Source organism: Syzygium oleosum, unplaced genomic scaffold (genome assembly GCF_021117445.2).
Source record: "Syzygium oleosum isolate NSW1041296 unplaced genomic scaffold, Sole_v2.1 Sole_v2.24, whole genome shotgun sequence".
Taxonomy (NCBI): domain Eukaryota; kingdom Viridiplantae; phylum Streptophyta; class Magnoliopsida; order Myrtales; family Myrtaceae; genus Syzygium; species Syzygium oleosum.
Window position 1 is genome coordinate 1,772,395 of NW_026607508.1, and position 144,179 is coordinate 1,916,573.

Below are 144,179 nucleotides of genomic sequence, written 5' to 3' on the forward strand. Positions count from 1 at the left end.
TGATCAAACACTTCTTGCTTCTTCAAAAGAGCCTGGAATATGTTGGTGCTGATGTTACTAGGGTCATGCTTCATTTTTCTCTTCTTCCTGGTTTCTTGGGACTATTAATGCAAAAACAATGACATTAGTGACAAAAGTTCCCATCCTTCAAGGATGTCTGAATTTAGACCAATTTTATGTGATTTGGTCTATAATTGCATCACCAAGATACTTTCCCCGAGACTGAGGACGATTTCTCCTTCATTTGTTCATCCCAATCAGAGTGCTTTCATCGAAGGGAGAAACATTGCAGATAAAATTCCTTTAACCCATGAAATTGTGAAGTGCTATCATATAAGCGGAGTTTCAATTAGATGCTTTGTTAAAGCTGATATTATGAAGGCTTTCGACTCTGTGAATTGGGATTTTATTCTTAATTTCTTAAAGGCCATTGGCAGGCTGCAACTTTGTAAGTTGGATTTGGCTTGTGTGACAAATCCCATGTTTCTATTGCTCTTAATGGTTCTTTGGAAGGTTATTTTCCTGAAAAGAAAGGGCGTAGACAAGGAGATCCCTTGTTTCTTTATCTTTTTGTCATGGCTATGCACAAGCACTCTCATGCTTGTTGACTGATGTGCAGCTGCAGGGAATATTCATTGTCATCCTTTGTGTAAGGAGATCAAGCTCACCATTTAAGTTTTGCAGATGACCTTGTTGTATTTCAGGGTGGGAAGGTTGAGGATCTTCGTGTGGTTTTGCAGATATACGAGGAAGCTTAAAAAGGACAAGAGTCCTGCACCTGATTAATACACTTCTTGCTTCTTCAAAAGAGCCTGGAATTTGTTGGTGCTGATGTTACTAGGGTTATGCTTCATTTTTTCTCTTCTTCCGGGTTTCTTGGCGCTATTAGTGCAAAAACAATGACATTAGTGCCAAAAGTTTCCATCCTTCAAGGATGTCTGAGTTTAGACCAATTTTGTGATGTGGTCTATAATTGCATCACCAAGATACTGAGGAGGATTTTGCCTTCCTTCATTCATCCCAATTCTTGGTGTAATGTTTTTGTTTTGCTAAGAAAAGTGATCAATAAGTTGTGCAGAAATGTATTTTCCATGGTTAGCTACTCATGCTCGAGGGGCCAGAATTAGCTGGGAGATAGTTTGTTTTCCTATGAAAGAAAGTGACTTGGATTTAAAGAGGCTCGTGCACTCCAATATGGCTTGCATTTTGAGATATATGTGGCTGATCATGATAAAGGCAGGCTTCGGTTGATAGCCTGGGTTGATGCTTACAAGTTGAGAGGGAGGATCCTTTGGACTATCCCCATATCGACCTTTGCCTCGTATGCTTGGAGAGCAATTTTGAAACTCAGGCATTTGGTCCGGCCTTTGACCAAACACATTATTGCGCAATGGTGAAAATACATTTCTTTGGCATGACTGTTGGCATCCAGCAGGTTCTTTAGTGGAGGTGTTTGGGAGAAGACTCGTTCATGCTGCAGCTCTGCCTTCCCATGCTGAAGTGTCTCCTGTCATCAGAAACACGGACTGCGCTTGGCCAAAGTCTAGATCTGAGGAATTAGCGATTGTCCAATCTGCTATCTGTGGTGTCCTATTTCCTAATAATGCTACTGATCAAGTTGTTGCAATTTCAGCTAGAGATGGGGCATTCTTTGTTAATAGTGCATGGAATGAGCTGAGTGTTCAAAGAGACCCAGTAAAATGGAGTCACTTGCTTCGGTTTCGTTTGAATATACCCAATCACTCCTTTATCTATCGGCTTGTGATCATAACAGGTAGCCTACTAAGGATGGAATGGCTTCATGGAATGCCCCTTTGCCAGGGTTATTTGGCAGAAGATTCTTCATCTATGCGACATACATAGAACAATTGATACTTGGAATGTTGAGCTGGAATAGGCTTCTATGCACTTCAAAAGCAAGTCAAGTTTGGCGAGCCAGGAACAACAAAATTCATTCTGTGCAAAGTGTTTCTAGAGTGCAGGTTTTACTTGCCATAAAAAGTGATGTAAGATGTAAATTGTACAAAGACAAGAAAACTGCTGCTACTATTGTTTCTTGCAGTTCCATTTGGTTGTAAATGGGGGAATTTGAAGCTAGATGATCTGATTTTTACTGGAGCTTTTAAAGCGAGGTTGTGCCACTCACATCAAGTTTGATTCAATGAGATACAATATCTAAAAAAATGTCACAGAAATATTCGTGAGATCTAGTGTAATGTCACAGTTTCTTCAAATGTAATTTGAGTGGAATCTAACAAGATAACTATAGGTGATTATGTTTCAGTATCCACTGGAGCTTTTCTGCTAAGAATTATCTATAATCTCTGTTATCTTGTATTGGTGAAAAGAGCCATCAGGGATCAGAAAAGGCATGCATGATAGTCATTGCCTTTAATACATCTATCTCGAAGAGTAAACTAAACTATCATGAAATGAAAACCAACAGGAAGAAACACAATTCAAACATCCACATAGTATATGTCTGACAAACTGCTGGAACACTATTAGAACATACACATGATGAACAACAACACATCATGAGATTGAACAAAAAGTTAATATCTAAACATGATTTTGGAAGGATTTCCCTGGAAGTCAAAAACAACTTCAGCATTTTGAGAAGCTCTATGGAGGTTTAGAAAAACTTGGGCTGCTCAAACAGTTTGCAGGGATCCACTTTTCAACAGATTTTGGTCCATTGGCGAGGATCGCCATTTTATCCAACACGAGTGCATTTTCTAGTAGAAATGTTAGTATAGCAATTACAGTTTTCAAAATAAGATAAATGACACCAAAACTAACAATCGCGACATGCTTGAGCCTAGTCATACACTCAACTAAGTGCACGACTTTAATTGTTGATCATCCCATATGAATGTTGTTATAATATCCGGTGATCTATTTACAAAACTCTTCATAATATTATCAACAAAATGGTTAATTACTTGGTTGAACATAACATCAAGCATAATGTCTACACTGCATATATATACCTCACCATCGATTGCATTAGTACTAGATATTAACCCAACAATTTTAATACAAGTCATTTCTAATAATACCTGGATCCAGTATTTCTCATCCAACAATTGCCTATATCATGTATTGCGGCTAACTTTATTAGCCTTTGAACAAGGAAGATGATAGAATGAGCCATCTACTCCTTTTACCAAACCATCCCAATAGCTGGCGACTTCAATCTCTCTTCAACCTGTAAAATGCAATATTTTTTTGAGTCAAAAGATGTGTGACTAAAAAATACATAGTATTGAAGCTTAAAAGTGAATCAGTGTACCCAATCATTGAAATCAAGATTTCGTTAAGTTTATAATGTTTCGAGCACTCTCATCTTTTATCTTTCTTATTTGATAGACTCAAATTTTACATAGCTACTTTGATCCCTGTGCTATAATTTTAACATTCTACTCATTACGCTATTAAAAAGGCAAAGTTTTCAGGTTTTCCCCTGAATTTTGAAATGTCAAAAATTTTAAAAAAAATAAAAAAAAAAGCCACCCGGATGTGTACATAACAAGAAATGCTCTCATAAAGTAAACAAGATAACAAATGCCCTCTTCTGGAAAAAGGTCCGAAAGCTATGGGAGTTTTAGGGATATAAATTCCATTATTTGAGTTGTGTTTTCTGTCTTTGGTCAATAGGATACACATGGTAATGACATGACAAAGGCCAAGTTCGGGTTGTCACCATCATTGAATGAAGATGGATTTCTTAGAACAGCATAACTTATTTGAATAGGGACTTCCCTCCTGGATCAAGGGCTACGGAAGGACAAGCTACGGCAACACATTGCTCAACCTTGTAAAACAATTCCGAAGCAAAATACTATATCATAACTTGCTTTAAATCGCTGAAAAACTTCCATGAGACAATACCAGCAACAGACTAGTTGATGTTGTAGCTTACAGTATTCCTAGTCCAATCAGGCATCCTTATGGCCAATGCGCATACATTTTGTTGTTATTCTAACTCCTTTCATCTGCTGCTTTCCATGCTCTTCTTCCAGATAATTTAGTATAACCGCAGCATGCTTAGAGGCACTGCGATAACATTGAAGTCGACGGGCCAGTTGATGCAATCGGGCCAGTTCATACAACCTGTGTGAACCGACTACCTCAAGGTGTCGTGATCCATTTATAACTTTGATGACTATATTTTCCAGCAAAGAGGCATGTCCGAGAAGAAACTTTACCAGCATGAGCACTTCCTCGTATTTGAATCTTAAGCAATCATAAAATCCAAAAATCTCAACATTCTTTAGATGCCGAGCCCAGCGCTTGAACTTCTTCTTCATATGCCAATAGCTCTCATGATCAACATTGCAGGAGTATAAGTTAGACGAATTCTGCACACGGATAAAAGACATAGTGAACTTTCCAAATAAAAAACACGATTTAGTTTCCACACTCTAATATCTTAATAACCCGAAAGAATAATCATCCCTTGTCAAATGTATTTAGTAATCAGATCAGAGGAAATCATGAATGAGGGAGACCAAAATTCAGGCACCCAAGTTCATTAATGCAAGCGCAATCTTCTAATTGTCACCGTTACAGTGGCATTCACAGAGAGAGAGAGACAGAGAAGAAACAAGAATCCAAGAGACTGTTGTGAAACTTTCGGAGCATTTGAAACATAGGCGGTGACAGTCTTGAAACTTCCAGAGCATTATACTAGTTTCACTAATTGATGGACTCAAGGAAACGAAAGAAGGGAGAGACTTTGAATGGTACGTCCCAGTTAATCAGAATTGAATTCTTAACTTGTGAATTAGAGTTTAGGGAATATACCCAGAACAGATCATATGGCTTAAAAATTATAATCAGCTTCTCCAAATTTGGTGTAGTTGCTAGCATATTTGCTATGGCAGGAAAGCTGAATTCGCAAATGAGCATGTGTAGGGTCAGAGACTTGCAATTCGGCAGCGAAACCTGCACGTCTTCTACCTTCAGAGGCCGCATAACCTAACCATGTCAAAAGGTAAAGTCAGATCACCAAGAAAAAAGTTTGGGGTCACATCCTTGTATTTGTTATGTCAACAAAGTATAGCTTAAAATGATAAAACATAGATCAAACTTCTCTCAAGTACATCACAATCCAGTACTTTTTTCCTCATAGAAAATTCAACAATATAACCACTAAACGTCCACAAGCATTGGCAGATTAATGTCCACTATCCTAAGTGAAAAGCTACATGGAAAAGATAAAGTCCATTAGGAAGCGAGATGACTATTCTCACCCGAAAGCACCAAGAACCGAAAAGAATTCGAGTAGCATTCTGCAGCTTGCAAAGGATTTCCTTCAGCAGGCGGAAATCCGATTTGGTTGGACCGTTGAAATCGTATTTGATCGGACCGTCGAAATCTAATTCTGCTTCAACTAAGGATGGTGCTTCAACAATTCCTATTGCCCCAAAACAACAATGCCCCCTCACACGCAGTGACAGTAACCGCGGAGTCGAAATGTGCAAAGGGGATTTCGCGACAGCATCATCGATCACCAACTCTCTCAAACTACTCGAATGAATTCTCTTTAAACCCCGGCAGCCTTTCAAAGCCAAGCATTCAAGAACAGGGCTGCCCATCAAAATCTTCCGGAGCACATCATCACTCACACTTCCAACGGACAAGGACTTGAGCGAACTCCAACTAACGCTCTCGCAGGACGTGAAACGACAGCCTCTCAAGAACAGCCGAGTCAACGAGGAGCAATTATAAAGCGATGGAGACAATGGGTAATACGGCCACCAAGTATTCAAGTCGACACGAAGCTCTTCCACCCCATGATCAATCGCGAACCGAACCCATGAATCGATCTTGGAGCGGCAGAAGTGCTTTGCCATGATGTCGAGATGGAACTTCCTCACCTTGCTCCTCCCGTACAGCGCCAGGACCCTGTCCACGAACGAGCCGCCGTCGCCGCCGCCGTGCGAGGAGACGGAGAACCCGAGGTCCGGGACGGCGGTGGTCCAGGCGGACCGCCACCGCCTCGACAGGACGCACGTCCGGACGGCGTCCCTCGTGGGCAAGAAGGAGAAGATGTGCTCGATTGCGTCATCGGGCAACAGGCTGACGTAATCCTCGGTACCCGCCATGGCTTTACGAACGGGGGATTCTAGGGGTTTTCTTTTTCCTTCTCTTTCCGGTGAAAGATTTTTGCTTCTTTAGGTGACGAACACCGGAGGATGTTCGAGATTTTTAACTCCTAAAATTCCTTTGTCCTTTCAAATCCCCCTGTTAAAAATTCAATTTTTATCTAGTGTATGTTGTACATAATGTATTTAAAAGGATATGGATATTTCCATATCGCATATGATTTAATCCCCTCCGTTCTCACTATGATTTTCCTTGTTGGGACAATTTCCTTCGATTTAGTTATTTTCCCATTTTGGATTTTTTTTTTCCGAATATGAGCATATTGTTATTTACAACATAAAAATTATTTTTCGACTTTGTCATTACTCTTAACGCAACTCCTACATCATTTTTTGACCTTGGCGTGGGCGATGCCTAGTGAGGTCGCCTTGGCTTGGGCGAGGGTCGGCCTAGCCAGATTTGGCTTAGCAAAGGCCGACCCTCGCCTGGTCGAGCCTCGCCTGTGGTGGTCCACGGCGACCCTCGCCTAGTCGAGGCCAGCCAGCCCGCCCGGCCATCGCCAGCCACTAGCAAAAGGAGGAAGAAAGAGAAAAAATAAAAAAAAATATTAAAATATTATTATAAATTGTCCACGTCAACGACGACGGTATCATGTAGGCCGGCCGACGTCCACGTCAGCAATATCTGGCCAACATTATCCGAAAGAATTGAATTGACACTTTGTCAAAATGTTTAAGACTAAATTGGCACAAATATAATATGTTTAAGATTTTTCTCAACACTTTTCCCTATTATGTTGTTACTCTAACTCCTTTCTTAGGCCGCTTTCCGTGCCCTTCTTCCTAATAATCAAGTATTACCACAACACGCTTAGAAGCTCTATGATAACTTTGAAGTCATCTGGCCACTTCAAGCAAATTGCATGAATAAACTACCTCAAGATCTTGTGGTTACACATGCATGTCCGAGCAGAAACTTTAATTAACTGGTCTTTCGTGATTTCAATTATACTCCAACTGGAGAAAGAAGCTTTGCATGCTGAAATGGTGGGAGACACAAATTCTTGAGTGCAGAAAAATCTGCAACACCAAGCGATCAATCAGGAATAATTTGCCATCAGTCCCATTTATAAATACCATAGACATTTTTCTACCGTAGATTTTAGTTGACAAGAATGAAGTGAAAGAATGTTACAGAAATCTGACTGAGGCATGCGCAATGCCAATTGCTTAATGTTGCCACAGATGACTTGTAGAGAGAGGAAAGGAAACTGGCTGCAGTACTAGCTGATCTTAAAGCTGCTGAAGAAGGTTTTTTAAAGCAAAAATCCATAAGGGTTGTTAGAGCAGTACTCTAACTACTTTTTTCGAGTTGTTAGAGCAAGAAATTGCAAAGAAACTGTAAGAGTGCTATATAATTGTCCTTGTGAGAGACTTGGAAAAAGTATGATGATATTAAAGAGGAAGTAATTTCTTTCTATAAGGGTCATCTTTGTAGGACTGATCCCCAGTATAATGCTGGTTTAGAGGAAGAGTTGAGATCCATCTTGAAATTCTTTCTATCCAGTATGATGCTGGGTCATCTTTGCAGGACTGATCCCTGTTACAACTGCTGATGTTAAAGACCCAATTTGGTCTATTAAACAGGAGAAGAGAGAGCACCTGACTAAACACTTCTTGCTTCTTCAGAAGAGCCTGGAACTGTTGGTGCTGATGTTACTATGGTCATACTTCATTTTTTCTCTTCGTCCAGGTTTCTTGGGGCTATTAATGCAAAAACAATAGCATTAGTGACAAAAGTTCCCATCCTTCAAGGATGTCTGAATTTAGACCAATTTTATGTGATGTGGTCTATAATTGCATCACCAAGATACTTTCTCTGAGACTGAGGAGGATTCGCCTTCATTTATTCATCCCAATCAGAGTGCTTTCATTGAAGGGAGAAACATTGCAGATAAAATTCCTTTAACCCATGAAATTGTGAAGCGCTATCATATAAGCGGAGTTTCAATTAGATGCTTTGTTAAAGCTGATATTATGAAGGCTTTCGACTCTGTGAATTGGGATTTTATTCTTAATGTCTTAAAGGCCATTGGCAGGCTGCAACTTTGTAAGTTGGATTCGGCTTGTGTGACAAATCCCATGTTTCTATTGCTCTTAATGGTTCTTCGGAAGGTTATTTCCCTGAAAAGAAAGGGTGTAGACAAGGAGATCCCTTGTTTCTTTATCTTTTTGTCATGGCTATGCAAGTATTCTTGTGCTTGTTGACTGATGCTGCAGCTGCAGGGAAAATTCATTGTCATCCTCTGTGTAGGGAGATCAAGCTCACCATTTAAGTTTTGGAGATGACCTTGTTATATTTTAGGGTGGGAACGTTGAGGATCTTTGTGTGGTTTTGCAGATATATGAGAAGTTGTACCAGCTGTCAGGACTGAAACTTAATCCCATGAAGACTGAGTTATATTCAGGAGGTTTAACTGCAGATTCAATAGCAAATAATCACTGGATTTGAGCAAGGTTCTTTGCCTGTCTTGGGGTCCCTCTTGTTTCAGGCAAGCTAGCTGCAACTGATTGTAAACCTATGTTAGATAATATTTTGCAGAGAATCACTAGCTGGCCTTCTCAAAAGCTATGTCATTTGCAGGAAGGCTTCGATTAATTTCCTCAGCATTGCTTAGCATATCCAGTTACTGGTGTAATGTTTTTGTTTTGCTAATCAAAGTGATCAATGAAGTTGTGCAAAAATGTATTTCCCATGGTCTGCTACTCATATTTGAGGGGCCAGAATTAGCTGGGAGATGGTTTGTTTTCCTAAGAAAGAAGGTGGCTTGGATTTAAAGAGGCTTGTGCACTCGCATATGGCTTGCATTTGTAGATATATGGGGCTGATCATGATAAAAGCAGGCTTCGGTGGGCAGCCTTGATTGATGCTTATAAGTTCAGAGGGAGGAACCTTTGGACTATCCCCACATCAACCTTTGCCTCATATGCTTGGAGAGCAATTTTGAAATTCAGGCATTTGGCACCGCCTTTGACGAAACACATTATTGAGCAATGGTGAAAATACATTTCTTTGGCATGAGTGTTGGCATCCAGCAGGTTCTTTAGTGGAGGTGTTTGGGAGAAGACTCGTTCATGCTGCAGCTATGCCTTTCCATGCTGAAGTTACTGTCATCAGAAACACGGACTGGGCTTGGCCAAAGTCTAGATCTTATCGATTGTCCAATATGCTTCCGTGGTGTCCTATTTCCTAATAATGCTACTGATCGAGTTGTATGGATTTCAGCTAGAGATGGGGCATTCTTTGTTAATAGTGCATGGAATTAGCTGATACTTAAAAGAGACCAAGTAAAATGGAATCGCTTCAGTTTCCCTGGAATATACCCAATCACTCCTTTATCTCTCGGCTTGTGATCCATTAACAGGTAGCCTACTAAGGATGGAATGGCTTCGTGGAATGCCCCTTTCCAAGGGTTATTTGGCTGAAGATTCTTCATCTATGCCACATACAGAGAACAATTGATACTTGGAAAGTTGAGCTGGAATAGTCTTCTATGCACTTCAAAAGCAAGTCAAGTTTGGCAAGCCAGGAACGACAAAATTCATTCTGTGCAAAGTGTTTCTAGTGTACAGGTTTTATTGGCCATCAAAAGTGATGTAAGATGTAAATTGTACAAAGAGAAGAAAACTCCTGCTACTATTGTTTCTTGCAGTTCCATTTGGTTGCAACCGGGGGATTTAAAGCTAGATGATCTGATTTTACTGGAGCTTGTAAAGCAAGGTTGTTCCACTCACATATGGTTTGATTCAATGAGATACAAAGCACACTAATCTATCTAAAATAATGTCGCAGAAATATTCGTGAGATCCAGTGTAATGTCACAGTTTCTTCAAGTGTAATTTGAGTGGATCTAACAAGGGGTGATTATGTTTCAGTAACCACTGGAGCTTTTCTGCTAAGAATTATCTATAATCTCTTTTATCTTGTATTGGTGAAAAGAGCCATCAGGGATCAGAAAAGGCATGCATGATAGTCATTGCCTTTAATACATCTATCTTGAAGAGGAAACTAAACCTATTATGAAATGAAAACCAACAGGAAGAAACACAATTCAAAGATCCACATAGTATATGTCTGACAAACTGCTGGAACACTATTTGAACATACACATGATGAACAACAACACATCATGAGATTGAACAAAAAGTTAAGATCTAAACATGATTTCGGAAAAATTTCCCCGGAAAGGGTAGTCAAACACAACTTCAGCATTTCGAGAAGCTCTACGGAGGTTTAGAACAACTCGGGCTGCTCAAACAGTTTGCAGGGATCCACTTTTCAACAGATTTTGGTCCATTGGCGAGGATCGCCATTTCATCCAACACGAGTGCATTTCCAAGTAGAAATGTTAGTATAGCAATTACAGTTTTCAAAATAAGATAAACAACACCAAAACTAACATTCGCGACATGCTTGAGCCTAGTCATACACTCAACTAAGTGCAGGACTTTAATTGTGGATCATCCCATATGAATATCGTTATAATATCCAGTAATCTATTTACAAAACTCTTCATAATATTATCAACAAAATGGTTAATTACTTGGTTGAACATAACATCAAGCATAATGTCTACACTGCTATGATCGATAGCAAATACGAGCATATATATACCTCACCAACGATTGCCCTAGTACTGGATATTAACCCAACAATTTTGATACAAGTCATTTCTATCAATCCCTGGATCCAGTAGATCTCATCCAACAATTGCCTATATCAAGTATTGTGGCTAACTTTATTAGCCTTTCGAAGGAGGAAGATGATAGAATGAACCATCTACTCCTTTTACCAAAACCATCCCAATAGCTGGCGACTTCAATCTCTCTTCAATCTGTAAAATGCAATATTATTTTTTGAAAGATGTGTGATTAAAAATACATAGCATTGAAGCTTAAAAGTGAATCAGCATTCTCAATCATTGAAATCAAGATTTCGTTAAGTTTATAATGTTTCGAGCACTCTCATCTTTTATCTTTCTTATTTGATAGACTCAAATTTTAAATAGCGACTTTGATCCCTGTGCTATAATTTTAACATTCTACTCATTACGCTATTAAAAAGGCAAAGCTTTCAGGTTTTACCCTGAATTTTGAAATGTCAAAAAAAAGCCACCCGGATGTGTACATAACAAGAAATGCTCTCGATAAGTAAACAAGACAACAAAGGCCCTCTTCTGGAAAAAGGTCCGTAAGCTATGGGAGTTTAAGGGATATAAACTCAACTATTTGAGTTGTGTTTTCTGTTTTTGGTCAATACGATACACATGGTAATGACATGACAAAGGCCAAGTGGGGGTTCTCACCGTCATTGATTTAAGATGGATTTCTTAATTAGAACAGCATAACTTATTTGAATAGGGACTTCCTTCCTGGATGGAGGGCTACAGAAGGACAGGCTATGGCAACGCGTTGCTCAACCTTGTAAAACAATTCCGAAGCAAAAGTCTATCCCTTAACTTGCTTTAAAACGATGAAAAACTTCCATGAGACATTACCAGCACCAAGCTAGTTGATGTTGTAGTTACAGTATTCCTCTTCCGATCAGGCATCCTTATGGCCAATGCATATATGTTCTTTCTTCTGCCGCTTTCCGTGCTCTTCTTCCAGGTAATTGAGTATGACAGCAGCATGCTTAGATGCTCTGTGATAACATTGAAGTCGTTGGGTCACTTCATGCAATTTGTGTGAACCGACTACCTCAAGATGTTGTGATCCATTCATAACTTTGAAGACCATATTTGCAAGCACAAATGCATGTCCAAGAAGAAACTTCACCAGCATAAGCACTTCCTCATATTTGAATCTTAAACAACCGTAAAATCCAACAATCTCAACATTTTTGAGATGCTGAGCCCAACGCTTGAACTTCTTCTTTATAAGCGAATAGCTCTCGTGATCAACACTGCAGGAGTCTAAGTCAGATTTTTTCTGCACAGGGGTAAAAGACATAGTGAACATTCCAAATAAAATACGATATGGTTTCCACACTTTAATATCTTAATTACTCGAAAGAATAGTCATCTCTTGTCAAATCAGATTTCTAGCCTATAGTAATTAGATTAGAGGAAATCACAAACAAGGGAAACCAAAGTTCTGGCCGCTCGAGTTCATCAATGCAATATGCAATCTTCTAATTGTCACCATCACAATCGCATTCACAAAGAGCGAGAGAGAAGAAAAACAAGAATCCATGAGACTATTGTGAAACTTTCGGAGCATCATAGAAGGAGCATTTGAAACATAGGCTGTGACAGTCTTGAAACTTCCAAAGCATTATACTAGTTTCACTAATTGATGGACTCAAGGAAACAAATAAATAGAGAAACTTTGAATGGTACATTCCAGCTAATCCTTTGAAATATCTTAACCTGTGAATTAGAGTTCAGGGAATATACCGAGTATGGATCAAACGGCTTAAAAATTATAACCAGCTTCTCCAAATTTGGTGTAGTTGCTAGCATATTTGCTATAGCAGGAAAGCTGAATTCGGGAATGGGCACGTGTAGGTTCAGAGACTTGCAATTCGGCAGCAAAACCTGCACATCGTCTACCTTCAGAGGCCGCATAACCCAACCATGTCAAAAAGTAAAGTCAGATCACCAAGAAAAAGTTTGGGGTCACATCCTTGTAATTGTTATGTCAGCAAAGTATAGCTTAAAATGATAAAGCATAGATCAAACTTCTCTCATGTACATCATAATCCTGTACTTTTTTCCTCGTAGAAAATTCATCAATATAACCACTAAACGTCCACAAGCTTTGGCAGATTAATGTCGCACTATCCCAAGTGAAAAGCTACATGGACAAGATAACGTCCATTAGGAAGCGAGATGACTATTCTCACCCGACAGCACCAAGAACCGAAAAGAATTCGAGTAGCATTCTGCAGCTTGCAAAGCATTTCCTTTATCAGGCAGAAATCTGATTCGGTTGGACCGTTGAAATCTAATTCGGCATCAAGTAAGGATGGTGCTTCAACAATTCTTATTATCTCACAAAAATAATCTGCTCTCACACGCAATGACAGTAGTCGAGGAGTACAAATGCGCATAGGAAACACCATAGCATAAGCATCAATCACCAACTCTCTCAAACTTCTCGAATGAATTTCTTCTACACCCCACGGCCTTTCCAAAGTCAAGTATTCAAGAACAGGGCTGCCCATCAAAATCTTCCGAAGCACCTCATCACTCACACCTTCAATGGACAAAGACTTAAGCGAACTCCAACTAATACTTCCGAAGCGCCTCTCAAGAATAGCCGAGTCAACGAGGAGCAATTATAAAGCAATGGAGACAATGTGTAATCCGCCCTCCAAGTATTTAAGTTGAAACGAAGTTCTTCCACCCCATAATCAGTCGCAAAGCGAACCCATGAATCTATCTTGGAGCGGCAGAAGTGCTTTGGCCTGATGTCGAGGTGGAACTTCCTCACCTTGCTCCCTCCGTACAGCGCCAAAACCCTGTCCACAAACGAATCATCGTACGAAGAGACGGAGAACCTGAGGTCCGAGACGGTGGTCCATACGGACCGCCACCTTTTCGACAGAACACAAGTTTTGACGGCGTCACGTGGGTAAGAAGGAGAAGATGTGGTGGATGTGGTGATCGGGCAAGAGACTGACGTAATTCTCAGTACCTGCCATGGCTTAGGCTCGCGGCAGTGGTACACAGGAGGAAGCTCGAGATGTTTAACTCCTAAATTCCTTTGTCCTTTCAAATCCCCTGAAAAAGAGGAAAAAATATTTTATGCATCCGATAAGGATTTGACATAGTGCAATCAACTAATCAGATTACTCGCTTGATATACACCCTCCTCGAGTTTTATCTATTATATATTGTACATAATGTATTTAAAGGATAGGGATATTTCCATATCGTATATGACTCAATCCCCTCCATTCTCACTAGATTTACCATTTCACTGATTTTCCTTGTTGGGACAATTTCCTTCAATTTTGTATTTTCCCATTTTGGGTTTTTCTTCGAATTTGAACATATTGTTATTTACAACATAAAAATTATTTTTCAAATTAGTCATTACTCTTATCGCAACTCTCACATCATTTGTCACTTCTGCCTCAAAGGCTCATTTTTTTGTCGTGAATTTGCTATTTGGTTAGTCTAAAAAAATATTATAATTCCTTTATACCATTGCTGAGATACTTTCACACAGAGCATGGAAATATGTAATTATAGGAGTATCTAAAATACACTAGCAACAATAACATAAAACAATGTTGAGCAGTGAAGAGCCTTAATATTTTCTTTGCGAACACTCCACGAGTCATATTATCTTTCTCTCAATCTAAAATGAATGAAATTCAAATATCGTTTCAAATTCTTGTCTAATTTTATGTGAAATTTTTATTTGATCAAATTTCATCTTTTAGAACTTTGCCTTGTGTATATAATTGTGATTTTATTTTATAAATCTTTAAAGAGCTTGTTTTTTTTTTTTCCGTTTCATCCGGTCATCCTATTATGTTTGTATAAAAAACATTTGATAAGAAAGAGTTTGATAGTGATATGCACAACAAAAGTAAAAGGTTTGAACATGTTGCACAATGTTGAAATGTCGTTTCTAGATTCTATTAGACATGAATCCGTAAGAACTAGGTTTTGTGGAAATTTCTCTCTATAGAAAGTTGATATATACAGAGGTAAAATCTAAAAAATAAAAAAGACATAGTCCTTTTGATATGCATGGTAATATCCACTTATAAATTGAAAAAAACAACAAAACATATGATATGCTCAATTATGACAACCAGTACATTGAAATGGAAAATACTAAGAAAAGAAAAAAAAAAGTGAATAAATTTGGGGCCCACCACTTTAATTTCCAATTGAGTGATTAAGGGTAGTTATGTCTCTTTAGTAAAAATTGATAAACTTAGTTGTCATGCCCCGACCCTCAAGCGTGCTAACATCCCACCAATGGTCGTGTAATACACGACGTCCCAGGATGCATCGCCGACCAACATATAACATCGATCAAATGAACGCACGCGTTCCGCGTGTACTCAAAACCCCAACAACAAACAACAGAATGGGATAGCAAGGAAAAACACTTTGAGATATGAAAACAAATGAAGCCATTTTATAAACATAATGTTAACCTTAGGAAGATACATAAATACAAGCCTATTTCAATGCCACTTTGGGCCCAATTGGTTCGGCTTTTCAAATGTTACTTGGAGGAATACAAATACCTTTAGATGAAAGCCACTTAGGGAAATGCAAGTGGTGTTTGGTAAAAAATCATTTGAAAGCCACTTAGGGAAATGCAATTGTGTTTGGTAAATTCCTTTTAAAAAATGGGCTTTGGGAGGTTTTTTTTTTTTTTTAAGTACCCTTCGCCGGCTTCGGCGAAGGGATACGGCCGCCGGCGAGCCAAATCTGGCGCCGGCGGCCGTCGCCCGAGGAGGCTTGAGGTCGCACGACCTCAGGCCGTCGCGCGACCTCAAGCGACGGCCGCCTGGGATCGTGCGACCGCCCAAGTGCCGACCCAGGTGACGGCGCCTGGGCGGTCGCACAACCCTAGGCGACGGCGCCTGGGCGGTCGCCCGACCCTAGGCGACGGCGCCTGGGCGGTCGCCCGACCCCAGGCGGCCGTCACCTGGGTCGGGCGTCCTCGCTGGCCCCTCGCCAGCCGCCCTAGCCGGCCACCCTAGCCGGCCACCCTAGCCGGCCACGCTTTGCTGAAGATTTTTTTTTTTTTTCGGAAACAGTCAGCATTTGTGGAATGCCGAAAGCCCAAACCTGGTTCGGACCAGCTTTGGGCTTTCGGCATTCCAACTGCATTCCAAATGCCGGCTTTCGGCTTTCCGGACTCGAAAAGCTGAACCAAACGGGGTTTTCATAACTAACCATGCACATACAAAAAGAGATTTTGGTGGTCGGGTTAACCTAATTTCTCTATCCAAAAGGGAAATAAAAAAGGTGGGGTATTCCAAAACCCATCACCAGAGATAGCCATAATCGGGAGGAGGCTTCGGGAAGGATTTCACTTCGTCAGGATCGAACTCCGAGTCTGTAACTTCCCCATCCGGTGGGTCGATGTCCATCGGATCATAAACCACTTCTCCAAATCCACCATTAGGTGGTTCATCAAAACCCCTAATAGGCCCGAATAGTCCATCACCATCCCTTAGGAACCAAGCTATAAACTCATGAGGCTTCCACAATGCCAAACCCTCATCCACCCAGATGGTGGTCGCATGCTTCTGGTATGCCCTATCCGGTTCAACCGGATATTTAGACACAACTGTGCCCATGTCCATGGGCACTCCAAAACAAGTGGGTGGTCGGTTCATAGTCGGGGATCTGAAAATAGTTAAACAACAATAATGAGATAAACTCAGCAAGTAAACTCCCGAAACCTCGCTTAGGAGAATACGTTGCCTCCGGAACGCCCTATACATGCAATCGCTCCAACGAGCACATAACGAGATCACAATAACACATGTGTTCAAGAATGACATACAATATACACCATGGCATAAACATGCGCATCAAAAACTTAATAAATCAGATAGGCTCAATCATCAACCTCAGGCACATCGCACTCATCGATGCAATTCGCACTCGTGATAGTTCAGATTATTAGCATGGATGGCGGTCTTCCGGCATTGCCAGGCATTGTCCTGCTCCGTTGGCGACGGCATCGTCTCTTCCACGCCAATGATGGAATCCCATAAATGGGTTCGTCCCAAATTCGATTTGCGAACGATTTCGTCTCACCATGCTCTTGCGACGGCATCCAATCACCAAGATTGGGCACAACCTTCACGGCCACGGCACAACCCCTAGGGTTGGTGGTCTTCCGATAAAATCGGGCATAATGGAACTTTTAGGTGACCATGCACACACAGCACTCACTCAAGTCCCAGTCCTTATCTTTCTCAATTAGCTAATGCAAACATAATCCATGCTCGTTCGTCAAAATGTTACTACGTTCACATGTAAAAATGCAATAAAATAATCACACGTGATTGCGCACATATAGATGACCTGTCAAACTTTGTACATTATCTTTTTAAAACACCCTTGCCCCATACAACACATAAACCATGGCATCTGAACACGACTCCTCATGGATCACCATTTATGTGCCCATAAAACCTTTCTTTGAAAATAGTCACCAATGTTTGTGAATTGGGCAATCATTTAACATGGCATAACAAGCTTCTAACCTCATAAAACATGTACAAATTCAACCTTATCCCATGATAACTTATCACCATATAAGACAAATGTGCATGATAAGTGATCACTAAACTCATGATAAGCTATCTAACCAAACATGATAAGCTATCAAACCAAACAAGATCAGCTATTAAATAACCAAAATCAGCCATCAAATAATCCAAGATCAGCCATTAACTAATCCAAGATCATCCATTAAATAATCCACCTATCAACACCCTAATCAGCCTCTAAACCAAATCCATTAACAACCTAAGGCCCTAATCAAGGGTTAGAGAGCAACTTACACTTAAAACCAAAAACAAAAAAAACTATGCTAATGGCGGTGGTGAAGCAGCTCCGGCGGCTTGGCGGCAAAGCAGTGGATGGCGGTGATGAGGACAGTGTGGATGGCTCACGGTGAAGATGGTGGCTGAACAAGGAAAGTGGGAGTGGGAGAGAGAGAGTGGTGACGTGAGCGTGGCTGGTGGTGACGGTGCTCACGGCGGTTGGTCACGGTGGTGGACAATGGCAACGGTGGCTGGTGGTGGCGGCGTGATGGTGATTAGTGATGGTGGCTGGTGACCAAAACAAAGGGGAGTAAGAGAGTGAGTGTCACGTCCCGAACCACTCACGGCCGATACTTATTGACCAACCATGATCGGAACGAGCCCGTGAAGCATAAACCCTTATTAGAACGTCCCGTTGATTTTAAATATGAAAAGCATGCGGAAGCAATTCAACGAGACAAAACCAAGCAATAAAGGCAAACGGTGCACGTTGTATTTACATGATGGACTCGTGCTTATTTACATGCCCTACTTCGGGCAAACAAGCCTTAAACGATATTTTTCACATGCCTATTTCAAAGGCACTTCCGCAAAACAAGCCATATACACAATAAAATTTTGGCTTGGGTCTTTAGCTTCTCTATGGCTACTATCTCCTCGTCCTCGCTCGCTCCTCCCCGCCCTCGTCCGTACGGCCGTCCTCACGCCCCGCCCATGGCCGATCCCAGAGCCGACCTGCCCATGCCATCAAAAGGACCACTAAATCCACGAAGGGGCCCGACCTAGTCCCCGTCGGCTAGGCGATACCAAGCCACGTACGGGTGCGGGACAAGGTCTACCCGACCTCCGTCAACCATTACGTAGGTTGTAATCCTGCGGTAGGCACGGTTCTCACGGGCATCGATCACCGTCAAGAGCTCGGCTCTCATTTCGATCGGATTGCCAAATAGGGTCGGGGGTGACGCCATTCCTACGAACCTGAAAAAGAGGAAACAACGGGGAGTGAGTCGAGGAGACTCAACAAGTAAAATTTTACTAACAGGCAAGGACATATCAATCGTCATTACACGAAACATTCTTACCGTATCGGCCTCCGTGGCCGATCAAACAACGACGTGCATAGCAAGCATAAAACAAGGATTCCAGGCATGGCTAAGTCACGGTTTACCTCATGTGTCGCGCCTCAGTTTCTAATTCGTGTTAGATAACATGCAAAAACACGAAACAAGGCAAACTTGTTATAGAGAACACAACATCGGAACACCAAGAACCGAGAACGGGAAAGCTCGTGATACAACGTATTTCAACGTCATTTCCCGGTAGTAAAAATCTCACTTACACTAATACAACAGGAACTAAAGGGTAGAGAATGGGCGGGAAAAGCAACGGCCTCGGGTCTCGGACAACTCACGGTATCGGCTTTTCTTTTCTCTCTCTTGGGTTTTGCTCTCTTGGTTTTCTCTTTCTCTCTCTCTATCTTGGCACTCTCTCTCTCTCTCTCTCTCTCTCTCTCTCTTTCTTGGCCGGCTTGTGTATGTGGGAAAAGTGTGCCAATTTCTCCCTAATGGCTTCTATTTATAGAGGAGCAAGGCTTGAGTTGATGAAGTAAGCGCACGTGTCATCCAAGCATTAATAGCCTAAGTAAAAAAAATCATGATGAAGATGGCCAATTATTACTTCTTCTCTCTTTCCTCAAGCTTGGCCATGACCCTCTCTCTCCCCCCCCCCCCCCCCTCCTTGCCGTGGCTTCCTTGCTTCCTCTTGTCAATACTTGATGGCCAAGACTTCATAAATGGCTTCATAATGGATCATAATGGCTAGTTTGAAAACTATGCCAAGGAATAAATGAGGGTAATGATGATATAGATAAGGTTTGACTTGGTCAAACTTTCTAGGGTTTTCTCAATTTGGCTGATTTCCATCCCAATTTGCTCGGATCAAACGGGTCTCGCGAAAATACGCACGTAACGTCCAAAACGAACCCCGCATCATAATAATTCCCAAACTTTTCCCGAGGGTTTTCTCACAAAATAATTCCAATAATACCCTTTTAAAATGGAACTTAGTGTAAAAGGCCTTCACAATTGCCCAAACTTGGCCCTACAACAATCCAAGTTAAAATAACCCAAATTGGCCTTCTCGGGTGGACTGGGCACACGGCCGGGCCATCGGGCAAATTGGCTGACCTGACCGGGCCAGTGGCCGGGCGAGTGGCCGACCGTACAGGCGCATGGCCGGGCGCGTGGCCGGGCCGAACGGGCATTGCGTCGGGCTGCACAGGCGACGTGCCGAGCGACTCGCCGGGCCGCAAGGGCGACGTGCCTAGTGCTTGGCCGGCTGCATGGGCCCCGTGCCGGGTCATACAGGCGAGAGGTCGGTTCACGGCCAAACACGCACATCAGCCCGAGAATGGCACGACGCACGACTCATGGCCACATTTCTTGGACACGGGACAAGATCGGGACCGGATCTTACGGGCACAACTTGTGGCACGAGGGTCGGGCACAATGGCCGGAACACGAACGGGCACGTAGCCAGTCCGTGGCCTGGCTGACGGGCACAATAGCCGGTCATGACCGGGCACATGGCCTTGGCCGCCGCGACCGGCAATTTTGCCCGGGCTGCGACTAAGCCGTTAGGCACATGGCCTGGTACACGTCTCGTCCGTGGCCTTCCCGACTTGGCACAACAATCCGTGGCCGATTCGTGACCGGGCCACGTTCGAGTATCAACGATCCATGGTCGACCCTCGGTTGTCATGTAGCCTCGTGGAAATCAGGTACCCCGGAATTAACTCGTGGTCGCCCGGGACTAATGCATGGCCGTGCGGTATCACCCGCGATCGACACATGCCGACACCGGATTGATCCACAGTTATCCCGGACCGCTCCACTAACGGCTCTTATGATCGAAGGATCACCCCATGGTCATATCACTCTAATCATTTACGTAGTCAATGGTCATTCCACTATCGATCCCTAGGCCAACTCATGGACAATCTTTCGATCGAACCACGATCAACCCTCAGTACACTCGTTCTGATCATGCTGTCCATTCCAATACCGACCCTCAACTCGACTTACCCGCTAATCCACTTATTTCCAGCCCTTGGCTTCCTAGGCCCGAAATCGGGGATGTCACAATTCTCCCCCTTTAATAAAAATTTCGTCCTCGAAATTTAAACACATACCTGGTTCCTCGAATAAGTGCGGATACTGCCGCTTCATGATTTCCTCACCTTCCCAGGTAGCTTCCTCTACGCCTTGGTGTCGCCATAGGACCTTTACTAGGGGAACAGTTTTATTCCTCGGCACTTGCTCTTTACGATCCACGATCCGCACCGGCTCCTCAACATAGGACACTCTGCTGTCCAATTCGACCTCGTCGAAGTTCAGCACATGTGCCGAATCGGGTTCATACTTTCCCAACATGGATACATGGAACACGTCATGTACCTGAGCAAGTTTCGATGGCAGCGCCAACCGATAAGCCAAATTCCCTATTTCTCTAGAATTTCAAAAGGTCCTACGTACCTGGGACTTATCTTACCTTGGTACCTTTACGGCATCCACTGTAATGTGGACTAGCTCTGGACCAGCGACCTTTCTTTCCTCGACCTCGATCCAACTTACTAGAGTGCAGCAAGCTTGTCCACGCTTCCGCTGCGCTACTCTGATAAAATCTTACTCAAACATAATTTACTTACTTATAACAATCACGAAGATCACACATATCATTTCAAGTAACAGTTCCCATCTTACTTTCAATTCAGTACCTAGTTCGGTTTATTCCTTTTCTTACCCGCCATCCTAGAAGCCTGCCAGGAGCCGCACCTTGTTCAGGTCTTTAACCTCGGCGATCACTCTTGCTAGAAGCCGCACTTTGATCAGGCTTCTTGCCCCGGCGTCCACTTCTTAGCCAAGAGCCGCTCCTTGATCAGGTTCTACCCCGGCGATCACTCTCCGCCCTCATCGGATCGGGTTATATCAAAATTCAACAGCCTTCTCTTGGCTCAACACCGAACTGCAACTTACTAGAGGGGAACCTGCTTAGACTTCTCTTTCGAGGTCGTGGCGTCCTGATGGGACTTTCCTTTTTCCTCAGCGGTTGCAGACTGGTCCTTAGCACTTATTTTGCTATCAATAGTCTAACAAAACTTTCTATAACACAAGAATAGGTCAGTGATCACAAACAAACAGGAGCACTTAACCTATTTAACCACAATCAATCATTCACATGCATGGGGTATTTCCTAGCTAACTACCCCAACTTCGGCCAGCACCTTATCACTCCGTGTCTTTATTCCCGCTTTGATTTCAGAATCGTTTTCCCAATTCGGTGCACAGTTCGGTCATTCTTGCCCTTAGCCATCCTAGAAGCCTGCCAGGAGCCGTTCAATGATCAGGCCCTTCACCCTGGCGGCACTTCTGCGCAGAGGCCGCTCAATGATCAGGCCTCTTACCCCGGCGCCACCTCTGTCAGAAGCCGCTCAATGATTAGGTAGTATGGCCCCGACGCCACTCCCCGTCCTCGTCGGACTGACCAATTGCAAGCTGCTCCGAACTGCACCTACTGGAGGGAAAACCTACTCTGATACCAAAACCAACTCCGCTGTCACGTCCCGAACCACTCACGGCCGATACTTGTTGACCGACCATGATCGGAACGAGCCCGTGAAGCGTAAACCATTATTAGAACGTCTCGTTGATTTTAAATATGAAAAGCATGCGGAAGCAATTCAACGAGACAAAACCAAGTAATAAAGGCAAACGGTGCACGTTGTATATACATGATGGACTCGTGCTTATTTACATGCCCTACTTCAGGCAAACAAGCCTTAAACGATATTTTTCACATGCCTATTTCAAAGGCACTTCCGCAAAAGAAGCTATATACACAACAAAATTTTGGCTTGGGTCCTTAGCTTCTCTATGGCTACTATCTCCTCGTCCTCGCTCGCTCCTCCCCGCCCTCGTCCGCACGGTCGTCCTCACGCCCCGCCCATGGCCGATCCCAGAGCAAAAGCCACGTACGGGTGCGGGACAAGGTCTACCCGACCTTCGTCAACCATTACATAGGTTGTAATCCTGCGGTAGGCACGGTTCTCACGGGCATCGATCACCGTCAAGAGCTCGGCTCTCATTTCGACTGGATTGCCAAATAGGGCCGGGGGTGACGCCATTCCTACGAACCTGAAAAAGAGGAAACAACGGGGAGTGAGTCGAGGAGACTCAGCAAGTAAAATTTTACTAACAGGCGAGGACATATCAATCATCATTACACGAAACATTCTTACCGTACCGGCCTCCGTGGCCGATCAAACAACGACGTGCATAGCAAGCATAAAACAAGGATTCCAGGCATGGCTAAGTCACGGTTTACCTCATGTGTCGCGCCTCGGTTTCTAATTCTTGTTAGATAACATGCAAAAACACGAAACAAGGCAAACTTGTTATAGAGAACACAACATCGGAACACCAAGAACCGAGAACGGGAAAGCTCGTGATACAACGTATTTCAACGTCATTTCCCGGTAGTAAAAATCTCACTTACACTAATACAACAGGAACTAAAGGGTAGAGAATGGGCGGGAAAAGCAACGGCCTTGGGTCTCGGACAACTCACGGTATCGGCTTTTCTTTTCTCTCTCTCGGGTTTTCTCTCTTGGTTTTCTCTTTCTCTCTCTCTATCTCGGCACTCTCTCTCTCTCTCTATCTCGACACACACACACACACACTCTCTCTCTCTCTCTCTCTCTCTCTCTCTCTCTCTCTCTTTCTTGGCCGGTTTGTGTATGTGGGAAAAGTGTGTCAATTTCTCCCTAATGGCTTCTATTTATAGAGGAGCAAAGCTTGAGTTGATGAAGTAAGCGCACGTGTCATCGGGGAGGTGAGGTAAGCGCACGTGTCATCCAAGCATTAATAGCCTAAGTAAAAAAAATCTTGATGAAGATGGCCAATTATTTCTTCCTCTCTCTTTCCTCAAGCTTGGCCGTGACCCTCTCTCTCTCTCCCCCCTCCTTGCCGTGGGTTCCTTGCTTCCTCTTGGTCAATACTTGATGGCCAAGACTTCATAAATGGCTTCATAATGGATCATAATGGCTAGTTTGAAAACTATGCCAAGGAATAAATTAGGGTAATGATGATATAGATAAGGTTTGACTTGGTCAAACTTTCTAGGGTTTTCTCAATTTAGCTGATTTCCATCCCAATTTGCTCAGATCAAACGGGTCTCGCGAAAATACGCACGTAACGTCTAAGACGAACCTCGCATCATAATAATTCCCAAACTTTTCCCGAGGGTTTTCTCACAAAATAATTCCAATAATACCCTTTTAAAATGGAACTTAGTGTAAAAGGCCTTTACAATTGCCCAAACTTGGCCCTACAACAATCCAAGCCAAAATAATCCAAATTGGCCTTCTCGGGTGGACTGGGCACACGGCCGGGCCATCGGTCAAATTGGCCAGCCTGACCGGGCCAGTGACCGACCGTACAGGCGCGTGGCGGGGCACGTGGCCGGGCCGAACGGGCGCCGCGCCGGGCTGCACGGGCAACGTGCCGAGCGGCTCGCCGGGCCGCACGGGCGAAGTGCCTAGTGCTTGGCCGGCTGCATGGGCCCCGTGCCGGGTCATAGGGCGAGAGGTCGGTTCACGGCCAAACACGCACATCGGCCCTGGAATGGCACGACGCACGACTCATGGCCACATTTCTTGGACACAGGACAAGATTGGGACCGGATCTTACGGGCACAACTTGTGGCACGAGGGTCGGGCACAATGGCCGTTACACGAACGGGCACGTAGCCGGTCCGTGGACTGGCTGACGGGCACAATAGCCGGTCATGACCGAGCACATGGCCTTGGCCGCCGCGACCGGCAATTTTGCCCGGGCGGCGACTAAGCCGTTAGGCACATGGCCTGGTACACGTCTCGTCCGTGGCCTTCCCAACTTGGCACAACGATCCATGGCCGATTCGTGACCGGGCCACGTTCGAGTATTAATGATCCATGGTCGACCCTCGGTTGTGATGTAGCCTCGTGGAAATCCGGTACCCCGGAATTAACTCGTGGTCGCCCGGGACTAAAGCATGGCCGTGCGGTATCACCCGCGATCGACAAATGCCGACACCGGACTGATCCACAGTTATTCCGAACCGCTCCACTAACAGCCCTTATGGTCGAAGGATCACCCCATGGTCATATCACTCTAATCATTTGCGTAGTCAGGGGTCATTCCACTGTCGATCCCTAGGCCAACTCATGGACAATCTTTCGATCAAACCACGATCAACCCTCAGTACACTCGTGCCGATCATGCTGTCCATTCCAATACCGACCCTCAACTCGACTTACCCACTAATCCACTTATTTCCAGCCCTCCCGAAATCGGGGATGTCACAGTGAGAGAGTAAGAGAGTGTTATCCAAGAGAAAAAGAGAGAGTGATCAAGAGAGAGAAAAAGGTCTATCAAGACTCATCCAAAATAGATGACCAAGATTGCATCTTGCTTAACAAGCCAAGATCCAAGGGGTAGAAATGAATCTTCCAAAGAAAGTCACAAAAATATTGAAGGGCAAAATTGTAAATAAAAAAAGATAAGAAGGGTAATTTGGTCATTTTCCTACCCCAAGTGGCCGGTCAACAAAGGGGGTGTAGAATTACCATTTTGCCCTTCAACAAACCAAAGGGATCCAAAAATACTCGGGGGTAAAAAGGTATTTTCCAATTCCGGTCCGAATTTCACTTATTCCAAAAATTCCAAGCGAACCGATATATAGGTAGGTTTAATGAGGCGGCGTCCAATAGTTTAGTTTTGAAATCCTTGAAAGTTTGATACCCAAATTCGGACTCTAACTCATGGTCAAAATCAATCGATTGCGACTTTAGTATATTTCAAACTAATGGACGGCTTTTAGGAGTTACGCGTAATCGACCTGTGGTTGTTTCAATATCAATTCACGTTTAAGCCTTCTCAAGTCATAGGTGAGCTCGGTTGTCATGTAATTGCGAGGGTCAATCGCTAGTTCCGAAGTACACGATCATTAGGAATTGGTTTAGGTTCATTCGCAATCTATACAACGGTCAAATAGAATCACCCGCGATCCGATCGTATACTATCGGTGAATCATTCTATAACCATCATTTGATCGGTTTATAATAGCTCAAAATTGTCTCTCGTCAATTCTTATAGTCGAATTGTCAGTCCATGGTCGAGTTCTCAGGTCATGCACACTGAATTCCTCGATAGCCTTTCCTTAATGGTTTGTCCTCTAATGAGTGATCAATTCAGAGCGAGATTTAACTAATAGTGCATTGATGAAATAATTATTTCATACATTACGAAAATGGTTGAATTTCAGAATGTCACATTAGTGGTATGAGGGTGGAAATATGCCCACCCTATTTTAAAATGAGTGTGAAAATAACCTATTATTAAATGTTTCATCTATTATTTAATATAAGCAGTGAATTTGAGCATTGTTTTGCCATGTCGTTCGAATTTAACTAACAAGACTTGACCTAATTGAATTGTTGTTCACCCTTTTTTTTATCTATTTGATTTTAAATTGATGATAAAATATCTGGAAATTTATTATAAACTACATGTTACTTTGAACAAAGCTCATAGCAATAAAATAAATTACATAATTTAAAACATTTTCTTTTTTGATTTGAAATTCAGAAAAGATACTCAAAGAGAAAATATATTGAAATAAATTTTAAACTACGTTATTTTAAATGTAACTCATGATAGTGAGATTATCCATTTAATGTAAAGTTAAATTAAAGGAGAAAAAAAATATAATTACATCGGAAGCATTGCTGTAGTTTCTTCCGAATATAACTGATGATGGTAAACTATACTATTACCTAAATAGTATATGTAAATAGCAGATATACTACACATAATTCAAATTCAAATTATACTATTACCTAATTCAAATTTTGCTATTAACTCGATTTGAAACATACATTAGAATTAACTATAATAAAATTAAAAATATATATATTTTTAAAAAATTGAAAGACCACAACACTTTACAATATTTATTAACTTGGTGAAATATATCTCCTTTCAATACGTGATTTATATTGTATTTAACAAATAGATTCACTTTACTTAAAGATAATAGGAATATTAAATAATTAGAAGCTCCATCTTTAAAACCTAAAGTAGTAACATATAATACACATGCTATTACTTGAAAAAAATTATGTATAACATTAAGTAATGCCTACTACATTATGTGACAAAACTACATTTGACAAGGAAATTCACTTTATTTAAATAATACAATATAATGAATAATGGATACGTCAATCATATCATGCCACTTTATTTGAATAATATGATATAATTAATTAATTAAAACAAGATTAATCAATTCACTTCATTTAACATCTAAATTAAGTTATTAAATTTCGTCTCTGTACCTGCAGCTTTTCTCTCTGCTTCACTTGTAGCTTCGTCTGCACCACTACCACCTCCCACCAGCAGCCGCATTGTGCACAACCGCCAGTCAACCACCAACCCTGACCATCGAACACAAGCACCGCCAGCCAAGCCTTCGCCTCATCCAGTGAGGCCCGATATGGTGTCACCCGAAGCTAGGTTGAGATGCTGAGCCCTTTTCTTTCTTCCCCTCTCTACTCACCCTTTGCTTTGATAGGAAAAGTATTTAAATCCACGGTGCGATTCGGTTGATCAATTTACATTTTATCAGAGCTTTCATTCAACCCTGTCTTTTTTTTTCTTCCCAACAACCTAAGGCAAAGTTTCAAAATGACGAAAGTTTTCCAATGATTTCAATGTTAATGTATATTTTCAAATAACTTAAGCGTGGGAGTAATATGTTTGAAATGGTTGGTTAACGTGTCGAATGCCATGTAAAAATCGAATTCAAAAGCAAACGTCTAAAAACTAGAAGTCACGAGAACACTCAAGCCCAACAATGCGAGTCATTTGATTGGAAAACCAATATTCTTCTCAGGCGTTCCTAATGAAGAAAACTTGAAGGCTCGACTCTTGAAAGGATAAGCCATTCGATATTTTCCTCTTATATCTCAATGGAGCGTCCGAGACTTTTTTTTAGCATTTAATTATCTGAAACAGACAGGTCTATGTTCCTTGGAGTGGTCATTAGATAATGCACTAAGTTTGATGATTTGAATTAAACCTTGAGAATAATAGAGTGAGATTGGAAGAATTGTGGAGGGAGTTAGATGAGGTGCAGCAGCAGAATGAGGAAGGACATCTTAAGGAAATGAAAGAGGTATGGCAAAGGGAAGTAATTTATTGGCATCAAAGGGCAAGGCTGAATTGGATCAATAGTGCAGACAAAAATACTAAATTTTTCCACGAAACTACATTGCAAAGGAGGAAGAGGATATTAAAGGAGCTTTCTTGGAATATTTAGGACGAATTTTCAGAACCGAGGGGGAAAGAGATGGTTGTTGATGTCACTGATGAGGAAATTAAAGGTGCAGTGTTCCAGTTGGGAATCTTCGAAGCTCCTTCAGCGAACATGCAGGCCAGATAGTTTCTCAAGGGTCTTCCATAAACAGTATTGGGATATTGTTGGTTCTTCCATCATTCTTGGAGTCCAAAAATTCTTTGCAACTGATTATCTTCCTAGTAACTGAATTATACCAATGTTATCCTTGTGCCTTCAGTTCCTTGTCCCGAAGATGTCTCTTAATTCAGAGCCATAAGCTTGTGCAATTTTCCTGTATAAAAATATGTCAAACATGCTAGTAAATAGACTTCAACCTCATTTATCAAATCTTATATCCGAGAACCAAAGTGCTTTTGTTGCAGGTAGGCAAATCGAAGACAATATACTCATTGCTCATGAGGTCTTTCATTATCTTGTGAGTGAAAAAGAAAGGTTAAAAAGTGGAATGTGCTATGAAATGCTAGGAACGAGGCATAGACGGGATTGAGCGGGATTTCCTTGAAGGTACTCTGAAGAAAATGGGCTTCGATGATAGATGGAACAGATGAGTAATGACTTGTGTTTCTCCATTGGGATATCAGATTATGGTGAATGATACGATAGCTGGAAGGGTCACTTCAATGAGGGGGATAAGGCAGGGAGATCCCTTGTCTCCTTACCTCTTTTTGATGGTAGCTGATGCAATATCAGGTTGGCTGAATAAAGAAGCTGTGTTGGGTTGGATTAAAGGGATTAAAATGAAATGAAGAGGACCAGTCCTGTATTGCCTCATCTCTTTTGTGCTGACGAATTTTTACTTTTTCTTGAAACCAAAGAAGAAATTGCAGGAGGGGGAAAGATCTTCCAAAAAATATTGGCTAGCTTCTGGTCAGATGGCTAATCTGCAGATGTCTAGTTTAGTTTTCAATCCCAATGCTGACTTTGAGATAAAAGAGCAGATCTCAGTATTTTGGAATTGGTGATATTAATAACTGAGGGAAGTATTTGGGGCTGACAACAGTTTGGGGGAGATCTAAAACAGAAGCGTTGGGGTTTATAAAGAGTATAGTGGTTAAGAAGCTTCAAGGTTGGAAGGCAATCTTTCTTTCTCAGGCAGGTAGAGAAATGATTTTTAAGGCAATGGTGTATCCAATCCCAACCTATCCAATGAGTTGCTTTTAGTCTCCAGAGAAGTGGTCTGAAGAGGTGAATCGGATTGTGGCCAGATTTTGGTGGGGACAAATAGAACAAGAAGGCAGAGTACATTAGAAAAGTTGGAAATCTATGACAAAAGCCAAAAGGGTAGGGGGAATGGTTTTACAGATCTAACGATATTTAATATGGCTGTCTTAGCTAAGCGGACATGGAGGGTGCATAGAAAGCTCTGATGCTTTGTGGGTTAGAATATTGAAGGGTTTGTATGTTCTTAATTGTGATTTTGTGAAGGCTCATAAAGGGGCAAGGGTATCGTAGGGGCGGAGCAATATTTTGGATGGTCTGGAGTGTTTGACGAGTGGTGGTATTTGACAGATTGGCAATGGGGAAAAGGTGAAGGTGTGGAAGGATGCCTGGGCATTTGAAGCTGAGAAATATTAGTTGCATCTTTTTACTGAAGAAGGAATTGATGAGGATATGAGGGTGGCAAGCTTGATTGATGATGAGACTTGAAGCTGGAGATTGGAGAGTAGTGATTGCTGTTTACAGAGAGGAAGTGGAAGCCATCAAGAGAATAAAACTTGGTAGGAAAAGGGATCTGATAATTTGAAGTGGCCAACTGTGAAGAATGGGGAGGTGATTGATAAACCGGTGCATCACTCTCTTCGAAGGATTGTGAGGAAAGGGCTGAGTTGAGAGGATCTTCTTCTTCTCAAGTAATACAAAGCAGGCAATGGAATAGATTATGGCATGCTAACTGCCCACCAAAAGTAAAGCACATTGTGGAAAGTTTGGCATGGTGCAGTAGTTACAGCAGAAAACAAGTTCAAGAGGAGGATCACAGAGAATCAATTGTTTGTTTGTTGTGAGAAGATAGAGACAATAGAGCATACATTGTTGTAGTGTCATTGGAGTCAGGCCATCTGGCTTGGCAGATTGGGTATTCAATTGAGAAGAATTAGGTAAAGACTATGGATGACTGGCTTAAGAAAACCAATGTAGATACTGAAAAGACCACCGGAAAACAGGAGGAATTACTGGGAGCAATAATGTGTATATGTTGGTATATCTGAAAAAAGGTTCTTTGAAGAATATATGTGGCGATTGATGAATTTCATAATTTGAAAATAAATGATGGCTGTAAACAGAATAAGAGGAGCAACAAGGTTGGAGCATTAGCAATTGAAGAAGGTATACTTTTGGCAGAAGAAACAGGTTGGTTGCAGTTTGTGATTTGCAACAGACGTGGTGATTGAAAATGAAATGCAGTACAGAACGTAAATAGAGGTTGTCGCTGGCAAGCTGAAACTATTGTGGATGATATTAGGAGCTGCCTTTCAGATTTACATGTCGTAAAGAGAGGATAGTTAGAAGGAGGGAAAAGTGCCAAAAAAGTCATAAACCTTTTACATCAGTGCCAATTTAGTCCTAAACCTTTTGCATTGGTGCCAATTTAGTCCTAAACCTTTTTTTGGTGCCAATTCAGTCCTAAACCTTTTACATTGGTGCCAATTCAGTCCTAAACCTTTTGTTTTTGTGCCAATTTAGTCCTTCCGGCCAATTTTGACCGGAATTTGCCGACGTGGACGCCTGCCGGCCGGTCACCGGCGCTGACGTGGCGCCAACGTTAACAACTTTAATATTATTTTAATATTTTTTTGAATTTTTATTTTTTTTCTTTTTTTTTCCAATTTTTTTTTTTGGTCTCTCCCTCCTCCCTCTGGCCGGTCACCGGTCCTGCGACCGGCGACCGGCCAGAGGCCAGAGGCCGGTGAGCTCGACCTCGCTGGCCACTGGCAAGGGCGGCCTTGCCCGGCGAGGGCGAGCCTCGCCGGAGGCCGCGGCGAGGGTGAGCCTCGCCATGGTCAGGCGAGGCCCGACCTCGCCGGATCCGCCCGGGTTGACCTCGCCGGATCCGGCGAGGCTCGAGCCTCGCCTTGGTCGGGCGAGGCTCGACCTCGCCAGATCCGGCGAGGTTGGGCCTCGCTCGACCATGGCGAGGCTCGAGCCCTCGCCGGAGGCCGCGTCGAGGGCGAGCCTCGCGGAGGCCGCGGCGAGGGCGAGCCTCGCCCGACCATGGCGAGGCTTGCCCTCGCCGAGGCCTCGGGCGAGAGCTCGAGCCTCGCCATGGTCGAGCGAGGCACGCCTGACCAAGGCGAGGCACGCCCTCGCCGAGCGAGGCCGCCGCCCTCGCCAGTGGCCGGCGAGGTCAAGCTCGCCGGCCTCTGGCCTCTGGCCGGCCGCCGGTCGCCGGACCGGCGACCCGCCGCAGGAGGAGGGAGAGACAAAAAAAAAAAGTGGAAAAAAAAAAAAAAAAAAGGAAAAAAAAATTCAAAAAAATTTAAAATAATATTAAAGTTGTCCACGTCGGCGCCACGTCGGCAAAATCCGGTCAAAATTGATCGGAAAGACTAAATTGGTACAAAAACAAAAGGTTTAGGACTGAATTGACACCAATTTAAAAGGTTTTGGACTGAATTGGCACCAAAAAAAGGTTTAGGACTAAATTGGCATCAATGCAAAAGGTTTAGGATTGAATTGGCACCAAAAAAAGGTTTAGGACTAAATTGGCACTAATACAAAAGGTTTAGGACTTTTTTGGGACTTTTCCTGTTAGAAGGATGGCAAATGTACCTGCTAATTGGAGGAAATTGTCCTCGATGCATTGCAAGATAGAACGAAGCTGCGTTTAGGAAATTGTCCTCCTATAAAGGATTTGCTGGTTTTAGATGTAATTCACCCACCATGATATACTTTGTTTGAATGGAGGAGAATAAGACGTATTCTTGCGGCCAAAAAGGAAAAACCAGCCCCCGAGTAAAAAGAAAAGCTCTTTCAGGGATGGTGGTGCAGTTCCCATGTCGGCAGTGAGCGTCTACAACCCTCGCCATGATCTTCGTGAGGGCCAACTGGCCCTTGCAGCTCGCAGGGAGAGGAAGGGGGGAGCCGGGGAGGTAGTGGCGTCATCACCACCTGATCCATTGCATGGCCCCAACATTGCTTCGTCGAGGTGCGATGCCAAGGGAGATGCATCTCACCGAGTTCATGTGACTGTAGTGCCGCCTTTCTTCGGGTCCAGCGACCCTGTCGATGATGTGGTTGTGCTCGCATTTTGACACCCATCCCGGTGTGCTCAGCCTTACCCGCACCTTCGCTCCTCTAAACTTCTCTCTCTCTCTCTTTATTTTTTTAATTTTTTATATTCTTAGTTTATCTTAAAGCTGCTGTACAGAAGTGATGCAAATATCAATTACCAAGCACTATTTGCTCTCATTGATATTATTTTGAGTAAAGTCCTTTTTGTCATGGCAAAATCTAAAAGTCAAAGTATTTCCAATAGATTGCTACTTCAACTCCCTTTAACCCATAAACTGCAATACATAGTGCTAAAATACGCCATAATAATCTGATCCCTGTGCTATAGTTTCCCTACTCATTTATGCTATTAAAGAAGCTAAGTTTTTAGGTTTTCCCCTAATTACGGTTATCCAGATTGCCTAAATGAAAAGAATTGCTCAAACTTGTTAAACAATTTCGAAACCAAATACAATCCCAAAACTTGCTCTAAAATGTTGAAAAACTTACATGAGACATTACTAGCAATATATCAAGCTAGTCATGTTGTGGCTTATTGCATTCCGATCCAGTCAAGCATTCTTATGGCCGATGTGCAAACATTTTGTTGTTACTCTAACTCCTTTCTTCCGCCGCTTTTGGGGCACTTCTTCCAGATAATTGAGTATCACTGCAGCATCCCTAGAAGCTTTGTGATAACTTTGAAGCCGTCGGGCCACTTCAAGCAATTTCAAGGAATCGACTGACTCGAGATCTTGTTCATGACTCTTAACTTTGATGACCATATTGCCCAGCACAGATGCATGTCCGAGCAGAAACTTTACCAGCAGCAGCAATTCCTCATATTTGGATCTTAAACAAGTATAAAATCCAAAAATCTCAACATTCTTGAGATGCCGAGCCCAACGCTTGAACTGCTTCTTTATATGCCAATAGCTCTCGTGATCCACATTGCGGGAGTCCAAGTCAGATATATACTATACACAGATAAAAGACAAAGTGAACATTCCAAATAAAGCACGATTTAGTATCCATGCCTATCCCTTGTCAAATTAGATGTCTAGCCTACAGTAATGAGATTAGAGGATATCATAAACAAGGGAACCAAAATTTCGGTACTCAAGTTCATGAATGCAAGCTCAATCTTCTCATCACCACCATCATAGTGGTGGCATTCTCAAAAAACAGAAGAAAAACAAGAATCCGTGAGGCTGTAGTGAAACTTTGGAGCATAATAGAGGAAGCATTTGAGACATAGGCAGCGACAGCCGTGAAAATCCAAAGCATTATACCAGTTTCACTAATAAATGGACTCAAGAGACAAAGGAAGGGAGAGACTTTGGACGGTACATTCCAGTTAATCCTTTGAAATATTCTCAAATGGTGAGTTTAGGGCATATACCGAGACACAATCAGGTAGCTTAAAAATTATCACCAGCTTCTCCAAATTTGGTGCAGTTGCTAGCATATTTGCTATAGCAGGAAAGCTGAATTTGGGAATCGGCATACTTAGTGTCAGAGACTTGCAATTCAGCAGCGAAATCTGCATGTCTTCTACCTTCAGAGGCGACATAACCTAACCACGTCAAAAGGGAAAGTATGATCACCAAAAGAAAGTTTGCAAAGGGTCACATCCTTGTATTTGTTACAATAGGAAAGTATAACTTGGAATGATAGAATAAATATTAAACTTCTATTAAGTACATTACAAACTAGTACTTCTCTTCTCATAGAAAATTCCATCAAGCTTTGGCAGAATAATGTTCAGATATCCTAAATGAAAAAATCCATTGAAAAGATAATGTCCATTAGGAAGCAAGATGATTATGCTCACCCAAAGGCACCAAGCACCAGAAAGAATACGAGTAGCATTCTGCAGCTTGCAAAGCATTTCCTTTAGCAGGCAGCTATCTGATTTAGCTGGACCGCCAAAATCTAATTCGGCTTCAACTAAGGACGGTGCTTCAATAATTCTTATTGCCTCATAAAAATGAGCCCCTCTCACACGCAATGACAACAAATGGGGAGTTGAAATGTGCAAAGGGGGTCCAATGACATCAGCATTAATAATTACCAACTCTCTCAAACTTCTCGAATGAATTCGAATTCCTTCTACAGACCAGCAATCTGTCAAATTCAAGTATTCAAGAACAGGGCTGCCCATCAAAATCTTCTGAAGCACATCACTGGTCACATTATCAATAGACAAGGACTTAAGCGAACTCCAACTAATACTTTCACTGAATGGGAAATGACAGCCTGTCAAACATAGCTTAGTCAACGAAGAGCAATTATAAAGCAATGGATGCAATGTGTAATCCTCTGCCTTTTCTAGGTAATGGCCCCACGGTGTATACTGATATGAATACACATCGAGAAGAAGGTCTTCCACTTGATGATTAATCGCAAAGTGAACCCAAGGATCAATCTTAGAGGGGTTGAAGAAATCGAAGTTTAATATGACGTCAAGGTGGAACTTTTTCACCTTAGGCCCCACATAGTGCGTCAAAACTCTGTCCACAAACGAATCATGGTAAGAAGAGACAGAGAACCCGAGATCCGAGATAGTGGTCCAAACAAACTGCCACCTTTTTGACAAAACACAAGTTTTGATGACGTCCCTTGTGGGCAAAAAGGAGAAGATGTGATGGATTAGGCAATCAGGCAAAAGACTGATGTAATCCTCGTAATCTTTTCGGCCTATAGTCAGAGCTGAAGTACTTGCCATGGCTTACAAATGGATTCTAAGGTTTCTTATTATCTCGATTCGATGAAGCATGAATTTTTGCATGATATGGGGCAGGATCAAGAGTTCTAAAGTCCACCAAATAGAAGATATACTTCCACAGTGACTAACAAACTAAACCTAACAAAATACAACTATCTCGACTTATACCCAGAATCCAGCTCCCAAAAATCCCTTGCCCATTTTACTTTCTGTCGTATCTGTTGATAGCTGTAGATTCTGAAAAAGAATTTAGATAATTGGTATTAGAAAGACACCACTCAATTAGTAGTATAAATCTCTTCTAAACCGAAAACAATTTATATGACATTTCTCAAACATCTTTACAAATAATCAACTCTCAAACTATTTCAAGAGATGCTTTACTATGCCATTTCAATATATCCAATCTACCTTGATATACCAAATATGCTCTAAGCACAACCTTTTCTTTTTACATAAATATCGAACCGTGCAATGCCTCATTCATAACTTGCTAAATATATAATTCTTGTCATGTTCAAGACAGGAGTTCACAAATCACAAAAGAGACGAGCACAACTCACCATCAACCTAAAGCCAATTGAAAGATATACCACCCAGAAAGCTTCAAATTCCTGTCAAAGAAGCATTAAACCAATGTAAAACTAAGACTCTACGAGGCGACTATGGATTGGGAAAAAAGGCCACACAACGATCAAACTTGCTGTGGCGAGCAGAGCAGTAAGCTCTATCTCGCGTGGCGAATCTTGGGAGTCATATCTCTCTCTATCGAGCTCGTGAGCTTACGGCCAAAAGAAAGCTCTTTCGAAGTACTAAAAGACTCAAAAGCTCCTCCAACCCAAAAACTGGCCGGCAACTTTCCGAAAACTTCGAAAAACCAATACATCACAGAGAAGTTCCAATCGCGATCCGTAAAATCATACATGTGTTCCTAGAGATGCGAGGGACCTAATTATCAGTATCGGACAGCCTCAGACTGAGCCGGAAATCATGGGCCAAGTCATCACAGTTCGGCCACCAAATTTAGACTCCAAGAAAAAACATTAACTATTAAGAGGAAAAAGATAAAAGAAAACTCTTACTAATCACTTGCAAATTGGCATTTCCCGGCATCTATCAACGTCTTCAGCCGCTGATCATCGACTTGTCCTCCCTTCTCTCTCTTCTCTCGCTGCTCACTCTCTGCCTTCTGTCCTTCGTTCTGTGACGTTTCTTTCAGTGGGACAGAGGAGGCGAAGAGAAGCACACTTTTTTTTTTGGGCCCAATTCCCTAAAAAAACCCCCTCTTCAACTCTGCTTTTGTCGATTATATCCAAACTTTTTTGTCTTATAAAAAGCCTCAAACTTTTTTTTTGTCTATCTGATTTTCGTCCAATTTTTAATATTATTTTTTATTTTTCGAATTTTTTATTTTTCTTTTCTTTTCTTTTTCCTTTCCTTTTCTTTTTTTTTTGTTTCACCTTTGGGCCGGTCGCTGGACCGGCGACCGGCCAGAGGCGGGGGCCGGCGGGGGCGAGGCTCGGTCCCGTCGGCGTTGGCGAGGCCGAGCCTCGCCGTGGCCGGGCGAGGCTCTGGTCCCGCCGGCGTTGGGAGAGGCCGAGCTCGCTGGTGGTCGGGCGAGCTCTCACCTCGCTGCTTGGGCGAGGCCGACCTCGCTGCCGGTTGCCGGCGGGGCCGACCTCGCGCACACGGCGAGGCTCGGCCCCCGCCGGCTATTGGCGAGGCCGGCCTCGCCGGCCGCCGGCGTGGCCCGGGTTCGCCAGATCCGGGCGAGGCTCGGCCCGCGGCAATCGGGCGAGGTCGAGCCTCGCGCATCTCAGCGAGAACTCGGCCACGCCGCCGCCGGCGAGGCCGAGCCTCGCCGGCTTATTGGCGAGGTCGGCCCCGCGGCAACCGGCGAGGTCGGCCTCGCCCGGCAGCGTGCGAGGCCGAGCCTCACATGCCGCCGGCGGGGCCGAGCCTCGCCCACCACGGCGAGGCTCGGCCCCGCCGGCTATTCAAGGCGAGGTCGGCCCCGCCGGCTATTGGCGAGGTCACCGCTGCCGGACATGGCGGGGCCGACCTCAGGCCCCCGCCATTAGGCTAATGCACGGACGGGCGACCGCCGAAGGTGAAAAAAAAAAAAAAGAAAAGGAAAGGAAAAAGAAAAGAAAAGAAAAAATAAAAAAAATTCGAAAAAATAAAAAATAATATTAAAAAATTGGACGAAAAGTGAATTGGGTAGATTTGGGACAAAAGTAAAAGTTTGAGGTTTTTTATAAGACAAAAAAAAGTTTGGGATATAATTGGGATAAAGGGTAAAGTTGGGGGTTTTTTAGGGAATTTGGCCTTTTTTTTTGTCTATTTTATTTAGCTGGACGAGCTGAGGGGGCTCAGTTCGGCCTTTGATGGCCCAACAGGCTCTCTAAAACCCTGTCCACAAACGAAGAGATGGAGAACATGCTGAGGAAACTATCCAGGAAAAGCTATAACCGGCTGGAGACAATCTTAATTTACATAGAATAAGCAGTGAATGTCGATGGGTGTCATGTGATAGTGTTTCGCCGGGAGTGGCCTCGAATGAAAAATCTTTCACCGAAGGGGAAGATCTTCGGCTTTTTGTGAATAATGTGGTCATGTGTCATTTCAGAAAGGAAGCGACGAAATCTACGTTAATGGTGAATAAAAAGTAAAAGGACAGGGGATAAAAAAGTGTGCGATAAAAGGGTAAATTAACGACAGCAATTAAATAAATGAGATTACAAAGATATGCGTTCTATAGTGAATTTGGCAAAAGGCTCTTTCAATGATTTTCTTGAGGCTATTTATAGCTACCGCTGATGAGTAACCTCTGTCAAGCTGGTTATCCTCTTGACTTTAGATTGTTCAATTTCACATCTGATAATTGTCTCCTCTTATTCATGGTATTGTCTGCACCAAATGTGGTAACCGCTCTTGTCTTTATCCTGTCGTCTCGAGCGGTTCTTGGTGCCAAGTTTTCGGTATCCCGTGCAGTGGGCCTTGTGCGACTTCCTCACCCTAGCTATTGCTTTAACAATTTGGGTCTGGTATACCTTTCTTTCCTCTAAGCCCAATTAGCCAAATTTAAGCGCCAACAAATGCTCCCTCTAAAATAATTGAAATATTTTTAATTCGATTTGGCGATTGTACTAACTGATTCTTATCCTCTGGATTCGCGCTATACGTTTCTTCAATCCCCAAATCTCTTCTTGCAATCCAATATCTTTTAGGGCTTCAATCCTGAGCGCCTTTTAAGCTCCTCTTAATGCCATTGATAGCCGTTCCAAGATGGATTTTTACTCTCTCTCTCTCTCTCTCTCGCCATTTTCGATCTCCCTCTTCTGTCCTGGTTCTACCATGTCTTCTTCTACACCCAACTATTTGACCTACTTGGGCCCCTTCAAGCAGCTTCGATCACCAGCATATGCGACAATGGATTATGTCCGGACGACCACGTCCCAAAGGCTCAGATCGTTCTTTCCCTTTGATCCTGTCTTTTTTGAATGATATAGGCTCAAGCCTGCCATGCTCGAGCTATGGCAGAAAATTAAGATCGACAACCCTTGAGTTTTGTACCTTTGATTGGAGGCTAAACCCTAGACTTTTAGGCGCCCTTGTTTGCTTCTGGTCTCCGTCTGCTAATTGCTTCTTTCTTTGATCGGGTCTCATGTCTGTAACTCTTCTGGATGTTTATGCCATTATTGGACTTGGCCTCTCGGGAGAGGATCCCAACTTATTTGTCTTCTCCTCTTATCTAGATTTCCTCAAGGACGCTAAGCCTTCGTATACTTGTGTTCTGGGAGAGTATGCTTCTCAGAAGGGGATGTTGAGGAAGAAGAGCATATCGCTTTTCTTCTTTACTGGTTGTCCAAATTTCTCATCGAAAGGTAGACCCATCGCCATGGGGCGTTTAGCAATAGCTGCTTTGTACCGAGGCTTGGGTTTTGCGTCTGCTTCCGTGGGTGAGTCCACTTCAGGAGTTTTTCATGGTCATTTCTGGATTCTCTAAGCTTGGATTCGCTTGTACTTCCCATCTTTGTTTTCTGAGTCTCGAATTTCGCTCCCATCGGGACACAAGGCTGAACCTTATTTTCCAAACAGCGACGGAGCCCGGCTGCTAAGCTTCCGTCAGCGCTCCATTCCTGAAGGAAACACTGCCTTCAAGTATTATCTCCATTGGTTTTACCAAGTCTCTTTGAGCGATAGCGACTTCTGTCCACTTTCTGAAGATGTCTCTTAATTCAGGCCCATAAGCTTGTGTAATTTTCCTGTATAAAAATATGTCAAAAATCCTAGTAAATAGACTTCAACCTCATTTATCAAATCTTATATCCCAGAAGCGAAGTGCTATTGTTGCAGGTAGGCAAATCTAAGACAATATACTCATTGCTCATGAGGTATTCCATTATCTTTTGAGTGAAAAAGAAAGGTAAAAAAGAGAAATGTGGTATGAATTGTTTGAAACAAGACATATGACAAGATTGAGTGGGATTTCCTTGAAGGTACTACGAAGAAAATGGGCTTCGATGATAGATGGAAAAGATGAGTAATGACTTGTGTTTCTCCATTGGGATATTAGATTATGGTGAATGGTATGATAGCTGGAAGGGTCACTTCAACGGGGGGGATAAGGCATGGAGATCCCTTGTCTCCTTACCTCTTTTTGATGGTAGTTGATGTAATATCAGGTTGGCTGAATAAAGAAGCTGTGTTGGGTGGAATTAAAGGGATTAAAATGAAGAGGACCTGTTCTGTATTGATTCATCTCTTCCATGCTGACGATTTTTTACTTTTTATTGAAACCATAGAAGAAATTGCAGGAGGGTGAAGGAGATCTTCCGAAAATATTGGCTAGCTTCTGGTCAGATGGTTAATCTGCAGATGTCTAGTTTATATCTCAGAGTATGTTGGGATTGGTGATACTAATAACTGAGGGAAGTATTTGGGGCTGACAACAGTTTGGGGGAGATCTAAGACAGAAGCATTGGGATTTATAAAGAGTAGAGTGGTTAAGAAACTTCAAGTTTGGAAGGCAATCTTTCTTTCTTAGGCAGGCAGAGAAGTGATTTTTAAGGCAATGGTGTATCCAATCCCAACCTATGCAATGAGTCGCTTTTAGTTTCCAAACAAGTGGTCTAAAGAGGTGAATCGGATTATGGCCAGATTTTGGTGGGGACAAAAACAAGGCAGAGTACATTAGAAAAGTTGGAAGTATATGACAAAAGCCAAAAGGGTAAGGGGGGATAGTTTTAGAGATCTAACAATTTTTAATATGGCCGTCTTAACTAAGCGGGCATGGAGAATATAAAAAACTCTGATGCTCTGTGGGTTAGGATATTGAAGGGTTTGTATATTCTTATTTGTGATTTTGTGAGGCTCATAAAGGGGCAAGGGTATCGTGGGGGTGGAGCAGTATTTTGGATGGTGTGGAGTGTTTGAAGAGTGGTGGTATTTGGCAGATTGGCAATGGGGAAAAGGTGAAGGTGTGGAAGGATGCCTGGGTGTTTGGAGCTGATATTAGTTGCATCTTTTAACTGAAGAAGGAATTGATGAGGATATGAGGGTGGCAAGCTTGATTTATGATGAGACTTGAAGCTGGAGATTGGAGAGTAGCGATTGCTGTTTACAGAGAGGAAGTGGAAGCCATCAAGAGAATAAATCTTAGTAGGAGAAGGGGATCTGATAGTCTGAAGCGGCCAACTATGAAGAATGGGATGGTGACTGATAAACCTGTGCTTCACTCTCTTTGAAGGATTGTGAGGAAAGAGCTGAGTTGAGAGGATCTTCTTCTTCTCATGTAATACAAACCAGGCAGTGGAATATATTATGGCATGCTAACTGCCCACCAAAAGTGAAGCACATTGTGGAAAGTTTGGCATAATGCAGTAGTTACAGCAGAAAACATGTTCAAGAGGAGGATCAAAGAGAATCAATTATGTGTTTTTTGTGAGAAGATAGAGACAATTGAGCATACATTGTTGTAGTGTCATTGGAGTCAGGCCATCTGGTTTGGCAGATTGGGTATTCAATCGAGAAGAATTGGGTAAAGACTATGGATGACTGGCTAAAGAAAACCAATGCAGAATTGAAAAGACCACTGGAAAATAGGAGAAACTACTGGGAACAATAATGTGTATATGTTGGTATATCTGAAAAAAGGTTCTTTGAAGAATATATGTGTTGATCGATGAATTTCAGAATTCGAAAATAAGAGGTGGCTGTAAGCAGAATAAGAGGAGCAACAAGGTTGAAGCATTAGCAATTGAAGAAGGTATATACTTTTGGCAAAAGAAACAGGTTGGTTGCAGTTTGTGATTTGAAACAGACGCTGAGGTGATTGGAAAGGAAATGCAGTAAGGAATGTAAGCTGGCAGGCTGAAGCTATTGTGGATGATAAAAGGAGCTGCCTTTCAGATTTTGCATGTTGTAAAGTTAGGACAGTTAGAAGGATGGCAAATGTATGTGGTAATTGGAGGAAATTGTCCCCAATACATTGCAGGATAGAAGCACGGTGCATTTAGGAAATTGTCCTCCTATAAAGGATTTGCTGGTTTTAGATGTAATTCACCCGGCATGATGTACTGTGTTTGAATGGAGGAGTGTAAGGCGTATTCTTGTGGCCAAAAATAAAAAAACGAAGCCCTGAGTAAATAGAAAAGCTCTTTCAGGGGTAGTGGTGCTGTCCCCATGTTGGCAGCGAGGGTCGACAGCCCTTGCCACGATCTTTGTGAGTGCCAACTGGCCTTGCAGCTTGCAGGGAGGGGAAGGGGGGAGCCGGGGAGGTAGTGGCGTCATCACCACCTGATCCATTGCACGGCCCCAACATTGCTTCGTCGAGGTGCGATGCCAAGGGAGATGCATCTCACCGAGTTCATGTGACTGTAGTGCCGCCTTTCTTCGGGTCCAGCGACCCTGTCGATAATGTGGTTGTGCTCGCATTTGGACACCCATCCCGGTGTGCTCAGCCTTACCTGCACCTTCGCTCCTCTAAACGACTTCTGTCTCTCTCTCTCTTTATTTTTTTAATTTTTTATTATCTTAGTTTATCTTAAAGCTGCTGTACAGAAGTGATGCAAATATCAATTACCAAACACTATTTGCTGTCATTGATATTATTTTGATTAAAGTCCTTTTTGTCATGGCAAAATCTAAAAGTCAAAGTATATCCAAACTCACCCTAAGCACCTTAGAGAGAGAGAGAGAGAGAGAGAGAGAGGCACTGACAATATTTTTTGATGACAAGTCATGTCTATCAATACCTGGATCCAATACATCTCATCCAACAATTGCCTATATCATGTATTGCTGATAACTTTATTAGCCTTTCGAAGGAGGACGACAATAGAATTAGCCATCTATTCCTTTTACTGAACCATCCCAATAGATTGCGACTTCAACTCCCTTTAACCCATAAACTGCATTATTATTCTTATAAGTCACAACATGTGCATGATCAAACATACATAGTGCTAAAATATGCCATAACTAATCTGATCCCTGTGTTATAGTTTTCCTGCTCATTTTTGCTATTAAAAAAGCTAAGTTTTTAGGTTCCCTAAAAATAGTTATCCGGATGTCTAAATGAAAACAATTGCTCACACTTGTAAAAAAATTTCAAAACATAATACAATCCCAAAACTTGCTTTAAAATGTTGAAAAACTTACATGAGACATTACCAGCAACATATCAAGCTAGTCGATGTTGTGGCTTATTGCATTCCTATCCAGTCAAGCATTCTTATGGCCGATGTGCAAACATTTTGTCGTTACTCTTACTCCTTTCATCTGCCGCTTTTGGGGCACTTCTTCCAGATAATGGAGTATCACCGCAACATCCTTAGAAGCTTTGTGATAACTTTGAAGTCGTCGGGCCACTTCAAGCAATTTAAAGGAATCGACTGACTCGAGATATTGTTCATGACTCTTAACTTTGATGACCATATTGCCCAGCACAGATGCATGTCCAAGCAGAAACTTTACCAGCAGCAGCACTTCCTCATATTTGAATCTTAAACAAGCATAAAATCCAAAAATCTCAACATTCTTGAGATGCCGAGCCCAACGCTTGAACTTCTTCTTTATATGCCAATAGCTCTCGTGATCAACATTGCGGGAGTCCAAGTCAGATATATACTATACACAGATAAAAGACAAAGTGAACATTCCAAATAAAGCACGATATAGTATCCATGCCTATCCCTTGTCAAATTAGATGTCTAGAGGATATCATAAACAAGGGAACCAAAATTTCGGTACTTGAGTTCATGAATGCAAGCTCAATCTTCTCATTATCACCAACATAGTGGTGGCATTCTCAAAAAACGGAAAAGAAAAATAAGAATCCGTGAGGCTGTAGTGAAACTTTCGGAGCATAATAGAGGGAGCATTTGAAACATAGGCAGTGACAGCCGTGAAACTTCCAAAGCATTATACTAGTTTCACTAATAAATGGACTCAAGGAGACAAAGGAAGGGAGGGACTTTGGACAATACATTCCAGTTAATCCTTGGAAATATTCTCAAATGGTGAATTAAAGTTTAGGGCATATACCGAGACAAAACCAGGCGGCTTAAAAATTATGACCAGCTTCTCCAAATTTGGTGCAGTTGCTAGCATATTTGCTATAGCAGGAAAGCTGAATTGGGGAATGGGCATCCTTAGCGTTAGGGACTTGCAATTCAGCAGCGAAACCTGCACGTCTTCTACCTTCAGAGGCGACATAACCTAACCACGTCAAATGGTAAAGTCTGATCACCAAAAGAAAGTTTGTAAAGGGTCACATCCTTGTATTTGTCACAATAGCAAAGTATAACTTGGAATGATAGAATAAAGGTTAAACTTCTCTTAAGTACATCACAAACTAGTACTTCTTTTCTCATAGAAAAATCCATCAAGGTTTGGCAGAATAATGTGCAAATATCCTAAATGAAAAACTTCATTGAAAAGATAATGTCCATTAAGAAGCAAGATGATTATCCTCACCCGAAGGAACCAAGTACCGAAAAGAATTTGAGTAGCATTCTGCAGCTTGCAAAGCATTTCCTTTAGCAGGCGGCTATCTGATTCTACTGGACCGTCGAAATCTAATTCAACTTCAACTAAAGACGGTGCTCCAACAATTCTTATTGCCTCATCAAAATAAGTCCCTCTCACACGCAATGACAACAAATGGGGAGTTGAAATGTGCAAAGGGGATCTCATGACATTAGCATTAATAATTACCAACTCTCTCAAACTTCTCGAATGAATTCCTTCTACACCCCAGCAATCTGTCAAATTCAAGTATTCAAGAACAGGGCTGCCCATCAAAATCTTCCGAAGCACATCATCGGTCACATATTCAATAGACAAGGACTTAAGCGAACTCCAACTAATACTTTCGCTGGATGAGAAAAGACAGCCTCTCAAACATAGCTTAGTCAATGAAGAGCAATTATGAAGCAATGGATAATATGGGTAAGGGAGCCACGGTATAAACCAATTAAAATATAGAAGAAGTTCTTCCACTTGATGATTAATTGCAAAGTGAACCCATGAATCAATCTTTGAGGAGTTGAACTCTAAACTGACCTCAAGGTGGAACTTTTTCACCTTACGCCCCACATAGAGTGTCAAAACTCTGTCCACAAACGGATCATGTTAAGAAGAGACAGAGAACCTGAGATCCGAGATAGTGGTCCAAACAAACTGCCACCTTTTCGACAGAACACAAGTTTTGATGATGTCCCTTGTGGGCAGAAAGGAGAAGATGTGATGGATTAGGCAATCGGGCAAAAGACTGATGTAATCCTTGTAATCTTTTCGGCCTATGGTCAGCGCTGAAGTACTTGCCATGGCTTATGAATGGACTCTAAGGTTTCTTATTATCTCTATTTGATGAAGCATGAATTTTTGCATGATATGGGTCAGGATCAAGAGTTCTAAAGTCCACCAAAAGGAAGATATACTTCCACAATGACTAACAAACTAAACCTAACAAAATACAACTATCTCGACTTATACCCAGAATCCAACTCCCAAAAATCCCCGCCCATATTACTTTCGCTGTATCTGTTTTTTTTTTTTTTTGTGATAATCGAGGTGTCCGCGCGGCCGGCGAGCTAGAGTTCAAACCAGCGGTGATGCCCGACTAGTCCTCGAGGGGGGCTAGCGCAGCATCCCACCGCCACGACCCCCCACTTAAATCACCGATGGGCGAGTTTTGAACCCAGGACCTCTCGTGAAAGGAACTGAGCGCAAACCAACGCGGCCATCGATGGGTGGGTCTTTCGCTGTATCTGTTGATAGCTGTAGATTCTGAAAAAGAATTGAGATAATTGGTATTAGAAAAACACTACTCAATGAGTAGTATAAATCTCTTCTAAACTGAATACAATTTATATGACATTTCTCAAACAATTTTACAAATAATGAACTGTCAAACTATTTCAAGAGATGCTTTACTATGCCATTTCAATATGTCTGATCTAGCTTGATATACCAAATATGCTCTAAACACAACCTTTTCTTTTTAAGTTATTATCAAACCGTGCAATGCCTCTTTCATAATTTACTAAATATATAATTCCTGCCATTTTCAAGACACGAGTTCACAAATCACAAAAGAGACAAGCACAACTCACTGTTAATTTAACGCCAATTGAAAGATATACCACTCAGAAAGCTTCAAATTCCTGTCAAAGAAGCATTAACCCAATGTAAAACTAAGACCCTACAAGGCGACGCTATTTTTAGGGTAAAAACATCCAGTATGGGTTGGAAAAAAGGCCACACAAGCATCAAAATTGCCCGTGGCGAACAGAGCAGTAAGCTCATATCGCGCGGTGAATTTTGGGTGCCGTATCTCTCTCTTGAACTCCCTTTCAAGTGAGCTACGGTCAAAAGAAAGCTCTTTCAAAGTACTAGACAACTCAAAAGCTCCTCCAATCCAAAAGCTGGCCGGCAACTGACAAAATTCGGCGCAGAACACTGCCGGTAGCAGTTAACGTACAGCAGTTTCTGAAAACTTTGAAAAACCAATACATCGCAGTCGAGAAGTTCCAATCGTGATCTGTAAAATCCTACATGTGTACCTAGAGATGCGAGGGACCTAATTATCAATATTGGACAGCCTTAGACTAAGCCGGAAGTCACCGGCGAAGCCAACACTGTTCGGCCTCCAAATTTAGACTCTGAGAAAAAAACTAACTCGTTAGAGGAAAAAGATAACAGAAAACTCTTACTAATCACTTGCAAATGGCATTTCCCGGCATCGATCAACCTCTTCAGCCGCCGATCATCGATTTGTCCTCTCTTCTCTGTCTTCTCTCGCTGCTCACTCTCTGCCTTCCGTCCTTCGTTCTTTCACGTTTCTTTCAGTAGGACAGAGGAGAAGAGATGCTCATTCTTTTTACTATTTTATTTAGCTAGATGGGCTGAGGGGGCTCAGTTCGGCCTTTGATAGCCTAAAACCCTGTCCACAAACGAAGAGATGGAGAACCTGCTAAGGAAAATATCCACGAAAAGCTATAACCGGCTGTAGACAATGTTAATTTACATAGAATAAGCAGTGAATGTCGATGGTATTGAATAAGTCAAGTTTGTTTCAGTCAAATCTATGCTTCTGTTCACGTTTTCAATAAGCAAGGAATTGTCCTAGTCTTTAGGAATTGGTTGCAGCATGTTGCTGCACACGTTTAGAATGACTTGGTCTTTCTCTGTTGCTATTTTCTAGCTTTTCCGTTATTGGTTTTGCCTATAAAAGGCTTGTGTCAGATGGTGTTATTATTAAGGGCAATAAAGAGTCTCTTTTTCTCAGTTGGTTTCTTTTATTCCATGGGTTTTAGCTTGTACAAGATGGGTGTCATGTGATAGCTAGAAGTTTCTTGACTCAATTGAATCCTTGTATAGATATAATTTTTTTTTCTTGGTATTATTAGAGTTTGTGGAGGAAATTGAAATTGGCGAAAAATTCAGTGATCTTTCGTGATTTTCAATTATGCTCCTGATGGAGAAAGATGCTTTGCATACTGAAATGGTGGGGCACATACAAATTCTTGGGAGTTGTTTGAATTCTATTAGAATTTTCAAAAGTTTGGAGCACAATTTGAGGGCCATAGAAGACTTGAAGAGCAAGGAAAGGACACTTGCTGCAGTATTAGCAGATCTTAAAGCTGCTGAAGAAGGTTTTTTGAAGCAGAAATCCAGGATTCATGGATTAAATTGGGTGATCAGAACTCTGGCTACTTTTTTCAAGTTGTTAAAGCAAGAAATGCTGAGGGTACTGTCAGAGTACTGTATAATTCTAATGGTGAGACTGAAAAAGTATAATGATGTTAAAGAGGAAGCAATTTCTTTCTATAAGGGCCTTCCAGGTAGGACTGATCCTCAGTGTAATGGAGATTCAGAGGAAGAGTTGAGATCCATCTTGATATACTCTTTATCCTAGTCTTAAATTACTCTTTATCACAGGAGGACGGTGATGCTCTTATATCCCCTGTTACAGCTGCTGATATTAACGATGCAATTTGGTATATTAAAGAGGACAAGAGTCTTGGAATTATTGGTATACCCAACAGTTACACTTCGCGCTTCTTCAAGAGGGCCTGGAATCATTGGTGCTGATGCTACAAGGGCAATGCTTGAATTTTTCACCTCGTCCAGGCTTCTTGGTGCAATTAATGCAACAAAGTAACAGGGCCAATAGTTCTCAAATTTTCATGGATGTCTGAGTTTAGACTAATTTTATGCTGCAGTGGGATCTATAATTGCATCACCAAGATACTTTCTTTGAGACTGACGGGGATTTTGCCTTTATTTATATCCCAATCAGAGTGCTTTCATTGAAGGGAGAAAGATTGCAGATAATATTCTTTTGACCCATGAAATTTTGAAGCATTATCATTGAAGTGGAGTTTCCAATGCTTTATTAAAGCTGATGTTATGAAGGCTTTTGACTCTGTGAATTTGGATTTTATTCTTAATGTTTTATAGCCCATTGGGATTCCTCCAACTTTTGTTAGCTGGATTCAGGCTCGTGTGACAAATCCCATGTTCTCTATAGCTCTTAATGGTTCTTTGGAGGTTATTTTCCCCAAAAAAAGGGCTTAGACAAGGAGATCCCTTGTTTTATAATCTTTTTTTCATGGCTACGCAAGTATTCTCACGTTTGTTGACTGATGCTGCAGCTGCAGGGAAAATTCTTTATCATCCTCTGTGTAGCGAGATCAAGCTCACCCATGTATGTTTTTGCAGATGACCTTGCTATATTTTTGGGTGGGAAGGTTGAGGTTATTCGAGTGGTTTTGCAGATATTGGAGTTGCATCGGCTGTCAGGACTGAAACTTGATCCCATGAAGACTGAGTTCTACCCAGAAGGTTTATCTGCAGATTTAATAGCAAATATTTTGGCTGTCTCTGGATTTGAGCAAGGTTTTTTCCCTGTGAGGTATGTCGGGGTCCCTCTTCAATATTACTAAGTACATCCAATTACTAGCGTAATTTTTTGTTTTTTAAGAAAGCGATCATGGAAGTTGAGCAGAAATGTATTTCCTTTCTTTGGAAAGGGCCAGCCACTCAAACTCAAGGGGCCAGATTTAGCTGGGAGAGAGTTTGTATTCCTAAGAAAGAAGGTGACTTGGGTTTAAAGAGGCTTGCACACTTAAATATGGCTTGCATTTTTCAGATATATGGCTGATGATGATGAAAGCAGCCTCTGTGTGGGTAGCCTAGATAAAAGCAGCCTCTGCTGTCAACAGAAATATAGACTGGGCTAGGCCGAGGGCCAGATCTGAGGATTTGATGATTGTCCAATTTGCTGTGTGACGTCCTAGAGCGCCACATACTCAGGCATTCTTTAGTCTTTTTACTTATAGCACAAGCGAAAGATAATGCACAATCAAATTAAACATTTCTCGTTCAGTGGACACATCCACAACAAAATACCACATCTTCATTTCCAACTTTTTATTTGTGTACAATGGTGATTTGGATGACATCATCGTCAAACACCATAACAAAAGACAACGTCTGGGAGGTCATAAAGGTGTCCTACTCCCCCTATGCCATCCAAGTGAGACCCACGGTTTCCACCAATCTCCAATCACCCATCCTCACGGTCATAGCCAAAAAGTGAGTAATAAGCAAGGTTGATCCTCGATTCGTAACATCTTCCAATGAAGGGATATTCATTCTAGTTATCAGAAAAAATTGTAATTCAACAGGAGTGAGCCATAGCTCAGCAAGGAAATATCTAGCACCCTATACCAAACAAGAATAGCATGCACGTCAACAGGCATAAGTATGCCAGTATTCTAGCTGGACTCACTAATCAAACAAAACATAGTTTGTTGCACCATACTAGTAACTATCATAAGCGTGACACTTCAAACTCAACAATCACAATCAGTGGCACGATTCTAACATGCGCACGCTATTCAACACTTGCATGTGTATCATTTCCTCCCCCAAGTCACATGCCTGGTGCGCTCGCCGATCATGCAAGGAGGAACACTCCCGTCTGGCAGGGTTCGATGTGCACTCTCTGCCGCGGTGTACGCCAGATTTCTCAATGGCCCGCGCAGGCTCTGTGATCCACTAACCATAGCATCTCGATCAAAATCCAGGGGCATCTAGGGCAGAATCCTCATAGGCAACTGATTCTCATAACCAGGCATCCCACTTTTCCAGTCGGCTCCTCGGGACATCGTCGGTTCATTGATCGACGGCATTCGATAACTCAGCAAGTCACACACATAACCATTTCATGCAGCCCATGGCTTATCAACAATACTCGTTCTTTCTCAATATCATATCAAGACTATTAATACCTCATTGGAAAGCTCATAATGCATAGATTTTGTCTCCAGAATATATCGAATCAAAATTCCAACGTTCTCATATAGGAAATGATGAATCTTTGCAATTTGGCAAAACTGGGCAGTTTTGCACTGTTCAAGAAATCCAACTTAAAAATTTAGTAAATGGACTTTGAAAATTCTAAAATTTTAATATGTTGTAAAAAAGACCTTAATAAACATTTCCTATGCAGAACACAAAATCTATATCTTTCTGTAAACACTTTGTAGCTCAAAGACAGACTAAAAATAGTTCACTAGAACAGAATCCTTGCTTCTAAGAGTGAGCTCTTTGCAGAACCCAAATCATCTCCAAAAATTCCCAAATTTATATATGTTATATACAAAGAATTTCTCAACAACTTTGGTGAAGAAAGTTTGTTCAAATTCGGCCCAAAACATTTTATAGAAAATTGAGAAAGTGTAGACCTCACCGAAATACCCATTTTGGGCAGTTTTACATGGTCCGAACATGAGGAGATCGTCCAAACCAAATCAAGTCCAAACATTCCAAAATTAAAGTACGTGAAACATCAAGATGTTTGGAGCAATTTTTAAGAAGGAAGTTTCTCAATATTCGGCTCACAAAAACCTCTACAAAAATGACAAATGAAAGAGGTACGTGAACCCGAATCTGGGTTTCAAAAACAAGTTCAAGAAATTGAGTTGGAACAAAAAATCACCAAATTTGTACCCAAGTTCGCGGCCAACCGCTCGACTAACTCACGGACTCATCCAAGCTCACGGCCAGCTCTCGGCTTCGACACCACACCCAACTGATCACACTACGACACTCAAACAGCTACGACGCCACAATTCAGCCATTAAACGCAACAACCAGCCAACTCGCGTGATGACTAGCCATTCGACACCCTAACTCCATTCATCCGAAGTCAAGACTCACCAAATCGATGTGCAAACAATTCCTAGTCTAGAATAGGGAGGCAGAATTCCACTTGCCTTAACGTTGGCTCGCGAGAAAGGTTGTCGAGGAAGATGGGATTGTCGCCGAGCTTTCGGCTCCCGGGTCTTGCTCCTCAGTTCGCGGCTCGAAGGAATTCGTTGACGTGAAGGACTTTCCGGGCTGTTCCGTGGCAGCTTGGTCGGGCGGAACGGACGAGATGCGGCTGTTTTTTTGTGGTGGATTGGACAAAGCGAACCTGATTCGTCGGGGAAAAGGGCTGAGCAGAAAAGAGAATGAAGAAGAACTTCGTTGGGGAAGAAATGGAAGAAAGAAGAGAGATTTCTCTCTATGGTCTTGCTGAGTGCTGTCCAAGAGGGGAGCTTGCCACATGGCTTCGCTTATGCCATGTGGAGTATTCCTTCCGCCACTTGGCGGAATAAAATGAAGAGGAGAGGGCCAAATGTGTTTGGCGGTGCAGACAATTTAGCATGGATAACATCCTTACCGAGAGGAAGAGAAGGGTTATATGATTATAATGATAATTGGTCAGGTAACGGAATTGTACGAAAGGATAGGTAATCATAGAATGGTCTTGTGGTGGTTGTTATGGCGATGATACGGTGGTTTCGTAATAATATCCATGTCTTCTGAAGTTGACATTTCCGTAGCTCGTCAACACTTATTCAACTTCCCACGTAACGTCCTGTTACATACGTTCGTTAGATGGACTGACGAACGAAAATTTGGGATGTCACAATTCTCCCCACCTTATGAAATTTCGTCCTTGAAATTTAGGTCCTTACTCGTTCCTTCAAACAATTGTGAGTACTGAATCTCATATCTTCTTCACTTTCCCACGTAGCTTCATCATTCCCATGATACTGCCATAACACCTTAACGAGGGTAATTGTTCTATTTCTGAGGGTTCGTTCGCTACGATCCAGTATTTGTACTGGTTTCTCAATGTACTTTACTCTGGTGTCGACATCCATCGTCTCAAAGTCTAGTACATGATTAGGATTAGGTTCGTACTTCCTTAATATAGACACATGAAATACATCATGTATATTGGAGAGTTTTGGTGGCAATGCTAACCGATACGTCACTTCTCCAATTCTCTCAAGTATCTTAAAAGGTCCGATAAATCTCGGACTTAACTTTCGTTTCTTTCCAAACCTCGAGATACCTTTAATTGGAGATACTTTTAGAAATACGTGACTGCCACTTTGAATTCTAATGGTCTTCGACGTCTGTCGGTATAACTTTTCTGTCAACTTTGTGTGGTTCTGAGCCTATCTCATATCACATTCACTGTTTCAGTTGTGACTCGTACTAGTTCCGGTCCTATCAAATTCTTTTCTCCTACTAATCCCAATAGACCGGAGTTCCACAGGCTCTTCCATACAAGGCTTCAAATGGAGCCATGTGAATACTTTTCTGAAAACTATTATTGTATGCGAATTCCACCAAATGTAATTTCTCGACCCAGTTGCCTTTAAAATCAATTATGCAAGCTCGCAACATATCTTCCAATACTTGGATTACTCATTTTGACTATTCATCCGTTTGTGGATGAAATGCGGTGCTATACTGTAGTTTTGTCCCTAAGGCAACTTGGAGACTCCGCAAAAAATTTGATGTGAACCTTGAGTCTCGATCTGACGTAATGGTCACAGGTACTCCGTGTAACCGCACTATTTGATTAACATATAAGTCCGCATACTTCTCAAGCGTGTAATCCATTCGTATAGCCAGAAAGTGTGCAGATTTAGTCAGACGATCCATAATTACCCAAATGGAATCGTGGCTGCTTGAGGTCCTTGGTAAACCCTGCACAAAATCCATTGTTATATGTTCTCATTTTTATTCGGGAATTTCTAAAGGTTTCAACATTCCTACTGGCTTATGATGTTCGGTTTTCACTTACTAACACGTCAGACACTTCGAGACGTGCTTAGTGATATTGACCTTTATTCCATTCTACCAATAAAGTTGGCGAAGGTTACGATACATTTTCATATTCCTTGGATGGATACTATATCTTCTCCTATGCGCTTTTGACAAAATCTCGTTCCTAAGTCCTTCATCATTAGGCATGCACAGGCGTCCACGAAACCTTACAATTCCATCCTCAGATACTAGAAAATCCAATATCTTACCTTCCTCTACTTCTTTGTGAACCCTTGTAATCTCATGATCTGACTAGTGCAGTGTTCCAATCCTCTGCATAACCTTCGATTCAATCCTATGTGCAGCTAACACACTCGTTAAGTTACTTGCATCTATCTTAAAGTCAAAATTGGAAATCTCCTTAAGCAAATTCCATTCCCAAATCATCATATTCGTCATCCTATTCGCCTTCGCTCCAACCTACAATAAACAAAACCCCAATGTATTGCACCTTTCACATCCAGCATGATATGAACTTTCAGGAACCATTGATGAATCTATCAAGATTCCTATCATCTTAAGGAAGACATAATCTAAGAATAACTCTTCATCCAATTAGAGATTCATAAAATTAGAGTATTAAATCAATGCTAAGATACTTCCAATCATAATACTTAGAAAATCTACTTCTTCGAGTTTCAAACTCACTATCTCTCAAGCAATTGACTATATTTGGCTCTATGAAGGTTGATACCATCAAAACAAGAACTTGTCTTTGATTGCTATTAAAAAGATCATCTCTTAGACTTGAGTATCTATTATCTTCCAAATCACCAAAATAAGAGGTCTTCTTCAATTCCACAATGCTTAATGTGATATCTTAAAATTCGACCCTTTTTCGAGATATATGAAATGATTATTTCATCGATGCACTGTTAGTTAAATCTCGTTTTGAATTTGATCACTCATGAGAGGACTAACAAATAAAGAAAGGCTGTTAAGGAATTAAGTACGCACGACCTGAGAACTCAATCATGGATTGACAATTCGACTATAAGGATCGACGAGAGACAATTTTGAACTATTATAGACTGATCAAGGAACAGTTATAGAATGATTTGCCAATAATATACAATCGGATTGCAGGTGATTCTACCTGACTATTATATGGATTGCGAATGATCCTAAATCAATTCCTAACAATCGTGTATTTCGGAACTAGCAATTGACCCCTCGCAATTACATGACAACCGAGGTCACCCATGACTCGAGAAAGCTTAGATGTAGTTTGATAACAAATCAACCATGGGTCGAATGCGCGTAACTCCTAAAAGCTGCCTGTTAGTTTGGGATATACTAAAGTTGCAATTGATTGATTTTTACCATGAATTAAAATCCGAATTTAGATAACAAACTTTTAAGGATTTTAAGACTAACCTATTGGACATTACCTCGTTAATCCTCCAATTTATCAGTTTGCTCGAAATTCTCGAAAAAGGAAATTTTGGGCCAAGAATTGAAGTCCACGAGGAAGTGGGCCGAGCGAAGGCCCATTGGGCCTCATGCCCAATGTGTGCTTCGGCCACTTGGGCCCAAACAAGTCCAAGTGGGCCCAATGAGGCCCATTAAGCCCACTTTACCATTTTCAAGCCCAATTTGAGCCCATGAACTTTTCAAGCCCATTCTTTATGCTTTTAAGCCCGAACTCGATTTATAGGAGCTCGTGCAAAATTCTAGTCCATATACGCGTAAAGTATTTTATACTATACTTTGTGAAATGACCATTTTACCCTTCTTGCATTATTGAACAAAGAAACAAAGGATAGGCATTTATGAGTGTAGACTTTGGGGGCAATTGCATGATGAATGAAGACTTTGGGGAGTAGATAATATCTCCCAAAACTCTCTCTCTCTCTCTCTCTCTCTCTCTCTCTCTCTCTCTCTCTCTCTCTCTCTCTCTTTTTCCCTCTCTTTGCCGCCCCCTCTCTCCCCCTCTCTTCTTTCCTTCGGCTGAACCAGCAATAACCGCCCCTTGGCTGCTGTTTTGACCGCCGTATAGCCACCGCCACCACCCGCCAAGCGCCGTGACCGTTTCCCCCGCCATGCGTTGTCCGTCTAAGCCATTTCCTCGCCGATTTGCCTTCACCGCAAGCCAAACCAGACCCACAAAAGCTGTGGTGCTGCTGTCCATGCCCTCGTTGTCACGCCCCGTACCCCACTAGAACGCAACATCCCGTCATGGTCGATTATGGTGCAACGTTGCCAGGAAACGTCGCCGACCCAACACCCAATCAGAGATCAATCGCATACGGAAGCACGTATATAAATATATATATACACCCGTACAAATGAACACATGAGACCAAGGTAGATCAACCAGCAATCAAACAACTCTGAAAATATATATACACGGCATTGCCATAGAAAACTTTTACAACCTTCAACTATACAACGATAGTGAAAAGCACACACCAGCGGCTACTCGATCAAAAGTGGGGGTCCGGTCACGCCGTCGGCCCCCTATAATACCAAGCCACGTACTCACGGGTGTGGTAGTAATCCTCCCCACGTTCACAACAAAACCGAGTAATATCTCACATAGGCTGCTCTGTCTCCCACGGGGATGTACGCTAGGCAGATCTTTGGATATGATGCGGTATCCCAAAAAGAGGTGGTGTCCTCGGCATCCTACGGCTGGGGGTCTGAAATGTTTCGGTTTACACAACCGTGAGATAAATCTCAGTGAGTTCAACCCCTAAACCTAGGCTAGGCTAGCATGCAATCTCCTGACCGGAAACAAATATTTATAATCACAACACGACAATAATCAAACCATTCTCAGACCCTGCAGGTTAGACGGATCAACATATAATAATCACGGCACATACGTGGCACGCATGATCACCCGTATGCCAATCACATGCTCATGCACTGATTCTCACACCTTCGTATGCCAGTCTATGCATGTTCATGCATGTAAATGTCGTCGACATGTCATGCGCATTTCTCCGGCTTACTGGCCCACACTGGCACACTTGCCTAATTCATTATTATTACGACTCGAGTCATTAATTTTTCACGGCTCGGTGCATCTAGCCTGCTTCAAAGTGCATGAGGCGCAGCAACCAATCTGGCCCAGTGTCGCTAGCCTGCTTCAAAGTGCATGAGGCGCAACACTGTTCTCCTTGCGAACCAGAGCCTGCTTCAAAGTGCATGAGGATGGTCGCCTTCCGGATGTACCGGGCATCGTCCTGCTTCAAAGTGCATGAGGACGGTATCGACCCGAAAGTCACGAGCCGAAGGCCCTTAGGTGATCACACAACTCATTATTATCTGAACCCAGCGTAAAACGCTTCAGGGTATTTTAGGTGATCACATGCTCATGGCAGACACGCATTCTCGCACAACTTCATCACATGCCTCACTCTTGGCATACACAATGCGTGTCCATGTTATGCAATGTAATGCACCACGAGCACCAACATAATTCAAACACTCAATATCACAACACGTGCTCAATTGGCCCAATTAATACCGTGTGGCCTAACGTGCGATTCACAAATCAATAAGTAATTGAAAGCCAGACAGTGGCCAATCGCACACCACAATAATCAGCCACACAACAAGCGACATGGCAGTACACAATTAATCACACTTAAGTACAAATTACGTACCACTAGTCAACCCGGACATACCTGGTAATTTTCCAATGGGCTCCTAAATTGGTCATTTAATCTAATTACTCTCCCCAATAAATCCTCAATGATTCACCACAATTTTCCCGATAATAATTCCTATCAATCGGTACACAATATTTTTCACTGCCAGTACTAGCATCCCTAAACCAGTCAAGAAAAACGCACTATCAGTCCTAATCCAGGTTTAGGAGTTTTACTCACATAATCCGAAGTCACGACGACGGGGAATGGCGGCCGATCACTGGTGAACAGTGCAACCGGCGGCGAATTCCCGGCGACGGTGTACGGAAGTGTGAACAGCGACCCCGTACGGACGGAGTGAATAGTACCACACGTACAGGCACTTGTACGGCCGGCTGGGAACGGTGGCCGGCGAGGTACCGGTGACGGCCGAGACGTGCCGTACGGTATGGATGAACAGTGACCGTACGGGGGGACGTGAACAGTGACCGTACGTCACTGTACGGATGGGGCTGAACGGCGACGTATGGACATGCTGAACGGCCGGGTGTCGACGGAACGGCGATTGGAGCTCCGGCGAAGCTCCGGCGATACTGTTCACAGAACGGAAAATGAGAAAAAGAGAGAAAAAGAGGGGGAAAGGGAGAGAGAAATGGACGGAACCGAGGCTGAGCTGAGACTGGGGACCAAGAGGGTCGACTGCGAGGCACGGCGGTCGGCGGCGTGCTCCGGCGAAAGAGAAAATGAGGGAAAATTTGAGAGAAAATGAGAGAAAGTGTGGGAAAAATGGAGAGAAAATCTGCTGAAGGCTGGTCTGGTCGTGGAGGGTGAGTGAGGAGAGAGAAATTTCAGTCCAACTTAGTCAAATTATGGGGCTAGGGTGCCATGTGTCAAAATTTGACAAAAAGGACTAAAATGCCCTTAATCAAATGGTTCCTATGCATTCTTATCCAAAAAGGGAGGGGCAAAAGGTTCAATGGCCCTAATAATTGAGCTGATAACCTCTGGTAATTATCCTAAAATTTTCCCAAAAAAATTCGGACCCGAAAATAGCCCAGGGGCAAAACCGTCGTTTCTTACCCCCGGACCGAAATTCCAATTTTCACTTGTACTAACCCCAAACGTGTGTGGCCAGCGTAATATGACGTCAGATTCCCCAAAATAATCTCTTAAGCCTTCGAAAATCGATCTCGAAATCCGGGTCCAATTCCGTGAACAAAGCTCGCTAAATTTTCAATTTCAGGGTCTCTCACTAACGGGTGGCTGTTTAGGGTTTACGCGTATCGACCTAGAGTTATCCGAGTCATGACGGTCCCGATCACTCAAAGAATGGGAGGAATTATCATTAGTTCCAAAGGTCACGATCGTTCGGTTCAAGCTCGAGGCCGGTTGGCCACGTGCACTCTCGGACTTGCGGACTCACCCACGATCCGTTTGTACATCGTTGGCCTTGGCCAGACCAAACCCGTCACTTTTCCTAAGATCGGCCCACGTTGGCCCAAAATATTCCCTCATCGTTTCTCAAGATCGGTACTCGGTTCGTGATCGGGCCCTTGGTCCACGTACCATTTTCCTAGTTAGCCGTACCCTTTTGGTTAGTATCCCGAGAGTGATCAGCTCTGAGCGAGACTTACTAAAATGAAATGCGAAATATTGCCAATTTTATTGATCCCGAAATTTCGTCGAAATTCGGGCTGTTACACTCGTCGTCACCTCGTGTCATTTTCGAACCGAGCTACGCGTAGCTCTCGCCTTCGCCGTCGTGCCTGTGTCATTGGAATCGTTAACGGGTGAGTTAACGCTCTAATCCTTTGATTAGTATGTTAAACTTGATTAGAATTAGTTTATATTAAGTTAATTAGGTGATTAGTGATTAATGCTAATTAGTTAGTTGATAGGTTATCAACTAGCGATAAGTTATCAGAAAGTTAAGCGATAAGCAATCGCCAATTAGGCGATAAGCTATCGAAGTTTTAATGATAAGCTGTCGTCAAATACGCGATAGGTTATCAAGGAAATGATAATAAGCTATCGGAAAAAGGGTGATAAGTTATCGGAAAAGGATGATAAGCTATCGGAAAAAAGGGTGATAAACTATCGTTATAGGGACGATAAGCTATCGTTAATTGATTGATAAGTTATCGCAATTAGGGCGATAAGTAGATTTTATAAGGGTGTTTTCTGCTTGAGTTAACTATTGAATTATGCTCGTTTCATGCTGTTTAATGGCTGCTTTGCCCTGAAAAATAATTGCCCTATGTGAAACCTTGTTATTTAATTTTTAAAAGGGTTTTTGTGGACATATAAATAGTAAACCCCAAGGTGTCCGGTTTATATGTAACATTCTGAATTTTCGATCCTTTTCCCGGGATTTATGAAATGAATATTTGGCCAATGCACTTATAGTGAGATTTCACCCGGAACCGCGCATTCTCGGGATGCTAACCTTAGGGGTAACGCCATCGCGGGATTGAGTTCGCACGACCAAAGAACTCGACCTAGGTTCGACCTTCGGCCATAAGGATTGACGAGGGAATGTTTTGGGCCAACAAAGACCGATCTATTTGATTGATCGTGTCCGAAGGGAACTAGCGACAGACTCTCGCAATTACATGACAATCGAGGTCGCCTTGGTTCGAGCAAACTTAAACGTGATTTGACTTAGTGTCGGTCACGGGTCGAGAGCGCGTAATCCTAATGAGCCACTCGTTAGCCAGAGATAAGCTAAAGTCGCGATTGTTCGATTTTAGTCATTTCTTGAAATTCAGGCCCGGGAATCGAGAATTTTGAAAGTGACAATTTTGAGCTGCCGATGACGTTTTTGGCTTGGCCAACCTTGGGGCCACCCATTTCTGCAAAAAAATGGATTTCGGTTCGGGACCGGAAAAATGACCGTTTTGCCCCTGGGATATCGAACGAATTTTGAGGACTGGATTAAATCAGGGGACTGAGAATTACCCTGTATGGCCGAAAATAAGAAGACAAGAATGCCCCTCTTCCTTTTTGGGCAATTACTCTTTTGCTCCTTGCATTATTGGATAAGATCAATCGTGGGCCGTTGGATTTTGGATAAGATTAAATATTGGCCATTGGATCGGAGGGTAGTTAGAGGGGTATTTTGGTAATTTCCGGAGTGCAATTATTGGGGGGCATTATTTAAATATCTTTTTCTCTCTCTTCCTCTCTCATTTTCACCCACGCTCTCTCTCTCCTCACCCACCCCCACCAATCGGCTTTCTCTCTCTCCCTCCCTTCCCGTGCGTGAACCCAACTAGGCCGGCGACGCTGCTGCTGCTACTGGGCCGGCTGTTCCAGCCCCTTGTCCAGCCCATTTGTCCGCCTTTTCAAAGTAAGTGACTTCCCCAAACTCTCCCTAGGACCTCGGGTATTGTAGGACGTGTTTAGGGCTCGGTTTAGGTGATTTGTGTGGTTGTTTTGGGACTTGGAGTGAGGCTGGATGTTCGGTAGTCGTGGACTGAATTGAGGGGTGGAAATATGAGGTTTGGGAGGTTCGGATAGGGCCGTGATGATATGGAACGATTACAGTTTGAATCCGTGAGATTTGGTGTGATTCTCGGATTCGTGACTACTGTACCCGTCCGGTTTGCTATTTTTGTGGAGAATTTTGGGGGCCGAATTTGAGGAAGTTTTCTTCATGAAAGTTGCTCCCAACATATTGAAGTATAACATATTTTAAATTTGGAATTTTTGGAGGCCATTTGGGTCGCACGAAAACCCATTTTCAGACCGTCTTAAACTGCCGGAACACTGTTCATCCCGACCTTCTTGTCTTGCCGAATTTTTATAAAATTTTCCAGATTTATTTTCAATAAAATTCCTTCACAAAAGTTGTTGAAAAATTTATTTTCTATAACATATAAAAATTTCAAAGTTTTTCAAGGTGATTTGGGTGTTGAAAGAAATGTATTTTGAGGACAAAACAGTCTGTTAGAGCGAACTGATTTTGGTCTGATTTCGAGGAATAAAAAGTCATGGTTACAGATTGAATCGGATTTCGTGTTCTTCATAAGAAATGTTTATCAAGATGTTTTTTATGATATATCCAAAATTTAGAATTTTTGGAGTTCGATTACTATTTATTTTGATGGGATTTCGGTCATTGTGTAAATTGCCCAGATTTACCATGATTCTATGAATGTTCATTTTTATGAGCGGAATGGTGGGGATGTCGAGGTTGAATCATTGCTGCCCTCGTGACGGGAATTGATGCCTGAATGTGTATCTGCATGTTCTAGGGGCTGAATTGAAATGGTTGAATTGGGTGCATTGAATTAATATTCGGGTATGTGTGACCGTGTGGTGTGATTGTGTGATGGTGAAATGTATGTGGGGCATGTGATTGTGTGGTGGTGTGATATGTGTGGCCGCGTGGCTCGTGTGGTACGATGATACGAGATGATTGGAATGGTTGGAAAAGTGGTACCTTGAGGCGTGTTCGTTTACGCGGGGTGGGTTCCGTCCTGAGGCGTGTTCATTTACGCGGGACGATGCCGTCCCTGACGAGGTGACGATGCCCGGCCCGATGGGGCGACGATGCCCGGCCCGATGGGGTGACGATGCCTGACAAGGTCAGAAGACCGTTAGCCTGATGCGTTTTATGCGGGTGCGGTAGAGAAGGAAAGTTGAGGTGTAGGATTCCGTCATGAGGCGTGTTCGTTTACGCGGGACGATGCCGTCCCTGACGAGGTGACGATGCCCGGCCCGATGGGGTGACGATGCTTGACGAGGTCAGAAGACCGTGGGCCTGATGCATTTTACGCGGGCGCGGTAGTGGTGGAAAAGTTGGGAATGAGTGGGATTTGGCTGGACGTGTGAGGATTGCGAGAATTGATGCGTGGTGTGAGTTCGTGTGCGAGTGTGGTTGTATCGCGTGATGTAGTGCTCGATTATGGGGAGAAATCTGCTAGGCATGGTATGGACGTGCTCAAGTGGGTTTGGCCTTATAATCGAGGCACGCGCGCGGCTGTGATGTATCATTGTGGTATGTTGGCTGTGTTATTATTTGACTTGCAGGGACGTGCATGATGAGTCTCAGGTAGGATCGCATGTGATTGTGAGTATGGTTGATCGTCGTGTGTTGTGCGTGTTTCGTCTGGCGGTACGTGAGAGCCTATGTGGGGTTTGGGGTTGTACACTTATTGAGATTCGTTTCATAGTTGTATAATCCACAATTTCAAATCCTCAGCCTTAAACCAAGGAGGCCCGCCTCCTCTTTTTGGAGTATGAGCAACTGCCCATGGTGCCTCAGTGAAGTCGCGGGCGATGTCCAAGTGATCGTCCGGAGTACGAGCCAGAAGATCAGGAGCAGATTGGGAGGAGGACGACCAGTAGGTTTCCCTAGGGTATTTTAGGGGTTGCGCCGAATAGATCGATCTATAGTGAAGTTAAGTTAACCAAGCCATCTGATCCTTTTGTTGTTTCGGTGGTTTCGAATGCTAGTTTGCTAAATATGTTTGTAAGACGATGTTTGTATGCTTGGTGTAATAGCATTGTATATAAATGAATGTTGTTGTTATTATTTAACTGTTTTGTTAGTCTGCCCTATCGTTGTCTTTATAGTCAGGGGTTTTGTATTCGCTTCCGCATGTGTTTCTGATATTTGGGTTGGGTCGGCGATGTTCCTGGGACGTCGCAACCATTCGACCAGGGAGCGGGATGTCGCGAGCTCGATGGGGTTCGGGGCGTGACATTATATGTCAAGTTTTATAAGTTAAATATGGCAATGATGTTTAAGAAGGGAAGCATGCAAAGTTTGACCGTTCAATTGTGTGTATGTGATCACGTGTGGATTTATTACTACATTTTTAGGCATGAAAGTTGCAGTATTTTGATGTGTGAGAACAAATCACATCTGTATTGGTTAAATGAGGAGAAATGAAATTGGCTTGAGTGGTTTAGGTGCTTGCGCGATCACATAATGAGAACCTTTACCCCTGTATGATTGCAGGCATGCCTTGAATGGCCGTGATAAAACCCCCTGCTTGATTGCGGGCGTGCCTTAAATGGCCGTGATGAGACCCCCAATAGATTTCTGGCGTGCCCTGAGTGACTGTGATCAATACCCTATTAAATTAGAAGACCCCCGTGCGAGAACGGGTGTGCCCTAAGTGGCCGCAATAGATGTCGATTATGTTGGAAGATCGCCAACCCATGGGATTGTGCCGTGACCTGAGTGGTCTTAAAAATCGGCACACGCATAGGTGCAGCGTGCATGAGAAAGTTGTTATGTGTTCTAATTAGGTTATATGCTTATTGCTTGATTATGGCACATGATGATTTATAAATTGCAGTTAATGTGCGAAGGCAAGGTAAGGATGTCTGCGATTGTGTGATATGTTTGTGTATGATGTGCTGAGTTTCCTTACACTATATATAACTAAGGCAAAGCAAGGGGTTACTTTACTATTGATCTGCCATCATTATATCGTTGCATGTTTTAGGTGCATCCGAGACGAGTTGACTTCCTAAACGAGGCTTAGATCGTTAACTTACTGAGATTTTATCTCACTCGTTGTTGTTAATTATTTTTCAAGTGCTCAAATATGAGTACGCGTTGCGTTCTATGAGAACCGGCTGTTTTGAGGGGGAACATCTTTCGAGGTTGTCCCCGTAGATAAAGGAGCTAAGTTAACCCCCTACCCTTTTATGGTTGTGAGCGAGAAGGTATGCGTGGTGGACTTGTAAACTATGAAACCCGATGTATTGCTGATAATGTATATATATTTGTTGTATATTTTCTTGAATATCCCTGCTGTTTACTGTTATGACTGGGTGATTGTTGTCGCATGCATAATTGAAAGATAAAATGAAAGATCAACGATGAGTCCTGGGACGTTGCATTCAATTAACCTAAGTGAATAGGGGTTGTTGTGACCTCGAGGGTTGAGGTGTGACACTTAATATGAATATTATCACTTAAATGATCAACACCTAATTGAATAACTTCGACTCCTCGTATCGCCCAAAGATAAGAACTTACCTGTATTCCATTCAATATTCCTCAAGTTCTAAAACTCGAGAATCGTCATTTACACTTATCACTTCTAAGATCAACAACTTAAGCGTTCATCCCTTTTTCCCTTGAAGAGGGTACAATTCATGTCCTCTAATTTCACAAAACTGTTAAAGTCGAGTTGCATCCTTTTATCATGAAGATCATGGCTATCATCTCAACCTACAAACCACAAGTGACAATTCAAGCTTATAACTTCCAAGATCAGCACTTATCATACTAAGTATCTTCATGTAACACATCAAAACCATCGATATAGATTCTCCCTCTCCAATCGTAGATCACAACCTAACTCAATCAATCGTAGCTTAGTTTTTTTTTTTAAATCATCACTTACTCTCTATAGATCATGTCCTAACCAATCCATCTAATTTTCTTCCCACTAAAGTTCTTAATCATTAGTTTGCCTTATCTCGCCATTAACCTAAATAATGTTTACCATTCCCTGAACTATAGTCAATTTATTATAGTGCCCGCTTCTCTGTAAAGCTTCCAGCTTTCTTAAGCATTTGGTCTAATAAATCCTCTATCAAGCAATTTCTGCAATTACACCTTTAACTCCTTTAATTCCGTTAATGACATCCTATATGGGGCCTTAGAAATAGATTCCGTTCTAGGAACTAATTCAATTACAAACTCAATCTCACGTTCCAACGGTAACCCTGGTAATTCCTCAAAAATATATAGGGAAACTCTTGCACTATGGAAATTTCCTCAAACTTCACTTCACCCTTATTATGATCACTTATCACTGCTAGATACCCTTGACAACCATCATCCAGAAGTTGATGTGCTCCGAGTGCGGAAATAAGCATCATAGATAGATTCACTCCATTCCCAAAGAATTTAAAACTAGGTTGATCCGATGGGTTAAACTGAATTACCTTCTTATAGCAATCCACATTGGCTAGTTGCTTACGAAGTCAATCCATTCTTATAATAACATCAAAATCATACATAGTTAACACCATCAAGTCTACCATCTGACTTTGTCCTCTTATCGTAATCTTACAATCCAAACAGGTAGACAGAACTATATTCCTTAAAGGTGTAGAGACATTCAGGGGTACTTTAAGCAACTTAGGTTTCAATCCACATAGTTGTACAAGGAAAGCATACCTGATATAACGGTTTTAGAAACCTCTGCTTCTTCCTGAGTAACCACATAAACTCTTTTTGAGCTAGTGGCCCTTGTTGATTTCTTGTTATGGTGCTTCAACCTCACTCGAGTAATTGCTCTAGTTCCTTCTTTCATCAATTCCTGCTCTACGAGTTGAGCTCGCTCATAAAGTTCATTATAATCCTTTATGTTGAAGGCCACCAACTGCTTCCTAATATTGGCCCTTAAGCCATTCAAGCATCTCTTGGTCTTATAGTGCTCTTCACATTTGTCACCATCACAAGTGACTAAATGTTTCTAATAAGCAAATCAGTAACAACTATTACTGATATCATATAAGCAACAATAGTTACTTGTTCCACACAAACACAGCAATAACAAGCACATGCATCTAGTGTTTTAGACACATACACGTGCGTCTTATTCACTTCCACCACCAGCGCACCTTATCACTCCAAGTCATAGCCTAGGCTCTGATTTCAGATTCGCTCCCCCCCCCCCTCTCTCGGTGTGCAGTTCGATTCATTCCTTCCCCCTTTGCCATCATAAAAGCCTGCTAAGAGCCATCCTAGAAGCTTGCTAGGAGCCGCTCCTTGTCTAGGCTCTCTGGCCCGGCAACCACTCCTTGTTCTCATCGGATCGGATCGTTACAGGCCTACCAGCTTCCGCTTGGTTCGTCCTCGAACTGCACACCTACTGGAGGGGGTCCCGCTCTGATACCAAACAAAGCTGTGACGTCCCAGAGTGTCACATACTAAGGCGTTCTTTAGTCTTTTTACTTATAGCACAAGCGGAAGACAATGCACAATCAAATTAAACATTTCTCGTTCAATGGACACATCCACAACAAAATACCACATCTTCATTTCCAACTTTTTATTTGTACACAAGGGTGATTTGGATGACATTATCATCAAACACCATAACAAAAGACAACGTCTAGAAGGTCATAAATGTGTCATACTCCCCCTATGCCATCCAAGTGAGACCCACGGTTTCCATCAATCTCCAATCACCCATCCTCATGGTCATAGCCAAAAAGTGAGTAATAAGCAAGGTCGATCCTCGATTCGTAACATCTTCCAATGAAGGGATATTCATTCTAGTTATTAGAAAAAATTGTAATTCAACGGGAGTGAGCCATAGCTCAGCAAAGAAATATCTAACACCCTATACCAAACAAGAATAGCATGAACGTCAACAGGCATAAGTATGACAGTCTTCTAACTGGACTCACTAATCAAACAAAACATAGTTTGTTGCACCATACTAGTAACTATCACAAGCGTGACACTTCAAACTCAACAATCACAATCAGTGGCACGATTCAAACATGCGCACGCTATTCAACACTTGCATGGGTATCATTTCCTCCCCCAAGTCACATGCCCGGTGCGCTCGCCAGTCACGCAAGGAGGAACACTCCTGTTTGACAGGGTTCGGTGTGCACTTTGATCTGCCGCGGTGTACGCCGGATTTGTCAAAGGCCCCGCACAGTCTTCGTGATCCACTGATCACGGCATTCCGATCAAACTCCCGGGGCATCTTGGGCAGAATCTTCTTAGGAAACTGATTCTCATAACTAGGCATCCCGCTTTCCCAATTGGCTCCTCGAAGCATCGTCGGTTCACTGACCGATGACATTCGATAACCCAGCAAGTCACACACATAACCATTTCATGCGGCCCACGGCTTATCAACAATACTTGTTCTTTCTCAATATCATATCAAGACTATTAATGCCTCATTGGAAAGCTCATAATGTACAGATTTTGTCTCCAAAAGACATCGAATCAAAATTTCAACGTTCTCATATAGAAAATGATGAATCTTTGCAATCTGGCAAAACTAGACAATTTTGCATTGTTTAAGAAATCCGACTTAAAAACATAGTAAATGGACTTCGAAAATCATAAAATTTTAATATATTGTAAACAAGACCTTAATAAACATTTCCCATGTAGAACACAAAATCTGGATCTTTCTGTAAACACAAGTTTTTGTAGCTCAAAGACAGACTAAAAGCTGTTCACTAGAACATAATCTTTGCTTCTCAGAGTGAGCTCTTTCAGAAACCAAATCATCTCCAAAAATTCCCAAATTTATATATGTTATATAGAAAGAAGTTTTCAACATTTTTGGTGAAGGAAGTTTGTTTAAATTCGACCTAGAACAGTTCATATAAAATTGAGAAAGTGTAGACCATACTTAAATACCAATTCTGGGCAGTTTTACTCAGTCTGAAAATAAGGTGATTGTCCAAACAAAATCAAGTCCAAAAATTCCAAAATTAAAGTATGTGAAACTTCAAGATGTTTGGAGCAATTTTGAGGAGGAAGTTTCTCAAGATTCGACTCATAAAAACCTCTACAAAAATGACAAATGAAAGAGGTACGAGAACCCGAATCTGGGTTTCAAAAACAAGTTCAAGAAATTGAGTCCGAATGAAAAATCACCAAATTTGTACCCAAGTTTGCAGCCAACCGCTCGACTAACTCACGGACTCATCCGAGCTCAATGCCAACTCTCGGCTTCAACACCACACCCAACCGATCACACTATGACACTCAAAGAGCGACGACGCCACAATTCGGCCATTAAATGCAACAACCAGCCAACTCACGTGACGACTAGCCATTCGACACCCTAACTCCATTCATCCGAAGTCATGACTCACCAAATCGATGTGCAAACAATTCCTAGTCTAGAATAGGGAGGCAGAATTCCACTTGCCATGACATCGGCTCGCGAGAAAGATTGTCGAGGAAGATGGGATTGTTGCCGAGCTTTCGGCTTCGGGGTCTTGCTCCTTGGTTCGCGGCTCGAAGGAATTCGTTGACGTGAAGGACTTTCCGGGCTGTGCTGTGGCGGCTTGATCGGGCGGAACGGACGAGATGCGGCTGTTTTTTGTGGTGGATTGGACAAAGAGAAACTGATTCGTCGGGGAAAAGGGCTGAGCGGAAAAGAGAATGAAGAAGAACTCCGTTGGGGAAGAAATGAAAGAAAGAAGAGAGAATTCTCTCTTTGGTCCGGCTGAGTGCTGTCCAAGAGGGGAGCTTGCCACGTGGCTTCGCTTATGCCATGTGGAGTATTCCTTCCGCCACTTGGCGGAATAAAATGAAGAGGAGAGGGCCAAATGTGTTTGGCGGTGCAGACAATTTAGCATGGATAACATCCTCCAAATGTGTTCGGCGGTGCAGACAATTTAGCACGGATAACATCCTTACCGAGAGGAAGAGAAGGGTTATATGATTATGATGATAATTCGTCAGGTAACGGAATTGTACAAAAGGATAGGTAATCATAGAATGGTCTTGTGGTGGTTCTCATGGCGATGGTACGGTGGTTTTATAATAATATCCGTGTCTTTCGAAGTTGACGCTTTCGTAGCTCGTCGACGCTTATTTAACTTCCCATGTAATGTCCCGTTACATATGTTCGTTAGACGGACTGACGAACGAAAATTTGGGATGTCACATGCTGTCTGTGGTGTCCTATTTACTAACAATGCTACTGATCGAGTTGTTTGGATTCCAGCTAGAGATGGGGCATTCTTTGTTAGCAATGCATAGAATGAGCTGAGAGTTTAAATAGATCATGTAAAATGGAGTTGCTTTGGTTTTCCTTCGATATGCCTGAGCAGTCCTTATCGTGATCCATAACAGTTTGCCTACTCAGGATCGAATGGCTTCATGGAATGCTTCAGTTGATCCATTATGTTGCTTGTGTAGAGACACTGATGAGTCAAGGGGTCATCTCTTTGTTGAGTGCCCCTTTGCCAGGGGCATTTGGCAGGAGACTCTTCACCTATGCCACATTCAGAGAACAATTAAAACTTGCAATATTGACCTGGAATGGGCTTCTATGCACATCAAAAGCAAGTCATTTTGGCAAAGACTGGAAAAGCAAAATTCATTCTGTGCAAAGTGCTTCTAGTGTGCAGGTTTTATTTGCCATTAAAGTCGATGTAAGATGAAGAATGTACAAAGAGAAGAAAACTGCTGCAGCTATTGTTTCTTGTAATGCCATTGGTTGTAATTTGGGGATTTATAGCTACATGATTTGATTTGAACTGGGGCTTTTAAAGCAAAGTTGGTCCACTTTCTTATAGTTTGATTCAATGAGATACAAAGCACACTTATTTATTTCAAAAATTGCAGAAATATTAGTGAGATCCAAATGTAGTGTCGTAGTTTCTTCAAATGTGACTTGAGTTGATCTAATAAGATAATATTAGGTGATTATGTTTCAGTATCCACTGAAACGTTTCTGCCAAGAAGTATAGAATCTCCATTATGTTGTATTGGTGAAGACTAGGAATGTGCAAAAGAACCGGAAACCGCTCGGACTGCCCGGAACCGATGATTCCTAAGGGAACCGGTCCGGTTCCCGGTTCTAGGTGTGGAACCGCCCACCCGCCCATTTGGATCGGACTAGTAATATAATAATAATATATAATATAATATATTTATTTAATTTTTAATTTAAAAAAAGAAAAATCTTAAACCCCTAAACTAAACCTAACTCGCTTGACGCTCATAGCCTCACACTGAGCCGAGAAACACATTCTTTCGCTTTTGCCTCACGCTCACTCTTACTTTCTCACTCTTCTCGATCAATACTCACCTCACCGTCTCCGACTCTCCGTCTCCGTCCTTGGCTAGTGGGACTAGTTCCATGGACCCACCCAGGAACCGGACCGGACCAGCAGTCCCGTTCTAGGGTGGATCCATGGAACCAAGGGGCGATTCCTGGTTCGAATTTTTCGAAACCGGTTCTTAGTGGGCGGTTCTCAGTTCTAGGGTGAGACCTGCCCACCTAGATCATGCTCACCCCTAGTGAAGACAGCCATCAGGTATTAGAAAAGGCATGCATTATAGTCATTGTCTTTATTAGATCTATCTCAAAGAGTAAAATTAACTATTATGAATCCAAAAACCAGTAGGAAGAAACACAATTCAAACAGCCAAATAGTATCATGTCTCACAAACTTCTGGAACACTATCAGAACATACACATGATGAACAATACCACATCATGAGATTCAACAAAAAAATTAAAATTTATGCATGATTTTGGAAGAAATCCCCTGTCACGCCCCGAACCCCCATCGAGCTCGCGACATCCCCTGCTCCGGTCGAATGGTTGCGACGTCCCAGGACGCGTCGCCGACCCAACCCAAACATCAGAGCCACATGCGGAAGCGGATATAAAAACCCCGGACAAAAAGATGACGACAACGGGGTAGAACACCACAACAATCAAACAACATATTCATACAGCACCGAATATACAAACATAAATACAGACGAACATCCTCCACCACCGTTTTAACAAAAGTTCAGGGGTTTGGTTATCTTAACTTCACTATCGGATAACCCAAGTCAAACAACCCCTAAAATGGCCTAGGGAAAAACCTAAGGGTCGCCTCCTTCCTTCATATTCCCACTTCGCTTGGTTCGATCCTCCGGAAGACTTCTTAGGCATCGCCTGCAATTCCACTGGGCTCCCTGGGCGTGTCCTCAAAACTCCAAAAAGAGGAGGCGGGCCTCCTGGGTCTAAGGCTGGGGGTCTCAAAGTGGCGGTTATACAACCGTGAGACGAATCTCAATAAGTGTACAACCCCAAACCCCACGTAGGCACTCACGTACCGCCGGACGAAAACATGCATAACACACAATCTATCAACCAAACTAACAATCACATGCGACCCTACCTGGAATTCCTCACACGCGTCCCTGCACGTTAGTCAACCACACAGCCAGTATGCCACAGAAATACATCACCGCCGCGCGCGTGCCCCGATTATAGAGCAAAACCCACTTGGGCACGTCCCATACCATGCCTAGCAGTTTTTACCCCATAATCGAGCATCACACCACGCGATACAAACACACTCGCACACCAACTCACACCACACGCCACTTTCTTAATTTCACTCGTCCCGCCAATTCTTGCTCATTCTCAGCCTTTTCACCGCTACTGCGCCCGCGTAAAGCGCATCAGGCCAACGGTCTTCTGACCTCGTCAGGCATCGTCACCCCGTCGGGCCGGGCATCGTCACCTCGTCAGGGACGGCATCGTCCCGCGTAAACGTACACGCCTCAGGACGGAATCCTACACACACTTTCCTTCTACCGTGCCAGCGTAAAACGCATCAGGCCAACGGTCTTCTGACCACGTCAGGCATCGACACCTCGTCAGGTATCGTCACCTCGTCAGGGACGGCATCGTCCCGCGTAAACGAACACGCCTCAGGACGGATCCTTTCCAACCAATCCCACATTTCCAAACCTTCGATCCACACTCTCCACACGTACCACGCCACCACACAAACACACTGCCAAACATACACACTTCACACACATTCCATAATTTCGCATTCTCATCACACGAACACGCACCACTTAACCACACGCTCTTGGCACGCGAATTCAATGCACATTCACATCACAATATCACCACACTTCACGGCTACACAAACACGGCACGCCACCACACCACATTCAGCCCAATGCACAAACCAAATCAACCCACAACGATTTCCAAGCCAACCAACAAGCGCAATCACACAACCACGCACAAATTTCCATTCAAGGCACAATCCCATTAATTAATCGCACAAATTAATTCCGATCAAACCCCAACATCACAGCCCTAATCCAAGCTCCCTAAACCTCAAAATTTCATCGCCTAATCAGTCCGAGAGAGATAAAAACCGAGAGTGAACAAAATCGGGTCCAAACTGGGCAGTTACACAGTGACAGAAATCCATTTGAAATAAATAGTAAATCAATTCAAACAATTCTGAAATTTGGATATGTTGTACAAAACATCTTTATGAACATTTTCCATGCAGAACTCGAAACCCAATTCTAACCGTAAACACCTCGTTTTGACACTCAAAGTCAGACGAAATCCGGTTCGCTCGGACAGCCCCTCAGGCCATCAAAATACAACTCATTCGGCACCCAAATCAGTTTGGAAAACCTTGAAATGTTTATATGTTATATCCAGAAATGTCCCCAACAATTTCCGTGAAGGAAGTATTTTGAAAATAGGCATGGAAAAATTTATAAAAATTCGAACAGACCAGAAGGTCGGGTGAACAGTAAATCGGGCAGTTTTATTTCGGTCCAAAGATGGACTTCCGAATGGCATCAAATGATTTCCAAAAATTCCCAAATTAAAATATGTTATACATCAAGATGTTGGGAACAACTTTTATGAAGAAATCTTCCTCAAATTCGGGTCACACAAGTCACATTAAAAATAACAAAAACCAGCGACGCAGCAGGAACCTAACTGGAAATCAGCCAACAGACACCACCGAGCAAACCAGCCACTAAACTCACCCTAAACCGAGCCCTAAACAAGCCTAACAATACCCGAGGTCCCAGGCGACATTTGGGGAGATCACTAACCTAAGAAGTGAGACAGAACGGGGCTGGAACGGTGGCTGAAACGGCGGAACAGCAGCAGCAGCTGTGATGGAAGGAAAAGAAGATGAAGAGAGTGAGAGAGAGAGAGAGAGAGAGAGAGAGAGAGAAAGAGAGAGAGAGAGAAACTGATCGTGAGGGGGGGGAGTGACCGGCTTGGGGAACAAGAATGGGAGGAGAGAGAGACAGGTTTGACTAGTTGGACCAACATTTCCAAAAATGCCCAAAATGCCCTTGAACACTTGGCCCACATTAATCCTTATCCAATAATTCAAGGGCAATGTGGTAAATCAATAATTTCAATTTCTTTTTTTCACTTATTTGAGTCCTCAATTATTGCGCAAAATTGTCCAAAATTCGGAATTCCCAATACCGGGTCCAGGGGCAAAATGGTAATTTTTCGGTCCCGGGGCGAAATTCCAATATTCGCACATACGGGTTCCATATGGGCGTGGCCAACATAATATAGCGTCGGATCCGCGAAATTCACTTTTTAAGCCCTCGGAAATTGACTGCAAAATTTCGGGAATAAAATAATATTATTTTTCACTTCCGAGCCAAAATTCCAATTTTCGTCCGAAACCACTCCAGATATGCGTGGCCACCCAAAAACGGCATCGGCCTCGAAAAATAACCTCAAACGGCCTCAAAATCCAATATCGGTATCCATAGGGGCAAAATCGTAATTTTCCCGGTTTCGGACCGAAATCCATTTTTTTGCAGAAATAGGTGGTCCCAAGGTTGGCCAAGCCAACAACGTCATCGGCCGTCCAAAATTGTCACTTTCAAAATTCTCGATTCCTGGGCCCGAATTCTAAGAAATGACTAAAATTGAACAATCGTGACTTTAGCTTATCTCTGGCTAACGGGTGGCACTCTGGAATTACGCGCTCTCGACCCGTGACCGACACTAAGTCAAATCACGTTTAAGTTTACTCTACCCAGGACTACCTCGGTTGTCATATAATTGCGAGGGTCTGTCACTAGTTCCCTTCGGACACGATCAATCAGATAGACCGGTCTCGGTTGGCTCAAAACATTCCCTCGTCAATTCATATTGTCGAAGGTCAAACCCAGGTCGAGTTCTTTGGTCGTGCAAACTCAATCCCGTAACGGCCCTACCCCTAAGGTTAGCATCCCGTGAATTCGCATTTCCGGGTGAGTCCTCACTATAGTGCATTGGTCAAATTCATTTCTTAAATCCCGGGAAAAGGATCGAAAATTCAAACTGTTACAATTCTTCCCCCCTAATAAAAATTTCGTCCTCGAAATTTATAACTATATCTGCTATCCAAACAGATGGGGGTGATAACGTCTCATTATTCCTTTCTCCCAAATGGTACCTTCTGTCCCGTATATCGCAAACATCTTTGACCAATGGGACCGTCTTATTCCTTAAAACTGGATTCCTTCCCATTTGCCCCTAAAATCCAATATACATATTCCCAACATATCCTTTCAAATCTGTATAGTCCGTCCAAACTGGCCATCCAATAAAATCTCTTACTTAAATCCTGTCAACAACGCAACTATCGAGGTTCCTTCTCGACTCCTTACAATCTCAAATCTAAGGTGTCCAGCCAGACTAAACCGAACCACCCTAATGCTGCATCCATTACAGCATTATGTTTAACTAACCAATCCAAGCCCACAATTATCTCAAAATCACACATGATCAACACAGCCTATCCATCATATTCCCAATCCTCTCTAATACTCTGAGGACTCCTTCCATACGCGGATCTTCCGCAGGTCTAACATCAGCTCTGGGGTTCACTGCAGCTCCAACACCAACTTCAGGATTTTCTACCACTCTAGCACCCATATCCATGTCCTCTACGGCTCTAGCTCTAGCACGACCTATACCTCTTATTCCTCTTCCAGCACCCCTTCTTGGGACTCTTCCTACTCCTCTTCCTTCGCTGCTCATTGTATCAGCTTCCTACTACTCTCTTGCCTGCTATAAGTCCACACGGGTATTAGGGACCTAGGCCAACTACACTAATCCAAGCCCTAGGCATCAATCTCGATAACCAGCACTCGACAACCAGCAACCCACCATCAAACCGATCACCCGACATCAAATCAACACTACTAAACACTCAACAGGGTTCTCGTACTCACCTCGAGTCCTGCCGCACCTTCGTCTCACCCAACAATATAACCACAATAACCCACTCAGCAATCACAGGGGTGTACTCACAAAACACATACAAACAACATAAACACGCATCTACAAAGGGCTCCCTAACTGGCTACCCTGAAGTCGTCGCTCCTTATCACTCCAGGTCTCGACCTTATCGATATCGAGCTATCCTTGCTCTGATACCAATTCAAAACGGGAATGTCACGCCCCGAACCCCCATCGAGCTCGCGACATCCCCTGCTCCGGTCGAATGGTTGCGACGTCCCAGGACGCGTCGCCGACCCAACCCAAACATCAGAGCCACATGCGGAAGCGGATATAAAAACCCCGAACAAAAAGATGACGACAACGGGGTAGAACACCATAACAATCAAACAACATATTCACACAGAACCGAATATACAAACATAAATACAGACGAACATCCTCCACCACCGTTTTATCAAAAGTTCAGGGGTTTGGTTATCTTAACTTCACTATCGGATAACCCAAGTCAAACAACCCCTAAAATGGCCTAGGGAAAAACCTAAGGGTCGCCTCCTTCCTTCATATTCCCACTTCGCTTGGTTCGATCCTCCGGAAGACTTCTTAGGCATCGCCTGCACTTCCACTGGGCTCCCTGGGCGACTCTTCAAAACTCCAAAAAGAGGAGGCGGGCCTCCTGGGTCTAAGGCTGGGGGTTTGAAAGTGGCGGTTATACAACCGTGAGACGAATCTCAATAAGTGTACAACCCCAAACCCCACGTAGGCACTCACGTACCGCCAGACGAAAACACGCATAACACACAATCTATCAACCAAACTAACAATCACATGCGATCCTACCTGGAATTCCTCACGCACGTCCCTGCACGTTAGTCAACCACACAGCCAGTATGCCACAGAAATACATCACCGCCGCGCGCGTCTTCCCGATTATAGAGCAAAACCCACTTGGGCACGTCCCATACCATGCCTAGCAGTTTTTACCCCAGAATCGAGCATCACACCACGCGATACAAACACACTCGCACACCAACTCACACCACACGCCACTTTCTTAATTTCACTCGTCCCGCCAATTCTTGCTCATTCTCAGCCTTTTCACCGCTACTGCGCCCGCGTAAAGCGCATCAGGCCAACGGTCTTCTGACCTCGTCAGGCATCGTCACCCCGTCGGGCCGGGCATCGTCACCTCGTCAGGGACGGCATCGTCCCCGCGTAAACGTACACGCCTCAGGACGGAATCCTACACACACTTTCCTTCTACCGTGCCCGCGTAAAACGCATCAGGCCAACGGTCTTCTGACCACGTCAGGCATCGACACCTCGTCAGGCCGGGCATCGTCACCTCGTCAGGGACGGCATCGTCCCGTGTAAACGAACACGCCTCAGGACGGATCCTTTCCAACCAATCCCACATTTCCAAACCTTCGTTCCACACTCTCCACACGTACCACGCCACCACACAAACACACTGCCAAATATACACACTTCACACACATTCCATAATTTCGCATTCTCGTCACACGAACACGCACCACTTAACCACACGCTCTTGGCACGCGAATTCAATGCACATTCACATCACCATATCACCACACTTCACGGCTACACAAACACGGCACGCCACCACACCACATTCAGCCCAATGCACAAACCAAATCAGCCCACAACGATTTCCAAGCCAACCAACAAGCGCAATCACACAACCACGCACAAATTTCTATTCAAGGCACAATCCCATTAATTAATCGCACAAATTAATTCCGATCAAACCCCAACATCACAGCCCTAATCCAAGCTCCCTAAACCTCAAAATTTCATCGCCTAATCAGTCCGAGAGAGATAAAAACCGAGAGTGAACAAAATCGGGTCCAAACTGGGCAGTTACACAGTGACAGAAATCCATTTGAAATAAATAGTAAATCAATTCAAAAAATTCTGAAATTTGGATATGTTGTACAAAACATCTTTATGAACATTTTCCATGCAGAACTCGAAACCCAATTCTAACCGTAAACACCTCGTTTTGATACTCAAAGTCAGACGAAATCCGGTTCGCTCGGACAGCCCCTCAGGCCATCAAAATACAACTCATTCGGCACCCAAATCTTTTTGGAAAACCTTGAAATGTTTATATGTTCTAGCCAGAAATGTCCCCAACAATTTCCGTGAAGGAAGTATTTTGAAAATAGGCATGGAAAAATTTATAAAAATTCGAACAGACCAGAAGGTCGGGTGAACAGTAAATCGGGCAGTTTTATTTCGGTCCAAATATGGACTTCCGAATGGCATCAAATGATTTCCAAAAATTCCCAAATTAAAATATATTATACTTCAAGATGTTGGGAACAACTTTCATGAAGATACCTTCCTCAAATTCAGGCCACACAAGTCACATTAAAAATAACAAAAACTAGTGACGCAGCAGCAACCTAACTGGAAATCAGCCAACACACACCACCGAGCAAACCAGCCACTAAACTCACCCTAAACCGAGCCCTAAACAAGCCTAACAATACCCGAGGTCCTAGGCGACATTTGGGGAGGTCACTTACCTAAGAAGCGAGGCAGAACGGGGCTGGAACGGTGGCTGAAATGGCGGAACAGCAGCAGCAGCAACGGTGATGGAAGGAAAAGAAGATGAAGAGAGTGAGAGAGAGAGAGAGAGAGAAAGAGAGAGAGAGAGAGAAACTGATCGTGAGGGGGGGGGAGTGACCGGCTTGGAGAACAAGAATGGGAGGAGAGAGAGAGAGGTTTGACTAGTTGGACCAACATTTCCAAAAATGCCCAAAATGCCCTTGAACACTTGGCCCACATTAATCCTTATCCAATAATTCAAGGGCAATGTGGTAAATCAATAATTCAAATTTCTTTTTTCACTTATTTGAGTCCTCAATTATTGCCCAAAATTGTCCAAAATTCGGAATTCCCAATACCGGGTCCAGGGGCAAAATGGTAATTTTTCTGTCCCGGGGCGAAATTCCAACTTTCGCACATACGGGTTCCATATGGGCTTTGCCAACATAATATAGCGTCGGATCCGCGAAATTCACTTTTTAAGCCCTCGGAAATTGACTGCAAAATTTCGGGAATAAAATAATATTATTTTTCACTTCCGAGCCAAAATTCCAATTTTCGTCCGAAACCACTCCAGATATGCGTGGCCACCCAAAAACGGCATCAGCCTCGAAAAATAACCTCAAACGGCCTCAAAATCCAACATTGGTATCCAGAGGGGAAAAATCGTAATTTTCCCGGTCTTGGACCGAAATCCATTTTTTTGCAGAAAATGGTGGCCCCAAGGTTGGCCAAGCCAAAAACGTCATCGGTCGTCCAAAATTGTCACTTTCAAAATTCTCGATTCCCGGGCCCGAATTCTAAGAAATGACTAAAATTGAACAATCGTGACTTTAGCTTATCTCTGGCTAACGGGTGGCTCTCTGGAATTACGCGCTCTCGACCCGTAACCGACACTAAGTCAAATCACGTTTGAGTTTACTCTACCTAGGACGACCTCGATTGTCATATAATTGCGAGGGTCTGTCACTTCCCTTCGGACACGATCAATCAGATAGACCGGTCTCGGTTGGCTCAAAACATTCCCTCGTCAATTCATATGGTCGAAGATCGAACCCAGATCGAGTTCTTTGGTCGTGCGAACTCAATCCCGTAACAGCCCTACCCCTAAGGTTAGCATCCCGTGAATGCGCATTTCCGGGTGAGACCTCACTATAGTGCATTGGTCAAATTCATTTCTTAAATCCCGGGAAAAGAATCGAAATTCAGACTGTTACAATTCTTCCCCCCTAATAAAAATTTCGTCCTCGAAATTTACAACTATATCTGCTATCCAAACAGATGGGGGTGATGACGTCTCATTATTCCTTTCTCCCAAATGGTACCTTCTATCCCGTAATATTCGCAAACATCTTTGACCAATGGGACCGTCTTATTCCTTAAAACTGGTTCCTTCCATTTGCCCTTAAAATCCAATATACATATTCCCAACATATCTTTTCAAATCTGTATAGTCCGTCCAAACTGGCCATCCAATAAAATCTCTTACTTAAATCCTGTCAACAGCGCAACTATCGAGGTTCCTTCTCGACTCCTTACAATCTCAAATCTAAGGTGTCCAGCCAGACTAAACCGAACCACCCTAATACTGCATCCATTACAGCATTTTGTTTAACTAATCAATCCAAGCCCACAATTATCTCAAAATCACACATGATCAACACAGCCTATCCATCATATTCCCAATCCTCTCTAATACTCTGAGAACTCCTTCCATACGCGGATCTTCCGCAGGTCTAATATCAGCTCTGGGGTCCACTGCAGCTCCAACACCAGCTTTAGGATTTTCTACCACTCTAGCACCCATATCCATGTCCTCTACGGCTCTAGCTCTAGCACGACCTCTACCTCTTATTCCTCTTCCAGCACCCCTTCTTGGGACTCTTCCTACTCCTCTTCCTTCGCTGCTCATTGTATCAGCTTCCTACTACTCTCTTGCCTGCTATAAGTCCACACGGGTATTAGGGACCTAGGCCAACTACACTAATCCAAGCCCCGGGCATCAATCTCGATAACCGGCACTCGACAACCAAAGCAACCCACCATCAAACCGATCACCCGACATCAAATCAACACTACTAAACACTCAACAGGGTTCTCGTACTCACCTCGAGTCCTGCCGCACCTTCGTCTCACCCAACAATATAACCACAATAACCCACTCAGCAATCACAGGCGTGTACTCACAAAACACATACAAACAACATATACACGCATCTACAAAGGGCTCCCTAACTGGCTACCCTGGAGTCGTCGCTCCTTATCACTCCAGGTCTCGACCTTATCGATATCGAGCTATCCTTGCTCTGATACCAATTCAAAACGGGAATGTCACGCCCCGAACCCCCATCGAGCTCGCGACATCCCCTGCTCCGGTCGAATGGTTGCGACGTCCCAGGACGCGTCGCCGACCCAACCCAAACATCAGAGCCACATGCGGAAGCGGATATAAAAACCCCGGACAAAACGATGATGACAACGGGGTAGAACACCACAACAATCAAACAACATATTCATACAGCACCGAATATACAAACATAAATACAGACGAACATCCTCCACCACCGTTTTAACAAAAGTTCAGGGGTTTGGTTATCTTAACTTCACTATCGGATAACCCAAGTCAAACAACCCCTAAAATGGCCTAGGGAAAAACCTAAGGGTCGCCTCCTTCCTTCATATTCCCACTTCGCTTAGTTCGATCCTCCGGAAGACTTCTTAGGCATCGCCTGCAATTCCACTGGGCTCCCTGGGCGACTCCTCAAAACTCTAAAAAGAGGAGGCGGGCCTCCTGGGTCTAAGGCTGGGGGTCTGAAAGTGGCGGTTATATAACCGTGAGACGAATCTCAATAAGTGTACAACCCCAAACCCCACGTAGGTACTCACGTACCGCCGGACAAAAACACGCATAACACACAATCTATCAACCAAACTAACAATCACATGCGACCCTACCTGGAATTCCTCACGCACGTCCCTGCACGTTAGTCAACCACACAGCCAGTATGCCACAGAAATACATCACCGCCGCGCGCGTGCCCCGATTATAGAGCAAAACCCACTTGGGCACGTCCCATACCATGCCTAGCAGTTTTTACCCCATAATCGAGCATCACACCACACGATACAAACACACTCGCACACCAACTCACACCACACGCCACTTTCTTAATTTCACTTGTCCCGCCAATTCTTGCTCATTCTCAGCCTTTTCACCGCTACCGCACCCGCGTAAAACGCATCAGGCCAACGGTCTTCTGACCTCGTCAGGCATCGTCACCCCGTCGGGCCGGGCATCGTCACCTCGTCAGGGACGGCATCGTCCCGCGTAAACGTACACGCCTCAAGACGGAATCCTACACACACTTTCCTTCTACCGTGCCCGCGTAAAACGCATCAGGCCAACGGTCTTCTGACCACGTCAGGCATCGACACCTCGTCAGGCCGGGCATCGTCACCTCGTCAGGGACGGCATCGTCCCGCGTAAACGAACACGCCTCAGGACAGATCCTTTCCAACCAATCCCACATTTCCAAACCTTCGTTCCACACTCTCCACACGTACCACGCCACCACACAAACACATTGCCAAACATACACACTTCACACACATTTCATAATTTCGCATTCTCGTCACACGAACACGCACCACTTAACCACACGCTCTTGGCACGCGAATTCAATGCACATTCACATCACCATATCACCACACTTCAGGGCTACACAAACACGGCACGCCACCACACCACATTCAGCCCAATGCACAAACCAAATCAGCCCACAACGATTTCCAAGCCAACCAACAAGCGCAATCACACAACCACGCACAAATTTCCATTCAAGGCACAATCCCATTAATTAATCGCACAAATTAATTCCGATCAAACCCCAACATCACAGCCCTAATCCAAGCTCCCTAAACCTCAAAATTTCATCGCCTAATCAGTCCGAGAGAGATAAAAACCGAGAGTGAACAAAATCGGGTCCAAACTGGGCAGTTACACAGTGACAGAAATCCATTTGAAATAAATAGTAAATCAATTCAAAAAATTCTGAAATTTGGATATGTTGTACAAAACATCTTTATGAACATTTTCCATGCAGAACTCGAAACCCAATTCTAACCGTAAACACCTCGTTTTGACACTCAAAGTCAGACGAAATCCGGTTCGCTCGGACAGCCCCTCAGGCCATCAAAATACAACTCATTCGGCACCCAAATCATTTTGGAAATCCTTGAAATGTTTATATGGTATAGCCAGAAATGTGCCCAACAATTTCCGTGAAGGAAGTATTTTGAAAATAGGCATGGAAAAATTTATAAAAATTCCAACAGACCAGAAGGTCGGGTGAACAGTAAATCGGGCAGTTTTATTTCGGTACAAAGATGGACTTCCGAATGGCATCAAAATGATTTCCAAAAATTCCCAAATTAAAATATGTTATACTTCAAGATGTTGGAAACAACTTTCATGAAGAAACCTTCCTCAAATTCTGGCCACACAAGTCACATTAAAAATAACAAATACTAGCGACGCAGCAGCAACCTAACTGGAAATCAGCCAACACACACCACCGAGCAAACCAGCCACTAAACTCACCCTAAACCGAGCCCTAAACAAGCCTAACAATACCCGAGGTCCTAGGCGACATTTGGGGAGGTCACTTACCTAAGAAGCGAGACAGAACGGGGCTGGAACGTTGGCTGAAACGGCGGAACAGCAGCAGCAGCGGTGATGGAAGGAAAAGAAGATGAAGAGAGTGAGAGAGAGAGAGAGAGAAACTGATCGTGAGGGGGGGGGGGGGGGGAGTGACCGGCTTGGGGAACAAGAATGGGAGGAGAGAGAGAGAGAGGTTTGACTAGTTGGATCAACATTTCCAAAAATGCCCAAAATGCCCTTGAACACTTGGCCCACATTAATCCTTATCCAATAATTCAAGGGTAATGTGGAAAATCAATAATTCCAATTTCTTTTTTTCACTTAATTTAGACCTCAATTATTGCCCAAAATTGTCCAAAATTCGGAATTCCCAATACCGGGTCCAGGGGCAAAATGGTAATTTTCCGGTCCCGGGGCGAAATTCCAATTTTCGCACATACGGGTTCCATATGGGCGTGGCCAACATAATATAGCGTCGGATCCGCGAAATTCACTTTTTAAGCCCTCGGAAATTGACTGCAAAGTTTCGGGAATAAAATAATATTATTTTTCACTTCCGAGCCAAAATTCCAATTTTCGTCCGAAACCACTCCAGATATGCGTGGCAACCCAAAAACGGCATCAGCCTCGAAAAATAACCTCAAACGGCCTCAAAATCCAACATCGGTGTCCACAGGGGCAAAATCGTAATTTTCCTGGTCTCGGACCGAAATCCATTTTTTTGCAGAAATGGGTGGCCCCAAGGTTGGCCAAGCCAAAAACGTCATCGGCCGTCCAAAATTGTCACTTTCAAAATTCTCGATTCCCAAGCCCGAATTCTAAGAAATGACTAAAATTGAACAATCGTGACTTTAGCTTATCTCTGGCTAACGGGTGGCTCTCTGGAATTACGCGCTCTCGACCCGTAACCGACACTAAGTCAAATCACGTTTGAGTTTACTCTACCCAGGACGACCTCGGTTGTCATATAATTGCGAGGGTCTGTCACTAGTTCCCTTCGGACACGATCAATCAGATAGACCAGTCTCGGTTGGCTCAAAACATTCCCTCGTCAATTCATATGGTCGAAGATCGAACCCAGGTCGAGTTCTTTGGTCGTGCGAACTCAATCCCGTAACGGCCCTACCCCTAAGGTTAGCATCCCGTGTATGCGCATTTCCGGGTGAGACCTCACTATAGTGCATTGATCAAATTCATTTCTTAAATCCCGGGAAAAGGATCGAAAATTCAGACTGTTACATCCCCTTGAAAGGATTGTCCCAAACAACTTCAGCATTTTGAGAATCTCTATGGAGGTTTAGAACAACTCGGGCGGCTTCAGACCATTTCCTACATTTTGGTCCAATGGTGAGGATCACCATCTTATCCAACACAAATGCATTTCCATGTATAAATCTTAATACAGCAACTACAGGTTTTGAACTAAGAGAAACGACACTAAAACTAACAATCGCAACATGCTTGAGCCTAGTCATACCCTCAACTAAGTGCTGACTTTAATTGTGGAATTATACCATATGATTATTGTTATAAATGCGGTAATTTGATTACAACTGTGTACACTATATTACCAACAAAATTGTGAATTACCTGGTCGAACATGACATCAAGCATAATGTCTACATTGCTATGATCAATAACATATACAAGCATATATATACCTCACCATCAACTGCACCAGTACTGGATATCTACAAAATAATTTTAATTACAAGCCATGTCTATCGATAACTGGATCAGATACATTACTTATGTGAATAGGGACTTTCTTAAAGGATGGAGGGCTAGAGAAGGAAACGCTATGGCAATGCATTGCTCAACCTTGTAAAACAATTTCGAAACAAAATGCAATCCCAGAACTTGCTTTAAAACACTTAAAACTTACATGAGACGATACCAGCGACAGATCAAGCTAGTTGACATTGTGGCTTACTGTATTGCTATTCCAATCAGCATCCTTATAGCCAACGCGCAAGCATTTTGTTGTTACTCTAACTCCTTTCTTCTGCCGCTTTCTGTGCCCTTCTTCCAGATAATTGAGTATAACCACAACATGCTTAGAAGCTCTGTGATAACTTTGAAGTCGTCGGGCCACTTCAAGCAATTTTTGTGAATCAACTACCTCGAGATAGTGTTGTGATTTATGATTTTCAACATTGATGATCATATTTTCCAGCACAGATGCATGTCCGAGCAGAAACTTTATCATTGTGAGCACTTCCTCATATTTGAACCTTGAACAAGCATAAAATCCAAAAATCTCAACATTCTTGAGATGCCGAGCCCAACACTTGAACTTCTTTTTTATATGCCAATAGCTTTCGTGATTAACATCGCGGGAGCCCATGTGAAGCTGCACATGGATAAAAGACAAAGTGAACATTCCAAATAAAAAACGATTTAGTTTCCATGTCATCATGTTTTAATCACCCGAAAGAATAACCTTCCCTTGTCAAATCAGATCTTTAGCCTACAGTAATCAGATTAGAGGATATCATAAACAAGGGAAACCAAAATTTCGGAACTCAAGTTCATAAATGCAAGCACAATCTTCTCATTGTCACCATCACAGTGGCCTACACAAAAAAAGAAAAACAAGAATCTCTGAGACTGTCATGAAACTTCCGGAGCATTGTAGAGGGAGCATTTGAATATAGGCTGCACAGTCGAGAAACTTTCAGAGGATTATCCTAGTTTCACTAATTCATGGACTCAAGAAGACAAAGGAAGAAAGCTGTGACATCCTCAAATTTGCCCATTTGGGATTTATGAAATGAGTGATTTTATGAACGTACTTGTAGCTAGGTCTTGCTCGGAATTGGCCATTCCTGGGATACTAACCGTTAGGGAAGGGCTAATTAGGGATTTAAATTCGTGCGACTAAAGAAATTCGGTCGTGAACTGACTTTCGACCATAGAATCGTCGAGGTGACATTTTGAGCCAATGTAGGCCGATTTTAGGATGGTTATGGGTCAGTTCGTCATTGTCATACGAGTGGATCACGGGTGATTCCGTTTGACCACGAGGTGAGTTGACGAACGATCCAGAACCTATAACGAACGATCGCGCCTATTGGAACTAGCGATCGATCCTCGCGATTACATTGACAACCGAGGTCGTCACGATCTGAACGAAGTTGCACGTGACTTGATTTAGTATCAGTTACGGGTCGAATATGCGAATTTCCCCAAAAGCCGCCCGTTAGTTCGAGACACGCTCAAGTTACGTTATTTAAAATTCAGTTATTAAATTAGAGATCAATTTGGGCATGGAAAATTTAGGAAGTCACGACAGGACATTTGGACGATGTTGTTATTAGAGTGTTCAGTCTTGGATTGTCTCGATTCCTTCAGAAAAATTCGATTTCGGTGTGAAATGAGGAAGTGACCGTTTTGCCCCTAAGGCTTTTTAAAGGGTTAGTTTTATGAGGCAAGGGCGTTTTGGTCATTTGCCCCCAAAATTTGGAAAAGACACTTTTGCCCTTGGACTTTTTGAGAAATTCCAAGATTACCCTTGGATATTTTGGATGAGATTCGATCTGGGCCGTCAGATGAAAAGTAGAGAGAAGGGCATTTTGGTCATTTGGCAAAAAGTTGGTCAAAACTTGGTTTTTAAGCCAAGACCTCTCTCTCTCTCTCCTCATTTCCTCTCTCTCTCATCTCACGGCATCTCTCTCCCTCTCCCTCACCCACCGAACCAGCTCCCTCCCCTCGCCGAGCAGCCGCACGCCGGTCACCGCCCGACCGGATTGCCACCGCCGCTTGCCGTCGCCACTGTCGAGCCGTGCCGCCGCGCCGAACGCACCCGTTTCACTCTAGCCGCGTGAGTCTAGAGTCGGGTAAGTCGCAATCTAATCCTTGCCTAGGACATCGGGTATTATCGGACTCGTTTAGATGCGGTTTAGGGTAGTTTAGGGGTTGATTAGGGTGTTGATCGTGGTTGTTGGTGGCTGACCATGGATGTTAGTGGCTGTTGCGTGTTGGATTAGATATTTGGGAATGAGTTTTGTGGGTTGGAGATCCATGGGTGTGAGCTAGAACTTGAATTTTGGTTGATTGGGGTGATTCTCGGATTAGTGACTACTGTACCCGTCCGGTTTTCTATTTTTGTGGAGAATTTTGTGGGCCGAATTTGAGGAAGTTTTCTTCATGAAAGTTTCTCCCAACATCTTGAAGTATGACATAATTTAATTTGAGAAATTTTGGAAATCATTGGAGGCCATTCGGAAGTCCATCTGTGGACCGCAATTAGTGTGCCGGAAATACTGTTCCTCCGACCTTCGGGTCTGTTCGAATTTTTATAAATTTTTCCAGACACATTTTCAAATACTTCCTTCACAAAACTTGTTGGGGACATTTGTGACTATGACATATAAAAATTTCAAGGCTTTACAAGGTGATTTGGGTACTGGATGAGATGCATTTTTATGGTCAGGCGGCCTGACCGAGCGGGTTGATTTTCATCTAACTTCAAGTGACCAAAAGAGGTGTTTACAGTTGGAATTTGGTTTCGAGTTCTTCACGGAAAATGTTTATCAAGATGTTTCACGCAACATATCCAAATCTCAGAATTTTTGGAGTTCGTTTACTATTTATTTGAATGGGATTTCGGTCACCGTGTAAACTGCCCAATTTTACCCCGATTCTTTGGATGTTCGTTTTTATGAGCGGAATGGTGGGGGTGTCGAGGTTGAATAGTTGCTGCCCTTGTGATGGGAATTGATCCTGAATGTGTGTTTGTGTGTGGATGGTGTGTTTGTAAAGTGGTTGTAGTTGTTGGTTGATTTCTGAATGATTGTTGGGCTGAATATTAAGTGGCCGTGTGCCTTGTGTGTATGGCCGTGAGGTGTGTGGTGTGATTGCGAAATGAGCTCACGTGTCAAGCATGTGTGATTGTGTGGTGTTTGTGTGGCAAGGATGTGCATGTGCGAAGTGAGTGTGAGGCGTGAGATTGTGTGTGGCCGTGTGTACGTGTGGCCGTGTGATACGTGTGAGATGAGTGGAACGAAGGTATGGGAATGTAGGATTGGTTGGAAAAGTGATACCCTGAGGCGTGTTCGTTTACGCGGGGTAAGTTTCGTCCTGAGGCGTGTTCGTTTACGCGGGAAGATGCCGTCCCTGACGAGGTGATGATGCCCGGCCCGATGGGGTGACGATGCCTGACGAGGTCAGAAGACCGTTGGCCTGATGCGTTTTACGCGGGTGCGGTAGGGAAGGAAAGTTGAGAATGTAGGATTCCGTCCTGAGGCGTGTTCGTTTACGCGGGACGATGCCATCCCTGACGAGGTGATGATGCCCGGCCCGATGGGATGACGATGCCTGACGAGGTCAGAAGACCGTTGGCCATATGCGTTTTACGCGGGCGCGGTAGTGGTGGAAAAGTTGAGAGTGAGCTAGATTTGGTTTGACGCGTGAAGATTGTGAAAGTTGACGCATGGCGTGAGTTAGTGTGTGAGTGTGGTTTGCCTCGTGTGATATGGTGCTGGATGAGTATGGATATAAATGAATTGGCTGTATTATTGTTTGACATGCAGGGATGTGCATGATGGATCCCAGGTAGGATCGCATGTGATTGTTAGTACGATTGTGTGGACGTTGTTCGGTGTTGCTTGATTCGGTGTCTGGACTTGTGTGGAATACGTGGTAGCCTAGATAAGGTTTAGGTTGTGTACTTATTGAGAAGTGTCTCATGGTTGTATCAACCAAACCATTTCAGATCACCCGCCCGAGCCATGAACCTTCTGCAGCCGCCGCTACCGCGTATTTGGGATTGTTATGCATACTTATCATGATGTGGTAGAATTCCCGATCAAGTTGAGGCCGATTTGGAGTCGTCGGACGAAGCTGTGCCTGATGAGGATTCGGACGAGGATTCCGAAGGGAGTGAGTCAGAGCGGACGCCATCTAGAGGGCGTAGGGATTAGTTGGAGCTGAGGAAGAGTCTGGAAGTGTCCCATTTTGATGTAGCGTTACCCAGGCTACTAATCTTTTATGATATCGGTGGTTTGCAGTTTAGTAGTTCAATATGTATATTTTGCTTTGTGGTTTCAGAATTGGCGGTTGTGGCATAAGTTTATGTTGTAAATTGATATTGTGCTTAAATTGAGGTATAGTATATGATTTAGTGGTTTGGCAATTTATTCTCCCTAGTACCCCAGGTAAATTATAAGTTTGAGTGTTTGATGTTTCCGCCGCGACTAAACTCTGATGGGTTCGTTTGGGTCGGCGACGTTTCCTGGGACGTCGCACTAATTCGACCGAAGAGGGATGTCGCGAGCTCGATGGGGTTCGAGGCGTGACAAAAGCGATTTTAGATAACACATTCCGGTTAATCCTTTGAAATATCTAAACTCGTGAATAAGAGTTTAAGGAATATACCGAGAAGGCACCGCTATCGGATGGCTTAAAAATCATGACCAGCTTCTTCAAATTTGGTGTTGTTGCTAGCACGTTTGCTACAGCAGGAAAGCTGAATTCGGAAACGGTCATGTGTAGCGTTAGAGACTTGCAATTAGGCAGAGAAACCTGCATGTCGTCTACCTTGAGAGGCCACATAACCTAATTACGTCAAAAGGTAAAGTCAGATCACCAAAAAGAAGGTTTGCGAAGGGTCACATCCTTGTTTTGGTTACATTTGCAAAGCATAAATTGCAATGATAGAAGCTTAATTACATGACAAACCAGTACTTTTTTTCTCATTGAAAATTCCATCAATATAACACCTAAACATCCTTAAGCTTCAGCAGAGAAGGTCTACCATCCTAAGTATATTACTACTTGGAATAGATAACGTCCAATAGGAAGCAAGATGATTATGCTCACCCGAAGGCACCAAACACCAAAAAGAATTCGAGTAGCATTCTGCAGCTTGCAAAGAATTTCCTTTAGCAGGCAGCAATCTGATTTGGCTGGACTGTCGAAATCTAATTCGGCTTCAACTAAGGAAGGTGCTTCAATAATTCTTATCATCTCATGACGAAAAAACCCTCTCACACGCAATGACAGTAAACGAGGAGTCAAAATGTGCAAAGGGGATCCCATGACATGACCATCAATCACCAACTCTCTCAAACTCCTCGAATGAATTCCTTCTATACCCCAGCAACTTTTCAGATTCAAGTATTCAAGAACAGGGCTGCCGGTCAATATATTCCGAAGCACATCATCACTCGCATTTTCTATGGACAAGGACTTAAGCGAACTCCAACTAATACTTTCGCTGGATAGGAAACGACAGCCTCTCAAACATAGCTTAGTCAATGAAGAGCAATTATAAAGCAATGGAGACAATGTGTAATCCTCCGTCCATGGGTAATCCTCCCATGGTATATACCACCAAATATTCACGTCGAGAAGAAGGTCTTCCACTTGATGATCAATTGCAAATTGAACCCATGAATCAATGTTAGAGGGCTCCTGCTCTGATCTGACGTCAAGGTGGAACTTTTTCACCTTAGGCCACCCATAGTGTGTCAAAACCCTTTCCACAAACGGATCACCACAAGAAGAGACGGAGAACCTGAGATCCAAGATAGAGGTCCAAACAGACCGCCACCTTTTTGACAAAACACACGTTTTGATGACATCCCGTGTGGGCAAAAAGGAGAAGATGTGATGGATTAGGCAATCGGGCAAGAGACTGATGCAATCCTCATAATTTTTTCGGCCTATGGTGTGACATTCCGAAATTTCCACCAATTGGAATTTATTGAATAATTGAGTTTTATGAGATGTGCTCGCGGTAAATTCTCGCCCGGAACTGATCATTCCTGGGAATGCTAACCATTAGGGAAAGGCTATTAGGGGGAATTAAATTCGCGCGGCTAAAGGAAATTCGATCGTGAATGGATTTCGACCATTAAATCGCGTAAGTGATATTTTGAGCCACTGTTGGCCGATCCAAGGATAGTTAGGGGTCAGTTCGCCACTGTCCTAGTAGTGGATCGCGGGTGATTCCGTTGGACCACGAAACGACTTGACGAATGATTCCAAAATTATACCGAACGTTCGTACCCCTCGGATCAAGTGATTGATCTTCGCGATTTTTATGACAACCGAGATCGTCACGCACCGAACGGACTTGCATGTGACTCGATTCAGTATCAGTCATGAGTCGATTCTGCGAATTTCCCCAGCAAGCCGCCTGTTAGCTCGAGAAACGCTCGAGTTGCGTTTAATAGAATTTAATTATGGAATTTTTGCCCAAATTGGACACCGGAAAATTAGGAAGTCACGCCGGAAAGTTAGGACGACGTTGCACGTGACAAGTGTGAATTTTTGGTGCGGTCAATTCCTTCGGAAAAATTCGATTTGGACAAGAAACGGAGAAAGTGACCAAACTACCCCTAGGATTTATTAAAGGGTATGTTTTAAGGGTAAAGGGCATTTTGGTCATTTCTGCATTTAGTCAAAATTTCCTATTTAGGTCAAGAATGTCATCTTTCTCACCTCATTTTTCTATTCCTTTGCCGTGAAACACCTCCCCCAAAATTGCCGTGAGCTCTCCCTCTCTCTCCCGTGAATTTCCTTGGCCATTCTTCTTCACGCCAGCGCCACCGCTGCTCACCGCCGCTTGCCACACCGCCGGACCGCCACCTTGCCGTCGCCGTGCCGCCCTCCAACCTCACCGTCTCTCTCTCTCTTTCCCCTCTCTTTCTCTCTCTTCCCGTGACCCATTTCCGGCCGTGCAAGACCACGCCGCTGCCGGACCGCCGCCGTGCAAGCCGGAAACCACCGTGAGTTGTTCGCCTTCGCCGTAGAGCACCACCGCTTTCCGTTCTAGCCGTTTTAGCCTAGAACGTGGTAAGTCATACTCTAATCCCGATTTAGGATTTTGGGTATCGCCGAACAATTTGATTTTGGGTGAAATTGGACTTGTGCGGGTGCGAAATGTTGGGGCTTTAGACCGGGAATGTATGGCGGGCCTTAAGGAATTAATTTGGAATTTTTGGAGGATGATTTGAGGGAATTTTAAGCTAAGAATCACTGTTCACGAGGCTGTGAAGCTCTGTTCGGGACGCAAGTTGGATTTTTAGAACCGGTATTTAATGGCGAGGAAGTCCCGTGAAGGACCGGAATCAATTTGGCGTCGTTTGGTGGGAGAAAAATAGAAATTTATGTGTTTTACTTGCGTTTTAATTATAATTGAGTTGTGGTGGTAGAATTGTGTGTGCATCTGTGCAATGGGCTGGTGTAAATATGTTTGATTCGTGCACGTTTGGGTTCAATTGAAATGATTGTTCAATTGACCATGTGATATGATGAGTTAGCCAACGCGGGTAAGTCGCGCCTAAACCTAATTTAGGACTTTGGGTATCGACGGGTAATTCCGGACAAAATCAGTATGAAATTAGGTGCGGAATTACATGGATAGGGAGTGGAAATTTTATGGCGGGCCTTAGGAATTAATTCGGGTAATATTTATTGGAAATTCAGAAAATGGGGGCTGCGAATTACTGTTCATATGCTGCGAAACACTGTTCACTGGCTGTGGATTACTGTTCACGGGGTTGTGATGGTCCGATTGGGATGCAAGTTGAATTTTTGGAACCTAGAAATTATGGCGAGAAAGTCCCGTGAAGGATCGGAATTAATCCGACGCCATTTGGTTGGAGAAAATTGGCAATTTACGTGCTCTGGGCATGTTTGAATTATTCTGGATGGGGTTGATTTAATTGAGTATTTGTTTGTGTGTTATATGAGGTAACTCGAGGATGAAATGAGGATGTTTCGAGGCTGGAGTGAGACTGAATAGAGTGTCAGATGTTGTGGGATGGAATTGGCAAACTTAGGGCTCGATTTAAGGCCAGGTAGTGTCGGTTTGGTGTGTGGTAGTATGGTTAGATTGTGATGTTTAATAGGCATGGAAATGTCGAAATTATGCCTATGAACGTGGCTGTGATTGTGGGCCCATGAGCGGCCTTGTGTGTTTATTGAACCGTGGTTTGATGGATTGAAATGTGCTTGATTATGTGCACGCGTGGGCCAGATTGAATTAATTGTTGAAATTGGCCATGTCGAATGCTAAGTAAGCATGTTTTACGTGTTAATTGATGCGTGCGCGGGCCGCGTGTGATGGGCCAGTTGATTGTGGTAAATGCTTGATGAGCATGTGCATGGGTAAGAAAGAAAAGTGGTGTGGCTTCTGATTGTGGAAGTTATGTGAAGGTGTGTAAGTGCAAGAATGGGATCGGGCCGAGTATCATAAGCTCGGGCAGCGATCACGTAGGTCTGTTGCATTTGGCACAGGCTGAGGCTTGAAAAAGCAAGAATGAGAATCGGTCCGAGGCACGATCAGCTCGGGTGAGACCGGGATTGGACCGAGGCATCCTAAGCTCGGGTTCCAATCACGTAGGCCTGTCGCATTTGGCGCGGGCTGAGTTGGGATCGGGCCTGGGGCGTGTGATGCTCAGGTCGCGATTGGGGCCTGAGGCGTGAACGGGTACGCGGGCCGGATGTGGTGAATGATCTCAGTGTACCTGAGGCGTGTACGTTTACGCGGGTCACTGGCGAGTGATGTGGGAAGTGATGAGTGGTCGCAGTGTACCTGAGGCGTGTATGTTTACGCGGGTCACTGGCGAGTGATGTGGGAAAGAGGAATTGAGAACGGAAAGAATGTGTGCGAGATGAGAATGGTACATGCGCGTATTTGCATCTGATGTAATTGTGATTGAGTGCGGGTGTGCGCATGATTGAGCCTGACCATATTAATTGATGTGCCTGCTTTTGTGATTACTTGATGTACGTGAATGTGTGTGATTGCGTAATTGTCTGGAGGTACGTGATAGCCTAGGTTGGGTTTAGGGGTGTACTTACTGAGAAGTGTCTCACGGTTGTTTTCAACCAAATATTTCAGAACCCAAACCTTAGTCATGAATCCTCCATCGCCACCACCCCCAGTACGTTTTGGAGTTCCAGTGCATACAGAGTATGAGACAGCTGAGTTTCAAATGGGAGACGGGATGATGTGGAGTTAGATTCTGAGTGGACGCCAAGCGAGGGGTGTTAAAGGTCGTTACGGGTTGGATGGCAGGTCATCGGTTTTTGTTCTTACTCTTGAAGGGTTCAAATATGTGCACTGGTAAACTAAGGCTTGTATTTTGTAAATATGGTGGTACAAGTTTGACCGAGTAATGGAAATGTATATATTCTCCCAATGTTTCCCCAGTTAAATTTTTGTTCGGGTGTTTTATGGTTTCCATGTGCGCAATTAAATCTCTGATGTTTAGATGAGGTCGGCGACAACCTGGGACGTCGCAATTGATCGACTGGAGGCGGGATGTCGCGGGCTCGACGGGAGCTCGGGGCGTGACATATGGTCTGCATTGAAGTACCTGCCATGGTTTATGAATGGATTCTGAGAGTTCTGTTTTTCCCTAGTTAGTGAAGCATGGACTTTTGCATGATCACCCTAATTGATGAGATTGCTTTGTTAGGTTATGGCTCACGATCAGAGTTCTGAAGTCCACAAAAAATAATGTATACACATCTTCAGTGACAAACAAACTAAACCCAACAAATATCATTTCATATATATCTATCTCAACTTATATCCAAAATTTAACTCTCAAAAATCCCCCGCCCATATCATTCCCGTCCTATCTGTCAATAGCTATAGAACCTGAGAAAGAATTGAGATGAATAGTATAAGCAAACCATCGCTCAGTGAGTAGTACAAATCTCATCTAAGCAGAATACATTTTATATAGCATTTCTCAAACCATTTTCACAAATAACCAAAAAAGTAGTTAATGCCATATCCAACTGTACGTAACAAATATACTCTAAACACCACTTTTTCTTTTTCAATAAATATAAAACCATTCGATCCCTCTTTCATTTCTTATTTAATGACTATCATTTTTTAGACATAAGCTTACAAATCATAAAAGAAATAAGCAACACTAACCGCTAACCAAAAGCGAAAATGGAAGCTACACCGCCTTGAGAGCTTCAAAATCCTATATAAAAAAAGCATTAACCGAATGTCAAACTTACGCGCCAACTAATCTCGACTAAGAATCTTCTGGGCGATGACGCTATTTTTAGGGTCAACGTCCACTATGGGTCGAAAAAAGGCCACACAAGCATCAAACTTGCTGCAGCAAACAGAGCAGCAAGCTCATCTTGCGTGACAAACTCTAACAAAGCATCACCAACAAAGTCAGCACAGCTAGGGCTCCAAATTTAAACTCTAAAAAAAACAAGCTTGTAGGTAACATAAGGGTTAGGTCGGGTTTGGATGGGTCGAAAATGGGTTCAACCGAAATTGAACCATTTTTATGCGATGAAATTCTAGCGACTCGTATTCGACCCGACCAGGAGCCGACCCATCTCAACCCAAATCGAGCTCCAACTCTTGGCATTTTCCCCCTTAAATATGGAAAATAGCATACTGAAAAGAAAAGTAACCAATTAAAAAAAATTAGCAAAGAAGAAATTACTAAAATATGTGATGAATCAAGCTACTAGAACATATAAACGTTATTTCTCCTAATGCTAGAACTTTGATCTAATTTCTACTCTCGTAAGCACTAAAAGAACCGAAAATACTAAAAAACATCAAGGTTTGTAAGATTAAGAGGGAAAATAAGGAAATGTACCAAATACCAACAAAGGAAGAACAAGATCATCTTCAAACCCTACGTCAACTCTACATAAAAAAAAAATAAAATACAAGGGATGCTACTACCATTTCTCAAATAACCGAAGGGTCCTTTTTAACAATTTATGTAAAAAAAGGGTACTGAAAAGGAAACCCGCTCGAGCAAGGATAAGATACCAGCAAGGGCAGGCAAAATATAGAGAAATGAGGGGGTCAGGATAGTTAATTCCCTCATCCACAAGGGGAGCGAGTCCATGTGGTCCATACAGAGAGATTGAGGTGAGGAGCTGAATGTCCCAAACAACAACAGAGATCATGCTCATCATCAGATCATCAGCAAGCCCAACAGCAACATAGGATGCATCAACAACCACCACAGCAAGCACAATTTACAATCAAATTCAAGACCACAGCACCATCACGGGGTTTACTATGATGATAATTACTGTAGTAAAAGTTTTCGTTTTTCAGCAAGCATTTTGTCAACTGTACATAGAAAAGAATGAACACCTGGATGGCTAATAATTTAAGATCAGTCAAGTTTCGCCAAAGAAACTTTCTGGGTCCAGATGAAACAGAGAAAAGCACACAGATGATAGAAAAGGAATCGGTCGCTGAATAAACTCAACGAATAGACCGCAAGTACAGTTGACTGAGGCAATCTGCCATTCCCTCTGGTAAACAAACAACCAACCTTTATTAGGCTCACCCCCGCAGGAAGACCTTTGAACTGACATCACAAGAAGCTCTTGAACATCTGAAACTCTTTCATGATTCCTGTAACACAACCAATAAAAGCAAACTGCAGGTCCAACCTCTTCTAGGTACATGAAAGATGCAGAGCAACTTGCTAATTCAATCATTGGAAGAACCAGACCTTGATTATCATATTTTTTTCCCAAATCGATTGACTGACATTTAAACTCACTCATGGACAAAGTCAACAATGATAAAAAAATCTTGCAAATTATTCCCCCATTTATCAAACCTTCATTAATCACGAAGAAGTTGCTTCCCTTATATTCTATTCATGGTAAACGTATTTTTTAGCATTCTCAAGTTTTAAAGCCCCCACTTGAACCAAGAACTAATGGGACAAAGATTAAAAAAAAAAGATCGTGCAAATATTTGTATATATTGCATGATCTAGCTGAAGATTGTGCTCAGAGAGGCATTTCACCGAACAGGTGACGTGAGTTTCGGGTCTTCCTGAATTATATCACAAGCGACGGTTGGCTTCGAACGGTGTGTTCCAGCTAAACACCAAGAGAAGAATTTGGGTAAGAGCCAGAGGGAATGCGGTCCCAAATGGTGAGCCCGAGAGCGGCCCAGGTCGTCTTCTTCATGATACACACGTGGGATCACGCCGGCGACGGAGGTGGTGGTGACGGTGGTGGAGAGAGAGGGAAGGGGAGGAGAAATGTCGCGGTCGCAGCGCTGTCCGAGGTTCGCCGGAGTCACATAAGCGCCAAAGATCCACCGAGCCGAGGCGCTTTTATTAGTTATATTTTCTTCGGCATTTGAAAAATCCAAAAAGAGTTAAAAGAAAAGAAAAACAAGAGCCAAAATAATTTGAGTTAAGAAAAACCAGAAAACGGCCAAAAATTAAGAAAAGAAAAGGAAAAAAATTTTAAAAAGGAAAAAAAGGAAAATCTAAGTCAGATAGAGAAGAAGGGAGGGGAGGGGGTCATCGGGAGAGGGCCAGCGACCCTTGCGGACGGCGTGCAATATCTCAAAATTGAAGTATCTCCAAACTCTCCCCAAGCACCTATAAAAATGAGAGAGAGAAAGAGAGGCACCGACAACATTTTTTGCCTCATAATTTATGGTGATTTAATTACAAAACTATTCATAATATTATCAACAAAATGGTTAATTACTTGGTTGAATATAACATCAGGCATAAGGGGTCTACACTGCTACGATCATATGTATATGATCTCGCCATCGATTACACCGGTAATGGGTGTCAACATGGCAATTATGATTACAAGTCATGTATGTAGATACCTGGATCCGATACATCTCATCCAACAATTGCCTATATAATGTATTGCAGTTAATTTCATTACATTTTATCCATCTACAATGGATAATTAGAAAAAGATTAATTAAAGCCATCCGGATGTCACATGGCAAGATGTGCTCTCAACAAGTAAACAAGATGGGAAATGACTTCTTCAAGGAAAAAGGTCGGTAAACTATGGTAGTTTTACAATAATATCGAAAGAAATTACAATCCCAGAACTTGCTTTAAAACAATGAAAAGCTTACATGAGACATTACGGGTAATAGATCGAGATAGTTGATGTTGTGGCTTGCAGTATTCCTTTCCAATCAGGCATACTCATGGTCAATGCACAAACATTTTGTTGTTACTCTAACTCCTTCATGGCCCCGCTGTTCAAGTACATCTTCGAGATCATTGAGTATAACTGCAGCATGCTCAGAGGCTTTGTCATAACTTTGAATTAGTCGGGCCACTTCAAGCAACTTGCATGGAGTTATGTTGATGACCATATTTTCCAGCACATATGCATGTTCGAGCAAAAACTTTACCAGCATCAACACTTCCTCATATTTGAATCTTAAACAAGCATAAAATCCAAAAATCTCAACATTCTTAAGATGCCGAGTCCAACGCTTGAACTTCTTCCTTATATGCCAATAGCTCTCTTGATCAACATTGCGGGAGTGTAAATTAAATTCATCCTGCACATGGATAAAAAACAAATTAAACATTCCAAAGAAAGCATGATTTGGTTTTCACGCCCATGCCTTGTCAAATCAGATGCCTAGCCTACACCAATCAAAATTATGGGAAATCATAAATAGTGGAAACCAAAATTTCAATATTTAAGTTCATGAATGCAAGCTCAATCTTCTCATTGTCACTGTCATAGTAGCATTACCAAAGAAAGGAAAAGAAAATCAAGAATTCGTGAGACTGTTGTGAAACTTTCAGAGTATTATACTAGTTTCACTAATAAATGGACTCAAGGAGACAAAGGAAGGGAGAGACTTTGGATGGTACATTCAAGTTAATCCTTCAAAATATTCCCAAACTGTGAATTAGAGTTTAGGGAATATACCGAGACACAATCTGGTGGATTAAAAAGTATGACCAGCTTCTCCAAATTTGGTACAGTTGCTAGCATATTTGCAATTGCACGAAAGCTAAATTGGGGGATGGACATGTGTATCGTGAGAGACTTGCAATTTGACCACGAAAACTGCACGTCTTCTACATTCAGAAGCCCCATAACCTAATCACATCAAAAAGTAAAGTCAGATAGCCAAAACAGATTTTTTTAAGTACATCACAAACCAGTGTGTTTATTTCTCATGCAAAATTCCATCAATATAACCGCTAAACATCCATAAGCGTTAGCAGAATAATGTCTACTAAACTAAGTGAAAAACTACAAGGAAAAGATAATGTCCATCAGGAAGAAAGATGATTATGCTCACCCAAACGCACCAAGCACCAAGTTGAATTCGAGTAGCATTCTGCAGCTTGCAAAGCCTTTCCTTTAGCAAGGAGCAATCTACTTCGGATGAATCGAAATCTAATTCGGCTTCAACTAATGAAGATGCTTCAAGAATTCTTATTATCTCATAAAAATATCCCCTCACACGCAATGACAGCAAACGAGGAGTCCAAATTTTCAAAGGGGGAGCAAAAGTCTGCAAAGGGAATTCCAAGTTAATGTCTTCAATCACCAACTCTTTCAGACTTCTTGAATGAATTCCTTCTAGACCCCAGCATCTTTTCAAATCCAAGTACTCAAGAACAGGGCTGCCCATAAAAATTTTTCGAAGCACATCATCACTCACGTTCAAGTTTTGAATGGACAATGACTTAAGCGAACTCCAATTAATACTTTCGCTGGATGAAAAATGACAGCCGCTCAAACACAGCTTAGTCAACGAAGAGCAATTATAAAGCAATGGAGACAATTTATAATGCTCCCACCAATTCAAGCTGAGAAGAAGTTCTTCAACTTGATGATCAATCGCAAAGCGAACCCATGAATCAATCTTAGAGGGGTTGAAGTAATTTGATATGATATCAAGGTGGAACATTTTCACCTTACGCGACTCATATAGCGTCAAAACCTTGTCCACAAATGAATCATCACAAGAAGAGAAGGAGAACTTGAGATCCGAAACAGTGGTCCAAACAGACTGCCACCTTTTCGACAAAACACAAGTTTTGACGACGTCTCTCATGAGCAAAAAGGAGAAGATATGATGAATTAGGCAATCGGGCAAGAGACTGATGTAATCCTCAGAATCTTTTCTGCCAATGGTCGGCGCCGAAGTACTTGCCATGGCTTATGAAAGGATTCTAGGGTTTCTTGTTTTCTCTGTTTGATGAAGCATAAACTTTTGCACCATCACCCTCCTTAGGTTATGGATTAGGATGGAGAGTTACCTAAAATCCAACTCCCTTAAAAATCCCCCGCCGATATTACTTTCGTCGTATTTGTTGGTAGGCGTACATTTTGAAAAAAAAAAAAAACAAAATGATATCACTAAATGACTGCTCAGTGAGTAGTAATAATCACTTAATCTATTTGGCATTTGTCAAACTATTTCATATATAATCAACTCGAAACTATTTCAAGAGACACTTTACCATGCCATTTCATATACCAAGTGGGTAATAAATGCCCGATCGAGCTTTCCATAACAAATATGCTTTAAACAGTATAAGATCTATATCGCATTTGTCAAACTATTTCATACATAATCAAATCCCACACTATTTCAAGAGACGCTTTACCGTGCCATTTCATATAACCAAGAGGGCATTTTTGCCTGGTCGAGCTTTATAAAACAAATATGCTTTAAATACAAAATTTTCTTTTTACATAAATATCAAATCGGGTGATGCCTTTTTCATAACTTACAACAAATATAATTCCAATCATTTTCAAGAGGTGAGTTTACAAATCTTAGAAGTGATAAGCACAACTCACCGCTAACCAAAAGCCAATTAGAAGTTACATCACCCATAAAACTTCAAAATCCTATCAAAGAAATATTAACCAAATATCAACTTATGTGGCAACTAACATCAACTAAGACTCTACACGGCAACGCAATTTTTAGGGTCAAAACATCAACTATACGTGAACACAAATATGGGTCAACACGAAGGCCACACGAGCATCATACTTGACTTAGAGAACAGAGTAGCAAGCTCATCTTGCGCAGCAATTCTTGGGGTGTCATATCTCTCTCTAGCAAGCTTTGTCAAATGAGCTTACTAAAAAAAAAAAAAGAGCTCTTTCAAAGTACTAAAAAACTCAAAACTCTTCCGACCCAAAAGTTGACCAGCAATTGCGGAAATTTGGTACAGAACATTGCCGGTCGCCGTTAATGTGCATCAGCTTCCCAATACGTTGAAAAATCAGTATATCAAAAACGAGAAGTTCCAATCGTGTTCCATAAAATCCTAAATGTCACTAGAGATGTGAGGGACCTAATTATCACAGTTGGATAGCTTAGACTAAGCCACATCGTCATCGACGAAGTCAACATAGTTGAGCTTCCAAATTTAGACTCTTAAGGAAAAACTAACTCGTAAGAGGAAAAGATAGCAGCAAACTCTTACTAATCACTTGCAAATGGCGTTTCCCGGCATCAATCAACGTCTTCAACCGCTGATCATCGATTTGTCCTCTCCTCTCTCTTCTCTCGCTGCTGATTCTCTCCCTTCTTTTCTTCATTCTTTTTACGTTTCCTTCAGCTGCACCAAGGAAAGAGAAACTCCTTTTTTTCCATTTTGTTACTAGATGGGCTGAGATGGGTCTCTAATTTTACAATGAGCGAAAAAAACCCTGCCTCATTCGAAGAGAGGGAGAACCTCAAACTATCCTGGAAGTTTCTTTATTTACTTCTGATAAGCAGTCAATAATGTAGATGCACGTTATAGCCAGAAGTTTGTTGATCCAATTCCATCCTAATCGAGATATAGTTTTTCTTGGTATTATTAAAATTTGTGGAGCAAACTGAAATCAGAGAAAAATTAAGTTTGTTGATCCAATTCGATCCCAATTATTCTCCTATGGAAGAAAGATGCTTTGCATACTGAAATGGTGGGAGACATTCAAACTCTTGAGCGCAGAAAAAATATGCAACACTAAGCAATAATCAGGAATAATTTGCCATTGGTGACATGTATATATACTATAGACTTTTGCCGGACGATGAGAGCTACAGCCCTCTCCACCGCCCCACTCTTGCCGAGAAGGCCAGCAAGGATGGGGGATGGCCAGCGGGGGTTGCCGGGCCTTGGCAACCCACGCTAACTGCAAGCGAGGACTTACAAGCCTTTGCACAAATTTGGGTGAGGGTTGCGGCCCCTACCCAGATTCGGTGAGGGTTGCCTGACCTCGCCTAGACTTGGCCGAGGATCGCCACCAGTAGCTGATGTCATGCCCCGAACCCCCGTCGAGCCCGCGACATCCCGCCTCCGATCGAACAGTTGCGACGTCCCAGGTCATCGCCGACCTCAACTAAACATCAGAGATTTAATCGCGCAAACGAAAACCATAAAACACCCGGACAAACTTAAACTGGGGAGAATTGGGAGAATATACATTTCCATTTCTTGTTCAACTGGTTCCACCATATATACAATAAAATAAACCTCTGTCTACCAGTGCACACTTTACTGAAACTACCAAAATCAAAAAGGAGTCGATGACCTAACGTTCAACCTCAAAAATGGTTCTCATCCAAGGCAAGCTTTCCCACTTCTACAAACACGGTCGTCGTGTGTCTTATCCAGGTCATCCCGTCACCCATCGGAAACTCAGCTATCTCATACTCCGTATGCACTGGTACTCCAAAACGTACTGGTGGCGGTGGTGGAGGGTTCATCGCTCAGGTCGGGGTTCTGAAAATTGTTGGTTTACACAACCATGAGATTATATCTCAGCAAGTACACCCCTAAACCCAACCTAGGCTATCACGTACCTCCAGACAATTACAAAGCACATTCACACGCGCCAAATCTTCAAACAACAGGCATATTACACACAATCACACGCATATGCAATTTCCCACGTAGTGCGTTCCTTTCATTCTCATCATCACTTTCCACATTCCTCGCCAGTGACTCGCGTAGACGTTGTCACGCCCCGAACCCCATCGAGCTCGCGACATCCCCTGCTCCGGTCGAAATGATGCGACGTCCCAGGAACGTCGCCGACCCAACCCAAACATCAGAGCAACACGCGGAAGCGGATATATAAAACAAAACCCCGGACAGAAAAATGACGACAACAGGGAAGACCACCCTAACAATCAAATAACACATATTCATACAGCACCAAATATATAAACATCATATTACACACATATACAGTAAACCAGCATCCGAAATCACCGTCATAATAAAAGATCAGGGTCTGGTTAACTTAACTTCCCTATGGGTCAACTCATTTCACACAACCCCTAAAGTACCCTAGGGGCAAACTACTGATCACCATCTTCCGATCTGCTCCTGAATCTCTGGCTTGAGCCTCCGGAAATCTCTTGGGCATCGCCTACGAACTCACCCGCAGCTCCCCTGGGCACCAAAGGCAGTTCCCTGGACTTCCAAAAAGAGGAGGCGGACTTCCCAGGTTTACGACTGGGGGTTTGAAATTGTGGATTATACAACTATGAGACGAATCTCAATAAGTGTACAACCCCAAACCCCACGTAGGCACTCACGTACCGCCAGACGAAACACGCACCACTCACAACGTTCAACCAAATCAACAAACACATACGAACCTACCTGGAACTCATTAAGCACATTCCTGCATGTTAGACAATAAGGTAGCTAACACGTCACAGCAAAACATCACAACCACGCGCATGCCTCGATTATAAGGCAAAACCTACTTGGGCACGTCCCATACCATGCCTAGCAGATTTTTCCCCATAATAGAGCACTACAATACGCGATGCACCCACAATCGCACACGAACTCACACCACACGTCACCTTTCACAATCCTCTCACTCGTCTTGCCAAATCCACTCATTCTCAACCCTTCCACCATTACCGCGCCCGCGTAAAACGTATCAGGCCAACGGTCTACTGACCTCGTCAGGCATCATCACCCCGTCGGGCCGGGCATCGTCACCTCGTCAGGGACGGTATCGTCCCGCGTAAACGTACATGCCTCAGGACGGAATCCTACACACACTTTTCTTCTACCGCGCTCACGTAAAACGCATCAGGTCAACGGTCTTCTGACCACGTCAGGTATCGACACCCCGTCGGGCCGGGCATCGTCACCTCGTCAGGGACGGCATCGTCCCGCGTAAACGTACACGCCTCAGGACGGACTCTTTTCCCAACCAATCCTTCATTCCAGTACCTTCGTTCCACTCATACCACACTTACACACGGTCAACAGTCGCACGACCAAACATACACACCTCACACGCATTCGTAGCCACGCACCAATTCACATCTCACGTACACTTCACAAACACACGTTCTCGTCATACGAATACACCACACGACCATACACATTTAACATGCGAATTCGATGTGCATTCACACTACCACACCGCCACACCTCACGGCCACATACACACGGCACACAGCCACGCCATATTCAGCCCAACACATAATCCCGATCCAGCCAACAAATCACAAACAACACAATTGATCAATTAAGCACAATCAAGCCATAACAATCCCACTCAATCACACAAATAAATCCCGATCGATCCACAATATCACTGCCCTATCCAAATCTACTAAACCTCAAATTTTCATTGCCAAATCAGTCCGTAACCAACAAATATCCAGCCTCTAAATCAGTCTCCAAACAGTCACAATAATTCCAATCAATTATACAAATTAACTGTGATCGCTCCACACATCATAGCCATCATCGAGCCTACAAATCCTCACCAATTTCTTCTCCAAATGAGTCCCCAAATCAGCCCACGACAACCAAATACCAGCCTTCATCTCAGTCCCCAAAACAGCCACATAAACCCCTAAACCGAACCCTAAACAGTGACCGAAATCCCATCAAAATAAATAGTAAACGAACTCCAAAAATTCTAAAATTTGGATATATCATAAAACACATCTTGATCAACACGAAATCCGGTTCAATCTACAACCATGCCTTTTTGTCCCTCGAAATCAGACTAAAATCAGTTCGCTCTAACAGACTATTCTGTCCTCAAAATACATTTATTTCAACACCCAAATCACCTTGAAAAGATTTGAAATTTTTATATGTTATACCCACAAATGTCCCCAACAATTTTTGTGAAGTAAGTATTTTGAAAATAGGCCTGGAAAAAGTTATAAAAATTCGAACAGACCCGAAGGTCGGGTGAATAGTAAATCGGGCAGTTTTATTTCGGTCCAAAGATGGACTTCCGAATGGCATCAAATGATTTCCAAAAATTCCCAAATTAAAATATGTTATACTTCAAGATGTTGGGAACAACTTTAATGAAGAAAACTTCCTCAAATTGGGCCCACAAAATTTGCTACGAAAATAGTAAACCGGGCGGGTACAGTAACCGTGAATCCGCGATTCACCCCGAACCTCACGGATTCAAACCCGAACCGATTTCTACCGAATTCCAACCGCCAAAACTCATTTCCCGACGTCTAATGCAACCTGCAACAACCACTAACAGCCATACTCAGCCACCAATAACCATGATCAACCACCAATAACCATTATCAATGCCTTAATCAACCTCTAAATCCCCTAAACCGAGTCCTAACCGCATCTAGCAATACCCGAGGTCCTAGGTAGTTTTTGGGGGAGACACTTACTTAAGAAAAACGCGACAAACTTGCTGGACAAGGGGCTGGAACAGCCGAACCAGCAGCAGCAGCGGCGGCGAACGATGGCCGGCGGTGCTCCTCCGGCGGCGATGATCACGGCAAGGAAACAAGAGAGGGAGAATTTTGGGAGAGAAAGAGGGAGAAAATGGGAGAGGAGGGGCTGATCGTGGGGGGTTCTGGCCAGATGAGGGAGGAGAGAGAGAGAGAGAAGGTCAGACCGGTCAAAAATGGGGGACTAGAGGGCGCCACGTGTCGCGATTCTACGCGATTTCCCATTTTGCCCTTGATCCGACGGCCCTTATTTGTCTCTATCCAATAATTTAAGGGCAAAAATGTCCAAAGTCCAATCATGCAGCTGAAATTCTAATTTAATAATTCCCAATTCTCCAGTCCACAATTCGGAATACCCAGGACCGGGTCCAAGGGCAAAACAGTAATTTTTCCGCCCCGGGCCGAAATTCCATTTTTCGACCGTACTAACCAAAAATGTGAGTGGCCAACATAATATGGCATCGGATTCGTAAAAATAGCCTCTTAAGCCCTCGAAAATCGACTGCAAAGTTCTGGGAATAAAATAATATTATTTTTCACTTCCGAGCCAAAATTCCAATTTTCGTCCGAAACCACTCCAGATATGCGTGGCCACCCAAAAACGGCATCGGCCTCGAAAAATAACCTCAAACGGCCTCAAAATCCAATATTGGTGTCCACAGGGGCAAAATCGTAATTTTCCCGGTCCCGAACCGAAATCCATTCTTTTTGCAGAAATGGTTGGCCCCAAGGTTGGCCAAGCCAAAAACGTCATCGGCCGTCCAAAATTGTCATTTTCAAAATTCTCGATTCCCGGGCCCGAATTCCAAGAAATGACTAAGATCGAACAATCGCGACTTTAGTTTATCTCAGGCTAACGGGTGGCTCATTGGGATTACGCGCTCTCGACCCGTGACCGACACTAAGTCAAATCACGTTTAAGTTTGCTCGAGCCAAGGCGACCTCAATTGTCATATAATTGCGAGGGTCTGTCACTAGTGCCCTTCGGACACGATCAATCAAATAGACCGGTCTCGGTTGGCTCAAAACATTCCCTCGTCAATCGATATGGTCGAAGATCGAACCAAGGTCGAGTTCTTTGGTCGTGCGAACTCAATCCAGTATTGGCCTTATCCCTAAGGTTAGCATCCCGTGAATGCGCATTTCCGGGTGAGATCTCACTATAGTGTATTGATCAATATTAATTTCCTAAATCCCGGGAAAAGGATCGAAAATTCAGACTGTTACAGACGTATACGCCTCAGGTACACTGCGACCATTCACCACATCCGGCCCGCGTACCCATTCACGCCTCAGGCCCCAATCGCGACCTGAGCATCACACGCCCTAGGCCCGATCCCAACTCAGCCCGCGCCAAATGCGACAGGCCTACATGATTGGAACCCGAGCTTATAATGCTTCAGTCCAATCCCGGTCTCACCCGAGCTGATCGTGCCTCGGACCGATTCTCATTCTTGCTTTTTCAAGCCTCAGCCTGTGCCAAATGCAACAGACCTACGTGATCGCGGCTCGAGTTTATGATACTCGGCCCGATCCCTAACTCGCACTTTCGCACTTTCACACACTTTCCCACCATCACTTGCCACACCACAACTTCTCCTTACTCATGCACACACTCAACATGTATGTACCATACACAACTGGCTAATCACACGTGGCCCGTGCACGCATCAATTACACACAACCCATGCTCACTCAGCATTCAACATGGCCAATGATAATAATTAAAATAATCTGGCCACACGTGCACCCAACAGTCATAATTAAATCAACCAATTGCACAATCACGCATTCAATTCCACTATCCCAACTCAATTATATTCCAAACGCACAATAAACACATAAATTGCTATTTTTCTCTAACCAAACGACGTCAAATCGATTCCGGTCCTTCACGGGATTTTCTCACCATAATTTCTTGGTTCTAAAAATCCAACTTACGTCCCGATCGGCCCATCACGGCCCCATGAATAGTAGATCACAGCCACTGTTATTTTCTAATTTCCAATAATTAATGCCCGAATTAAATCCCAAGGCCCGCCATAAAATTTCCACTACCAATTCATACAATTCCGCACCTAACTTTATACAGATTTCGCCCAAAATCGCCCGTTGATACCCGAAGTCCCAAATCGGGTTTAGAGCCCGACTTACCCGCGTTCTAGACTATCGCGGCTAGAACGGAAAGCGGCGGAACTAAATCGGACATGGCGGGGACGGCGGCGAAGCTCGGCAACGGCGATCGGCTTGCGGCGGCGGTCCGGCTCTCTGGTTGTGGCTCTCGGCCACTTGAAAGAGAGAGGAAAAGAGAGAGAAACGGTGGCTGGTGTTGGCGGTTTGGGGCTGGTACGGCAGCAAGCGGCGGCTAGAGGGCGGTCCAGGTGGTGGTGGCGAGCGGCGGCGCCGGCGTGGCTTCACGGTGGAAGAGGAAGAAGTTCACGATGGGGGAAAATTTCACAGGCGAGAGAGAGAACCGAATGGGGGAATGAGAGAGAGGAGACAGAGAGAGTCTACGGTGGGGGGAAAACTCATGGCAAGGGGAAGAGAGAGGAATGAGGCGAGAGAGTCTTATCTAGACTTAAATAGGAACTTTGACCCAAAAATATCTAAAGCAAAAATGACCAAAATGCCCCTTGCCCAAAACTAACCTTTTATAAATCCTTAAGGGCAAAATCGTCACTTTCTTCATTTCTCGTCGAAATCGAATTTTTCCGAAGAATTTGAGTGCACCAAAAATTGACACGTGTCACGTGCAACGTCGTCCTAATGTTCTGGCGTGACTTCCTAATTTTCCGGTGTCCAATTTGGGCAAAAATTCAATAATTAAATTCTATTAAACGTATCTCGAGCGTTTCTCGAGCTAACGGGCGGCTTGCTGGGGAAATTCGCAAAATCGACTTATGACTGATACTAAATCGAGTCACGTGCAAGTCCGTTCGGTGCGTGACGACCTCGGTTGTCATTAAAATCGCGAAGATCAATCACTTGATCCGAGGGGTACGATCGTTCGGTATAATTTCAGAATCATTCATCAAGTCATTTCGTGGTCCAACGGAATCACCCGCGATCCACTACTAGGACAGTGGCGAACTGACCCCTAACTATCCTTGGATCGGCCAACAGTGGCTCAAAATATCACTTACGCGATTTAATGGTCGAAATCCATTCACGATCGAATTTTCTTTAGTCGCGCGAATTTAATTCCCCTATTAGCCTTTCCCTAATGGTTAGCATTCCCAAGAATGATCAGTTCCGGGCGAGAACTTACTACGAGCACATTTCATAAAACTCAGTTATTTCATAATTTCCAATTGGCGGAAATTTCGGAATGTCACAGCTGACCTATGCCGATGCTAGCCCTCGGCCATATTTGGCCAAGGGTCGATCCTCACTCGACCTAGGGGAAGGCCGTGGCCCTCAACAAGATCTAGGCACTGGTTGTCGGCCCTTGACTAGGATTCGGTGACCCCCGCTAGCCATTCCCCACCCTTGCCAGCCTTACCGGTGAGGGTGGGAGCGGCGGCTGTGAGGGCTGGTGGCGAGGGTTGCAACCTTTGCCGCCTGGTTTCTCCCTTTTTAAAAAAAAAAATCTTATTTTAATTTTAATTTAAATAAAATTTATATTGAAAATCAAATTTGTATCAAAACGATATCGATTTAGTCATGTCAACACCACGCAAGATAGAGAAAATAATAAAAAAACCACGTCAATATTTTCCGTTAGCTAAATTGGACTGAGTTAACGAAAGAACTTGATTAAACAAATTTGACAAGTTTTAGGACTTGATTATACTTTTTGCAAGTTTTAGAACTCAATTGTACTTTCGTAACAAGTTTTAGAATTTCAAATACTCTTATCTCTTTTTTTTTGTTGCGCGCACGCGTGCACACACATACATATGTATCTCAATATGTAGATTTCTCTGAAATCTGCCTAATACAAGCATAAATTACATCTAGAAATATCGGTATATGCACGACACATATAAGAAGTCATATATCCAAATATGCCCACAAAGCGCAAGCCATGTAACTAGTATAAAGAATGTTCTATTGCTAGCAGATCGGCACTTTACTTTCTCTTTATATATAATCGTCACGCGGCAAAACTTGGCATTGTTTTGTCACATATAGCACGTTTAACCAATAAACTTTAACTTATTGAGTTTTCATTTGCCAACTTTATCTCTTGATAAATTTACATACGTTAATTTAAAAAAATCATGATAGTGAAAGGGATGATGCAAATGATCCTTGAATTTTAACCCAATGTGTAATGTGGTTTCTAGACTTTCAATTTGTTCAATATAGTCCCTGAACTATTTAGTAAATGTTCAATGTAGTCCTTTTACTTGCTCAAATGACAAATCACACATTATCTTATGATGTAGATTATCATATTTTGAGTTATATTTGTCAAAATGACGTGTAAACATGTCCATTTATTTATACATCTATTTTTGTAAAAGAAAAAAAAATAGGGTGTTCATATGTCCATCATTATTTAATGACATAGTATATTATATCGTGATTTGAGATGAAAATATTATTTGGATAATCGACATGTAACTATTTTTTGATGTCCATTGTTCAAATTTGATATATTGGAAGCCACATTAGTAGATTCCGTTAATTTGAATTAACTGAATGACGGCTGTGACATTCCGAAATTCCACCAATTGGAATTTATTGAATAAATGAGTTTTATGAGATGTACTCGCAGTAAATTCTCGCCCGGAACTTATCATTCCTGGGAATGCTAACCATTAGGGAAAGGCTAATAGGGGAATTAAATTCACTCGACTAAAGGAAATTCGATCGTGAATGGATTTCGACCATTAAATCGCGGAAGTGATATTTTGAGCCACTGTTGGTCAATCCAAGGATAGTTAGGGGTCAGTTCGCCACTGTCCTAGTAGTGGATCGCGGGTGATTCCGTTGGACCACGAAACGACTTGACGAATGATTCTGAAATTATACTGAACGATCGTATCCCTCGGATCAAGTGATGGATCTTCGCGATTTTAATGACAACCGAGGTCGTCACGCACCGAACGGACTTGCACGTGACTCGATTTAGTATCAGTCATGAGTCGATTTCGCGAATTTCCGTAGCAAGCCGCCCGTTAGCTCGAGAAACGCTCGAGTTGCGTTTAATAGAATTTAATTATGAAATTTTTGCCCAAATTGGACACCGGAAAATTAGGAAGTCATGCCGGAATGTTAGGACGACGTTGCACGTGACACGTATGAATTTTTGGTGCGCTCAATTCCTTAGGAAAAATTCGATTTGGACAAGAAACGGAGAAAGTGACCAAAATATCCCTAGGATTTATTAAAGGACAAGCTTTAAGGGTAAAGGGCATTTTGGTAATTTTTCCCTAAAATTTTGATTGGACAATTTTACGCTTGGATTTTTGGGAAATTACAAGTACGCCCTTGGATATTTTTGTGCAAGAATCGATCTCGGCCGTCGGATCAAGATAAGATCGAATCGGGACCGTCGGATTAAAATTGTGAGTAAAGGGTATTATGGTCATTTCCACCATTGGTCCAAGCTTACTATTTGGGTCAAGAACACTCATTTCTCTCTCCCCATTCTCCTTTCTTCTTCACGTTCAGCCCCCCCTTTGCCGAGACCACCTTCCCCCTTTGCCGTGAGCTTCCACCAGCCATTCTTCCTCCACCGCCGGCACCGCCGCTCGTCGCCGCAAGCCGGACCGCCCTCAAGTCGCCGCCTAGCCACCGTATCAGCCCCAAGCCACCACCACCAGCCACCGTTTCTCTCTCTCTCCCTCTCTTTCTCACCGTGGAGGCAAGACCCACGGCCAAGCAAGCCCCACGCCGCCGCCGCTCAAGCCGGACGCCGTCGTGAGCCGTACACCGTCGCCGTAGAGTGCCGCCGCTTCCCGTTCTAGCCGATTAAGTCTAGAACTTAGTAAGTCACACTCTAATCTCGATTTAGGATATTGGGTATCGACGGATAATTTGATTTGGGGTGAAATTGATAATATGTGGGTGCGAAATATTGGGGTTTATGATTGGAATGTTGTGGCAGGCCTTGAGGATTATTTTTGGAATTTTTGGAGGACAATTTGAGGTGAATTACAAGCTGTGATTTACTGTTCACAAGCTGCGAGTTACTGTTCACAAGCTGCGAATTATTGTTCACGGGGTTGTGATGATTTGTTCGGGACGCAAGTTGGATTTTTAGAACCATTATTTAATGGCGAGAAAGTGTCGTGAAGGATCAGAATTAATCCGACGCCATTTGGTTGGAGAAAATTGGCAATTTACGTGTTTTAGGCATGTTTGAATTATTCTGGATGGGGTTGATTTAATTGAGTGCTTATTTGTGTGTTTATATAGTGGACATATGTCTGTTTGGTGCACGCGTGGGCCAGATTGAATTAATTGTTGATATTGGCCATGTGAATTGTTGAGTGAACTCTATCTGCGTGTGACTCGACGCGTACACGGATCTCGTGTGTTGGGCCAGTTGCGTGTGGTAAATTCATATCGAGTATGTGCATGAGTAAGGAGAAGTTGTGGTGTGACGAGTGATTGTGGGAAAGTATGCGAAGGTGTGATAGTACGAGAATGGGATCGAGCCGAGTATCGTAAACTCGGGCAGCGATCACGTAGGTCTGTTGCATTTGGCACAGTCTGAGACTTGAAAAAGCAAGTATGAGAATCGGCCCGAGGCACGATCAGCTCGGGTGAGACCGAGATTGGACCGAGGCATCATAAGCTCGGGTTCCAATCATGTAGGCCTGTCGCATTTGGCGCGGGCTGAGTTGGGATCGGGCCTGGGGCGTGTGATGCTCAGGTCGCGATTGGGGCCTGAGGCGTGAACGGGTACGCGGGCTGGATGTGGTGAATGATCGCTGTGTGCCTGAGGCGTGTACTTCAACGCGGGTCACTGGCGAGGAATGAGAAAGAGGAAATGAGAATGGAAGGAATACTGGAATGAGAGTTGGTACATGCGTGTGTTGCATACGGCGTGATTGTGAATGAGTATGGGTGTACGCATGTTTGAGTCTGACTATATTATTTGAGGTGCCTGCGATGTGATGACTTGATGGGTACGAATGCACGTGTGTCTGTGTGATTGTCTGGAGGTACGTGATAGCCTAAGTTGGGTTTAGGGGTGTACTTGCTGAGATATAATCTCATGGTTGTGTAAACCAACAATTTTCAGAACCCCGACCTGAGCGATGAACCCTCCACCACCGCCACCAGTACGTTTTGGAGTACCAGTGCATACGGAGTATGAGGTAGCTGAGTTTCCGATGGGTGACGGGATGACCTGGATAAGACACACGACGACCGTGTTTGTAGAAGTGGGAAAGCTTGCCTTGGATGAAAACCATTTTTGAGGTTGAACGTCAGGTCATCGACTCCTTTTTGATTTTGGTAGTTTCAGTAAAGTGTGCACTGGTAGTCAGAGGTTTGTTTTATTGTATATATGGTGGAACAAGTTGAGCAAGAAATGGAAAAGTATATTCTCCCAATTCTCCCCAGTTTAAGTTTGTCCGGGTGTTTTATGGTTTTTCGTTTGCGTGATTAAATCTCTGATGTTTAGTTGAGGTCGGCGATAGCCTGGGACGTCGCAACTGTTCGACCGGAGGTGGAATGTCGTGGGCTCGACGGGGTTCGGGGCGTGACAACGGCATTGAACTTTTGTATAGTCTAGGGACTAGATTGAACATTTATTATTAAGTTAGGGATTATATTCAACAAATTAAAATTTCAAGGAAGACATTGGATAAAAGTTCACCGACCATTTGTGTCATTTTTCCATAGTGAAGTGATCCGTTTAATTTAAAAGTTTCATCTCTCTTAATTTGAAATTCGATAATATAGCTTGAAAGAAACTTTTGTGTAAGAACATTAGACATGCATTTATGAAGTTCCGCGTCTGCAAATGAGGAGTTCCGCGTTTCTGATTCAATGGATGGAACTGCCAGGGGTTGATTTTGTAGAGTTTCACTAAGGATAATACCGATAAGGGGCAATATTCTCGTGTCTGTACAGTCCCTTAGCTCTAAAATCATGGTCTTTTGTTTTTGTTTTTCTATTTTTTACCCCGTATATTTTCGGCATTTGAAAATCGAGGAACCCATAGAAGTTTCTACTTTGTTATCTGTTGGAACGTTCGATGTTACTTTTGAAGCGGAAGTACCACTTTGAGTTCTGAAAGGCCCTTGAAAAAGCTGAACCAAATAGACCCAGTTGCATTCAATTCCGACTTAGGGTGCGTTAGTTTGGGGGAAAATATTTTTCAGGAATTGATTTTTTGGACTTTCATCTGTTTAGTTCGCGAAAAATGACCAGTTAACCGAAAACACTTTCCGGTTAATGAAAATATTTATGCATAAATTTAGGAAAATGAATTCTGATTGGTATAAATTTAGGAAAGTGAATTCTGATCAGTAAGAAGGTGAAAACACTTTCCCGAATTGCTATCTTGAGTTTTTTAATATTTTATTTTATTTTTCTTTTCTTTTCTTTTATTTTTCTTTTTTCTCTTCTTTCTTTTTTTTTCTTTTTTTTTTTCTTCTTTTTCTCTTTTCTTTCTTTTCTTTTTTTGTTTTCCTTCTTCCTCCTTTGCCGGTCGTTGTCGATGGCGGTCGATGACCAGCCACAGGTGCGAGTCGGCCTAACTACGGCGAGGCGGACTCGAGGCTCAGCTGATCCAGATGAGCCCGAGCTTGGCCGAGGCCAGTGAGCTGTGAGCTCGTCAGCCCGAGCTTCGTCGAGGCTGGCGAGTTCGGGCTCGGCAGAGACCGATGAGCTCGCGGCTCACCAGATCCAGGCAAGCTGAGCTTGGGCTCGGCGGAGCTTGGCGAGCTGCAAGCTCATTAGCCCGAGCTTCGTCGAGACCGGTGAGCTCACAGCTCACCAATTCGGGTGAGGCTAGTGAGCTCGATCTCACCTGTGGCTATCACCAAACAAGCCTCGAGCTCGTTTGTGGCCGTCACGACGACAGAGAAGATGAAAAAAAAAAGAAAGAAAAGAAAAAAGAAAAAGAAAAGAGAATAAAAATAATTAAGAATTCGAATTTAAAAAAGAAAAGAAAAGAAAAATAAAATATAATTAAAATTTCTATTTAAAAAAAGAAAAGAAAAATAAAAATATATATAATTCAATTTTTTTAAAAAAAAAATAAAAAAAATTCGATTTTTATTTTGCCTGAGATAAAGTCGTGAGATTAAAATCATTTTCTAAATAATATCCAAACCAAAGAAAATGTTTTCGATCACATATTACCAAACAAACGAAAACTAACCGTTTTTCTAGAAAATGATTTCCCGAAAACATTTTCCAAAAACGATACGTTTTCTAGGTGCGTTTGTCTCGCTAAAAATTTCATATGTAAAGAAAATATTTTTACACTGAAATCATTTTTCGGGGAAAATGATTAGTTTTCTCTTGTTTAGTAAATAACTTGAAAATGATTTCCTCTCTTAAGAAAAGAGAAAAGTTTCCTCATCTTTTAGTGTGAGAGTTTTCTTTTATTGTATATGGTTTTCCGTTAATTCATCCATTTCATTAATCAAACTTGTGGAAGTATGAAAAACGAATTCCAAGGATTTATTTTCAATTAAACAAAGGCACCCTTGAATTCAATTGCCTTGGTGGAGTGGAATGGCTTTCAAGTCCCTCAATATTATGCCTTAATGTTTTCTTCCCAACCAAAGAAAAAAGTTTAAAATAATGAAAGTTTTCCAATGAATATAGATGTTCATATTTATGTACAAAAAATTTATGTGTGACAATATGTATACTAGAAATTGTTGGTTGATATGTTTCAATGCCATGTAAAAATCAAATTCAGAAGCAAACGTCTGAAAACTAGAAGTCATGAGATCGCTCAAACCCAACAACTCAAATCATCTGACTGGATGACCAATATTCTTCTCAGATGCTCCGATACGAAGAAAACTTGAAGGCTCGAGTACTGAAAATCAATAAAGCCATTGAATTTTTCTTTTATATCTCAATGAAGTGTCCAAGATGGACAGGTCTATGCTCACTAGGGTGATCACTAGATAATAGCAAGTGTGATGATTCGACTCAAAACTTGAGTATGAGGTCCAACAATGGAATGAGGAAGAATAATGGAGCAGAGGAAGGTCAAGTTATAAAGAAAGTGAATGAGGTATGGCGAAGGGAAGCAATTTATTGGCATCAAAGGGCAAGGCTGAATTGGATCAATAGTGGAGATAAAAGTTCTAAATTTTTCCCCAGACTACATTGCAAAGGACCAGACATAAAGTCCTCAAAATAAAGAATGTAGCAGGAGATTGGTCGGAGAAGGAAGAGGATATTGAAGGAGCTTTTATGGAATATTGTGGAGGAATTTTCAGAATTGAGGGCAAAAGAGACATGGAAAGAACTCTGGAAACAGTGGAACAATCTATTATACAGGAGATAAATCAAAAAATGCTTTGTTGATGTCAGTGAGATGAAAATAAGGATGCGGGTTTCCAGTAAGGATCATGTAAAGCTCCTGGGCCAGATATTTTGTCACGGGTCTTCTATAAAAAGTTTTGGGATATTGTTGGTTCTTCCATCATTCTTGCAGTCCACTATCGAGTAAAAATTAAAGAAGGCCTTGTTATTAGGCCCCGAGACAGGACTCCTGTAAGTAGTGGGTAAAAATATACGCACCCCAGACTATGTCGATAATTGGAACCCTTAGTCTAAAAAATGATGACCAAGCAAAATGAAATAAGACTAAGTTTAAATGAAACTAATCCTGTAGTGTAATACATTTTGAAATAAATCTGAATTTTACTCCGATAAATGCCCAACACGCAAAGTGATACGGAGGCATGAAAGTGAACAAGAAGGATTGCTTGGGAAACATGTGAAATGATTTGGAAACAAGTGAGTAAGCAACAGGGATTGTTTGGAGTCACTTGTGACATGCCAAAAAGATACAATTTCTTTTGGTAATTTTTCCGACTAATCAAATAACAAATTTACGATAAACAATGAGCCTTTGAGATAGGAGTCCCGAACAACGTAGAAGTTGCGATAAGAGTAATCATAAAGAAGAGTGTTAAGTTTTATGTTGTAAATAGTAATATATGCATATGTGATGAAAACCCATAATAGGAAACTATTAAATTGAAGGAAACTATTCAAATATAACTATCATCAAGGAAGTTTAGCAATAATTACCAAACAAGTCTTAAGTTACCTATTGTGCAAATGCCAATTCAGTCCTAAACCTTTCAATTTGGTCAATTTAGTCCTAAATCTTTTGACGATTTGCCAATATAGTACTTCTCGCCAAATTTTTTGGGAAATCGCTGAGTGACAGTCGAATCAGTGCTGACACTATGTGGCATAGCCAGCACAGACATGGACAATTTTTTAATTTTCTTTATAAATTTTCTAAATTTTTTCCTTATTTCCCTCTGCCGGTTGCCGAGCTTCGACGATGGCTAACGGAGGTTGCCGACCATAGGCAAGGGTCTCCCTTGCCTACGTTTGGCCTCGCCCGATCTAGTGAGGACTCACTAGACCCTCGCTGGCCTTTTAGCATGTGTCGGCCTCGCCAGAGGACGGCAAGAGTGTCCTAGCCCTCGTCAGTGTTGGCCTGCCTATGGCCAGCAACCGGTGGAGGGAAATTAAAAAAAAGTAAAAAAGGAAACAAAAGGAAAAAAAAGGGAAAATTTTCAGAATTTTTTTTAAAAATTATAATAATTATCCGCATCAATGCCCACCATCTTAGTTAGGCCACATAAGATGGCTTAAATCAACGATTCCTGTGACATCCTGAAAATTGTCCATTTGAGATTTGTGAAATATTTGGTTTTACAAATGTACTCGTAGTTAGTTCTCGCATGGAATTGATCATTCCTGGGACACTAACCTTTGGGGAAAGGCTAATTAGGGATTTAAATTCGTGCGACTAAGAGAAAATTCGATCGTGAATTGATTTTCGACCATAAAATCGCCGGGGTGACATTTTGAGCCACTGTTGGTCAATCCAAGGATAGTTAGGGGTCAGTTCGCCACTGTCATAGTAGTGGATCGCGGGTGATTCCGCCGGACCACGAAATGAATTGACGAATGATCCTGAACTTATACCAAACGATCGTACCCCTCGGATCTAGTGATTGATCCTTGCGATTTAAATGACAACCGAAATCGTCACGAACCGAACGAACTTGCACGTGACTCGATTTATTATCAGTCACGGGTCGAATATGCGAATTTCCCCAACGAGCCGCCCGTTAGTTTGAGAAACGCTCGAGTTGCGTTTAATAAAATTTAAATTATTTGTTTGAGCCCAAATCGGACACCGGAAAATTAGGAAGTCACAACGGGGCGTTAAGACGACGTTGCAGTTGGAACGTGTAATTTTGGATTATCCCGAATCCTTTAGAAAAATTCGATTTCGATGAGAAATGAAGGAAGTGACCGTTTTGCCCCTAAGGCTTTCTAAAGGGTTAGTTTTATGAGGCAAGGGCATTTTGGTCATTTTGCCCTAAAATTTGGAAAAGACACTTTTGCCCTTGGACTTTTTGAGAAATTCCAAGATTGACCTTGGATATTTTGGGCAAGATTCGATCTCGGCCGTCGGTTTCAAGATAAGATCGAATCTGGGCCGTCGATTTGGATTGTGAGAGAGAGGCAAGATGGTAATTTGCCACTTTGGTCCAAATTTCACTATTTAAGTCAAGACCTCTCTCTCTCTCCTCATTTTCTCTCTCCTCTCTCACGTTTCCCCCCCCCCCCCCACCGAGAACTCCCCCTCTCTCTCCCTCTCCCTCACGTGAGCTCTCCCTCCCCCTTGGCCGATCACCGCCTCCGCCGCGCCGTGCCGCGCCACCGCCGAGCCACCAGCCCTCAACCGCCGTCTCTCTCTCTCCCTCCCGTGAGTGAGCCGCGGCAAGGAGGTCACCGCTGCCGCTCACCATTGCCGGCGCTGTCCACGCAGCCAAGTCGTACCGCCGTTCACCGTCGTCCCCGCCGATAGCTGCCGCTTTCCGCTCTAACTGCGCTAGTCTAGAGCTTGGTAAGTCGCAATCTAACCCTTGCCTAGGACGTCGGGTATTATTGGACTCGTTTAGACGCGGTTTAGGGTAGTTTAGGGGTTGATTAGGGTGTTGATCGTGGTTGTTGGTGGCTGATCATGGCTGTTGGTGGCTGTTGTGTATTGGATTAGACGTCTGGGAATGAGTTTTGGCGGTTGAAATTCGGTAGAAATCAATTGGGGTTCGAATCCTTGAGGTTTGGTGTGATTCTCGGATTCGCGGTGACTGTACCCGTCCGGTTTGCTATTTTTGTGGAGAATTTTGTGGGCCGAATTTGAGGAAGTTTTCTTCATGAAAGTTTCTCCTAACATCTTGAAGTATGACATAATTTAATTTGAGAATTTTTGGAAATCATCGGAGGCCATTCGGAAGTCCATCTTTGGACCGAAATTAGTGTGCTGGAAATACTGTTCCTCCGACCTTCGGGTCTGTTCGAATTTTTATAAATTTTTCCAGACCCATTTTTAAAATAGTTCCTTCACAAAACTTGTTGGGGACATTTGTGACTATGACATATAAAAATTTCAAGGCTATCCAAAGTGATTTGGGTACTGGATGAGATGTATTTTTATGGTCAGGTGGCCTGACCGGACTGGTTAATTTTCATCTGATTCCAAGTGACAAAAAGAGGTGTTTACAGTTGGAACTGGGTTTCGAGTTCTTCACAGAAAATGTTTATCAAGATGTTTTACGCAACATATCCAAATTTCAGAAATTTGGAGTTCGTTTACTATTTATTTGAATGGGATTTCGGTCACTGTGTAAACTGCCCAATTTTACCCCGATTCTTTGGGTGTTCGTTTTTATGAGCGGAATGGTGGGGGTGTCGAGGTTGAATAGCTGCTGCCCTTGTGACGGGAATTGATCCTGAATGTGTGTTTGTATGTGGATGGTGTGTTTGTAACGTGGTTGTAGTTGTTGGTTAATTTCTGAATGATTGTTGGGCTGAATATTGAGTGGCCGTGTGCCCTGTGTGTATGGTCGTGAGGTGTGTGGTGTGATTGCGAAATGAGCTCACGTGTCAAGTATGTATGATTGTGTGGTGTTTGCGTGTGGCAAGGATGTGCATTTGCGAAGTGAGTGTGAGGCGTGAGATTGTGTGTGGCCGTGTATGTATGTGTGGCCGTGTGATACATGTGAAATGAGTGGAATGAAGGTACGGAAATGTAGGATTGGTTGGAAAAGTGATACCCTGAGGCGTGTTCGTTTACGCGGGGTAAGTTCCGTCCTGAGGCGTGTTCGTTTACGCGGGACGATGCCGTCCCTGACGAGGTGACGATGCTCGGCCCGACGGGGTGACGATGCCTGACGAGGTCAGAAGACCGTTGCCCTGATGCGTTTTACGCGGGCGCGGTAGAAAAGGAAAGTTGAGAATGTAGGATTCTGTCCTGAGACGTGTTCGTTTACGCGCGACAATGCCGTCCCTGATGAGGTGACGATGCCCAGCCCGACGAGGTGACGATGCCTGACGAGGTCAGAAGACCGTTGGCCTGATGCGTTTTACTCGGGCGCCGTAGTGGTGGAAAAGTTGAGAGTGAGCTGGATTTGGTTTGACGCGTGAAGATTGTGAAAGTTGACGCATGGCGTGAGTTAGTGTGTGAGTGTGGTTTGCCTCGTGTGATATGGTGCTGGATGAGTATGGATATAAATGAATTGGCTGTATTATTATTTGATATGCAGGGATGTGCATGATGGATCTCAGGTAGGATCGCATGTGATTGTTAGTACGATTGTGTGGACGTTGTTGGGTGTTGCTTGATTCGGTGTCTGGACTTGTCTGGAATACGTGGTAGCCTAGATAAGGTTTAGGTTGTGTACTTATTGAGAAGTGTCTCATGGTTGTATCAACCAAACCATTTCAGATCACCCGCCCGAGCCATGAACCTTCCGCCGCCGTCGCGGCGTTTTGGGGCTGTTATGCACTCTGATCATGATGTTGTAGGATAACCCGATCGAGATTGAGACCGAATCGGAGTCGTCGGATAAGCATGTGCCTGATGAGGATTCGGATGAGGATTCCGAAGAGAGTGAGTCAGAGTGGACGCCATCTAGAGGACGTAGGGATTAGTTTGGAGCTGAGAAAGACTTTGGAAGTGTCCCATTTTGGTGTAGCGTTACCCAGGCTACTAATCTTTTGTGATATCGGTAGTTTGCAGTTTAGTAGTTCAATGTGTATATTTTGCTTTGTGGTTTGTAAATTGGCGGTTGTGGCATAAGTTTATGTTGTAATTGGACATTGTACTTCATTCAAGGTATAGTATAAGATTTGGTGGTTTGGCAATTTATTTTCTCTAGTACCCCAGGTAAATTATTGTTTGGGTGTTTGATGTCCCGCCGCGATTAAACTCTGATGGGTTCATTTGGGTCGGCGGCGTTTCCTGGGACGTCGCACTAATTCGACCGAAGAGGGATGTCGCGAGCTCGATGGGGTTCGGGGCGTGACAATTCCCGGCCAAAATTGGTAGGAAGGACTACATTGGCAAATTGTCAAAATGGTTAGGTTATAAATTGGCCAAATTAAAAGGTTTAGGACTAAATTGGCATCTCTATAATATTTTTAGGACATTTTTTTGGCAATTACCCGTAAGATTATGTCTATCTATTGAACTGGGCAGGTTCAATCATTATATGTTGAGGAAATAATCCAACTCTTTCAAGTATATTAGATCCAATGTATAATGGATAAAAGGTGAATGGATGCATATTGAGCAAATAATCTGATTTGTTGCTTACACCACTTTAGGCCAGTGTTAGATGCATCAAATTTTTTTTTCCTTTTATTGGGATTTGGAAGGATAAAAGAATTTCGGCATTAAGCATAGTATAAAATTTTGAACTTCATCAGCAACGTAGCACCAATCTGAGCCATAACCCAACAAAGAGAGGGTGATCATGCACAAGCCTGTGCTTCACTGAATAGAGAAGTAAAGAGACCCTAGAATTCATTCAATAAGCCATGGCAGATACTTCGACGCTGGCCCGAAATGATTATGAGGATTGCATCAGTCTCTTGCCCGATTGTCTAATCCACCACATCTTCTCCTTTTTGCCTACAAGGGAAGTCATCAAAACTTGCATTTTGTCGAAAAGGTGGCGGTCCGTTTGGACCACTATTTCAGATCTCAGGTTCGACTCTTTTAACGATTATTCATTTGTGGATAGGGTTTTGACGCACTACATGTGGCCTAAGGTGAAAAGGTTCCACCTTGATATCAGATCAAAGCAGGAATTCTGCCACTCTACCATTGATTTGTGGGTTCACTTTGCGATAGATCATCAAGTCGAAGACCTTCTTCTCATCGTGAATATTTATTGGGAGCATTACACATTATCTCCATTGCTATATAATTGCTCTTCCTTGACTAAGCTATGCTTAAGAGGCTGTTGTTTCTCATCTAGCGAAAGTATTCATTGGAGTTCGCTTAAGTCCTTGTCCATTCAAACCGTGAGTGATGATGTGCTTCGGAAGATTTTGATGGGCAGCCCTGTTCGTGAATACTTAAATTTGATAAGTTGCCAGGGTGTAAAAAAAATTCATTCAAGAAGCTTGAGAGAGTTGGTAATCGATGCTCTTATTGTGGAATCCCCTATGGAGATCTGGACTCCTCGTTTGTTGTCATTGCATGTGAGAGGGGATCATTTTCATGAGATGCTAAGAATTATTGAAGCACCATCCTTAGTCAATGCAGAATTAGATTTCGACGGTCCAGTCAAATCAGATTACTTCCTGCTCAAGCAAATGCTTTCCAAGCTGCAGAACACTACTCAAATTCTTTTGGGCGCTTGGTGCCTTCGGGTGAGCATAATCTTGCTTCCTAATGGACATCATCTTTTTTCATGTAGTTTTTCACTTAAGATAGTGAACATTATTCTGCCAAAGTTTATGGATGTTTTGGGATTATATTGATTGAATTGTCTATGAGATAAAAGTTATTGGTATGTGACGTACTTAAGAGAAGTTTAGTCTATGTTTTATCATTCCGTGTTATTGCTAACGTAACAAATAGAATGATGTGACCCTCTAATAGCTTTTTTTTGTTAATCTGACTTTACCTTTCTGACGTGATTAGGTTATGTGGCCTCTAAAGGTAGAAGACGTGCAGGTGTCGTTGCCGAATTGCAAGTCTCTAACGCTACACATTCCCTTTTATCAATTCAGTTTTCCTGCTATAGCATATATACTAGCAACTACACCAAATTTGGAGAAGCTTGTTATAATTTTTGAGCCATCTGATTGGGGCGACCTCTGGGTATACTCCTTAAACTCGAATCCACAGGTTTAGATACTTCAAGAATTAACTAAATCGTACCAAAGACTCTTCCTTCCTTTGTCTTGTTGAGTCCATGAACTAATGACACTAGCGTGATGACCTGTTTGTTTCATGACCGTCGCTACCTATGTTTCAAATGCTCCATCTATAATGCTATGGATGTTTCACAATAGATCATGAATTCTTCTTTTTCTTTTTTTTTTTCTTTTTTTGTGAAGGCCACTGTGATGTTGACAATGAGAAGTTTGAGCATACATTGATGAACTCTAGTGCCCAAATTTTGGTTTCCCTTGTTTATGATTTCCTCTAATCTCGTCATTGTAGGCTAGACATCTGATTTGACAAAGAATGATTATTCTATGTGGTGATTGAAATATTATAGTGTGGAAACTAAATCATGTTTTTTGTTGGAACATTCACTATCTTTTATCCTTTTGCAGTGTGAATCTGACTTAAACTCTCACAATGTTGATCATGAGAGCAATTGGAATATAAAGAAGAAGTTCAAGAGTTGGGCTCGGCATATCAAGAACGTTGAGGTTTTTGGATTTTATGCATGTTTAAGAATCAAATATGAGGAAGTTCTCCTGCTGGTAAAGTTTATGCTTGGACATGCATCTATTCTGGAAAATATGGTCATCAAAGTTAAGTCTAAGCGCGAGGTAGTTGATTCACATAGATTGCTTGAAGTGGCCCGACGACTTCAAAGTCTTCACAGTGCTTCTAAACATGCTGCGGTTATACTCAATTATCTGGAAGAAGGGCTTGAAAAGCAGTGGAATATAACAACAAAATGTTTGTGCATTGGCCCTGAAAATACCTGATGGGAATAGGAACATTGTCCGCCACAAAATCAACTAGCTTATCTGGTTCTAATATCTCATGTATGTTTTTCGGTGCTTTAAAGCATGCTCTACGATTGTATTTTGTTTCGAATAGTTTACGAACCTTTTTCCTGAAGAAATTATATGCCATCTTGTTTACTTATTGAGCTAATATCTTGTCATGTTAACATCCGGATGGTTTAAATTCACCTTTTTTTTACATCCTAAAAATTAGAAGAAAACCAAAAAACTTTGCCTATCTAATACTGAGTCAGATACAGCTCGGGTCTTTATATTTAAGTACTTATTGCTTTATCATTTCTTTATTTATTGCCTTGATTTGGGTTGTTTATCTTCATTATTTATGTACCTCTGCATGATCACTGTTAGTAGCTTAGGTTAAAATGGCCAAGATTGCATGAATCGCCTCTTTGAAACAAGGCGGGTTTAAATGCCGAAAGGGTGCTAATTAGATGATTAGTGATAACTCTACAAAAATAGAGTTATTTTATCTACTTTAGGTAACAAATAATGCAATATTTGTTAGAAAATATTTGAATTTCATTTTATTTACTCAAATTTTCCTTGTTTATGCAGAATAATGGGATATGGAGAAAATAAGGAAAATATGGCAAAAAGAAGGAAAGAAATATGCTACCCAGAGAATAGTTAGAAAGTGGATATCATATCGGGAATTCTGCAATTTATTCCCTAGTTTTATGGGAAAAAGAAGCAATTGCCTTATGTTAGGATTCTTAAATGTTATCCTATAACATTGAGAGCTTGGGAGGAATATTTAGTTTTTTTTTATCGTTTTTGTTTTCATTGTTATGAGAGTTTTCAAGTATTTTGAAGAGAAGACAAAACTGATGATAGAATTCTTGCTCTTTAATTCAAGATGTTGGGTTTAATTTATATTTCCGTTTCTTCTTCTATTATGTTCTAATTTTTTTTTGTTAGGGCTACGATGTAGCCTAACCATGATGATATGAATTTCATACTTTTTATGTTTTGCAAGTGATTTCATTCATGTGAATTATATATTATTGTACTTAATGCCTTTAAGTGACTGGCCACCACTTGAATGATTTGATGTGCATGTTTGAGACCGAGAAGTGAAAATATGCAATTGCTCCTTATAATAGATAACCATGAATTAAATGTGGATAGAAGTATACCATGTTATTTGTATAGTTTTCGGTGATAAGGTGGTCCAAAAGATTTACTGTAAACAGGAAATATTCACAGATTTTAACGTACTTATGTTTATTTAAATTCACATAGAGATATAGTGGATTGATAAACTAAGTAGATTTGCTATTCCTAGAGATAGGATAGTAAATATGTGACACTCTGAATTTTGGCTCATTTTTTGGATTTATAACACGTGTAATTCGTCAGTGTGCTTATAGTAAAATCTCGCTCGGGAACTGATCACTCCCGGTTATTGTTTTTAAAATTGGGATTTCGCTAGAATCGCATTTGATCGAATTTTGCCGTTATTTAGAGCCCAAACTTTGGTGTAGAATTTCTCGGAGTTCCAGGACGAATTTAATTGGACGATGTCGATATTATTGTGACCAGCGTTGATATTGCCAGGAATAGTGGAAAAGTAAATTTTTGACCGGGTGCGAATTTGGAATAGTAGACCTCCCTCGTAGTGTAGTTTAGTTAGTTTCTTCTGGCCCTTTTTCCTAATTATTAATTAGGATTTTCGTGGACCGTTAGATTGATTTTCGAGTTCAAATCGTGACCGTTGGATCGCGCTTGAGGACAAAAATTAACTTTTGTCTCTCTCTCTCTCTCTCTCTCTCTCTCTTTCTCTCACACCTGCCGCTTTGCTCGCGCACGTTTTTCCCCCCTGTCCCGTCTGTTCTCTCTCTCTTCCCTTCTGCCGCGCCGTTCTCCTCTGCCGCCCACATTTCCCACCTTTGCATCTGTCCTATTTCTCTCTCTCTCTCTCTCTCTCTCTCTCTCTCTCTCTCTCTCTCTTTTCCCCCGCATGTGGACGTCCACTCACGCACGCACACCCCCCTGGCCATGCAAACCTGCCCCCTCTCTCTCATCTTTCTTTTTCTTTTCTTTTCTCCCTTCTCTTTCTTCTTCTTCTCTTTTTCTTCTTCGTCGGTCTTTCCTTCGCCCGACCGCTGCTCCTGCTTCCTGCTCGCTGCCAGGCCGACCTCGTCGCCGCCCGACCGCCGCCGCGCCGCCACCCCACCAGCCGCCGCGCCATCCGTCCCACCGCTCGCCCCAAGCCCGACTGCCTCTATCCTTCCTCTCTCCCTCCCCTTCGCGCATGAGCAATAGTTCGCCGCTGCGTGCCTGCTCGTCGCCGCCGCGAGCTCATCTCGCCGGGCCGCCAGGAGCTCATCGCCGCCACCATCGCCGCTGTCTTGACTGAGCCAGTCGTCGCCAACCTGCCAGCTCGCCGCCATGCTGCCCCGACCGCTCGCCAGCTTGCCCAGTAGCTCGCCGCCGTAGGTCTTGCCAGCAGCCGCTCGCCTCGTCGCCGTCGCCCTGCTGCTCCAACGACGACGCAGCTGTCCCTGCTCCGGCCGAGCCCCACCGCCCCCAGCTCTCTCTCTCGCCATCACCACCTCCAGCTGACTTCCCCCTCCCTCCGAGCCAGTCGCCGGGACCAGTTCGCCGTCACCCGCCGTCCTCCCGTTTCCACCACTCGTCGCCGCTGCCGGCCAGCCAGCCAACCCGGCCATGGCCGAGCCCGTTGCCGAGCGTCCCGAGCCGGCCGGTCGCTCGGCCACGTCGCTTGTCCACCCGGTTCATCGCTCGGGCACATCACTCGTCCAGCCGGCCCGTCGCCCAGGCGCGTCGCCCGTCCAGCTCGCCCGTGCACGCCTGGACACGCCACTCGGCCACCGCGCTCGCGTGCCAGGCACACCGTCCGGCCACCGTGCCCGTGTTAGCCGATCAGCGCGCCCGTTTGGCCCGCGCCCGTGCTGAGTCAGCCGCTGCCCCAACCGGTCTCTTGGCTACCCTTGTGGGATTTCTTGGGCTTGGACTTAGGTAAGTGACTCCCTAAAACTTACTTAGTACATTGGGTATTATTAGACTTGTCTAGGGGTTAATTAGTACCGGTTTAGGGGTTGAGCTTGGGATAGATTTGCTGATTGGATGTGGTTCGTAGTGGACTATATTGTGACATATATCGAGTGGCCGATTGAGATGGATTGTCGGGTTATTGTGGCGTTTGTGAGTGGAATTGATGTCTGATTGTGGCTGACTTGAATGTCGGGTTGGTGGAATATTGTGGCGAGCATGATTGAATTTGAATTGTACGACGTGTTGGATGGCGAGTTGTGATGTGGTGAGCATGCTTTAAGTTTAATTGGTATGACTTGTGAGAATGGCGAATTGTGTTGTGGTGAATGTGCATGAGAAAAGCTCGGATTGATCGGAGGGCTGCCAACCTGAGGCGTGGTTATGCGGGTGTGGAGAGAAAGGCATGACTAGACCTGAGGCGTAGTTACGCGGGTCATTGGAAGGGGAAAAATGTCCCAAGGCGTGGTTACGCGGGATCGAACCTGAACTGATCGGAGGGCTGAGCCTGAGGCGCAGTTGCGCGGGCTGTGAGATTGGGCTTGAGGCGCAGTGGCGTGGACAATGAGAATGGACCTGAGGCGCAGTGGCGCGGGTCGTGAGAAAGTTGTTCGGCCACGCATGCGAATTGAGTGTGATTGAATTGGCTGGTGGAATGTGTGATCGAATTGGTTGGATTGATTGAGTGCAAGTGTGGTTGGTGTTTGAGTGATTGTGATATGTTATTGAGTTATTAGTATTGCATTATCACATTTTGACTAACGTGCAGAGTCGGCATGTGTTTGATGGCGAGGTAAGTACAATGATGTGAATTCTATATGTTATGGGTTAGATTGCATGTACGACTTGTCTGGGTATGCATTGACCTACATGGGTTTAGGGTGTTGCTTATTGAGACTCGTTCTCATGGTTATTATATAATCATTTCAGACCCCCGACCTTGAGGATGGCAGACGTACCGATACGTTTTGGGATCTCGTACCACAGAGAGTGTTCGGTGATTGAGTACCCTGTTGGAAACGGGGAGACTTATGTTAGGCATTATACCATTGTTTGGGTCGACGTGGGCGAGTCATAGTTCCAGGCTCATCCTTACCTTGGTTGGTGTTTTCGGGACCAGTTTGGCAATTATGGGTCCCATAGGACTTTTGATGTCCCGATCGATGGGTTAGGTCATTGGGACCTGCAGGCAGCTGATGAGGAGTTAGTGAGTCCCGATGCCGTGTCCGATGAGGATTCTAAGCCCCGGCCCATCATCTACGAGGTCAATATGAATTCTGACCCTGAGAAGGAGGAGCCGATGAAGTGGGAGTCCGATCCGAGCAAGAGCCGATGGAGCTGGAGCCAGAGCCGGAGCCGGAGGATGATCCCGAGGAGGAGCCAGTGGAGATCGAGTCCGAGCCAGAGTTTATGGACTCTGAGTCCGAGTCGTCCGACGATTCTTTTAAGTCTTCAGGATACGACTCGGATTGGGTACCCTAGGGGTCAGCCTTGACTATAGCTAGGGTTTAGGGCCGCCACTTTTTGATAGGATCCCTTTTAGAGATAGGACCTGACCGCCCCAAGCCACGTATCTCTTTTTGATGTTAGTGGCTTGCTGACCCGTTTTGGTTTATGTATATTTATGTTCTCGATGGATATTGTAAATCTCCCTTGTATTAATGTAAGTTCATATTCATGATGTTCATTGCTACCTTGGTGTCACGCCCTGATCCCTACGGCGCGCGAGCATCCCAACCGAGATCGAACTTGTGCGACGTCCCAGGACGCGTCGCCGACCCAACACACAACACAGAGAATCATGTACACACAGAAGCAACATAAACACCTGTACAATTTAAAATACACGAGATCAAGGATAGCACAAGCAACAACAACATTATGAATATACACTTGCATTAACATCGGAAAACATATACATTATTCATTTACACAAAATACATACCACAAATCAAAAGCGAGTCAACGGCTACTACTAACAAAAAGGGGTAAGTGGCCAGGACGGTCAGGGATACTAAAACTAGAAGGGGCTCCGGTCAAAAAGGTACTGGCCCGATCTAACTGAGGCTAAGGCCAACCCTATGGAACCCAGTCCAGGTCGGATCCCGAGGACTCGGAAGAACTGTCAGACAGCTCGACCTCGGAGTCTAGGGAATCCAGCTCGGACTCGGCCTCTGCCGGCTCCTCCTCAGAATCCATCTCCTCAGGCTCGCCCTCCTACTCGGGGTCCTGCTCCATAGGCTCTGGCTCCTCATCCGACTCCATCGGCTCCAGGTCAGAGTCCCAATCTACCGATTCCTCGTCTATCGGGTCTGGCTCGTCCATCTCCCAGACAACAGGTCCGTGTCCGATGTCAGCAGTAGAGCTCCCCTCGGACGTATACTCGGGGCTCGCCAGGTCTCCATCAGCACACTGGGGATCTAGGTCTCCTAATCCGTTGAACGGGATGTTAAAAGTCCTAAGGGGCCCGAAGGTCCCGGAATAGTCCCTAAAACACCAAGCGATATACTCGTGGGCCTGAAAGTACTGCTCACCCACGTCAACCCATACGGTGGTAAAGTGTCTAATATACGTATCCCCGTTCCCTACGGGGTACTCAATCACCTCCCGGTCTTTTCGAGACGGGATCGCAAAACGTATAGGAACTTCTAACATCCTCAAGGCCGGAGGTCTGAAAAGTTGGATTTTAACAACAATGAGAACGAATCTCAGCGAGTAAAACCCACTAAACCTAAATTAGGCTAACATACACCTCTTGACAGGCAAGCAATCACACGAACAAATCGAAATCAAATGACCTAGGCCCTCGGGCCTAGATCGAGCACACGAACGACCCTGTAGGTTAGACATATAATAATCACAATAATGGCACATACGCGACAAGCTTAGTCATACGTACGCCATGCGCATGCTCATGCTCGTTAATGCCTGCATCACACACGAGTCATCGATACGCACATGCTTGCACAACTGCCAATGCACTCTTGCACACATATGCCACCAATATGTCCATGCTCATGATCCGGTTCAATGATGCACACTTGCATATTGTCAATTTCCCATTAAGAGTTCGACCCGCGTAAAACGCATTAGGTCTGACCCGCGTAAAACTCATCAGGTCTATAACAAATCCAACACTTCCTGGCCCGCGTAAAACACATCAGGCCCAGTGTCTCTAGCCCACGTAAAACGCATCAGGCGCAACACCGATCTCCATATATGGACCGAAACCCGCGTAAAACACATCAGGCTGGCCGTCTTCCGGCAGAACCGGGCATCGTCCCGCGTAAAACGCATCATGACGAGTTCAATACCCCGCGTAACACGTATCAGGGCTTTATATTATCACACGTGCGCACACCAATTTTTATCTGAACCCCGTGTAAAACGCATCAGGGCAATTAGGTGATCACATGCTCACGTCAAGCACGCATACTCGCAAAAGTCTCGTCTCAAGCCAATGCTCAGCATGCAAAATATGTGACCATGCAGTCCGGCACTCGGGCAATAATGTAATTCACAATGGGCACGCAATTCCAATCATAGGCACATAATCAAATCATGCCAAGTCATGCTCAACAATTGCCACGACGTGCTCTAGTAACAATTCGACATGCTCAATTTAGTCATAACGTGCCCAATTAACACACTAGCATGTTCAAATAAGCAATTCAATTCCAAACTTGCATGGCATAAAGCCGGCACACCCAATTCACGCGATTAGAGCGACACCATTACACATGCGCATGACCCATCATGCCTCCTCATTCTCGGCCACCCTAGGCACGCGACAAGGCATCACGATGTCAATCACCAATCAACACGAATTAGCCAATATGAGGACAATACGAGGCATTCACGGCAATTATACGGTTAAGCTCAATTTGGCCAACTTAGTCTAATTAACCACATTATGGGCGGCCACCAAATCAGTTCAATCTAGGCCAATAATTATCCTCACAATACTTCATTAGGCTCTCCAAATCATCACCGAACCAGCCATTAATCAATAGCCCATTAATCAACCCTAAATCACCTTAATCAACCACTAAATTAACCAAACCTATCTAGAAATGCTAATTAGCCTAATTAGGGTTTAGAGTTAATACTCACTTAGGCTCCTAAGCTCCGATTAAGGCTGAGCAAGGGGGAAAACGGGTCGGCTGAGCTGGATCACGGCGACCTCGCAGCGGCGGCGATCGGTGGCTCCCGCGGCGGCGGTGACGACGGGCGGTTCAAACGGTGAAGGGGAGAGGGTGATGCTGGTCGGTGGTGATGGCAGGACGGAATGAAGGAGGAAACAGGATGGTCGGGTGGTGGTGGTGAGGCGAGACGGGCTGCGGCTTGAGCGGCGGACCCGCGATCGGCGCTTGCACTGGCGGTTCACGGCCAAGGGAGCTGATCGGCGGTTGCTCCACACGGCTGAAGGGAGAAATGGAGAGGGAGGGAGAGAAAATGGGCGGACCAGTTGGTGGTGGTGCAAGGCGGGCGAACGAGCGGCACGGCGTGCGGCGGCGCGAGCGGCGGCGACTCCGGTGTGCTCGGCTGCTCACGGCTGAAGGGAAGAAAGGCGAGGGAGAGAGAGGCGAGATTGAGAGAGGGGAAGGAGTTGGCCGATGAAGAGTGAGAGAGAATGAGGGAGAGAGAGTGGGATCAAGAGTGAATTATTGGCTTGGTTTGGCTAGTGGGGTTGGTGAATAACTATCCAACAAATGACCATCATTCCCTTCCATCAATGGCCATGATCAAACCTTAAACAAATATCTAGGGGCACACTTGACCATCATTTTCAGAAATAAAGGGGCTGATCAAGACCATAATATCCCCCAATTAATCCCCAAAATTCGGAATACAAGGCTAGAGGTCCAAGGGCAAAAGCGTAATTTTTCGATTCCGGGCCGAATTTCCATTTTTCGACCGTACCGATCCCTATTATGGCTAGTCACGCTAAAGTGACGTCGTCCTCACAAAATAGTCGCGCACGTCCATGAAATTCGACGTCCAAGTTTGGATTCGATTTCACGATTAAATTTACTCAATTACAATTTTAGGGTCTCTCACTAACGGGCGGCTGTTTAGGGGTTACGCGTATCGACCTAGGGTTATTCGAGTCGTGACGGTCTCGATTACCAGGAGAACGCGAGAATTTATCGCTTGTTCCGGAGGTCACGATCGTTCGGTTTAAGCTCGGGATTTGTTCGCCTCGTGTACTATCGGTCGTGCGGAATCACCCGTGATCCGACCGTACGTCGTTGACCAAACCAAATCCGTCACCTTCCTAGGATTGGCCCACATTGGTCCAAAATATTTCCTCGTTGTTCCTCGGAATCGGAGCTCGATTCGCGATCGGGTCTCTGGTCCACTTACCATTTTCCTAGTTAGCCATTCCCCATCTGTTAGTATTCCGAGAGTGATCAATTCCGGGCAAGACTTACTAAAATGAAATGAGAAATAACATCAATTTCATTGATTTCGGAAATGGATTGAAATCGGGATCTTACACTTGGTCATTTGTTTTATTATGTACGGGTGTATGATTGCTTCCGCATGTGTATTATTCTCTAATTTGGGTTTTGGGTCGGCGACGCGTCCTGGGGCGTCGCACCAATACGACCAAAGAGGGGTCGTCGCGCGCCGTAGGGCTCGGGGCGTGACATCCCTGGTTGATTTGGTATTAGAGTAAGGTCAGCTCGAACCAAGATGGTCGAAACTTGGAGTGATAAGGAGCGATGACTTTGGGGTAGCCAGTTAGGGAGACTTGTAGACCATGCGTTACCTAGACTGCTTGGTTATGATTGCTGAGTGATATTATGCACTAATACGTGAAATGCGGGTACGACAGGACTTGAGGTTAGTGCACGATCCCTATTCTTTGTGATCGAGTGATGTTGTGATTGACTGCCTGCTTAGTGAATTGTTGTGATTCACTGTCTAGGGCTTTAGACTGGTATAGTTGGCCTATTGCTTTAATTCTCAAGGGAAATTATAGCAGGTAAGTGGGTGGTGTGAATCCTATGAGTTGAGTAGCCGAGGAAGAGGTCGAGGTCGAGGTCGTGTAGGTCCGCAAGTTGGAGTTGTGGGGGATCCCAAATGGGATGAGATTTTGAGGGCACTCGAGGAAGTTAGAATTTTAATGGGAAGACAGACTGAGGAGCGAAATGCTACCGTTGCTACTGATGCTGAGGCCACTGTTACCACCGCCAATAGAAATAATGAGAATCATGGGTATAATGGAAATGTTGGGAATCAAGGTCAAGGGCAAGTTAATGCAGTCAGATAGATGCGTTAGTTGGTTGGAAAATTTTTAAAATTTAAACCTGCAAGGTTCGATGGGAAGAGGTGACCCTGAGGCTACATTACTTTGGATAGAGGACTGAGAAAAAAAGGGCTTTTGAAGTATTCGGGTGCACTAATAAAGAGAAAGTGACCCTGGCTGTATATCAATTTTCAGGAAATGCAAGTGATTGGTAAGAGGACCCCTAAAGTAGGATATTTCGAAGGGCATAATTCCAAGCTGGGGTGTCGTTGTCGAGGCCTTCAATGAGAAGTACATTCAGAGAGTGTGCGAGGACAGAAAATGACCTAGTTTTTTCGGCTTCGCTAAAATCGGATGTCAGTCAATCGGTACGAGATCGAGTTTGTAAGGTTGCCTAAGTACGTACCAAGGATGGTCAAGGACCATGTGGATAGGACAAGGAGGTTTCGGGATAGATTGGAACCGGAATTCCGCAATCAGTTAGTACTTTTGAGTCTTAAGGGATTACAATGAGTTGTATGAGAGAGCTCGATGGTTGACACGGATACGAGTGAAAGGGGCTGCCGCTTCTGGATCGTGGTACCTGCCGGCTAGGGACAATAGGAACTTTGGAAAGAAGCCTATGATAGAGAATCGGAGATTTGTCGCTCTAGTAAGAAAGAACTTTGGAAAGCCGAATTACTACTCAAATACCGCATGTCGGTCTTGTGGAAAGAGGCACGGGAATGGACCCTGCTCAGGTGGACCTGGAGCGTATTTTGGATGTGGCCAACATGGTCACCAAGTGAGAAACTGCCCGAATCGATAAGCTAGACCATTAATAGAGCAACAACAGATGCAAGTAGGACATTAAGCGGGAGCTGCCCCACAGAATAACCAGATTAACCTCAAGCACAAGGAAAGATGTACGCGGTGGTTGGGAAGGAATCAGAGGATTTGTCTTGAAAGTCTGGATGCGTTATGTGACGATAGTGGGTGCAATAAGGGAGGATTTTGAAATTATAACTTGAATGGTCATGTAAGACTTATAATCACTTATGGTGAATAGGCGCAATCAGTTTGAGGATTTCTGAATTACTGATGACATTTTTGGACGGGTTGGGAAGGATGTGTGTTGCTTAGAAATTTCGGATTCTGTAAAGAACTGAGGTAATTTGTTTTGGGAGACTGTAGATTGAAATTGGATGGATTAAGTTTTGTCTTTGAGGTATAGAAAAGTAATTATCTTGTGGTTGACTAATTGGTTGAGGAACCAAGGCTAAAGGACATAGCCGAGGTGTATAACCTTCCCGATGTCTTTCCTCAAGAATTGCCGGGATTGCCACCTGATAGTGAAGTGGAGTTGTGGTTGAGTTGGCCTTAGGGACGGGACCAATTTCGAAAGCGCCCTATAGGATGTCACTGTCAGAATTGAAGGAATTGAAGGTTCAAATGCAGGAGTTATTGGATAATAGTTTTATTCGTCCGAGTGCGTCTCTATAGGGAGTGCCAGTGTTGTTCGTGAGGAAAAAGGACAGATCGTTAAGATTGTGTATCGATTACAAACAGCTAAATCAGGTGATCATTAAAAATAAGTACTCGTTGCCAAGGATAGATGACCTATTTGATCAGTTATAGGGGGGCGTTGATATTTTCAATGATCGACTTGAGGACTGGCTATCACCAATTAAGGATTAAGAAAGACAATGTGCCGAAGACGGCATTCAGGATGAGATATGGGCACTACGAGCTTACGGTGATGCCGTTTGAATTAACTAACGCCCCTATTGTCTTTATGGATTTAAGGAATCGGGTATTTAAGGAATTTTTGGATCAGTTCGTCATAGTTTTCATAAACGACATCTTGGTATACTCAAAGAGTCCCGCTTAACATGAGTTGCATTTGGAAAGGGTTCTACGGACTTTAAGGGAATATACACCCTACGCTAAGTTCAGTAAGTGCGAGTTTTGGCTTCGTTGAGTGGCATTCTTAGGACATGTGATATCTGAGGAAGGAATTGCAGTAGACCAAACCAAGATCAAAGTTGTCATGAATTGGCCGAGGCCGACAATGGTAACCGAGGTTTGGAGCTTCTTGGGTCTGGCAGGTTATTACAGATGTTTCGTGGAAAGGTTTTTAGCGTTAGCAACACTGTGGACGCGTTTGCTAAAGAAGGAAACGAAATTTGAATAGACGGATAAGTGCAAAGGGAGTTTTCAGGAATTAAAACAGAGTTTGATGACCGCGCCAGTGTTGACGGTCCCGTCAGGTCTGGGAGGATATGAAATCTACAGTGACACGTAGCTAAAGGGACTACGATGTGTGCTAATGCAACATGGAAGAGTGGTGGCATATGCATCACGACAATTGAGACCTATGAGCTGAACTACCCGACGCATGACTTGGAATTGGCCGCAATTATATTTGTCCTTAAGATTTGGAGGCACTACTTGTATGGGGAGAAGTTTCAGAATTATACGGACCATCAGAGTCTAAGGTACTTGTTTTCCTAAAAAGAATCGAACATGAGACAGCGTCGTTGGATGGAACTCCGTAAGGACTATGACTGCGATATTCTGTATTACCCCGGAAAGGCTAATAAGGTAGCGAATGCACTGAGTTGGTAATCAAGCATCGCGCATATGTTGGTCAAGGAATGGACCCTATTGGAAGGAGTTCGGGATTTGGGGTTTAAGTTTGAAGCGAGTTGTCACGCCCCGAACCCCGCGAGCGCGCAACATCCTGCAATGGTCATTATGATGCGACGTCCCAGGACGCGTCGCCGACCCAACATTTTATCTTTTGGTTACGCATGCGGAAGCTAAACAAAGATTCACCTAGACAACAACAATAAACAAGGATAGATAGGAAAACGGTTTACAACATCGAAATCAAAACACCATTTTAACATTTACTTGATTAACCCCTGGGAACATTTTTACAAGCCCACTTCAGGCATTTCCAAACATAGTCTACAAAAAGATGTCGGGCTGGGGGTCAATCTACTTCACCAAAAGTTAGCTTCCAGGCACCCCGAACCATACTCGGTGCATCAACATGTTAAGGGCCTGAAAAATGTTTAACAACCACAAATGAGATAAAAATCTCAATAAGTTAACGCCTAAGCCCCGTTTAGAAGGCCAACTCACCTCGGGGGTCCCTAACCAGGCAATACAGCATCAACAGCAACATTATTAAACAACCACAGGCATCCTTACCTCGCCTTGGTACACTCGTTGATGAAATGAACATGTCACATACTCGAAGCATTTAAATAGATTTCCCATGCATCAATGCATCACAGACGCGCGTGTCTCGATTATAAGACAGAATCCACTTGGGCACGTCCCATACCATGCCTAGCAGTTTCTACCCTATAATCAAGCACTATGCATCACACGTATTCCAGTTATTACGCCCCCTCGGGGCCACTACACATCAAGCGATCTGCAGCAAGATGGCAGTCTTCCGGCATAACCGGGCTCCGTCCCGCCCCATCGGGCATGGCTACGTCAAACGATCTACAGTAAGACGGCATTCCAATAAGGCAACATCAAACGATCTACAGTAAGATGGTATCTCGTAAAGAGCATCGAGTCCGGCCTCGGGCCGCGACAAGGCATCCGGGGTATCGGCACTCCAGATAATCCCCAGGCATCCGATAAATCGGGCATCGTCAAGCGATACACAGCAAGACGGCTCCAATGTGTGACCACACGAGCACACAAGCATTCCGGCCAATTATTATCTTCTCAATTAGCCCATGCGTCCGTGAATAGTGCTCACATTAATGCCATACAATAATATCACATGGTCACACATGCAACAGTCAATCGATTCATTTTCAAACATGAATTCAACATCGGATCACAGCCAAATAAACATTATTGAAAAGCTAGGTAATTGCGGTTATTGCCTCTTTTAGGCCGGAAATCGAAAGCCAAAGATTTCAAGTAAAAACCAGCAGATTATGGAATTCTAGTAAAACTGGACAGATTTGCATGATTTGGGAAATCAACTTCAAAAGCATAGCAAATGGTTTCCAAAAATTATAAAATTCGAATATGTTATAAACAAGACCTTCAAAAATATTTTCCATGAAGAACACAATCCCAAAATCCTTATACAAAGATCACTTTTGATGGCTCGAAAACAACCCAGAACTGGTCCGCCGGAACAGGGGAACTGAACCAAAAGAAATACTCGTTTTACAAATCAAATCCTTTCAAAACACTTTGAAATTTTTACACGTTGTAGACATGGATTTCGTTTACAAATATTGTGAAGGAAGTATGGCCCAAATCGAACTGTAAACTTTTATAAAAATCTGAGAAAGCACGAAGGTCACGGAATCCACAGTATAAAACAGTTCTGTTTCGGTAAGAAATTGGACCTTCGTGTAACCCATTTGAGCTCAGAAAAATCTGAAATTTAAGTACGTTATAGATCAAGATCTTGTGAACAACTTTTGTGAAGAACACTTTTCAAGATTCTAACCACAAAATGCTTTATAAAAATGGAAAACCAGGGACGTACAGTAAAAATCAGTTCTGAAATCAAGATAAAAACTCCAAGAAACACCTTCAACTTTGAGATCCACCACTTCTCAGCCATGAAAATACCACACCAAGAGTTCAAATCAACATTAAACATCTATTTCAACTTAGTCTAACAATCAAGACTCGCCAATGCTCATTCTAGAAGTTCAAACACACTAAAACATTAACTAGCCAAACTACCCAATGCAAGTTAAACATCCTAAACAAGGGATTAGATGTTAACTTACTCGTCTAAAAATGAGTACAACGCGAGGACGACGATAACGACACGAGTTGTCTATGGCAGCCTCGGCTTGACACGACAACCGACAGACGGCGGTGAACGGCACACGGCGATCTACAGGGGCTCAAGGATGGTGGCGTGAAGGTGTTGGTGGGTGGACGGCGGTGGTGGGGTGATTCGGCTGAGAGAGAGGGAGAGAGAGAATAGGAGAGAAAGTGAGGAGAGAGAGAAATAGGGTTTAAATTTAAATCAAGATCAATGGTTGGGATTTGTTCTTGATGCCCAAGCAAAGATCAAGGGCTAGGATGTGTTCTTGCTCCCCAAGCAAAGATCAAGGGCTAAGATCAAGCCTTGCTCTCCAAGTTCCATCCAACGGTCAAGATTTAATCTAACACAAATGTTTCTAGAAGGGTAATTTAGCAAATAATTTTCGATGGCCAATTTGTAAAAATTATGAGGCGACGTCCTATAGTTCGGGTGTGATATCCTTGAGCACTCAACACGCAAAATCGGATCATAATTCGTGGCTGAAATCGATCAATCGCAACTATAGTTTATCTCGAACTAACGGGCGGCTGCTAGAAATAAATTTTTCGATAGCCTTTCCCCTTTGGTTAGTATTCCCTAGGTGATCAGGCCAGAGCGAGAATTAACTAGTAGAGCGTCGATGAAATCACCATTTCATAAATCACCAAATTTGGTCGAATTTTCAGGATATCACACGAGTTATGTCTGGAGTCTGCTTGCCGCATTGAGGATTGAACCGGAAATCTGGACTAAGATTAAGGCTTTACAATCGATGGACCTGGAGATCCAGAAGATTCTGGAATTGGATGTCACAAAAAGGAAATCGGACTTTCAGGTATCCGAGGATGGGATTCTGAAGTTCTATGGACGGTTGTGTGTGCCCGATGATGCCGAACTAAAAGAGGAAATTTTGACAGAAGCTCATCGTAGCAATTATAGTATTCACCCAGGTAGTACAAAAATGTATCACAACCTGCGGCAACATTATTGATGGAACGGCATGAAAGTGGATGTGGCCAAGCACGAGGCTAAGTGTCTAACATGCCAACAAGTGAAGGCGCAACATTGTAAGTCAGGTGGATTGTTACGGTCATTGGAAATTTCCGAATGAAAATGGGAACACATCACGATGGACTTTGTTATAGGATTACCGAGAGGCCAAAGGGGCCATGATTCAATTTGGGTTATAGTAGATCGATTGACAAAGTCGGCACATTTTCTAGCAGTACGAAAGGACTTCGCGTTAGAAAGGTACGTAGAGTGGTACGTGCAACAGATAGTTCGTCTACATTGAGTGCCAGTGACGATCACCTCAAACCGTGATCCCAAGTTTACTGCCGCTTTTTGGAAAAGTCTTCATACGGCATTAGGAACGAAGTTATAATTTAGCACGGCCTATCACCCCCAAATGGATGGCCAGTCTGAAAGGACAATTCAGACTTTGGAAGATATGTTGCGGGCATATGTATTGGATTTTAAAGGTAGTTGGGCGGAACAGTTGCATTTGGTTGAATTTGCCTACAACAAATAGCTACCAGCAGAGTATCAGAATGGCACCGTTTGAAGCATTATATGGCAGAGCTTGCAGAACACCGGTTTGTTAGGACAAAGTTGGTGAGAGGAGCATCACGGGTCCAGAGTTGGTTCAGCAGTTAGTCGAGACAGTCAAGGTTATCCGGGACAGACTTAAAACCGCTCAGAGCCGCCAAAAGAATTATGCGGATCAGGGACGTAGGCCTTTGGAATTTCAAGTAGGGGATCACGTTTTCCTCAAAGTGTCACCGATGAGAGAATTGTCACTGTTCGGCAATAAAGGAAAGTTGAGCCCAAGGTACGTGGGTCCATTCGAAGTCTTAGAGAGAATCGACACTTTGGCCTATCGTCTCGCGCTACCGCGAAACTTATCTCATGTTCATAACGTGTTCCACGTGTCTATGCTAAGGAAGTATGAACCGGACCCGACCCACATACTAAATTATGAAGAAATAAACGTGGATGACAGAGTGTCGTACGTGGAAAAGCCAGTAAGGATCGAGGACAGAAAGGAACGTGTATTGCGGAACAAGACGATTCCGATGGTCAAAGTGATTTGGGAGCACCATAGAATCGAAGGTGCGACATGGGAAAGCGAAGAGTTGATGCGACACCAATACCCCCATTTATTTGAATAGTTGGGTTGGATTGTAAATTTTGAGGACGAAATTTTTTAAAGGAGGAAGAGTTGTGGCACTCCGAATTTTGGCCCATTTTTGGGATTTATAAAATTTGTAATTCGTCAGTGTGCTTATAGTAAAATCTTGCCCGGGAACTGATCACTCTCGGCTATTGTTTTTAAAATTGAGATTTCGCTAGAATCCCATTCGATCGAATTTGGCCGTTATTTAGAGCCCAAACTTTAGTGTCGAATTTCTGGGAGTTCCGGGACGAATTTAATTGGACGGTGTAGATAATATTGTGACCAGAGTCGATATTACTAGGAATAGTGGAAAAGTGATTTTTTGACCGGGTGCAAATTTTGACTAGTAGATCTCCCTCGTAGTGTGTTTTAGTTAGTTTCTTCTGGCCCTTTTTCCTAATTATTAATTAGGATTTTCGTGGACCGTTAGATTGATTTTCGGGTTCAAATCGTGACCGTTGGATCGCGCTCGAGGACAAAAATTAACTTTTGTGTCTCTCTCTCTCTCTCACTCCCCCACCGCTCTGCCCGCGTACGTTTTTCCCTCCTGTCCCGTCTGTTCTCTCTCTCCCCCTCTCTCTCTTCCCTTCTGCCGCGCCGTTCTCCTCTGCCGCACACGTTTCCCCCTTTTGCGTCTGTCCTCTTTCTCTCTCTCTCTCTTTTCCCCCGCATGCAGACGTCCACTCACGCACGCACACCCCCTAGCCATGCAGACCTGCCCCATCTCTCTCATCTTTCTTTTTCTTTTCATTTCTCCCTTCTCTTTCTTCTTCTTCTCTTCTTCTTCTTCGTCGGTCTTTCCTTTGCCTGACCGCTGCTCCTGCTTCCTGCTCGCTGCCCGGCAGAGCTCGTCGCCGCTGCGCCGCCGCCCCGCCAGCCGCTGCGCCATCCGTCACGCCGCTCGTCCTAAGCCCGACTACCCCTCCCCTTCGCGCACGAGCAGCAACTCGCCGCCGCGTGCTTGCTCGTCGCCGCCGCGAGCTCAGCTCGCCGGGCTGCCAGGAGCTCGTCGCCGCCACCGTCGCTGCTGTTTTGGTCGAGCCAGTCGTCGCCAACCTGCCAGCTCACCGCCGTCGTGCTGCCCCGCCCGCTCGCCAACTCGCCGCCGCGGGTCTTGCCATCAGCCGCTCGCCTCGTCGCCATCGCCTTGTTGCTCCGACGACGACGCAGCTGTCCATACTCCGGCCGAGCCCCGCCAGCCCCAGCTCTCTCTCTTTCTCTCCCTCTCTCGCCATCACCACCCCCGGCTGACTTCCCCCTCCCCTCCGAGCCAATCGCCGGGACCAGTTCACCGTCGCCCGCCGTCCTCCCATCGCCGCCACTCATTGCCACCGCCGGCCAGCCAGCCAGCCCGGCCATGGCCGAGACTGTTGCCGAGCATCCCGAGCCGGCCGATGGCTTAGGCACATCGCCCGTCTAGCCGGCCCGTCGCTCGGGCACGTCGCCCGTCCAGCCGGCCCGTCGCCCAGGCACGTCGCCCGTCCAGCTCGCTTGTGCGCCCCCGGGCACGCCGTTCGGCCACTGCACCCGTGCACTAGGCACGTTGCTCGGCCACCGCGCCCATGCGCCAGGCACACCGTTCGGCCACCGTGCCCATATTGGTCGGTCAGCGCGCCCGTTTGGCCCGCGCTCGTGCCGAGTCAGCCGCTGCCCCGACCGGTCTCTTGGCTGCCCTTGTAGGATTTCTTGGGCTTGGTCTTAGGTAAGTGACTCCCTAAACCTTACCTAGTACATTGGGTATTATTAGACTTGTCTAGGGGTTAATTAGTACTGGTTTAGGGGTTGAGCTTGGGATAGATTTGCTAATTGGATATGGTTCGTAGTGGACTATATTGTGACATATATCGAGTGGCTGATTGAGATGGATTGTCGGGTTATTGTGGCTTTTGTGAGTGGAATTGATGTTTGATTGTGGCCGACTTGAATGTTGGGTTGGTGGAATATTGTGGCGAGCATGATTGAATTTGAATTGTACGACGTGTTGAATGGCGAGTTGTGATGTGGTGAGCATGCTTTAAGTTTGATTGGTATGACTTGTGAGAATGGAGAATTGTATTGTGGTGCATGTGCATAAGAAAAACCCGGATTGATCGAAGGGCTGTTAACCTACGGCGTGGTTACGCGGTGTGGCGAGAAAGGCATGACTAGACCTGAGGTGTAGTTACGCGGGTCATTGGAAGGGGAAAAATGTCCTGAGGCGTGGTTACGTGGGACCGAGCCCGGATTGATCGGAGGGCTGAGCTTGAGGTGCAGTAGCGCGGGCTGTGAGATTGGGCTTGAGGCGCAGTGGCGCGGCAGTGAGAATGGACCTAAGGCGCAGTTGCGCGGGTCGTGAGAAAGATGTTTGGCCACGCATGCGAATTGAGTGTGATTGAATTGGCTGGTGGAATGTGTGATCGAATTGGTTGGATTGATTGAGTGCAAGTATGGTTGGTGTTTGAGTGATTGTGATATGTTATTGAGTTATTAGTATTGCATTATCACGTTTTGACTAACGTGCATAGTCGGCATGTGTTTGATGGCGAGGTAAGTACAATGATGTGAATTCTATATGTTACGGGTTAGATTGCATGTACGACTTGTCTGGGTACGCATTGGCCTACGTGGGGTTTAGGGTGTTGCTTATTGAGACTCGTTCTCACGGTTATTATATAACCATTTCAGACCCCCGACCTTGAGGATGGTAGACGTACCAATATGTTTTAGGATCCCGTACCGCATAGAGCGTTCGGTGATCGAGTACCCTGTTGAGAATGGGGAGACTTATGTTAGGCATTATACCATCGTTTGGGTCGATGTGGGCGAGCCATAGTTCCAGGCTCATCCTTACCTTGGTTCGTGTTTTCGGGACTAATTTGGCAATTATGGGCCCCTTAGGACTTTTGATGTCCCGATCGACGGGTTAGGTCATTGGGACTCGCAGGCAGCTGATGGGGAGTTAGTGAGTCCCGATGCCGTGTCCGAGAAAGATTCTGACCCTCGGCCCATCATCTACGAGATCGACATGGATTCTGAACCTGAGGAGGAGGAGCCGATGGAGTGGGAGTCCGATCCCGAGCCGGAGCCGATAGAGCTAGAGCTAGAGCCGGAGGATGATCCAGAGGAGAAGCCAGTGGAGATCGAGTCCGAGCCGGAGTCTATGGACTCCGAGTCCGAGTCATCCGACGATTCGTCTGAGTCGTCAGGATCCGACCCGGATTGGGTACCCTAGGGGTTAGCCATGAGCATAGCTAGGGTTTAGGGTAGCCACCTTTTGATAGGAGCCCTTTTGGAGATAGGACCTGACCGCCCCGAGCCACGTACTCCTTTTTTATGTTAGTGGCTTGCTGACCCGTTTTGGTTTATGTATATTTATGTTCTCGATGGATATTGTAAATCTCCCTTGTATTAATGTAAGTTCATATTCGTGATGTTCGTTGTTACCTTGGTCATTTATTTTATTATGTACGGGTGTATGATTGCTTTCGCATGTGTATTATTCTATGATTTGGGTTTTGGGTCGGCAATGCGTCCTGGGGCGTCGCACCAATATGACCAAAGAGGGGTCGTCGCGTGCCGTAGGGTTCGGGGTGTGACAAAATAGACTAGGAAATTCCGCTATCACATATTTGATATTGTTCTTGTATGCATAATGATCTAAAATTCATGTCTAATGGTTATGGTGAAATCGAAAGGTCTATCATATTTTATTTGATTGATTATCTGCCTTTAGTTCTAAAATTTCGTTTCCAAAATTGTCAATTTCTTATTTATTCTCAATTCTATTTTGATCTGTTAGATAAATTTTATAATTAGTCTATTTTTAAAATTTAATTAGTTTATTAATCATCAATCTTCATGGATCGATACTCTTCTCATCATTATTTTACTTGTTCAACATATTCGTTGACACATGCAGAATTTTACGAACAATTAGCGTAACCAAGTTCTCGTATTCAGAATCTCTTATTCGTAAAAGTAAAATAGCCTTCGGCGTTTTACATTGTTTTACTTGGCCTCTAACTGGCCTTAATATGTTAGTGGCAACTCCAAAAGTAGAAACAATTTTCATAAGTAATTAAGAAAATCAAGTTGCGATTGAAAGGATTTGGTATAATCTGTGCCGAGCGCGAGTGACGTCCTACATTTGCATCCACTTGGCAATCTGTTATACCTCCTTGGGGCTTGCCTTGGGAGGGTGGCGAAATTTTAAATCTTAACTTAGCCGATGAAATGTAGAATGAAAATTAAATATAAGGAGTAAGATATATATATAAGAATGTCCCACTACTGTTAAATCAAAATTATTCGCAATGATGCCACCAGTTCTATAAAATTATTTGCAAAGATGCCAATAGTTCTCCAACCCTTTTTCGATTTCTCCATCATATGTCCATTTTAACTAAACTTCAAGTTTTAATTTTTATGCATGTTTTTATATGGGTCGCGCTCATTTCACTCCTCCTTTGATTTAGACACTCTCATTTTTTTGTGTCTTGATCATACTATCATTTGTGGGGCCCACCATTTCTAGTACAACTCTAATTGATCTTTTTATTATTATTTGGATTTTGTTTCTTTTTTTTTCCTTGCGGGTCTCACTTTCCTTCTTATTTCTTTCATGCCTTTGATGTCTTAGTTTTTCGCTCTTGCAGATCGCCTTTGGCCTCCATTGTCGTCAAAGAAAATAGATTGCCTCAAATTCTCTTGTGATCAAACAACCAGATTAAACATATCATGTAACGTGATTTCCAACAAGTCAATTAATGAGCAGCAACAACAACATCACAAAGAAACTGAACCCAAAGGAAGCAAAAGTCCCCGATCAAAAAAAAAAAAAAGAAGAAGCAAAAGTCTATAAGATGCAAGTACGCTACAGACTACAAAGCAACTACGTAATTAATTCACAAACACTGTTTTGATGCACGCTATGCTCTGAACATAGAATTGAATCACAAAATCAAGCATTTCTACAACCCAAAACTCAAATTCGCTTTTAAGAAAAGATATCAAGAAATACTCAATAGAGATCGGGATGAGCATGATTCGAGAACAAGAAAACTAAAAAAAAAAAAAAAACAAGCTTTCGCAAGAACCGTACCTCCGATAGCAAATGAGGAGGGTGCGGATTACTGAAGTAAGCAGTTTTTGGGGGTTTGCAGATGCAGGATAGATTTACTGAAGAAGAAGGAGAAGGAGTGGGAGGCCTGTCAGAGAGAAAATATAGAGACGATTTGCAAAAGCAAATAACTGAGACTTCATAGACATAGAAAGAATGAAGATGAAGGAAAGTGGGACCGGCAAATAAAAAGAAGAAAGACCGAATAATTTAAAAAAAATCACTGCTATGGAGTTGTTCCAGAAGTGGTGGGCCTCATAAGGTATGGTATGGTCAAAACACAAAAAAAAGAGTGTCTAAGCCAAATGAAGAGTGAAAAAAGCGCGACCTTTTTGTATATACCAAACTTTTCCTTTTTTTGGTACTTGTGCGGATATAAAGGTCCAAATGCAGATTTCTTAGAAATTACATAATGGACAACATCATTGAGATCATAAGTGGCAACATATATATGTCCAATAGCTGCAAGATTACCTATAAAACATCAGTATATGACACCAACATAGAAGTATTCATATATCGCCCACGTATAACGCTAGCCATGTTACTAGTATACAGTTATAACTCGAGCCGAGAGAAGGGTTCTATGCTCGCCACATGAAGACTTCACTTTCACTCTATACAATCGTCACGTGGCCGAACAATGCTTGTTTTTGCCACGTATTCCACATTTACCCAATAAACTTTCAATTATTGATTTTTCAGTGGCCAACTTTTATCTCTTGATGAATTTTGTGACATCCTGAATTCAACCTACTTTCGTGATCAATAAAATGGATGTGTATTTCTCTTTTCGTTTTAGTAAGTCTCGCCCGAAACTGATCACTGTCGGGATACTGCCCAATAGGGAATGGCTAACTAGGA

General features: G+C 43.4%; 4 protein-coding genes across 9 annotated transcripts; 1 reads left to right on the forward strand and 3 right to left on the reverse strand.

The window, feature by feature from the left end:
* Positions 1-2,405: 2,405 nt before the first annotated feature.
* Positions 2,406-6,152, reverse strand: LOC115693349 (F-box/LRR-repeat protein 25-like). Of its 5 annotated transcripts, none has more exons than XR_008814312.1 (4): positions 5,259-6,152; positions 4,810-4,983; positions 3,738-4,364; positions 2,406-3,204 (listed from the first exon to the last, which is right to left on the reverse strand). XR_008814312.1 is itself a non-coding variant. In XM_030620326.2 (4 exons), exons 1-3 carry the CDS (start codon positions 6,111-6,113, stop codon positions 3,942-3,944), a joined length of 1,452 nt encoding a protein of 483 aa, XP_030476186.2. In that variant the 5' UTR covers positions 6,114-6,152; the 3' UTR covers positions 2,406-3,211; positions 3,926-3,941. The 5 variants fall into 5 exon arrangements, 3 of the variants coding, with proteins under 3 accessions (XP_030476186.2, XP_030476185.2, XP_030476189.2); XR_008814311.1 differs by having other exon boundaries at positions 2,406-3,211; positions 3,707-4,364; XM_030620326.2 differs by having other exon boundaries at positions 2,406-3,211; positions 3,926-4,364.
* A 26,449-nt stretch (positions 6,153-32,601) lies between these two features.
* On the reverse strand, positions 32,602-46,400 carry LOC115663643 (F-box/LRR-repeat protein At5g02910-like). 2 transcript variants are annotated; one of them, XM_056302499.1, is made up of 5 exons: positions 46,273-46,400; positions 35,614-35,664; positions 34,157-35,287; positions 33,725-33,898; positions 32,602-33,299 (listed from the first exon to the last, which is right to left on the reverse strand). In XM_056302499.1, the coding sequence occupies exons 3-5, from the start codon at positions 35,048-35,050 to the stop codon at positions 32,895-32,897; spliced, it is 1,473 nt and encodes a 490-aa protein (XP_056158474.1). In that variant the 5' UTR covers positions 35,051-35,287; positions 35,614-35,664; positions 46,273-46,400; the 3' UTR covers positions 32,602-32,894. The 2 variants fall into 2 exon arrangements, with proteins under 2 accessions (XP_056158474.1, XP_056158473.1); XM_056302498.1 differs by lacking the exon at positions 46,273-46,400 and adding an exon at positions 36,133-36,269.
* LOC115694523 (F-box protein At5g03100-like) lies at positions 42,613-88,968 on the reverse strand (the record flags this gene model as incomplete). Its single annotated transcript, XM_056302500.1, has 3 exons — positions 42,613-43,183; positions 43,601-43,774; positions 88,120-88,968. Coding segments are annotated over 3 exons (1,428 nt in total), but the record flags the coding sequence as incomplete, so codon positions are not given.
* A 30,832-nt stretch (positions 88,969-119,800) lies between these two features.
* Positions 119,801-121,939, forward strand: LOC115663798 (F-box protein At5g03100-like). Its single transcript, XM_030585771.2, has 3 exons — positions 119,801-120,640; positions 120,915-121,094; positions 121,556-121,939. The coding sequence occupies exons 1-3, from the start codon at positions 119,801-119,803 to the stop codon at positions 121,937-121,939; spliced, it is 1,404 nt and encodes a 467-aa protein (XP_030441631.2).
* Positions 121,940-144,179: the final 22,240 nt, after the last annotated feature.

What these genes read in the sequence shown, in the direction of transcription:
- LOC115693349 (XM_030620326.2), bottom strand. Translation starts at nt 6,113, where the DNA reads ATGGCGGGTACCGAGGATTACGTCAGCCTGTTGCCCGATGACGCAATC. An exon ending in TCGGTTCTTGGTGCTTTCGG is followed by an intron (nt 4,984 to 5,258) that starts GTGAGAATAGTC and finishes TGACATGGTTAG; the next exon opens with GTTATGCGGCCTCTGAAGGT. An exon ending in AGCCATATGATCTGTTCTGG is followed by an intron (nt 4,365 to 4,809) that starts GTATATTCCCTA and finishes ATCCGTGTGCAG; the next exon opens with AATTCGTCTAACTTATACTC.
- LOC115663643 (XM_056302499.1), bottom strand. Translation starts at nt 35,050, where the DNA reads ATGGCAAGTACTTCAGCTCTGACTATAGGCCGAAAAGATTACGAGGAT. An exon ending in CTGGTGCTTGGTGCCTTTGG is followed by an intron (nt 33,899 to 34,156) that starts GTGAGCATAATC and finishes TGACGTGGTTAG; the next exon opens with GTTATGTCGCCTCTGAAGGT. An exon ending in AGCTACCTGATTGTGTCTCG is followed by an intron (nt 33,300 to 33,724) that starts GTATATGCCCTA and finishes ATCTGTGTATAG; the next exon opens with TATATATCTGACTTGGACTC.
- LOC115663798 (XM_030585771.2), top strand. Translation starts at nt 119,801, where the DNA reads ATGGCAGATACTTCGACGCTGGCCCGAAATGATTATGAGGATTGCATC. An exon ending in TGGGCGCTTGGTGCCTTCGG is followed by an intron (nt 120,641 to 120,914) that starts GTGAGCATAATC and finishes TGACGTGATTAG; the next exon opens with GTTATGTGGCCTCTAAAGGT. An exon ending in CTGATTGGGGCGACCTCTGG is followed by an intron (nt 121,095 to 121,555) that starts GTATACTCCTTA and finishes ATCCTTTTGCAG; the next exon opens with TGTGAATCTGACTTAAACTC.